This window comes from Dreissena polymorpha, chromosome 8 (genome assembly GCF_020536995.1).
Source record: "Dreissena polymorpha isolate Duluth1 chromosome 8, UMN_Dpol_1.0, whole genome shotgun sequence".
Taxonomy (NCBI): domain Eukaryota; kingdom Metazoa; phylum Mollusca; class Bivalvia; order Myida; family Dreissenidae; genus Dreissena; species Dreissena polymorpha.
Window position 1 is genome coordinate 10,757,356 of NC_068362.1, and position 144,179 is coordinate 10,901,534.

At 36.1% G+C, this 144,179-nt stretch overlaps 4 protein-coding genes and 5 long non-coding RNA genes across 13 annotated transcripts; 5 read left to right on the forward strand and 4 right to left on the reverse strand.

Annotated features, from left to right (window-relative positions):
* Nucleotides 1-646: 646 nt before the first annotated feature.
* LOC127842473 (uncharacterized) lies at nucleotides 647-20,465 on the forward strand. The gene is made up of 3 exons (XR_008031659.1): nucleotides 647-758; nucleotides 19,054-19,116; nucleotides 20,121-20,465. It is a non-coding gene; the product is annotated as an uncharacterized LOC127842473 (long non-coding RNA).
* A 14-nt stretch (nucleotides 20,466-20,479) lies between these two features.
* Nucleotides 20,480-30,367, forward strand: LOC127842336 (uncharacterized). Its single transcript, XM_052371784.1, has 3 exons — nucleotides 20,480-20,929; nucleotides 28,321-29,309; nucleotides 30,345-30,367. The coding sequence occupies exons 1-3, from the start codon at nucleotides 20,595-20,597 to the stop codon at nucleotides 30,365-30,367; spliced, it is 1,347 nt and encodes a 448-aa protein (XP_052227744.1). The 5' UTR covers nucleotides 20,480-20,594.
* A 1,468-nt stretch (nucleotides 30,368-31,835) lies between these two features.
* Nucleotides 31,836-57,637, forward strand: LOC127841869 (uncharacterized). The gene is made up of 13 exons (XR_008031377.1): nucleotides 31,836-31,898; nucleotides 35,951-37,694; nucleotides 40,422-40,946; nucleotides 41,586-41,785; nucleotides 42,589-42,662; nucleotides 45,018-45,275; nucleotides 45,480-45,528; nucleotides 48,129-48,192; nucleotides 50,190-50,256; nucleotides 50,416-50,537; nucleotides 56,890-57,226; nucleotides 57,403-57,490; nucleotides 57,623-57,637. It is a non-coding gene; the product is annotated as an uncharacterized LOC127841869 (long non-coding RNA).
* Nucleotides 57,638-58,907: 1,270 nt separating this feature from the next.
* Nucleotides 58,908-61,669, forward strand: LOC127841875 (uncharacterized). Its single transcript, XR_008031386.1, has 2 exons — nucleotides 58,908-59,882; nucleotides 60,173-61,669. It is a non-coding gene; the product is annotated as an uncharacterized LOC127841875 (long non-coding RNA).
* Nucleotides 61,670-64,311: 2,642 nt separating this feature from the next.
* On the reverse strand, nucleotides 64,312-73,540 carry LOC127841880 (uncharacterized). The gene is made up of 2 exons (XR_008031392.1): nucleotides 73,422-73,540; nucleotides 64,312-64,635 (listed from the first exon to the last, which is right to left on the reverse strand). It is a non-coding gene; the product is annotated as an uncharacterized LOC127841880 (long non-coding RNA).
* A 5,074-nt stretch (nucleotides 73,541-78,614) lies between these two features.
* Nucleotides 78,615-89,537, reverse strand: LOC127841866 (uncharacterized). 5 transcript variants are annotated; one of them, XM_052370991.1, is made up of 9 exons: nucleotides 89,468-89,537; nucleotides 88,479-88,616; nucleotides 87,554-87,703; nucleotides 86,701-86,921; nucleotides 85,562-85,717; nucleotides 84,126-84,296; nucleotides 80,168-80,322; nucleotides 79,452-79,620; nucleotides 78,615-79,225 (listed from the first exon to the last, which is right to left on the reverse strand). In XM_052370991.1, the coding sequence occupies exons 4-9, from the start codon at nucleotides 86,714-86,716 to the stop codon at nucleotides 79,149-79,151; spliced, it is 744 nt and encodes a 247-aa protein (XP_052226951.1). In that variant the 5' UTR covers nucleotides 86,717-86,921; nucleotides 87,554-87,703; nucleotides 88,479-88,616; nucleotides 89,468-89,537; the 3' UTR covers nucleotides 78,615-79,148. The 5 variants fall into 5 exon arrangements, with proteins under 5 accessions (XP_052226951.1, XP_052226952.1, XP_052226950.1 ...); XM_052370992.1 differs by lacking the exons at nucleotides 84,126-84,296; nucleotides 85,562-85,717; nucleotides 86,701-86,921; ... (1 more) ...; nucleotides 88,479-88,616; nucleotides 89,468-89,537 and adding exons at nucleotides 81,409-81,559; nucleotides 81,892-81,995; nucleotides 82,557-82,811; nucleotides 83,115-83,229 and having other exon boundaries at nucleotides 80,201-80,322; XM_052370990.1 differs by lacking the exons at nucleotides 84,126-84,296; nucleotides 85,562-85,717; nucleotides 86,701-86,921; ... (1 more) ...; nucleotides 88,479-88,616; nucleotides 89,468-89,537 and adding exons at nucleotides 81,409-81,559; nucleotides 81,892-81,995; nucleotides 82,557-82,811; nucleotides 83,115-83,229.
* LOC127842352 (uncharacterized) lies at nucleotides 87,486-93,868 on the reverse strand. Its single transcript, XM_052371813.1, has 6 exons — nucleotides 93,847-93,868; nucleotides 93,316-93,458; nucleotides 91,186-91,288; nucleotides 89,527-89,671; nucleotides 88,479-88,616; nucleotides 87,486-87,703 (listed from the first exon to the last, which is right to left on the reverse strand). Exons 2-6 carry the CDS (start codon nucleotides 93,438-93,440, stop codon nucleotides 87,486-87,488), a joined length of 729 nt encoding a protein of 242 aa, XP_052227773.1. The 5' UTR covers nucleotides 93,441-93,458; nucleotides 93,847-93,868.
* A 2,009-nt stretch (nucleotides 93,869-95,877) lies between these two features.
* Nucleotides 95,878-102,071, forward strand: LOC127841879 (uncharacterized). Its single transcript, XR_008031391.1, has 3 exons — nucleotides 95,878-95,961; nucleotides 101,156-101,462; nucleotides 102,002-102,071. It is a non-coding gene; the product is annotated as an uncharacterized LOC127841879 (long non-coding RNA).
* A 27,425-nt stretch (nucleotides 102,072-129,496) lies between these two features.
* Nucleotides 129,497-133,594, reverse strand: LOC127841865 (uncharacterized). Its single transcript, XM_052370989.1, has 2 exons — nucleotides 132,464-133,594; nucleotides 129,497-130,700 (listed from the first exon to the last, which is right to left on the reverse strand). The coding sequence occupies exon 1, from the start codon at nucleotides 133,564-133,566 to the stop codon at nucleotides 132,472-132,474; it is 1,095 nt and encodes a 364-aa protein (XP_052226949.1). The 5' UTR covers nucleotides 133,567-133,594; the 3' UTR covers nucleotides 129,497-130,700; nucleotides 132,464-132,471.
* Nucleotides 133,595-144,179: the final 10,585 nt, after the last annotated feature.

The window sequence follows — 144,179 nt, forward strand, 5'->3', positions numbered from 1 at the left end:
CACTGGGTAAAAAATGCTGAAACAAAGAGTGTCAAAACTGGTGTGAACAATTAAATAAAGGCATTTTCATTTATCAAGATGATTTATTTAATCTGTAACAAGGTAAGTTTTTACAGACAAATAGGTTCAAATCAGTTTCTATATGTTGATTACATAAATTCAATCAATTTTTTGTTTGTTTTCGTCCTTATTTGGGTTCGTTCATTGGATTCAATTTAATCTGAAATAATTTCAAGTTCTGAGTTTTTTTTGTTCTTCAAAAGGGTCGCGAATATGATTGTAACCTTATCACGATGCGGTTCATCACATGCAAACAATAGCAGAATGGCCGCAGTTTTGACGGCCAAAATTTCAGCATGCGCAAACGTGACGTCATTATCGGAATCCCCAAAACCTCCTTTAACACAGTTCTTTTTCCTCCTCCGTCACTCCTGGTAGTTGCAGACTCATATACGCGTGTCCAGAATTGATTATAAGTATGAATTTAAGCTATAAAAGCAGTTAAATTGACTGCGAGATCTTATTATTTTTCAATTTTTCTCTCTCCGTCTGAAACACGTCCGCCCTGTTCGCTGCCTCGATCTCATTATTATTTGTGACCGGATCGACTTTCTCCCGATTTGTTTAGTGGTTTATAACCCGTACTTATTATTTTAACTTGATATTTTTGTGAGTGTGGTCACGTGATCAAATCGGAGGGAATAGCTGGCAGCCATTTGTCTGTTATCTAAAAAAACGATTTCAAGTTCACTCTAGTGGTCAGTATTGGTTCTTGTGTTTGTATTTTATTGTATGTAATTTAAAACGGTTGCAATGCATTGTTTTCTTTGTATTTCGTTTGAACCATAGACGAGTTAACGCGTGACGTCACACGCACCTGCAAAGTTAAGACTCCGCCCACTGGTTGGCAAAAAGAGGTGGAATTCATATAAGCGCATATAGAGAAGGTTGACATTATCATCGTTTTTATTGATAATCATGAACAGCATCAAATATAGTTTTACTATTTATGTCTGAATAAAACATAAGCATGCGTAGAAATTCATTTTTGGAACGATTATATTGTTGTTATTATTTGTTTTTACTAAAAACGAGCTCTGGAGTGGAACGTACACTATCTACGAGCTCGGTATGTGGTTACCACAAAAATCTCTACTAACCGCATTTTCACGTCCATTTTAGATACAAAATTTCATAAATGGAAATTCTTTTAGAATAAATTAAATTTAATGAAAGAACACAAATAAGGATGGAAACAAACAACAAATAGATCGCTTTTTGTTCGCAACATATAGTAACTGATTTTAATCTTAATATATCTGTTCAAACTTACCTTGTTACACAACAAATAAATTCATAAATCAATTGTTTTATTTAATTGTGCACACCAATTTCGACACTTGTTTCAGCATTTCTAACCTGGTGTTTAATTGCACCGTTGTTCGTCACAAGCATATTATCTCGTTATGATCGGAGACTGCCCAGCCAATTACACAGAAAACATGCCGGTGTCATAAACATAGGGACCTATACTTTAATTGGGTCCCTGCATAGACCACATGTGGCAGACTTTATGATACCTCCATGTCATCTCTTGACATATTGAGCAGTCATATTGAGCAAGCCAAATATTAAAGCCAAAATACGTAACATTTGCTTTAATAAATAATTTAACATATTAAAAAAAAGAAGATATTTGTCCGAAACGGATTAACAGGAACATGTGTATTTATATGTTAGCCAGTTTAATCATAATAATACAGTGCTTTATAACTTTAAATTTAAAATATTGTTCAATATTACTGCTACACAATTGATGTATTTACCGCGGGTACCGGCAAATGTAAACTCGTCAATTTAGTGTAAAGATTATACGTTCTTGCATTGCACGTAACACCATCATGAAACCAAGCAATCACAATGGATAAACAATTTTTGCGTAAAATAAATTAAATTAATATATATATCTATCATAAAATGCTAGATTGTTAAATGTATCACTCCTTAGTACTTGTTAAGAGATTTCAATATACATGCAAAGACAGTTCAATTTGCACAAGATGCAGGTTTTATTTTCATTTGTATATTAAAATTTATTAATATTGTAATTCAATGGAAACGAAACGAAAATTCATTCTATGGAAAAGAAAATTACCACAACATTTAACGATTGTTAATGTATTCCGTTTTTTATGGCTTTGTTTTATAATTGATTAAATGCGCCTCTTATAATACACTTTCGGTCGCTGATGAGCAATAACAATATCCACACCGTTTATAGTTATAATCAAATTAATATATGTATTATAAGTTTTGAAATATCATTTTTTAAAGTCTTACTATAAAAAAGAATACGGCTAATTTATTGTTTTGTTGTGTGGTATTGTCAGTATTTAGTCTTCCGACCACGTTTACTCTGATGCTAATAACTAATTTGTATTTTTATAAAGAGGAAATTATATATATGATGATACATTTATTAGTACTAAATATGATATATTTGCACTATTGTTTAAGAGTTGTAATGTTTATTTCGGATTTTTTATCGTTTAATTGACTAAACAAAAGCCCTTTATACATGTTTTACGTGACTCTAACCAGTGTTTTTGCCAACCAGTCAGTGCGCATGCGCGGAAAATCCCGAATGTAAACAATAACAATTAACTCGTCTATAGGTAAGGCGCTCGATGTCAATAACAATTTTTTTTTTAATTTATTGATTGTTTTAGTTATAATGCATACACATCTTCTACTTCTACTCGATATTTCCTACAGTCAATTACTGACTATGACAGGAAGGCGTCTGTCGGGGGACAGAGAATGTTAAAAGTCACGTGTTAAAAATATATATAGGCCAGTTCATTGTTAGATGTTTTGATTCCCGATTTTCGCGCATGCGCAATGCACTGGTAGTAAAAAAGCATTTTTGCTTACATTTAGTCAGCGAACGCAAAGCATATGGATAACAAGACTTGTTTAGTCAATACATCGAAAAGAAACTAAAAAAACAACACCTAAATAATATTTAAAAAATATAATGTTCAGTGCCAAAAGAATGCATTAACACATTTATTTGCATTTTAAAAGAACGCGTCATTAGCATAAAAGTAATTAAGATTGTCTGAAGATTGAACGACAGACAATTCGACGCAACAAAAAGCTCTATGCATTAGCCGTATAATTATTTGCAGAAAAGCTTCAATAAAAATAATGATACAACTAATTATAAAATTATAATTATCAATTGCATGCGTAAACTAGAATAATAAAAAATTAGTGATAGCTAGAATGTGTCAGTGTTTCATTGAAAATAAACGTACTACAAAGCCCTATTAAAAGCGAAGTTCATGACGGTATTTACATGTAATTTTAATTTGGATGGGTGTTGTTCAGAGAATGACTTGAGGAATATTAACATTTAACCGAAAAACACAACCTCACATGATGCAAATTGAACTGTGTATTCATGTATTTTGTAAACTCGTTACTAGTGATCGAGTATGAATGACAACTATCTAACATTTAACACACACGCACAAACACACACACACAACATAATATATATACATATATAATATAATATATACACATTGTTTCATTATTATTTACCCCCATTGATGTCAAACGTAATTTCTTGTTTTTATGATGTATTTTGTGCATTGCCGTAACATTACATCTTCATACTGAATGACGTATTTATAATTAACCGATGCCCGTTAAATATGTTAAATATTTTTTATTTACATTTTATAATTCATAAATACTTTATTTTTTTATAACTAAAACGGGCCTTTTTCTTTACCGTGTTCAATTTCTGATAATCTATAGACTTCAAATTTGTACCATAATTATGTAACATATCTAATTTAAGCAACTGTTAAGTATGTCGGTGGTAAATTTATACAACCAAATGCCTAGTTACTTAATACTACCAGAATGAAGACATGGTGGCATCATCAATTGCGTTTAATGACCAGACTGTCATCTGCCACCTAGTGTGATTTATGACACCATGTTGTTAGTTAGGTCTGGACAATATCTGATCAAAACGAGATAATCGGATTAGGCAGAACAAAGGGGCAACAAAACACCGGTATACAAAGGCTTAAACGATTTTAAGATTGATGCAAATAATCAAATGAAAACTATTGCGTTTAATTTAATTAAATGTTTATTTAATGTGTCAACATGTTAGTTTTCCCGGACCAGGGTAAAGGTCCCTTCCCAGACATTATGGTTAATTTGTAAATGTTTTTTATTTGGATTTGATCTATTTATTCATTGTGTTCAATCTTATTTGTTTCAGTAACGTAGAACAACTTGTTGGCATGTTGAAAAATAAAATCTAAATATAATCGTTTAAATTTAACCGATCACGCTCTATTTCTCCCCATTGATTGTATCTTTCTTTTGACTACCAATATAGCCCGGATGTAAACACGCAGGTGCGCGTGACGTCACGTGTGAACTGGTCTATACAGTTAAGTCCGGTAATCTTGCGCGTCCGGTAATCTTGCACACTTTGCATTTGCGAATCTTGCAGATGACAAATGGTTTTCTTTAGTGATGCAAGATGGAATTTTGCATTTTTAATAATTAACGGATTTGAAAGGTACGTATTTCATGCAAAATAAAATTCTATCATTACATTTAAACACCGGTTGCATCATCCCTATACATCGTAAACACTGGCCCACTTACGAAAAATTCGAAATGAATCACAAATTCCCTGCAGTATTTAGCGTTTTCATACTTTAAATTAAGAATTCATAAACTACGTTAGCGTTACCGATCGCCAAAATCGCCATTGGCGATTACAATTCCTGGCTGGCGATTAAAATTAAGATTTTCATGAAATTGGCGATTGAAAAAAAAGACCCTATGCTTTACAAATGCACACTCTAAATGCCTGTTTTCAGACCGTATAAAACGCCAGAAACATCGCCAAGATTACACAATCATTACCCTTACCGGAAAGACCCCAGGGGATAATGACGACGGCCTAGGTCGATAATCCACATGGCTAATGTCTTAAGTGGACATGCTTTACACTGCGACAAGACTTTTCGAGAATTTGGGTTACTTGGAGATTTACATGATAATCACTGAAGCGTGCCGTGTAATGGCCTATGCTCTAGATGTTACGATTCAACGTCATCGAATCGACCAGTACGGAATTGTCATTTAATCAGATGGGCAGAGTTATGGCATTGACCACTTAAAACTAATTTCCAAAGAAACAACGATTTTGATTGGCTAAAAAAGTAGATATGAGTAACTTCCCTTTACGGTAGCTATGCGACATGAAAGACCGATTTCTAAAGCGAGTTGCAGATTCTGGGATAAATGGATGCTGTGAACGAAAATGGAAAGTCAAAGCAACAGAAATTAACACAATTCTTTAGAAAAGAAAGCAGACAGAATAATGTAAGCTCAGGAAATGACCAAATGTTAGGTTCGCGATCCGACGACGTCTAAAATAGTGCAGACGTGAATGCAGAATCGGAAACATCTACCTGTCAAGTCTCACGGTTTCGCCGTGAGTCTCACGGTTTTTGACATGGAATGACGGTCTCATGCTGACTAAGTTATTCTCACGCATTTCTTCAAAAACAAAAAAAAAATGAAAAAAAGTATTGTTTGGATTTCATAAAATGTTGTATAATTACTACCGAGACAGGAGGGCTGTTTAAGTGGTTTCTAACCTAAATACCACATGTACCGAAAACTGTTTTACGGTGGTAATGTATCATTATCACTACGCCACCGGTGTCTGTGTAAACAAAAAAATCTCCTGCAAAATGTCAGCAAGTGGCTCACCAGCGAAGAAAATTTTTCAAGCAAAAAAAAGGGCTAATTTCAGACAAAAATAGTCTTAATTTTGCTCAGGAAATTTTCAGGTGGGGCATGCCCCCGGACCCCCCTAGGTTTGGCGACTAAGTTTTTTTTCCTTAGCGCCAACCTAGATAAATCCAACGTGTAATTTAGCATTCCATTGCACAATGTCTGATCAGTTATGGTATTTTTGGCCATGAAAATATATTGCATCAGACCGAGATATTCAATTATTTCCCGTAGTCATTTTTTCCCGCCATTCTGTCAAACCAATTTGGTATGATCTCCGCATGCGCAATGGCCTAGTTTTGATATTTTCTGTTAACTATGGAAGCATGATCGAGATAAAATCAAACCCGTTATGCATAAACATTTGATTCACGCATACCCGTATTTTTGTATTAATTGTACACTATTACTAGTGACTATATTATTTGTTGATTTTTAGTGAACAAACACTGCACTAGAAATCCACATTTAATTTCAATGGTTTGACAAACTGATTTCAAAAAATATTTTTCTGGAATGTTTTTTGTCAATAATTGGACACCATAATTATGTCTAAAATTTTGCCTAAACGAGGTCATTACAGAAAGTGCGCAAGATTACCGGACACTGTGATAGTTTGAAAAGGAGGTGAGTCATGTTTGTTTAGAAATCTAATCGGACAGTTCTTCACTGAATTAATCAGATATTTTTGTGTTAATAAGCACATGAATTTATTATTTCCATAATAAATTTAGATACTATTTTGTCAATTTATAAAAGAACATGTTTTTAAACCAATTGACCCTTAACTGTGTAAGATTACGGGACAGCATCGTACAGTATGTACATGGAAGTGATGTTAATTGACATACAAAATAAAATGGTGACGAACAATGTAAAGTTATTACATTGACTACTGATAAAAGTATAAAAACAAGATACTTATATTTATTTTGGGACAGGGGCCAGGCCTGCAGTAAACTGACTGAGGCTGGTGCTTCTCTTAACGTTGTATGGCAGGCCATTCCAATACCTGATTGTCCTTGGGGAAAAAAGAATTTTGATGATAAGTTGTTCTAGAGAAGGGTACCAAGAAGTTTAAATGTCTTGTTGTTGTAAGATGTTGGTGGTCTACATAGATTAGATGATGTTCAATTTTATAACGTAGTGTCAAGAATGAGTTTATTAACCAGGTTTTCCGAAGGAAAAAACTGGTTATTAGATTGGCGAATGCGGGCGGGCTGGCTGGCTGGCGGGCTGGCGGAATAAGCTTGTCCGAGCCATAACTATGTCGTTCATCGTCAGATTTTAAAATCATTTGGCACATTTGTTCACCATCATTGGACGGTGTGTCGCGCGAAATAATTACGTCGATATCTCCAAGGTCAAGGTCACACTTTGAGTTCAAAGGTCAAAAATGGCCATAAATGAGCTTGTCCTGGCCATAACTATGTCATTCATTGTGAGATTTTAAAATCATTTGGCACATTTGTTCACCATCATGGGACGGTGTGTCCCACGAAAGAATCACGTCAATATCTCCAATGTCAAGGTCGCCACGACTAAAAATAGATTTAAGAAAAAAAACTTACAAAGGGGGTTAATTTTTTTTGGTCATTTCAAAAGTTCAGTTTGAGTTTTCTCCCTTTATCAGATTTTTTTTTCACAATGAAAACCTGGTTTTGTGACAATTTTGTCCCTTGTTCTTCTCTGTTCTAGAGTTTGCCAGTTTAGTGTCTTTACATGTATCATATGTGAAACGCTACTGGTGTAATGGTAGTCATTTAACACATAACGGGCTGCTGATCTTTGCACTCTTTCTATTTGATATGTTAGATTTTTCTGCTAAGGATGCCAAATTGAGGAACAATATTCCGTTTGCGGTCTGAAATATGTTTTCAGTGCCTTCCCCAGGAATTTGTTCAGGCGCCCCGGGGGTGGGTTCGGGAGGGGTGTCCCCTCCCGACGTTGATTTTTTTTTAATTTAACGTGTCAATTCACGTTCTGTGGTGCGTTATAACTCAAAGAAAAACAGCGTCAAAAGACGTCATTTGGTGCACTATGACTCTTCAAAAAAATCCCCCAGTCATTTAAAAATATTTTTTTTTTTTTTGTTTAATTGTTTTAAAACTTTTCCGCACAAATAGTAAAATCCCGACTCGAACGATTCCCCAATACATCCGTTTCAACCCGACTCTATTACTGTATACTTACTATTTTTCAAGTTTCTATTTATTACCCGATAATCCCGTTTATTCCGTTTTTATCAATCTCTTTCTGGTAAATATTTACGATAAAAGCTTTCAGTTATTTCTTTAACACAAACCTTGCCATTTTTTAAGTGACTATTTATAGATTTGATGAAATATTGCCTCTGAATATGCGTCAATCCCCTGACCTGTTGTGTGCTTGTTAAAACGCTCAATACACGTCATTTGTATGCAATAGACGCGACGTTGTACATGCTGCATAATTTTCGCGCTCTTTTTAATTGAGAAAAAGATTCGACACAAAATAAATTTGCACTGCTTATTTGAAGCAAAAATATTTAACGTTGCGGTAACATTTACATTCGGGAGTGTGTTTCGGATTAAAAACGCGTTAACATCGACTTACGGTAATGGGTTTCGGATTACAAATTTAATTATTCCCATTTGAGATTTCAACAAATATTAACCGTTGCGTAATAAATTCAACGATAATTTGTTTACACACTTTACGAGTCGAATAAATGTTTTGACGGAATTATGCATAAAATTCAGGTAGCCTAAAATTCACGTTGTCCACGAGGATCACGGCCGGTTGCCATCATCAGTCTTCTAACTATCGATTATCGGACGAAACATTTACAAGTGTGCGTAATTAATTCAACGAAAATTTGTTAAAGCGCATTACGTGTCGAATAAATGTCAAAAAAACGAGGTGAATCAGTTCTATAAATGGACATGTTGAAATATACATGTTCTGGAATTAAATAAATTGTTATCACATAATTGTAACCGCTATAATAATTAATTGTTTACCACTTGCAATTAATTTCTCGTATTAATTATGAGTCATAGGTAGCACTTGTTTACAGTAAAAAGGTGTGATGATGATGCCCGAAACCGTCTTTAATGTTGTGCACTGTACTAATTACCGGTTTTATATTACTCAAATGGTACAACTATTTGCTAATCAAGCTGCGATAAACTCTTATTTCATGCCCGACGTCAATCAAAAATAATGGTCGATAGTTAACCCCGCCCCCATAAGCATTCGCGTAACCGATTGGACGATGAACTTCACAGTTTGACGACTGGAAAGTTACCAGATACATCCTTGTCAGCATTTAAATGACCGTGTAATGTTAGAATAATCGATACGCGCGTCATGCTATTCTCTTATCAGTGGATTATCCATTACCCCATGTGGTGTTTACAGGGTTTTTTTTGGCCCGATTTTATAGCCGAAATTCGGCTATGTTCCCAATCCCAAAAAGTATACTTTTTTCCCAAAATGTGGAAAAATTTTCCCAATTTCCCAAAAAAAAAAAAAAAAAAAAAAAAAAAAATTTCTTTTTTGGAAAGAAGTCTTATGTGTATTTTATCTCAATTTTAATTCAATTACATCTAATAAAGTATTATATGATTTTTTCTCTTAATTTGAATGATTATAAAGAGTTAAATCAAATTTAGTATTTCCCTAATCAGTGGACTTTTCGTGTGGAAAAAAAGGCTAATGAATTTATTTTCCCAATTTCATGCAAATACCGATAAAATTCCCAATTCCAAAGCCATGGGCTATCTTCCCAAAAAGTGGAGAAAAAACCCTGTTTTGAGTGGTGAAAGGTCAAGGTCATCCTTCAAGGTCAGAGGTCAGATATATGTGGCCCAAATCGCTTATTTTATGAATACTTTTGCAATATTGAAGATAGCAACTTGATATTTGGCATGCATGTGTATCTCATGGAGCTGCACATTTTGAGTGGTGAAAGGTCAAGATCAAGGTCATCCTTCACAAGGTCAAGGTCATCTTACAATGTCAAACATCATATAGGGGGACATTGGTGTTTCACAAACACATCTTGTTTAAAGTCTTACTTTACAAAAGAATACGGCTAATTTATTGTTTTGTTGTGTGGTATTGTCAGTATTTAGTCTTCCGACCACGTTTACTCTCATGCTAATAAGTAATTTGTATTTTATAAAGAGGAAATTATATATATGAATATACATTTATTGGTACAAAATATGATATATTTGCACTATTGTTTAAGAGTTGTAGTGTTTATTTCGGATTTTTTATCGTTTAATTGACTAAACAAAAGCCCTTTATACATGTTTTACGTGACTGTAACTAGTGTTTCTGCCAACCAGTCAGTGCGCATGCGCGGAAAATCCCAAATGTAAACAATAACAATTAACTCGTCTATAAATAAAAATCTTCCAACAAAACGTCTTCTTAAAAAAAGGATAGTTCGACTATGTATGTATAGATATTGACAAGGTAAATCACTCGCTACTTTCTAAAGCAACGGAAGTGCGTCATTAATAATTAAATCGCTGTCATCCCGCTCCCTTATTGATATGCGGGCGCAGGCCGGGAACCTCGCTCTTTATACATAATAACAGCCACTTAACACTGTGGGCGCCAGATTTGATTTTTGACGTGCTGATTTTTTTCTGGAAATCACCATGGCAGACGAATTGGTAAGGAATGATTCATGTGTATGCAATTTACAATATCTTTTGTTGATTGCCCCATTAATTGTGAGAAACAATAGTTACAAGGATTTATCACATATCCTATGGATGTTTCTGTTGAAACTGAAAGTAGATAGAGAAAGAGCGAGGTTCCCGGCCTGCTCGCGCATTTCAATAAGCGAGCGGGGTGACAGCGATTTAATAACGCATAATGACGCACTTCCGTTGCTTTAGAAAATGACAAGTGATTTACCTTGTCAATATCTATGTACCAGGGTTGGCATATTGACCGGTCAATTGAGTATTGACCAGGCCGGTAGTCAATACCAGGTTAAAACAGGTCAATACTGGTCGATTTAAAATTATAGCATTTAAACATCACAAAGGAAGACTTTAAGCTACATGTATTCTATATTAAATCAATAATTATTCTGTAATTGATAAACTTTTTTAAGTTATTAATTGTAAAAAAAAATCTTTAAAGTTGTGAAAAAATAACTTACTTATTATTATGGAAACGGCCTCAAATACATAAGGTTTATAAAGGCAATATCTTTATCTCAGTGTATCACATCTGTAACTAAAGTATTATTACTATTGTAGTTACCAAAGTATTTCACTGATCTACATTGTATTGATGTATCTATTTGATAAGCAGATGGACAAACAGACCTCATGTGTTTTCTAGTGTCATAAATCTGGCCCCTAAGCCTAAATTGGTAATAAAATGCATGCTGTGTTATTTCTCTGAGTTTGACAATGAAGCAAATCTGCCCTTAGGCTACAGTACACTCCACGCGTTTTCCTCAAAAAACGCGCTAACGCCGCGTTTTTTTCCTGCTAGCGAGTGTAAACGCGGAGTTTGTTAGCGAGGTAAAACGCGGCGTTCCGCCGAGTTCGCTATACCCGCGGCGTGTATTACTTTTGCCTAGTCGGTAAATGCAGACAATTTCCGTTCTTATCAGCGACCGCTGCGCAACACCGCGTTAGCAGTGTGCTACTGGGCATGCCAAAAAAATGAAAAACATTGTCATTAAAAATTGTTTAAATACTGTGGCTTATAAAAATAGAGATAATTGTATAAACAATTCATACATGTTTTTATTCACAGGTACGTCGATAATATGAATGAATATACGACAGGTAAAGCGTTTTGACCAATTAATATTTAATTCATAACACTTATAACACCAGAATAAATGTTCCGTTTAATTTCCAAATGAGAATAATTGTTTGTAATCCGAAACACGCTTCCGATTTTTTATGTTAACACGACGTTTACAAATGCTTCCAATATACAGTCATCATATATATTTCCCGACAAAAGCGCGCGAAAATATGATGCAATGTACAAGTTCAAGGTTTATGCGTGAAAAGCGTGTAAAGCGTGTGTGTATTGATTTTTTGATACAAACTTTGTAGTGCAGAGAACACTGAATTCTGTTGATTTCGGTTAACAGTTTCTTTGGTATTTTTTAACACAATTATATCTCGAATAATTTATATTTCCTCCAAATTAATTTCAATTCACATATCTTTATCGTTACGGTATTTTAGTATAGTAATTATTGAAACAGTTATTGTATTGTATACTGATTAAAGAGAACATCTGGACGGAACTGGATAAAGTGTTTGGCGTTATGTGTTGTTTAAACAAAATGGATTAACATGTGTAAATGTCACTCTGCCGATTTGGTCCATAATTACTGGTAAACATTGTTTTGAATGTCGACGCAACTAGAATACAACTGTGAATATTTATGGCAACATCAACTCAATAGTTACCACCTTCTTTTAACAATCAATGGAATAACCTACCTACAAAGATAAAATAAATGCATTAGTGAGCAGAGAATTGACTTTGTTCCGACAATTAAAACCATTCCTTTTTTTTATGCATTGTTGAACGTGTTTACTAGAGTAAGTTATGCGTTCAGACAGGAAGCGGCTTTCCTTTTCACACATATTTCCGAGACTTTTAATAGGGTCCTCGGTCATTTGTTTACATGTTCAGTATATAAAAAACACCTGCGTACATGAAAACTTTGAATTAAATTATCAAAATAAAAACAATGTTGCAAACTGTGATTATATTAATTGGTAAGTATGAGTTTAAAGACGACGATTTGTTTGTCATAAATCAACGAGTTTTCTATACAACTACTTCTACAACCACGTGGGGATCGATCTATCTTGGTTGTTATTTAATGGTATATTATATATACATATAAATAAATATATATATATACTTGTAATAAATGTAATTTTATGTGAAAATCAGGAAGTCAAACAAAGTTAAATTGATCGTAATCTCGTTAAAAACGGAGTTTCGCCGCGTTGCCAACGCAGAGGGCCGCCGCCTCGGCTTATCAATTTTGCCGATCGTTCAACGCGGTGTCCAAAATCATGCAAACGCTGCGTATCGCGAAATTTCCTTAATCTCCACGGCGTTACTGCACGCGGCGTATGGAGGGAAATTGGGGAAAATGCGTGGAGTGTACTGTATTTCATATCACTCAAACAAAAGGAGATATAACTTGCTTTTAATTTAATAGTAACATCTAACTTGTCTCTTTTCTGTATTAAGAAGTTTTTTTCTCCTTTCATATTTATAAGTTCAATTGGTCTTCAAATGAATAAGCAATCAAAGTTCTTGATTGTGCCAAAAAATATGTTTTTACAATTGTGGGTGTACTCAAGACTCTTCAATTATTTAGTTATTTTAATAATTATTTCTTTTTTTTTATATCGATGGAAAATAAAATATTGTTTCACTATTTTGTTTAAAAAGAATTCAAAGAAATCTAGGCAAGAATACATGACAGGTACATGTAAGGGTCGTGTCAAAAAGGTGCCATTTAAAGCCCTATTATCAGTTTTTGGTGCCCCAACCTATTTAAATCTCAAAAACATTGAATATACTTTTGATAGTGCACATCAATATTGTCATATTGTCATTCTTGTTGAATCAAGCACAGTATTATCTGAACATTCATTATAAAAAAAAAATTAAAGTTCAATCGACCAGAAAAATCCAATTGGCCAACTGCAACTTTGACTAATTTGCAAAATTTTGAGAGATTGGCCAACAAATTGCATGAACATCATTTATAAAATAGTGGGCATTAATAGCTAAAGACATTATTGGCAACATGTCTGTTTAATTTGTATTATCAATCTTGTTTAATTAAGCTTGGGATATTAATCAAAATTGGGGGTAAAGTTCAATCAACCAGTATTGACCAGTAATGACCACTTCAAGAGTATTGAACGGGGCGGTTTTAACCGGTAAAAACCACTAGTTAAAACCTGGGGCGGTCGATTGGTGCCAATCCAGCTATGTACATAGTCGAACTATCTTTTTTTTTAAGAAGACGTTTTGTCAGAAGATTTTTATTAATTTAGTATGTGTATGCATTCAGTGTTTTTTTTCACTTATAGGGGAATGGTGGCGGCGCCCGTCCAAAGGGGAAAAACGCGTCGTTTTTTAGGAAAAGGGGAAAATTACAAATTCAGTCTTTTTTATGTAATGATATTTATCATATGAATACACATGCACAGTCCAACCCCTCTTAAGCAGCCAGTCAAGGGAAACGGCCGAATTGGCTGCTTAAGCGAGGTGGCCTCTTAAGAGGGGGTTGGGTCATAGGGAGTCTGGAGTTGATGAGTGCATGGCCAACTGTTCAATTTTGGTATAAACAAAATGGTAATTATGTGTACATATACTAAACAATGTAGACTTAAAATAATTGTACTAGTATTTCTTTCTTTCTAAAATCAGCTATAAAACAAAATGTTCATTCAAAAAAATAATATTCATCTTTCTAATCATCATCAATATCATCATCAGAATCAAGTGAATGAAAAAGAATCATTCTCATTATTCATTGGTTACACAATGCGCGTTGTATGGTCCCAATGCACTTAAGATTGGAACAGTTGTGAATCAGTTATGCGTGAATAACTCCCGTGTCACTATCAATCGATAATTTAATTGGTTTATTGCAGTTTTATGGCTTTGTAATACCTACCGCGCGAATTGGTCCCGACAGTGATCTCCTCCAGTTACTTTAGAGACTGATTATAGCAACCCGGTGTAATCCTCCTGGCAATCGTGCTTTTCATGCATAAATTATAAAAAAAAAACATTTTTTCGCCGCGTAAAGGGTTTTATCAGAATTAATATATTGAAATAATTGCAAATATAAAAACAAATATAAATGCTTTGCTTAATTCCCAAATGAGAATACCGTAATAATTGCGGAAACAAAAAGATCAAACGGTCCCATATTGCTTTTAACCCGATAACCCGATAATCTGCCGCTAATTAATTGCAATTTGCAAACTGGCTGTCAAAATGTTTATTACACAACACGCTTCAGTACTAGAGAGCCTAAACCGCAGTCTGTAAGTAAGTATCGATTTTATCGCCGTTGCGTCGGTGTAATTTTGCCAATGTACATGACTGACTTACTCGCGCGAGACCACTCATATGGGGGAAATTTAACATTTGGGATGCAAAATAGCTGGACGCTGGCCGGAGAAACGGGGTTACCGCTTAAGAGGGGTGCATTATAGAGTGTTTATCGACAGTCGTGGCACACACCGGCCGCCTACACGGGGCAACCGGCGATGAGGGGTGACCGGAAGTAGGGGTTGAACTGTATGTATGAATGCAATATTCACAGCTGAATGTCTCTGTCCTTTTTCTTAAATACATATCAATGATTGTTTCAACATTAGTTTCAGACAGTTCAGCCGTCATGCACAGTCTCAGTTTTCCTAGCCAATTTCAGTCTAATTGGAATTTTTTTAATCGATAAAATGGCAAATTTGAGCATTTTTTATCAATAAAATGGAGCAAATTGGAATGTTTTTATCAACAAATGTTGACACAATATAGATACATCAGGCCTTTCCCTGGCCATTTTGGGAAAAAATGAGATTCACAGTGTTCTCCGTAAAAAACGGAGTAGCCAGCGATAGTAACAGAGTAGCCGGCGATAATGCACACGGCATGCCGGGTTCACAAGCCGCGAAGCGGCGAGCGGGGTAGGTTCGGGAAGGGTATCCCCTCCGTTCAGGGGGGTATGGGGAAAAAATGAATTAATGGAGTGAAATGCCGATCTGGCGCATTTTAGGGTGTTTTTTTTATGAAAGTAATAAAGCATTTGTCATAGAAAATGAAATATTTATTTGAAATCTCTAAAATTTAAAAAATGCATTTTAATTGCAACTTTTTTTATTTCAACGATCTGAATCAGAGTTAGAGTCAGAGTCATGCGCTAGGTCAAGGGCTTGGTGTGCACGCTTATATTCAAATTCATAACTATTCTTTATACAAAGGCGTGTACAATTATCCATTGCTAATACACAGTATTAATTTGAAAAAAAAAGCGCGTTATATATCAAACGTGTCCGACACAAGTATCTCATACAATCATCTTTATAAATATGACCGATTTTGTACTGGTATAAACAAAGCAACTCCACGTAGCAGCCGTTAATGAATGCAGAAGAACATTACAAAGTCTACCGATTACATGCAAGGTGCTGAGTTATAAATGATTTCTGCTGAGTTATAAATGATTTCTCACATCAACTAATAAGTTTTGATCGTATATACAGTACAGGCAACGTGTACTTTGACAAAAACGCGTGTCTGCGGTGTCCAATTTTCCCGATGGGTGACATTTCGCGGGGGGCGGACACGCTACTGACCGCGGTGTTCGGCGAACACCCAAAATCGCCGCGATTGCACGCTATCATTAACTGTAACACCCGTGATCACCGCAATGCCGCGCGGCCATTGATACATGTAATACCTGTCTGCGAACATAATAAACTACATGTATGTGCAAATGTATGCGTACTTAAAGTGATATTATGGGCAACTAACAGTATTTGCAATATACAATGTAGGTGTGTATCGTAACCGTTGTTTGTTTTTCGTGTTTTCGCTCGATATACACTTGTATTTGTTAATGCAGCATCAACATAATTAAACAATATCCCGAAAAGAAAAATAATCCATTTGAATATCAACCGTACTTTCGTTTTGACAACTTACGACAGAAATGAATCGATGTACGATGCGAGTCTAAATGTAGTTTTCATGCAGATTCTTTCATACCACACAATGACACAATTTGGTTTTACGGATCATTTCAGGTTAGAGGGATGGGTGAGTCATGTAACATATCGAAAATAATATAATTTTTTTATAAACAACCGGTAACAAGATGAGTTGTAGATAATTTCAGATACCACATTCATTATAACTTATTGTTTTCACCCGTTTCTTTTCAGCTCAATTCAACAGTAACAAAATGCCCATCACTTTAAATTATCTACAACTCGTCTTGCTTCCAGTGGTTAATAAAAAAATATAATATTCGATATTTTTCATGACAGTTCAGTCCTCTAAGCCGAAATGATCCGTAAAACAAATTTGTGTCTTTGTGTCGTATGAATGAATCTGCACTAAAATGAAATTTAGGTTTACATCGTACCCCTAATCATAACGAAAGTACAATTGATATTCAAATGATTTTTTTATTTTTCCGGGATATCGTTTTAGAATGTTGATGATGCATTCATAGATATAAGTTTATGTAAAGTGACAACACCAAAAAATAACCGACGGTTGCGATAGACACCTATAAACATTGCATATATTGTTAGATGCGCATAATATTACGTTAAATACTTAAAATATCCTTCGACCAGCATGTACATAAAAATAGACTATATTTACTTGTATTCATTATCGCTTAAAGCGGGTATATACGATTTTTTATATGTGTTTAATTGTAATACATTGATAAAATATGTTACAATAACACAAAATAGGCAAGAAAAATTACACATTAAAGCCGAATTTCATAAAATGCAGCAAAGACAAATTAGCGCCCCGAGTCGATTGTGACGTACATATTTTCCTACAATAACCGAAGCATTCGTCTTTGCATTAGGATCGGAGTTAGTGTTCGTGTGTCGTATGAATAGATATCGTTGCAGGAATTTAAATAAACCGTTAAACTAAGTTTAGATTCACATCGTACATGTATGGTTTACATGCTAGCGAATTCGGCTGTACAGCCGTTTTAAATTTCAGAATTAAATATCTGGCTTATTTCGCATTTTTCGACACGTTCTTCTTAACTTTTATTTTAATTTATATTTAAATATATATATAATAAGTTTATTACACATTTTATATAAATTCATAAATATTTGACAACAACGTATATACCCGCTTTAAATGAAAGGGATCAATAATTTACGTTTATATTTAATTATTTTTTTTTAGCGAACACGATGAACACCGCGGTAGATATAATGGGTCCGCGGTGATTCGCGGTGTCCACCTTATTGAAAACGGCCCCCGCGAATATTTGATCTGAACACCCATCGCGGGGGTCGTTTGGTAAGCGAACACCGTAAAATGAACACCGCGACGAGTGGCGTTTGTCAAAGTACACGTTGCCTGTACTGTACATGTATAATGGGTCTATTTATGGATTTTTCATTCTACCTTGAATTCGCCTACAAAAATCTGCGAGGGTTCTTTGACTTGTGTCTACTTGGCACTGTGTAAGTCTTTTTTTAGGTGAAGGCATCGTGACGTCTGCTTCTAAACAACTATTTCAAACAAACGCTTTAAATACAGCGCATTAATTGGAAAATGACCGGTCGAAGGTTAAATTAGCCAGCCGTAAACTTACTGTAGTTAGCTAAAAATACCTGTGTTCGTAAATATCCGCCCTAAACGAGCGTGCAATAAAGCGGTGAAAAACTGTTACGTAAAGATACGAACTATCGATCGTTTATCCGTGCTTGTCTCTGCGCGAAAATAATGCGCATTAGAATATTAACTTCGAGCTAGTTTGTTTAAACACAAAAGCGAAAGTATGGCGTCAAAATTTGTATAAACACAGGCGTTTTTGTGGCGTTTCGAATGTATATTTTTGAGAAAAGTAGCCGGCGCCTAGATTGTTAGTAACCGGCGAAATCGCCGGCCGCCGGTGCTTCCGGAGAACACTGGATTCATGTGAAAAGTGACAACTGATTTGGGAAAAACTAATTTAACTCTTTATGATAATTCAAAATCATTATAATATTATATTTATATACTTTGTAAGTTGTTTATGAAAAAAAATATGAGATATATGTATCATAAGACAGTTCTTTCTGAAAAAAAAATAATTTTTTTTTTGTTTTTTTAAAACTTCTGGAGGAGATTTTTTTTACAAAATAGGGGGAAAATATATACCTTTTTTTTTTAGGGGAATGGGGCCGAATATCGGCCCCGAAATTGCCATAAAAAACACTGGCATTATATTAAACAACGGGTAGCTAAACAACAAATAAATTTAAAAAAACAAAAAACATTGTCATTGACTTCCAGCGCCTATGGTACGAAAATTTTTAATGTTCAAATCACGTGATTTCGCGAATGGCAGCAAATTAATAAATTCGCGTTAAGAAAGCAACTTATACACTCAGTTGAAACTGTTATCTGTTTGCATGCTCGAATTTACAGCACCGGCAGGTTAAAAGAGGAGAGACTGAAGTGAAAGAGACAGGGACTCGATTCCATAAATTGGTAAGAATTGTAGACATTGTATCAATGTGTTGAATGATATATTTTTATGCCCCCCTTCAAAGAAGAGGGGATATATTGCTTTGCACATGTCGGTCGGTCCGTCCACCAGGAGGTTTCCGGATGATAATTCAAGAACGCTTGGGCCTAGGATCATGAAACTTGATAGGTAGATTGATCATGACTTACAGATGACCCCTATAGATTTTCAGGTCACTAAGTCAAAGGTCAAGGTCACAGTGACAAAAAACATATTCACACAATGGCTGTCACTACAACGGAGAGCCCATATGGGGGGCATGCATGTTTTACAAACAGCCCTTGTTCTGATAGCGTTTGCTGTTGTGCGACATGGTGGAATAAGTACGGTTTGCGGTAGATGTCGTAAAGCGAAAGTCGTGATAGTTAACTACATACTGTTTGCGGTAAAGGAGTAAAGGCTAAAAGAAAGTAAACACGCGGATGTGGCAGTTCAGGAAAATTATAGTAAATAAATAAAATTCGTAACGAAAGACGTATTTAAATGAGGTAGTGATTAAAATTTAATAACACTTCCGAGAGGGGAATTTTTCCAATATTTGGGGGAAAAATATATACTCTAGAGATGGGGGAATGGGGCCGAATAACGCCGAATATTTCATAAAAAAAAACCACTGCCTAGGGTCATGAAACTTCATAGATACATTGATCATGACTCTTAAATGACCCCTATTGATTTTCAGGTCACTAGGTCAAAGGTCAAGGTGACAGTGCCAAAGAACGTATTCACACTATGGCTGCCACTACAACTGACAGCCCGTATAGGGGGAAATGCATGTTTTACAAACAGCCCTTGTTTTTAAGATTTTTTGATGCTGCGTTTTCTGTAATTATTCTTACACATGTATTGTTGTCATTGTTGTACCTAAATCTTATATGCGTAGTTGAGTCATATAAACAAATGTTAAGGCCACTTGAACAGAACTGTTGTTTTATTGTTTAGTATTTTATTGTTTTATATATTTCAGATCCTGATTTGTACTGAAGGATTAGCTGCTATTTGAATTCTCGTCTGTATGTACATTTTATTTCATAATGGACTGAAAAGCATTCCTACATTATTAAATGTAGTGAACTGTGAACTATCTTATTTATGATGTCTTGTTTATTGGGATACAACACAGCCGTAGCCATCCGGGTTACAGTATTATAGACTATTTTAACAGTATTATACTTTAACTACATGTACTTTAACATGTAAAACTTCATACACTAGAGTATCAAAATTGGCGACAGGTTCATTGTCTAATGTTGTGAAACGTTGGCCTTTGGTTGAAAAGTTTTATTGTGCATCTTGTGTTTGAATTTATCCGTGTTTCAGGTTAATTTTAACTTCTAAGGTTGATAAACTTCTGGAACTAGCTTTATTGTTTTCATATTTCACAAGAAATATACTTGAACGATATGAACAAAAAGGTTTTAACATTATAAACAGTAACAAAATGGCAACAGGTTCATTGTCTTCAGTTCCAAAACGTTTGCGTATGGTTGAAGACTTTTCTTGCACATGTTGTTTAGAGCAGAATCTTACGGAATCTGCAGACATTTATTGTGAACAATGTTTAAGGTTTTATTGTAAAAAATGTGTTATCCTGCATAGTCAGTTGTTTACAAAACATATGACATGTGGAAGGGAGGATATTAAAAAATGGCCAGTTTCTAAGGCGGTGGAAGATTTTCTCAGGAAGTGTGAGGTGCATGCGGATGAATCACTGACACAGTTTTGCCATGACCACGGTCAGCTGTGCTGCTCTGCATGTGTTGGAACAATTCACAGGTATCTCACACATTTATATTCCTTTAGTTATTAATAATTATGCCCCCCTTCGAAGAAGAGGGGGTATATTGCTTTGCTCATGTCGGTCGGTCGGTCCATCCACCAGGTGGTTTCCGGATGATAACTCAAGAACGCATACGCCTAGGATCATGAAACTTCATAGGTAGATTGATCATGACTCGCTGATGACCCCTATTGATTTTGAGGTCACTAGGTCAAAGGTCAAGGTCACGGTGACCCGAAATAGTAAATTGGTTTCCGGATGATAACTTAAGAACGCATACGCCTAGGATCATGAAATTTCATGGGTAGATTGATCATGACTTGCAGATGACCCCTATTGATTTTGAGGTCACTAGGTCAAAGGTCAAGGTCACGGTGACCCGAAATAGTAAAATGGTTTCCGGATGATAACTCAAGAATGCATATGCCTAGGATCATGAAACTTCATGGGTAGATTGATCATGCTTGCAGATGACCCCTATTGATTTTGAGGTCACTAGGTCAAGGTCACGGTGACCCGAAATAGTAAAATGGTTTCCGGATGAGAACTCAAGAATGCATACGCCTAGGATCATGAAACTTCATGGGTAGATTGATCATGACTCGCAGATGACCCCAGATGACGCACTGTTTATTTGACGCTAGAATTTGTTAATGTAGCATTAGCATTAACATTCGGAAGTGTGTTGCGGATTACAAATTTAAGAAAGCTCATTTCAGAATCAAACGAAACATTAACATTGTGCGTAATTTATTCAACGATAATTTGTTAAAGCGCTCTTAGTGCCATCAGGGTTTTTTTTGGCCCGATTTTATAGCCGAAATTCGGCTATGTTCCCAATCCCAAAAAGTATACTTTTTTCCCAAAATGTGGCAAAAAATTCCCAATTTCCCAAAAAAAAAAAAAAAAAAAAAATTTTTTTTTTTTTTTTTTTTTTTTAGAAAGAAGTCTTATGCGTATTTTATCTCAATTTCAATTCAATTTCATCTAACAAAGTATTATAAGATTTTGTTCTTTTAATTTGAATGATTATAAAGAGTTATATCAAATTTAGTATTTCCCTAATCAGTGGACTTTTCATGTGGAAAAAAAGGCTAATGAATTTATTTTCCCAATTTCATGAAAATGCCGATAAAATTCCCAATTCCAAAGCCATGGGCTATCTTCCCAAAAAGTGGAAAAAAAACCCTGGCCATATCGCTTATTAAAACGTGAAAATAATTAATATGAAAGTAGCATAAATCTATGTTTCTATGCTACACAAATGTACATGTAGATGTATATCTTTTCACTCAATCTGCCGCGTATGTATGCGGCGGATTTACTCTGTGAAAGTAGGCTAGGTTAAAACAGACTGCGTCAATGCGCAGATCGATGCCAAGTGCCCCAGCAATACGCCCGTGAACACTCGACACGCCCGCCGCAAACTAAATTGTGGGCCGTGGCGTAGCCGCAGATTATGTTTGTTCCGCGTTGGCTGTAATGTAGATCAAGCATCTAAAACAAATGAAACCACTTCTGTCATATTAACATAGTATAATTTAATAACTGTAAACTGTAAGCGGATGCTTAACACTACACTTCTACAGACAAATATTGTATGAAATAAATATTATTTATTACCAAAATAGTTTTTTTTAGAGTTGGTCAATGTTAATTTTGAGTAGACAGATAATACTAATAGTATTACTATACACAAATTGGTTTCATACATTAAAACAATTGTTTCACAAAGTACATAGCATAAAGGGATATGCTATATGGTTTTCAACACATGTTAATTGTTTAAGGATAATATTTTTTCGGGTCAGGTAAAAAAAGCCTTCAAAGTGCTAACTGTAAAAGTTGTATGGCCATAATTGGTATATAAGTTGCGATTGAAATTTTGCTGATGACAAGTGTTATTGTGTATTATGTTTGAATGCTTTTACAAACATATTACACTACGCGTCCCGCGATTTTTGCCTAAATCACCAACACTCGGTGGTCATTATTTATTTTGGGTTAAAAATTATCGCGATCTCGCGCGTTTCATCACGCTAGGTCGAGCATGATCACCGTGTATGCATAAATATCTCCGCGGTGATTCACCGCGATTCACCCCGTTCGCGGTCAACGCAGTGAAGAACGATTTTCCTACGTTACATGTACATGTCTAATCTTCACAAAGATTATAGCAATATGGGATTATTAGCATTGTTGGCAGATATAAGAGAGTAGCCTTTTAAAAATTTCAACATGTATTTCACACCCATGTCCCCGACAGGTTATTTTTTACTTTTTAAATGCTGCGTATAAAACAAAACAGTGTTCATACCTAGCTGTATGATGCCGCAACTGGAGGAGTGATAATTGCGTTATTGGTTATGCAATTAACAGTTTGAAGCCATGGAGAACTCATAACTGATTGTCATGTAATCGTCGTATTTTCTCCGAGTCTCTCGATTCCCCGATACATACGTTTCAACTGTCTCAATCACATTCATGCAACTTCTTCCGTCTTTATCCATTGCTCGATAATCCCGCATATGCCCTATTTCCATTTTAAATGCGAATTCTGGTTAATATTGATGATAAGAGTCCTAAAGAATGTCATACACGCTGTTTTGTAACCGTTGCGATGTTTCAGTTCCTTTATTACTCAAACAATTATTGTATTGTATACTGACTACACACTTAAGTGTCATGTTCAGTTCATGATCTTCTTCAACGACCAATAAACAACTTAATTTATATTTAGATTAAATGCAACATGTACACATCATTTTCTGGGAATCAAGAAAGTGAGTTTATTTTGTGAAAATAAACCAATATCTGTTTATTGAATTTGTCAAACTTTTATATATATATATATATATATATATATATATATATATATATATATATATATTAGCAATTCTAATGAAAATAAATATCGTTATTTTAAATGTTTTAAGCAATTTAAATTTTAAAAAAGAAAAGTCTTTCTCTTTGAGCATATATGGGTAACAGCTATACAATCATTGTTTTGACAGACAACGCGTGCTTATCTTAAGTTTGTTTCTGGTAATACACCGGATATTGGATGTTTGGGGCTTGATTGGATAATAAAACAAAGATGCAGTCGGCGGTTTTCAGTAGAACTTTTGTACAAACCAACCAGGGCTCAACATTAACCTAAAAACCAACTTGCCCTGCTGGGCAAGAACTTAAAAAATCTACTTGCCCTGAACGTAAAGCCACTTGCCCAAACAGGAAATATCACATTAACTTTAAACCTCATATTTTTTAATAAAGATCAAAATGATACACCACAAAACCTTTTTTATTTTTGAACATTTAACAAAATGATTAGAGCAATTAAAGTGTAATTAAAGTCTAAATTAAATGCTCTTTGTTCTTTTTTGCACTTGCCCAGGCGGACAACTAGATTATAAAATAACTTGCCCGGACCCAACTTTTACTTGCCAGGGGCAATAGGACAACCATTAATGTTGAGCCCTGCCAACTTAATCAACAGTGCACTTGCTTATCTAACATTTAAGGATCATTCAACACGGGTCCAAGCAACTTGCATGGACCATAATACACAGTCCTATGGTTACATTTAGTAGCACACGTGGTCAGAAACTAACAAGTTCGAGTAATAAAGCAAAGAGATTATGATCTGAAAAATTGCATGGGGTCCGAAATGAAACAGAATGCCACCAAATCAAACAATTCACCGCCTAATTTTAAGTGTAACAAACTATGTTTGAAACATTTAAAATAACGATAATTCCGAATGATCACAGCTTCCATTTTCAAAAGTATAGGCTGTTCAACATTGCTCAAGAAATTGTAAAGACAAACGATTAGTAATGTTTCATTTAATGAATTTTACACGCTTCTATTTTATTAAATAGATCTAGCAGCCCAATGGCGATTGGAGAAGCGTACATCACCTGAAGCAATGTGTAAATTTAAATTTAGATGCACATGTAAGTCATTTTCTGAAAATCAGGACGAAGTGAAAGTATTAATTTTACAAATAAACCAACATTTGATTTTATTCAAATGGTCAACATTATTTATATATATGTGTCTTCTGTGTATTTGAGCAATTCTCAAGCAAATAGATATCGTTTATTTCGACGTTTAAAGCAAGTCTCGTTTCCGATATTAAACTATAAAAATTTCCTCGGTATGGTTACTGACCTACACAATCATTGACAGATGACATCCGATTGTAATTGTATGAAGTATGCAGAGAAGCTGACGAAATGTTAAAACAATCGCGTAGAAGTAAAAATATCAGGTTATTATCTGTACCTGTTTCTTTCGAAGTGAATACTCGTTGTGGCTGCGGAGAAACTTCGAGAACAAAAGAATCTGTAGCCGCGAACTTTGTTGGTTTTGCGTGAGCCGTACTGTACAATTGTTATTTCAACAAATAAAGATATTGTTTGTAAATCAGGATTTGACATTCAGCAAGTACGGTGTTTACTTACTTATATATTGGAATACATTTTCGCGATCTAATGTGATCGTCAATAGTGATGACATTAGTTAATAAGTTGAAATTTAAATCTAGTTGTCACCGCGAATCAAGGCGATTTGTGGTGTTTTCGCAATGATTCTACAGCTGATCTTTATCGCCAGATGGTCGCAGTGAAATCACCGTGAATCAACCACAGAGTGGATTCACCGCAATATGCGGCGAATCACTGCGATTTGCCATGTCGGCCCTAAAGCGGTGGTCGGTGATTTAGGCAAAAATCGCGGGGCGCGTAGTGTACGCTTATATCTTGCTTATTTTGTGAAAACTTTCAAAATATTTTTGCCCTTAACTCTAGGACCTAGGGCTACCACATTTCGTATGTAGTGAGATACAGTAGTCCTCTACAAAGTTTGCTCAAATTATGCCCCTGGGGTTAAATTTGACCTAGCCCAGGGGGTCACAAAAGTGTACATTTGCTTAAATAGGGCCTATATTTAAGTATTTGCACACGCCAAGAAAATTTTCAGCCTTTTTCAGCAGTAGAGCGATACAGGGCCATCATGGCCCTCTTGTACTTGTTTGTTAACTTGCAGAAAATGCACTTCTTGAAAAAAAAAGAATTAATTTGCCTTTCTTTTTGGAAATTTTCAGACAGCAATTTGGAATTTCGTAGTTTTTCTTCAATTGGGAAAGTTTACCTTTTATAGGTACTTTATAAAGAAGAAGAAAAATCGCTGGGTTGCATTTGATAAGACGCTTATCACAGGCTAGAATGATAATACTCGGACTATATTTAGAAATAGAGGACCCTTTTGTAAGAAGCAGGGTCATTTTGCTTTGCATCTGTTCTTTAGTCCGTTGGTCCGTAGACCAATTGTGTTCTACAATATATCTTAGGAATGCTTTGACCTACAGCCAGGCAACATGTTTTATGTTTACATAGAGAAAAATTAAGAGGTCAATCCATTTTAAAGTCAATTGGTCAAAGGTCACAGAAGATTATAACATGAAATTATAAAGATTTAGTAGTCAGTTTTAGTTCCTGTTATACCCATAATAATATTATAAGCAGATTTTCAATTATGATAAAAGTTATATAACAGTACTGCCATTATTAAATGCATTTAATCATTGAATTTTAACCCATTTAAGACAACTTCATTAATGTCAAAAAATTATGAAGAAACATGGAGTTGCACGAGTTTACCTGACAATTAAAATGTCACGGTGACTCAACTTAGAAAAATGGTATTCGGATGATAACTCAAGAATGCTTACTTCATAGGTACATTGATCATCACTGGCAGATGACCCCTATTGATTTTCAGGTAACTAGATCAAAGGTCAAGGTCACAGTGACTCGAAACAGTAAAATGGTTTCCTGATGATTACTCAAGAATAATTAGGAACATTTTGAACAAACATATGGAGTTGCACACGTTAACTAGACCATTCAAACATTTAACAATGGCGTCTTTACTTTTCCACAAATAGATCACATGACAACAACAAAAGCAAAATAATCACAAGAGGTTAAATAACAACAAATATTGGGAGATAGTAGACCAGGTTGCATGTCATATGTCGCTCATCACAGGCTAGACTGTACATACTGAGTTTGGGAATAGACATTTAATATACGTCATGCTTGTTTTTTGTGGGATGGTAGAGCATTAATGATCTTTTCTTGCATGTGTTATTACGGATAGTGTGGTCAAGGTGTACAATGATACTAAAACTGAAAACATTATAAACTACTAGAAATGTATTCTTAGTACATGGATACCTCTACAATCCAATTTGTCCCACAACTGCACAAATGTCTTTAAATTATGAACAAACATATGGAGTTGCACACGTTAACCTGACAATTACTATGTTACTGTAGAAGTATCCCTCTATTTGAGTAACGCTTCTCACAATTGAAAAAATATTATCGTTTGGTTAAAGGGATTGTCACATAACTCTTCTTATTTAAAAAAAAAACTTAAAAAAAATATCAAGGTGCATACTTTAACATGGTGGGTCAGGGCCCTCAATCTATCAAATCTGCCGCCGAATTTCGGTGGCAGTCCCACCTGAAAAGTATACTTTTTTCCCCTTTTGGGGGGAAAAATTCCCCCTAAAAAAAAAAAAAAAAAAATTTTTTTTTTTTTTTTTTTTTTTTAATAGAAAGATGTGTCTCATGATTATTATATCTCAATTCTGTTTCAATTTAATCTTTTCAAACATACTAAATTATGAAAAATGCAATGGATATAGTGCAAACATGTACAAATGAAATAATGAGAGAGTAAGTAAAAAAATCCCCCAAAAAGGGAAACGCCGCGAAAATTCCCCCTCCTAAGGGCTGCGGACCCCTTCCCCCAAAGTAGTGTGAGGGCCCTGTGGGTTATACTTTAAGAATAGTTCATCCCTCTATCAGCTGTACTCTTTGAGTTACTCACAACACAATTTTAAATGTGATTTCTTTGCTAAACAGGGGCCATAACTCTGGGTATGTTGAAAAAAGACATCAAACTATGCATGTGGGTAAAATTACACAATGATAAATATTTATGTAAAGTGTTAGTCCTCTTCTAGCATTACTGTTTATTTTACACTCTACACATATTCTAAAATGTCATTTATGTATAAATATGAGACATTACTACAATTATGATGAAAACAACAGAAACAACATATAGAGGTGAGCATTAGCTCACATGCCTGGTTACTGTACTTGTAAAGTTGCAGGGATACATGTTGAGTTATATATGACAGAAAAGTCACACAGATGGATGGAAAAGTGCAAATCTATATACCCCCATATTCAGCCCAAGAAGCGTTAATTTATTGTCCATGTATGTTTTTATTTGACACTTTATACTTGTTTGAAGCATTACATAATATCACTGACTATTCCTTGCTGGTACATGTTTATTTCAGCCAGTGCAGTAAAGTGACCCAGATTTCGGAGCTGACCAACTCGCAGCCCACTGGCCTGGAGGGGATGTCAGTGGAGCTGGAAACTGTCCTGGGGGAAATTAAAACCCTGCAGATCAGTCAGAAGGCCAGCATTCAGTCATTGCAGAAAACATACAAGGAACATAGTGCAGTTATGATAGAGCAAATGCGTGGCAATTTAAATACTTATATAGATGAATGTGATAATAGTTCTGTGGGTACATCAGGCGGAAATGAGCAATATTTAAAAGAAGAGATGTGTAGGAGTGTTCTCTCTATCGTGAATGAATTTGATAATATTACTGCGAAGGAACTTAACGAGATGAAAGATGAAGTTATAAGCATTAAAGGGTCAGTTACAAGTTCTATTCATAAATGCACCACTCTTCACAATGACTTGTCACAATTCCATGAACTTGTTCAGAAAATTGGAGATAATAAGGAGCTCTGTCTTATAGCCAGCATAAAATGTAAGCATATAATACAGCAGGCATTGACTCTGCTAGGAAAGTCAGGCAAGGCGTTTAACATCCAGCGGAAGTCTGTGCACAATGTGAGAATACCAAGTGATTCATATGAATGTAGTATTGAAGGCATTTGTGTTCTGACTGATGGGCAGGTGCTGGTCAGAGACTCGAAGAATAAGAGGATCAAGCTGCTGAACCAGCAGTACCAGGTGGTGAATCACTGGGATGTGACTGCTGGGCCATGGGACATATGTTTGATCACATCCAGTGAGGTTGCAGTGGCTGTGAATGACCATGATAGCAAGATACATGAGGTCCAGTTTATCACTGTCAACCAGGGAAAGCTTGTCTCTGGCAGGAAGTTTCAGTTACAACATGAATGTACATGTATTACCCATCACCAAGGAGACCTTTTTGTCACCTCTGGTAAAGAATTGTACAAATACTCACTGAATGGCAAACAGCTCTGCAGACTCTACCAAGATAGATCAGCTGATTTGCCAGGTAAGAATCATGGTGAATCCATCCTGATAACATGTGTATTATGTACAGGGATTTGTCTAGCCATTGTGGACAAAGGAGTCTAGTCAAATTGTGTTATTTTAAATTCATACAATGACAAATTTGGGAATTTTTATTGACTAAATGAACCGAGTTGGGATTTATTTTTTTAATCAACAAATATTGACCCATTAGGCCTTTATCTTGTTATTTTGAAAAAATAATATAAATTATAGTTACATACTTTGTGAGATGATAATAAAATAAAATTCAGATGTAATAGCAAAAAAACCTGCTGATGTATTATAAAAAAATTGTTCTATAATTCATATGTGCCCTTTGAATGCTACAGTGCATTGTAGCCAAAACAAGATTCAGAAATATTGATTTATAAACATGAGTAATGAAGTATTTTGACTGTCACTACATGGCATGTCTATAAATAGAAACTGTGTTCCTGGGAGAGAGACACTTTCTGACCTGGTCTTAATTTTGTGGTTGTAAAATGATTGTACATGTACAATATGTTTACCTGTTGATAGAACTGTTCAATTGTTTCAGTATGTGTAATTGTTTCCATCTGTGTACTTGTTTTGCTTCAATTCATATCTAACTCACTAGTCGCATTTCAACATGTCAAACGTTAACACAATAGCTCTGCTACTGAAGTTTATTGTCACGCTTAACTATTAAATTATTGAAATGTATGCATATATTTTAGATGTGTAAAGGCCTCTTTATAGCAACATATGCGTAATACAATATCACTGCAGTATGTTTAATAAGATTATTTAACATTAACAGTAATTCAATATCTTGATGTTACTCTGTTTTGCAGTATACAAGTGTGCTGTGAGTCTCACAGGAGACAGGCTGTACATCACCAGCTACAGGCAGGACAAGCTTCTCACCCTGGCCAGGGATGGCACACTCCTGGCTACATACACAGACCCAGCACTACAGTGGCCATATGGTCTACATGTGACCCCTGCAGGCCAGGTGCTGGTCTGTGGATGGAGGTCCCACACTGTACTACAGGTGGACAGGGAGGGGAAGAGTAAGCTGGCTACGCTGGCTACTGAGGAGGATGGAGTGAGGTGGCCACAGTCAGTCTGCTACAGCAGCATCACATCATCCATCATTGTGGGACAGGATAGGGACAACATCCTGGTGTTCAGAGTGGAATAGTGTGAACATGTATGTATTAGTTGTTGTAATTAGCGATTAGTATTTCAATGACAATGTGTTGTTTAGCATACCAACATAGTAGTGTGTGATGTTACAATACAACATTAAGTGTGTAGTTAAAGACACAAATAATTTATGTACACATATTGTTATCTTATTATACAATGTGAGGGTTTTTGTTTGAACATAAGATCTAATGCATATTATGTTATGTTGTCATAACGTTTGTGTCATTAAAATTTAGTTCTTGAAAACTTTGCATGAAAAAACGAAGCATTTCAACTGAAAATTTAATATTTCTACATATATGCACATGTACATAGCAACTGAGGCTATTTTTAGACTTTCATTTTCTATAAACACCGTGATGCCATGTAAGAAATGTATATGGATGAATACTTTTTTAATAAAGTATGACATTGTTTAAGTAATCTTTGGAGGAGTATATATTGATATTTTACGCAATGTTTACAGAAAGGTAACACTTGATGTGAGATTTCTTAATTTGCCATATTTTATGCAGGGGACAAAAATATTCATAAACTGCACTCGTCCTGCAGGACGAGTGCATTAAAATTTTCACTCGTCCTGCAAACACACGCACTCGTCCTTCAAATATGTGTGAAATAAAGATTGCAAAGGGCTGATATGACTTATAAAATTTCCTAAAGTATATCACTGCTAAGCAGTGAAATAAGTTACTTTTTTTATGAGGAACACAAAATAAATATTTTTTCTAATGCTCGCGTGCTTTCCGTTTCGGACGTTTGAACATCGCCCCCGCCCCCTTTTAAGAAGGCTCGTATGGCAGACATTTTTCAAACGAAATTCAGACTGGTTTAAATCTGGTTTAAAACCGTACTTCGCGCTTAAATTATTCTTTAAAAGTCAATACTAACAGTGACTGCAGTCGCATGGTTCCCTGTCAACATGTACGCGCAAAGCTTACACCAAAAAGCCAATATTTACCCGGGACACAAGTCTCGCATAACAACACGCACCTGCTGTATAAAATTTACAATTACAATTTCCGGTTCATTCGCATTCTACTTTCGGAATAGATATGCTTTTAGAAAATGATTTTATTAAATGAAAAATAGTCTTACTGGTCAGAAAATTCATTTTTAACATCAGCTTTTTTTCACTCGTCCTGTAGGACGAGGGCTGTAGGGAAATTCACTCGTCCTTTCAAGATTTCACTCGTCAATACGAGCGGACGAGTGGAATTTTTGTCCCCTGTTATGATGTTTTACATGTCTTATTGATTTTTATTACATTTATATAAATGTGTGTGAGTCCTAAATATACAAACAAGAAATACATCAAGCTCTTCTACTGCTCCAGTTGCTGCTGACAGTCGGGACAACGATGCTGAGGATGTGGGGGACAAGCATGACGCAGAAGGTAAAAGAGACGCTTTGTCAGGCCTTTTCTTGGCCACTTTGGGAAACAATGCAATTTTGGGATTTTGAATTTGTTTCGTGCTAAAAGTCCATTGATTTGGGAAAAACACATTTAATATAAGTATTAATAATACTTCAAATGATAGGAATAAATTCCTATTATAATAGTTATAAACTTTGTTAGATATAATTGAAATATAATTAAGATATAATTTTCATAAGGAACAGCATATAACATGCTTTGGGTATGGGTCCGTTAAACAGACCCATGAATACTCAAGGAAAAGCACTGCTTGTGTATTTCCTGTTTATTAAGATGAGGTGGAAAAAAATAGTATGAATTTACATAAGGTAAAATATCCTTTTAAATTGTTTGTTTTTTGTAAAATCATATAAATTCGTCCGCATGTTATTTTGTGGTTAAAAAAAGACTTTCATGGACGTGGTAGTTAATGTGTGACTTTCTCAGTTTGGAAACAATAAATATGGAATTTGTGTCAGTTATTTTCCAGTGTGTTTGTATTTAATTTGTGGATCGTTCAACCCTTAAAATCAATAAAAAATAATGTCCCACGAATAATAATGTTTTTGCAGTATATAAATGAGTGAAGTGGACGAGAATGATATGATATGATTTCACAGAAGGTAAAATGGCGTCTATTCTTGTGTATATCGTGTTTTTAGGACAACTTATTTAACTTGATGATCAATAACTCAAACCCTTCTCCAGCTCGATGCTTTCCAACTTACCGATACATATACCCCAGAAACATAACACCGCAGTAATTTCTGTCACCCCCATGCAGGCCTTGAGTTTTTATAAAGCTGTGAGATATTTAATTAAGCCTATTTGATTGGAATCTATTCCATCTAATGCCGTATAAAGTCTGTTTGCGAGGAGGTGTAAAGTTTTCATTGTGTATACAGTGTTGTTTTTTTTGTCAAAACAGGCCAAGTCACAAGGGAGCATGATTGACATAAAACCACCATTTTTTCACGGGATATTATAATGCGTTCTTGTTACTTACATGCAATAAATGCATTTTGTTTCATGGAGTAAACGAGTATTGAAAAGTGTAAAGAAAAATAATTAAATGGGAAAATTTGTATGGGAAAATAATTTAAACAAGCAAATTCGTTGAATTGATAGCCCACACCAATATGCTTCTGGACACAAAAGTATTATATTTGACACTCAAAACAACATTGTTTCAAGAAACAAAGGGCCATAACTCCGTTATTAACAGATGGTGTACAATGCCATTTGGCGTGCATCATCCTCTTATCCATATATATACAGGTTTCAATAATATCCGCCAAAGCACTTCAAAAATATGGCTCCGGACACTCAAAAAGCATTTTTCAAGATACAAAGGGCCATAACTCTGTTATTAACTGATGGTGTACAATGCCATTTGGCGTGCATCATTCTCTTATCCATATGCATACTCATACCAAGTTTCAATGAAATCCGACAAAGCACTGACAAGATATGGCTACGGACAGACGGGCGGAAAGACGGACAGACGGAAGGACCGACAGACAATGCCAAAACAATATCCCTCCGCCTATGGCGGGGATAATAAAAAGTACAGAAACTCGTATTGAGCACCTCTAAACTCACAAATTTGCACTGAAAGAAGCCCAAACACGTTTTAATAATATCAGTGCTCCAGCTAGGCCTTAATCGAAGGGCGCCGCGCCCTGCCCTCCCGAACCTCCGCCCTGCCCCCCCGAACCTCCGCCCTGCCCCCCCCCCCCCCCTCAAAAAAAAAAAAAAAAAAAAAAAATTTTTTTTTTTTTTTTTTTTACATATGATAATTCATAAATCTCTTATTACATTGTAATTAGTTTAATCCTCATTGTAGACATTATATTTGAATGGTTTGATAATAATGGGAATAATACAATTATTTATAACATATAAATTAACATGCAATAGAAAGCATTCCAGAAACACCAGCGCGCTCGAACGTGCCCTTTTCACAAAATACTGCGCGTCGAAAGTGCCCTTTTCACAAAATACTGCGCGTCGAAAGTGCCCTTTTGACAAAAAAGCCACCCTGCCCTTTTCAAATTCTAGCTGGAGCACTGAATATTATATTTCTATATTTATTTTTTTTATATATTTTATTTGCTCTTGAAAGCCCTTTATAAATCATCGACAATGGAAGCCATATGTCTTATCAGGCATTATTATAATAATTTTCATTGTTCAAACATTTCTACGTGAAGGATCGATCTGAAATTTGGCATGCACATTGGGATAGATGAAAAATGATAAGGAAGTGCATTTTTTTGCGTTTTAAACAGTTCAGGTTTTCTTATAGGTAACATTATACTAAATAATCGTTTTATGTTTGGCTGTTCCCAATAAAAAAATCATATTTTACTCGAAGCCATGTTTTACACTTTAGACTGGTGTTCTGCCTTTATCTCTTGGATATATTGGAAGGGAAAGAAAAGGTGCTTACTACTTAATCCCTGACATATGATAAAGTTAAAGACTTAAGTACAAATTTGACCTGAAAACAGTTACATTGCACTAGAAAATGGCCGGAAAATTTAAGGTGCAAAAGAAGTAGAGTTTGATTTGAGTAAAGTTAATGTTTGGTCTGAACATGACATATCTTTTTTATTGCTTAAATTGATTCAGCTTAGAATGAACTTTCAGAAAAAGTATGGTTATGGTGGTCTCTATGTTCAAAATGTTGCATTTATTTTCTCTTAAAGTTGTCGCTTTTACATTGAATTATATAGGGAAATCATTTAGTATATTGTGGCCTTTAATTAATTTAGCTTACACTAACAAGGGAGAGAACTGTCAATATGTACCAGCAGTGAGTTGTTGCCATTAAATTGTTTAATATTTTATTAATTTGTAATATGTCTTACAACTTTTATGACATGATGGTTTACTTTGGAACTGTTGTCTAGTGTGAAATTAAACAGAGTTTAACACCAAAGACCTGTAAAGGCATGGTCAAAATGGTGTGTGTGTTTTTGCAACTTTGGGAATACATTAATATGAAGTTGTTGCCTCCCATTTATTATTATCCCCCGCCATAGGTGGATAGATATTGTTTTGGCGTTGTCTGTCCGTCTGTCTTTCCGTCCGTCCATTCGTTCGGAGCCATATCTTGGAAGTGCTTTAGCGGATTTCATTGAAACTTGGTATGAGTATATATATAGATAAGAGAATGATGCACGCCAAACGGCGTTGTACACCATCTGTTTATAACAGAGTTATGGCACTTTGTATCTTGAAAAAATGCTTTTTTGAGTGATAAATATAACACTTTTGTGTCCAGAAGCATATTGGCAGGGGATATAAATTGAACGAATTTGCTTGTTGAAACTTGTATTAACAGTAAAACCTCTGTGAAACAATTGTAAAAGTTAACCGATAATGATTATGAGTACAATAAACAATTTATTATTTTTAACTAGATGATTGTCCATGCTTTTTTGATGTTATGCAGGAAAAAAACTGGCTAAAAACATCAATGAGCCACGCTGTGGAATAATAGGGCTTAATGCATGTGCTTAGATTGTAGTCCCAGATTAGCCTGTGCAGTCCGCACAGGCTACTTAGGGACAACAATTACCTCTTAAAGGTCTGTTTTGTTGAAAATAAGTATCTTCTTTTGTGAACATCCAGTATCGTCAGAAAGTGTCCTCCCTGATTTGCTTATGTAGATTTCACATGCTAATCTGGGAAGAAAGCTTCTTATATTGATGAGCGGCAAATAGGCTTATAAAATTACACTGAAAGTTAAGTAAGAATAATAATTATGAATTTACAGGTAATTAAAGCATTAGCCAACACTTTTAATGTTTTAATACGAAATGATTTAATTGCATTAATTTTCATTAATTGCTATTTAGGACAAGGCACCAATTAAATGCCAAATTAGAAATTCAGATAATTATGTTTTGCTGTTGAAAACCTTCACATCCAATCAAGAGGCATATATATGTAGTGTATTATACATTGTAATATAAAAATGTATTACAAGTTCATATCCCCCACTCTAGTGTTGTTGTTTTCAGGAGAGCACCAGCATTGATATCGAGTTGGCCCAGCAACAGCACAAGGTCCGGCCTGCAGGAGCCCCAATACGGAACCATCCTTTCCCTCCCCTGATCCCTAGCTCCTCCCTCTCGACCTCTGGCCACAAAGGGTCAGCATCGTTACACAAGTCTGTTCTGCAATAAATCCTCAGCACGTCAAGTTTTAACGCGCTGTTATGAACAACCAAAATGTCCGCGTCGAGATTTCCCCAAGCAAGCCCGAGTAGTTTTGTTTAGCTCTAGTGCCCGAGTGGGATGAGTGTTACAGAAGCGAGACGTTATAGCAGTACATATGGTAACGCAAACAGTTAACGCTAACAGTTAGTTCTGGCTGTGGACATCATGAAGAATCTCACAAAGAATTAAATGTTGAATAATTTGTTTCATTCTTTATAAGACACAGGGTTCGCACAGGGCTTGAAAAGTGCTTGAAAACGAGTCCTAGGCTTGAAAAGCCCTTGAACAAAGGTTGGCCTTAAAACAGTGCTTGAAAAGTGCTTAGTTCATGTAAAAAAGCCTTGAAAATGTTTATTTCTGCTCAAAATTACTTTTATCATGGCTTTAATTATAAACTTAAATCGTTCTTATGGGCAATATTACGAAAATGTATCATAGATTCCTTCGCGCAAAAAGTTGAGTACGAAATATAAGTTTCGTACAATATTGAGTACGAAATGTTATGTGTACACGTCACAGATTATGTGTGCTACGTCAGAGGTTCTCCATTGTGATCAATTTACGCGAGTGAAAACGCAGCAATGGGGAAGTGTCGTTTCAAACCAGGGTGGTTAACTGAATATTTCTGGGTACAGATAACAAATGACATTCGAAAAGCACATTGTTGGGTCTGTATAAAGACCATTGATGTCGGGGGTATGGAGGAAAGCGCTTTGAAAAGCCACAAGAAAGTGAAAACCCTCAAAGAAAACATGAAATTGAGAAGCAAACAGGGTTCCTGCGATGTGTTTTTTGTTAAACAGGAAGGTACTATTGTTAAAACTGTTAAATCTAAAACAGACTTAAAAAACAACAGCCCATCTGTGTTGAACCAGGAAGGCACAGCCACATGCAGAGAGTGTGCAGTTAGAAGATTCAAATTCCAGGACCTTCGCAACTTTGAGCTGTAGTATCAAACTCGCAGACATCCATAGACAAATTCGTTTAAAAAAATGATATGTTGAACACGAAAGTATTGTGGGTATTTATACCGTTTGCACACAACCATCCTTTAATTCCAATAAAAACATTACAAAGTTTTTTCAGGTTGTGAAGTCCTTGAAAAGTGCTTGAATTTAGGTTTGAGATTTCTGTTTGAACCATGAGACAGCTATATATTCAGCAAGGAACGAGAGCAAATCAAGGAACAATCGAAACGATTCATTCAGAAGTGTATCTGCTGTAGATAGTTAGGACAGTAGTAGCGTTACGGACTGTCCTCAGCGCACAATATATTCATGTGGTGCGCCTCAGACGCGAATTCCGCCATTATTAAAAACAAGTTGCTAAAAGTAAACACGTCCGGTTTTGTTACGAGCACTTTGCACTTCGAGCCCAAAGGGCATTGCATTGAATTGAGACTAAAGAAGGCTTGAAAACATGACACCAGTTTTGTTGTAAGGTCCAGTACGCCCTTCGACTCTCAACCCGAAGTTTATCAGAACTCAAACTTGGCCCTTAACAATATCCGCGAGGCCAGCATATCAGCTCAGCTTCTGAGCTTCAGGTGAGACCTTACAGTGTTATTAATTGTGTCAAAGATTGGGCCTAAATTCAGCCCCATTCCTCAAAAACTCTATTTTTTTTTATAAATATTTACTGGTGAAAATTTACAATGCAATATTTGCCAAAAAAAATGTTTGATAGGTTGCAACAATGAGTTACTTCCCTTATTAAGCTGTATAAGTTGAAACTTAGTACAATTAAAATACAAAGCAAAAATTCTAAATTCTTAAGTATTTGAGTTCACGTATAACTGATTATGATGTTTATTTAAATTAGAAACCGGATGTTTGCAAAGACAAAATCACTATACTGCTTTCATACCTTTATGCACACACTTTCAACGTCAGTGACTAAACTTTACATCTTACGTCTGTCTTACTAAAACAATGGCATAAAATGTAGACATCAAATAGTATTGATTCAATATCACGTACATATAATAGATTTAACCAGAATAGGCTATAATTACTAGTATAATGGCCCCTGGTAGCAAGACAGAGTATCATATACTTAATTCACCATAGACTTTCATCTGTTTTTGCATTTCTGTCTAATCCATATGCAAAACGTGTGTGATCAAGTACTCATATACTTACAGTATTGTGTCTTATGATTTGTTGTATTGTCTATTGCAAGTTGTTTAGTCTTGCGTAAAAAGTTGTGCACATTTAAATGTGTACAGTCTCATATTTTAAGTCGTTTAGTGTCATGTTAAAAGTTGTATTGTTTTACAGTTACAGTTGCAGAGAATCACATTTAAAATTATATAGTCATACATTTTAAGTTGTTAATTCTCACATTTATAGTTGTAAAGTTTCACTGTGAAAGTTGTTTTAGTCAAAACTATTAGTGAGGACAGTCTCGCACTTAAAATTACTGAAGTCATGCCTGCTTTTTAACCAGGTTTTCCGAAGGAAAAAACTGGTTATTAGATTGGCGAATGCGGGCGGGCTGGCTGGCTGGCGGGCTGGCTGGCTGGCGGGCTGGCTGGCTGGCTGGCGGGCTGGCGGGCTGGCGGAATAAGCTTGTCCGGGCCATAACTATGTCGTTCATTGTCAGATTTTAAAATCATTTGGCACATTTGTTCACCATCATTGGACGGTGTGTCGCGCGAAATAATTACGTCGATATCTCCAAGGTCAAGGTCACACTTTGAGTTCAAAGGTCAAAAATGGCCATAAATGAGCTTGTCCGAGCCATAACTATGTCGTTCATCGTCAGATTTTAAAATCATTTGGCACATTTGTTCACCATCATTGGACGGTGTGTCACGCGAAATAATTACGTCGATATCTCCAAGGTCAAGGTCACACTTTGAGTTCAAAGGTCAAAAATGGCCATAAATGAGCTTGTCCTGGCCATAACTATGTCATTCATTGTGAGATTTTAAAATCATTTGGCACATTTGTTCACCATCATGGGACGGTGTGTCCCACGAAAGTATCACGTCAATATCTCCAATGTCAAGGTCGCCACGACTAAAAATACATTTAAAAAAAAAAAAAAAACTTACAAAGGGGGTTAATTTTTTTTGGTCATTTCAAAAGTTCATTTTGAGTTTTCTCCCTTTATCAGATTTTTTTTTCACAATGAAAACCTGGTTTTGTGACAATTTTGTCCCTTGTTTTATTTATTTTTATGCCCCCGATAGGGTGGCAAAATAGCAGTTAAACTGTCTGTCAGTCCGTCCATCTGAAAACTTTAACATAGGCCATAACTTTTGCGATATTAAAAATTGCAATTTGATATTTGGCATGAAAGTGTATCTTATGGAGTTGCAAAATTTAAGTGGTGAAAGGTCAAAGTCATCCTTCAAGATTAAAGGTAAAAACAAACAAATCCAATGGAAGTAACATGCTTAAAAGGGAGATAATTTATATTTATCATTTGGCAGGTACAGATCATTTTAACAAGGGAAGTAGTATTTGTAAAGGGTTATAATCAAAAACAAAAATATATAATCAAAGCAGCGCAGTAGGGGCATTGTGTTTCTGACAAACACATCTCTTGTTAAAAAAAGTATTACACATTGCTATGTACTGTACTTTACTATGTATTTTTCGCGGTTTAAAACCCAAAAATTTCAATATTAAAACACTGTATTATGTGAATTGGGAATAAATTGTGTTTTATCAAAAGTGCATAATATGCAGTTTTATATGTTGCATTTATCTAGTTTTACAAATTATAATTAAAACATATACTTGCATATATAATAGCATCATTTAAATTTATTTTACTTCAAAACTGGATTTTTTATTAATTTAAAAAAAAATCCTCATGAAATGAAACTGTGTCCATGCCGCACATGGACACGGTTTCAAAATACACTTTAAATGATACAAATTCAATCACTGTTAATGAAAAAGTCATGGAAAATTTCTTATTAAGCTTAAATTATAGATAATGTATTACAAAAATATATGTAGACCATGAAATGAATAGTTTTGTTTGAAGAAATCACCAAAATGATGTCCATTCCCAGTTTGATGTCTTATTCCAAATTCACATAATACAGTGTTTTAAGTTTTTTGGGCATAAAATATTGATACAACGCTAGTCTGAGTTCTTATTGGTGAAACATTTATTGCGATATTCTAAATATCAATTATAGACGCAACGTTTGGCATTAAAAAGCAGGTGTGTAAAGTATTTTGTTTCAGTCAAATTTATTTGTCACTTAGTCTAAACCAATCGGGTTTAAGTTTACTTTCTATTTTCTTTTCAGCAAACACTATAAGCCGCCAAGATAAAAACATCGTTGAAGTGAAAGTCGATGACAATTCTGACCCCTATGCTTAAGTAATTCAGCACAAAAACATCTTGCCTCAGAGTAGCAAGCCCCCAAACATCTTCTCCCATGTTGGCTTCATCAACACTTCTTACAGTGGAGCCTTGGCAAGTTCGACTTCCATCCCAGCATTGATGTTGCTTAGCAACAATTCAATGCTGTGATACGACAAATTGTTCCAGACGAGTCGCTTACACAGATAGAGCAGGTGTTGCGTGACTTGTCCCTTATTGCGACTGACCTCGATAACTTCAACTACTGTTGCTCTCGAATAATGTGAACCATATGCCAGTATGCGATTGATGCCATTTAACAACAGTTGTTGTTGAGAATTCCCGGGTTTGAGGTGGCAACTTTGGCGCCGGGACTCGCTCCATCTCTGTCTACGGCCCGGTCGAAGCAGCAGCAGCAATAAGAACAACAAGTAGTATCTGAGCGGTGCTCTGGGATACAGGGCTTCATGTATGTGCTTAAAGTGTCATCCCAGAATATCCTGTGCAGACTGCACATACATTAAGTCCTATTAAAGTGTCATCCCATATTAGCCTGTGCAGACTGCGCATACATTAAGACCTATTAAAGTGTCATCCCAGATTAGCCTGTGCAGACTGCACATACATTAAATCCTAGTCAAGTGTCATCCCAGATTAGCCTGTGCAGATTGCACATACATTAAGTCCTATTAAATTGTCATCCCAGATTAGCCTGTGCAGACTGCACATACATTAAGACCTATTTATCCGAGAATGAGGCTCATATAGTTCACTTAACGTCAGTCCTCTTTCTGCCTGATTGAGGAAAAGTTCCTAGCATAAAATGTGAATTCTCTGATTTTAAATTTATCAAACTTGGTAAATAAAAAGCAAATAAAAGTTAATCTGATATCAGTTTTAATCAAAGGTCAGGGCATAGTTGTGTCTATTTTACTGCTGAAATTTAGCCCTTGAACAACAGTTTCTCCTTGCAATAAAAAAATCCACTTTAATTATTAAATTCTATTAAATTTAAGTAAAACAATTATTTAATGCCTTCAGCACATTATAAAATTATTATCTTCATTTATTTTCAATATTTATTTAAATTGCCAAATTTTGTTTTAAGAGCTAGTTCCTAGCAATCATAGATCGGTACCCTGCTGAAAAACAGGATCTCTGGTCAGCTGGGCCCAGATGCCCAGCAACACTTCCTGGCCCAGGACCTTGGCGCAAATGCTCAACATGTCCTATCTGCATGGTGAAGCTAGTCTTATTCTTGGGCTCCAAACTCTCCTGCTGTGGGGCCAAGATTACCTCATCCATAAGGTACATTGGTACTGTCATTTACTATGTATAATGTTCAGTTTGTATTCCCCCTGGTAGGGTGGCATATAGCAGTTGAACTGTCCGTCAGTCAGTCTGTCCGTCCGTCTGAAAACTTTAACATTGGCCATAACTTTTGCAATATTGAAGCTAGCAACTTGATGTTTGACATGCATGTGTATCTCATGAAGTTGCACATTTTGAGTGGTGAAAGGTCAAGGTCATCCTCTAAGGTCAAAAGTAAAAAAATACAATCCAAGGAAAGAAATAAGCTTTAAAAGGGAGATAATTTCTAAACCTGCCAAATGAAATATTGAAATTTTATTTCAAAGCAGCACAATAGGGGGCATTGTGTTTCTGACGAACACATCTCTTGTTTACTTCAAATTTCAATTAAAATAGTTTGTGCTTTTCATATATTAATAAAACTCTATCATGGCTGCTAACTTAATAAAATCATTATGTTATCGTTAATATTCATAATTGCCTTGAAATGGCAAAGGGGGGTGCATACTGATTTGTCCTTGTCTGTTGAAGTGCACTTAATAAATATTGGTTTCAGATGGATGAAAAATGTTTGCTTCTAGTGTACAGTATATAGTAGTCTATGTTTGTATGTTTGTATGAAGTGTTTAGTGTATATCTCATTTGTATCAAGAGTTTTCAAACATAATGTATTTCTTTTTTTACTCAAACAAACTTGATTTACATCCAATGTAATTGATGACATTTCAGAATGCATTGAATTATTTGGTTTACAGGGACACATTTCTAGGATGCGCTAAGGTCCTTTTATCTGTTCACAGAGGGCTTATACTCACAAGTTCAGGCCCAGAGAACGGTGTTCCCCAACTACAACACAACTAGTACGTCTCAATAGGTAATTCCTCTTCCCATCGCAAAAGGGGTCACTGTGGCATTGCCTAATACTTTAGATGGAATCAAGTTTTAACAAATAAGGTTAAACCCTATGCAAACTGAGGTTTCTGCTCTTCAATTAATTTACCAGTTTATCTTAACTAAGTTTAAGGGTTCAGTCACAAACTATTGTATTGTATATAGACATGTGAAGAAAATGCATAAGGTTCAAGCTTGACCCTCAAATTTGTATTTAAAATTGAACATCTTTAGCTACCATTTATATTGTTTTCAATTATGGAACATTTAGATTGATTTAGAGCATAATCAATTCCATATGTTTTTTAAGTAGCTGAAAATCAAAAAACCCTTATATGTAAAGATTTTGCTCTAAAGCAATTTAAATGTTCTATAATTGAAAACACGGCAAATTCATCATTTGTTTTTAATTTCATTCACGAGATACAAAATTATGTCTTTTTTATGCCAACCTCAGCATTGTTGGGTTACTTTTGTCTCTGGCAAAGTGAGTTTAATGTTTACACCAAGCCATTAATCAAAAATTAAAACAGATATAACAAGGCGTTAAAAGGATTAGATATAAAGATTATGTTCACTTTGTGTTGTAATTATCAGAGTAATAGAAGCTTTAAAAACAGATATGAGCCTTGCGCTGGGAAACGGGTTGAATGCGTAAAGTGTTTGACTCCAATCAGGGACACCACTTACAAATTGGATTTGGCTAAGAACATATTTCTTTAAAAAAAAAATCTATAAAAGTGGAAAGTTTTGTCCCTGATTGGCCTGGTTATTCCTGAAGATTCATGTATAATAGAACAACCAGCAGCAGCTGCATGTTGGCTGTTGGGCAGTTGGCATCCACTATTACATCTGCTCACTATTTCAAGGCAATTTAAGTTGATTCTTCATGAAAGTTGTCAATAATGTTTGTGGGCAGAATTTTGTGTACAAGTTTAGTAACAAGCCAGATTCTCTGTACTTGTTTAATGAAGAAAAAATGACCAGTAAACATGTGTGCCAATGTACTCACGATCAATGTAAACCAGTCTTCTAACTGGGTGCATTTTGTTGGCATTCTTGTTCTTAATTTATTTTTGTGTATGAACTGCCTAAAAAAATGCGACTTGTCTGAGCATAAATGCCATCTGAATTTATGCAATCGGCATAATTTTCCTGACAGTTTATACAGTTTTAAGTGTGCTGTCACATTGCAAAACCGTGTTATATTGTCTTAAAAAGTTTATGGCCTGTATGGATGCTATATTTTTAAATCTTTTTTTCTATAAATAAGGAATGTAGTTGACACTTGTTCATAGTTTTATTCCATTGTTCCTCAAAAAGTTGTAACTCTGTTGCTCTGGTATCTTCAACACCATTGAGTAATTAAATGGTAATTAAATTGAATGCGTTTTAATTCCCTTTTATTAACCAGGTTTTCCGAAGGAAAAAACTGGTTATTAGATTGGTGAATGCGGGCTGGCGGGCGGGCGGGCGGAACAAGCTTGTCCGGGCCATAACTATGTCGTTCATTGTCAGATTTTAAAATCATTTGGCACATTTGTTCACCATCATTGGACGGTGTGTCGTGCGAAATAATTACGTCGATGTCTCCAAGGTCAAGGTCACACTTTGAGTTCAAAGGTCAAAAATGGCCATAAATGAGCTTATCCTGGCCATAACTATGTCATTCATTGTGAGATTTTAAAATTATTTGGCACATTTGTTCACCATCATGGGACGGTGTGTCGCACGAAAGAATCACATCAATATCTCCAATGTCAAGGTCGCCACGACTAAAAATAGATTTTTTTTAAAACAAACTTACAAAGGGGGTTAATTTTGTTTGTTCATTTCAAAAGTTCAGTTTGAGTTTTCTCCCTTTATCACATTTTTTTTTCACAATGAAAACCTGGTTTTGTGACAATTTTGTCCCTTGTTATTGTTTAATTTGAGTTACAATGTTTTAAGGTTAAATTTCATTTACACTTGGATGTATTATGAATATTGCTGGGCCAAGTGTGAGGTTGAGCGATCCAAAACCCGTTTAAACCCCCAATGCTTTGCATTTACCGTTCCAAGGCGGTGACCCCAGCTTTATTCTTATTTGTGTTTATGTTGTTTTGTATTGTGCTGTTTTGTACTGTTTGGGCAATAGGTCACTTGCCTTAAATAAAGGACCTACTAATTGTTTATAATAATAATTCAATACTACTCCAGCAGCTGTTTCACTCCTTTATACTGTGTCTAATGTAATGTCAAATGGTAACTTGTTGTCAAGGTTGGACCTTGCAGTAAATATAAGAATGACCTTCTGATGATGCAACTAGATATTCACTTCGTTGATATTTGATTTCAGAGGACACCCTTCCTGAAAACCTCGCTGGGTGCAACTGCGCAATACGTGACCCTTTAGTGAAATGAGATACCAGGCGGAATGTCAAACCGGTACTACTCCGGTCTCCAGCAATCGCCTCAGCCTTGGACGCAGGTTCATGATGCACCCATGGCCTTACTTATTTCTGAACATCTCAATCTCAAAGCAATTGATGTGAATTAATGATAATAAGACTCCACAAACCACGTTTTGGAGAGGGTATATTGGAGTCAATTTTCTGTAAGTTGTTAAGTCAAAGCGGCATTTTTTGCATATATTATAAAAAGATTTGTATCAAATCTAAATTTCTCAAAGGATTAAATTGGAACTTAAATTGTGTTAAACCGTTGAACAGTAAGTGATAAGTGGTGATTTTGTTGCATGCAAAGCCCCATCGTTTCATTGGCCAAGTCACTCTTTTACCCAGTATTATTTTACTTTCAGTATCTCACTATAATGGGAAATCAGAAGATATGAAACTTATATTCTACCGGTAATCAGGGTTTTAACTAACATTTTGCCCACAGTTGCGCTGTAACCTATATGCAATTCTCGGTTTTAACTTACATTGTGTCTAGTGCTGCAACAATACGCCAAAAAACGTATTGCAATTTATTGTCAGTTCAAAAACCCGTATTGCAATATATTGCTTACTTGTACCAAAATTATAACTTGCCAATTACCCAATAATCCCGTAAATTCCAGTTTTAAAGCAAATTCTGGTAAATATTTACTATAAATGTGCTCAAGAATAACAAGAAACACAAACATTCGCAATTTTTCATTTGTTACTATTTAAAGATGTGATGAAATAACGTCCAACCGGGGCGTTTTTTCCACTGAACACACGTAAGTCACCTGACGTGATGTTCCCGTTTTTATACAACACAAAATACACCTATACTTTCCATGCGACGTTCTACATATCTTTATAATTTTTGTGCGCTTTTTATTGAGACAAAGGATAAAGCACTTTTTATTTGACGCTAGAATTTTTTATTGTCGCGTTAGCATTAAAATTTGGAAGCGTGTTTCCGAAGTTCGGATTACAAATTTAATAGTGCTCAATTCAAAATCGAACGAAACATTTACAGCTGTGCGCAATTAATTCAACAATAATCTGTTCAAAAGCATCAAACGAATGCTCCAATGTAACAACGCTACTCCGTATAATACACTTTTTAGAATGCTATTTTTACGTTTAAAATAATTTACACTGATTTGTTTTGTTAACCTTGTTATCATTATTTCGGATGGCTTTTCTGGATGAAATGTGAATGAATTTTTGTAAAATTTTCGTACCGGTATGATGAAAATCATATTGCAATACAATATGCGGATTGCGTATTGCGATATATAGCAATATACCGGTATACTGTTGCAGCACTAATTCTGTCCACAGTTTCGCAAAGTTGTTTGAATAGTAGTGTCTAAAAACAAATAAAGCATAGTCACTTGCATCCTGTGTAATCAATCATGTTCATGAAGGAGCCATTGTGAAATATTATGTTGCATTTTGACAAATTGCCAAGCATATTTCTTTAAGATTATCTTGTTAAGTGTTTGGCAGTACCAAGCCATGTCGACGCAGCAGCAAAAACAACAGTAGCAGTCTAGTAAGCTGTCTTACATGTTTGAGCTACCTAGTTGAAGCAGTTTTCAGCAACGTTGTCACAATATGGATTGTTTTAATAAAACCTAATGGAGTTATAGAGCATAATTACTGATTCTTGTGTAAGATCGTACTTTATAACGCACTTTCATCAACAACACTGATGCATATGCATGACAGCTAATACAAGTATAAATGCACAAACTAAAGTATGAATTTCTTTATAATTTAATTTATTCGCAAACATTAGTTTCAAAACATATTTAAGCATATCAATATTTGTATGCCCCCCTTCGAAGAAGAGGGGGTATATTGCTTTGCACATGTCTGGCGGTCGGTCCGTCCACCAGGTGGTTTCCGGATGATAACTCAAGAACACTTGGGCCTAGGATCATGAAACTTCATAGGTAGATTAATCATCACTCGCAGATGACCCCTATTGATTTTGAGGTCACTAGGTCAAAGGTCACAGTCACGGTGACCCGGAATAGTAAAATGATTTCCGCATGATAACTCAAGAACTCATATGCCTAGGATCATGAAACTTCATAGGTAGATTGATCATGACTCGCAGACCCCTATTGATTTTGAGGTCACTAGGTCAAAGGTCAAGGTCACATTGACCCGAAATAGTAAAATGGTTTCCGGATAATAACTCAAGAACGAATACGCCTAGGATCATGAAACTTCATAGGTAGATTGATCATGACTCGCAGATGACCCCTTTTGATTTTGAGGTCACTAGGTCAAGGTCACGTTGACCCGAAATAGTAAAATGGTTTCCGGATAATAACTCAAGAATGCATATGCCTTGGATCATGAAACTCCATAGGTAGATTGATCATGACATGCAGATGACCCCTATTGATTTTGAGGTCACTCGGTCAAAGGTCAAGGTAACGGTGACCCAAAATAGTAAAATGTTTTTGGATGATAACTCAAGAACGCATACGCCTAGGATCATGAAACTTCATAGGTAGATTGATCATGACTCGCAGATGACCCCTTTCGATTTTGAGGTCACTAGGTCAAAGGTCAAGGTCACGGTGACCCGAAATAGTTATATGGTTTCCGGATGATAACACGAGAACGCTTACGCCTAGGATCATGAAACGTCATAGGTACATTGATCATGACTCGCAGATAACCCATATTGATTTTCAGGTCACTAGGTCAAAGGTCAATGTCACGGTGACCCGAAACAGTAAAATTGTTTCCGGATGATAACTCAAGAACGCTTTTGCCTAGGATCATGACACTTCATAGGTACCTTGATCATGACTGGCAGATGACCCCTATTGATTTTCAGGTCACTAGGTCAAAGGTCAAGGTCACAGTGACAAAAAACGTATTCACACTATGGCTGCCACTACAACGGACAGCCCATATGGGGGGCATGCATGTTTTACAAACAGCCCTTGTTTACTTTGCTTTAATTTATTGTTTGATTTTTATCACGTTGCCTCTCTTTTCCTAACCAGGTCAAGGGTCACCCCACAACGTTCAGTGCCTAGCGATGAAATCATCCACCGTTACATGTAGTTGGTCAGTAAAATGAGCGTTTTGTCTGCATATAAAGTAAAAAGATTTTATCAAACAACATCTACATTTCTCACGGGATTAAATTGATACTTCAGTTGTTTGATCCCCATGAAGTCTTGCTTTGATTGGTAGATGGTCATCTTGTTACAAAGCCCTAAATTATCATTGGCCAAGTCACTTTTGCACAAGATCAAATTAATATCACTGTATCTCACCACACATGGGAAATCAGAGGCTGTGTAACATATTCTATTCAGGGTTAATAACTAACAAATAATGTTGCAAAAACTTGTAATCCAATCCCATGCATATTTGATGCAATAAATATGTTTAAACTAACTAACATTGTGCCCACAGTTGTGTAAAGTTTTGTGAATACTTTTGTTTAAAAGAAAGAATAAAGCATTTGCATAACTTGTAAGGAAAAATACAGTGACAAAAAACAGTGACTGTTTATAGTCTTCTTCTTTAATTTCCTCGCTTTCTTTCATTTCCTTATATTTTATTCTCTACAGCATATCTCAAACACTATATAACTAATTGATACTTAAAATATAAATGGATGGCACAGGTGCTATGTTTTACAAATATTATTCTACTCTCTAAAACAAATGTCATACACGCAAACACATGTCGGTAGGGATTTGGTACTATTGTGATAAGCTCTTGTTTTTCTAAAATCATAAATCGATTTAAAATATTAAATTAATCTACAACAGCGCACTCATTCTGACACGTTTTTTCCACCATACTTTTTGTCAGTTTGTAAGGATGCAATTAAAAAGAGTGTGTATCCGACTTTGCATCAGACCCCTATTAGAAGTAGAGCCCTGCCTATAAAGAGACTAATCCAGTACCGACCTGTGCACATGTCTGTTGCAATAAACAAGCTGTCATACTTTCACTTGTCGTATTCTCAGATGAGTCACTGTATCAATGTATTCAAGGTTAATTTTTACTTTAAAAAATAACAGTGCGTAAATGTAAACCCTGTAAATTCAAGTTATTTCAAAATAAAACACAAGTAAATTACTTTTAAACTGTTCTCACGTTAGTTTTTGTTATTGTACTGAAACATAAAAAAGTGTTGCATTTGGTAAATCTTCATATATGTATAACACTTTTTCTAGAACAAGTATATTTAAACCATTTCTTGTTAACCCACCACGTGTATTTTATGCCCCACTTTAAAGGAGAGGGGGTATATTGTTTTGCAGGATGTTTGCCGGTCTGTCGTTAGTGTGCTGGTAGACCAGTTGATTTCCTATAACTAACTTGTCAACGAATTGATATATTGGCTTCATACTTCACATGTGCATTGGTCTTGGACAGTATGGACAGTAGATGACCTCTATTGTAATTGGGGTCACTTGTTCAAAGGTCATGGTCACTGTCACAATAATTGTGAAAATGATCTGATCCATAACTCGTCAGCAAATTGACCAATAGGCTTGATACTTCACATATGCATTTGCCTTGGACAGTAGATGACTCCTATCGAAAATGGGGTCGCTAGGTCAAAGATCAATGTCACAATACATGTGAAAATCCTTTCCGATCAATCAATCGTCAACAAATTGACCTATTGGCTCGATACTTGACATGTACATTGACCATGGACGTTAGATGTGCCCTATTGAAATTGGGGTCACTAGGTTAAAGGTCAAAGTCACTGTCACAATAAGTGTGAGAATCTTTTCCAATTAATAACAAATTTACCAATGGACTTGAGACCTCACATGTACATTGGTCTTAGACAGTAGATGATGTCTATTGAAATTTGGATCACTAGTTCAAAGGTCAAGGTCACTGTGACATTAAGTGTTAAATTGGTATCAATTTGATATGTCATCAAAGGATTGAGTGATGGGTGTCAAGGCTCTGTTTTGGGAGGCATCTGTCTCAGACCGCGGAGATCTTGTTTTTATTTAAACATTCTTAAAATAAAGTTTGGTGATAAACCAAAATGAACTAATGTTCTCTCTCTCTATTGATTTTAGCTTCAATGCATTGAATGCATTCACAGTTTCCACACGCTTTACAACTCTAGAACATCGTGGGCACAAGGTGGGCTTTAGTTAAATCTTTTGACATTACCTTGTTAATATGATAGGTCGAGGCACTGACAAGCGTTTTGTCGGGTTGAAATCAGTTGGGTTTGTCATTGAAAATGCTAGTATTGCCTTGAAATTGTTTTGTTTGATGCATGATTTACTTTTATTCCAGAAAACCTGGGTAGCAGAGTAATTAGTATGTCCCAGGAGCATTTGCTGTCATCTTCTCCAGATTATGAGATCCCCATGCTCCACAACCCTCAGTCTATGAACATCATGCAGAGCGAACCTTGGGTTAGTTTTCTTTTTTCATGGCCTCACTTTCAGAGATTGGTGGGTGCATGTAGATTTAACCTTGTGTGTCAATACATCTTTCAATCCAGCTGTGGATTTTTTTGGTCGTGTGAGATTTAAAACAGTATTGCTCCTTATGTGATAAAACCAGGCATATTTACAATCATGTGAACTTGCCTTCTTGTTTATTAAACCCCCACAAACGAAGTTTAGGGGGTATATAGGATGAGCTAGTCTGTCGGTCGGTCGGTCTGTCGGTCGGTCTGTATTAAGTGTCCGCTGTCTTATTCAAATTGTTTTCATCCAATCTTCACCAAACTTGGTCAGATGATGTCTAGGTCAAGTTCGAATATGGGTCATGCCAGGTCAAAACTAGGTCACAGGGTCACTTAGAGCGTTTTAAAAATTGAGCATGGTGTCTAGTATGTTTTTAAAATTGAGCATGGTGTCCGCTCTCTTATTCAAGTAGTTTTCTTTTTTTTATTCCATTTTTAGCTCAACTATTATATATGAAATATATATAGTGGAGCTATCCTACTCAACCCTGAGTCGTTAGCATGCAAATGTTAACGTTTTCGTACTACCCCAATTATTTTGATTGTCCCTTGACTTATTGCTTTCATATTGTGCATACTTGTTTACCAACATGACCCCTACCTATTAACAAGAGCAGACAACTGTATCAAGCATTTTGACAGAATTATGGCCCCTTTTATAATTAGATAATTGAACAATTTGCTTAAATTGGCATAGCTTCTTTATTTATGATCATATTTTATTAATACTTTGACAAAACAACACTTACCTGAATACCACAACGGAGTCCACCCAAACAAAACTCCACGCCCCAACCCAGAATCCCTGCCCCCTCCCACCTTCCCCCCCCCCCCCCCCCCCTCCCCCCACCTTCCCCCCCACCCCCCCCCCCCAAAAAAAAATAATTTGTTTTTCCTTTTTTTTACTTTTGAAAGATCATCTTATAAATGACCACATTATAGCCCCCTCACACCCCCCTACCCCCCCCCCCCCCCCCCCCCCCCAATTTTTTTTTTTTTTTCTTTTATTTTTTTGAAAGATCGTCTAATAAATGACCCCACCCCACATTATTCCCCCCTACCCCACCGAATTTTTTATTATTTTTTTTTATTTTTGAAAGATCGTCTAATAAATTATTGAATCTGAACAATTTCCCCAAGAAGGCTTACGTTATACTGTCAAGCACTTGAATAGTCGAGCGCGCTGTTCTCTGACAGCTCTTGTTTATTTCCTTCGTAAACATAATACACTTAGCATATAGCATAATACATAATATGTCAAATATACACACAATAAGTATGTTTGTTTCACAATGTATTACTATATAATGGTACATAGCATTTTTAACCAGGTTTTCCGAAGGAAAAAACTGGTTATTAGATTGGCGAATGCGGGCGGGCTGGCTGGCGGGCTGGCTGGCTGGCGGGCTGGCGGAATAAGCTTGTCCGGGCCATAACTATGTCGTTCATTGTCAGATTTTAAAATCATTTGGCACATTTGTTCACCATCATTGGACGGTGTGTCGCGCGAAATAATTACGTCGATATCTCCAAGGTCAAGGTCACACTTTGAGTTCAAAGGTCAAAAATGGCCATAAATGAGCTTCTCCGAGCCATAACTATGTCGTTCATCGTCAGATTTTAAAATCATTTGGCACATTTGTTCACCATCATTGGACGGTGTGTCGCGCGAAATAATTACGTCGATATCTCCAAGGTCAAGGTCACACTTTGAGTTCAAAGGTATAAAATGGCCATAAATGAGCTTGTCCTGGCCATAACTATGTCATTCATTGTGAGATTTTAAAATCATTTGGCACATTTGTTCACCATCATGGGACGGTGTGTCCCACGAAAGAATCACGTCAATATCTCCAATGTCAAGGTCGCCACAACTAAAAATAGATTTAAAAAAAAAAAAAACTTACAAAGGGGGTTAATTTTTTTTGTTCATTTCAAAAGTTCAGTTTGAGTTTTCTCCCTTTATCAGATTTTTTTTCACAATGAAAACCTGGTTTTGTGACAATTTTGTCCCTTGTTGAAGACTATGATTGTTGTAGATAAAGCATGTGTATTTTGCCTATTACATATTACTAGAAATACATACATTGAGTAAAATGTTTCACAATGTTTTTTATATTACTTGTGATACATAGCATCTATGAAGACAATAGTTGGTGTGAAATGAATATGTTTGAAATAGTTTCAAACAATATTTAAAAGTTTGCAAAAATGGTGTACACAGGTCAATAAAGGTTATAATACAAATATACAAAAAAGAAAGAAAAAAAGGGGTGTTTGTTGCTTTAAGTAAGGTAGGTGTTCTTATGTAAGTGAGTATGTGTAAAGATGTTTTTAGGGTAGGTGTATAAATTGGACATAACAAGTGCCCAGCGAGTATTAAATATATGTAGTTTGTTTTGTGTTGTTGGGATTAATTCCTGGAGTTAAATTCTAGTATTAAAAAATAGTATAAAAGTTTCTACTAGTGGTGTTGTTTTCTCCTGTTTGCATTTAAAGATAAAATATTTAGCCAACAATATTATGAAGTTAATGACATGTGAATTGTTTGCATCAGCTAGGGTCAATTACAAAATGATAAAGTTGCATAATTTAGCTCCAAGTTTTCTAACCTTTCTAACTTGTCGTAAATAAAGTTTTTTATATCCATCCAAAACTTTTGAATAGGATGACAATCCCAGAATAAGTGAAAATTCGTTTCTGTGTGCACATTATAATCAAAGCACTGAAAGTACTGGTGGATTATTGACATGAAATCTCACAACGTGGCCCTGATTCAAAAGGAAACTAAGTTCATTTAGAAAAACATTCAAGTTTCTGAACCCTGTCTTCGCCACTGCGATGTTTAGTGTGTTACTAGTCTCGGACCAGCTGGTGAAGAACACGTATTTTACTTACGCGCGTTTGCGTGCTGCTGCATACACAGAAGAGGCTTTTGTGGCACGCTCATGTAAATCTTTATTTTGATTTGACCATGTGAGCTAGTTTTTGACCCCACAAGACCCAGATTCGAACTAGTTCAAAGTATCATATGAGGCAAATTGACCAAGTATCATGAAGATTGGATCAAACTTGTGGCATTTACAGTGGGTTATAATATTTTTTAAGATTTGACTCTTAGGCCTAGTTTTTTTTTACCTCATATAACACAGATTTCATAGACAAACATTTTGACCAAGTTTCATAAAGATTGGATTAAAATTGTGCCTCTGTGGTTGTTAGGATTTTCTAAGATTTGACCCGGTGACCGAGTTTTTGACCTCTACCCACATTCCATTTTTGTCTAGATTGCATAGACAAACATGCTGACCAAGCTTGGACCGAAACTGGCATCTAGTGGTAATGAGCTAAAATGAATTTTATCAAACTCTTGACCTTACGCAGCATGTTAGATAGACTGAACGTTAAAAAATAATTGGGTTTGTCATTTTGTTACTACATATCCTGAAAAAGAAAAGCTTAGCAAGACATTGTGTACATGTTAACCCCGCACTATTTGACAACCTATTCACCGTTAAATAACGGAAATAGCCGATATGATCGGCTATTTCCGTGCATTTTCATATCGGCTATTTCCGTGCATTTTCAATGCGCATGTACTAACATTTTCACAACACCCAATCAAATTGCGTTAACAGAGAGTTAAGTTCTGCGGCGTAGACAGAAGTGCTCCGAAGTTTGCAGTAATATGCAAATTAGGCTGAAGATTGGCTACTGTGTATTATTGCCGCTTTGCGTCAATAATCCAAAAATCACATAATGCTGATGGAACAAGATTGCATTTATGGAGGAAAGAATTATTTGGTAAAATGTGCATGAGGTATTTATATTGGAAGTTTCTAAGTTTGGTGTCAATAGTTAATTTGATTGGTTGGTTGAAGATGGTTCTTTGGTTAATGTTTTGATTATTCAGAGTTTCTTTCCATTTATCAAATTGTTTGAATACTTCTGGTTTTTGTTTTAGTATAAGTGCTTTATATACCATTTTGCAAGCTTTTGTATTTTCTGTTATTTCGTAAATTTTCGTATTTCGTCAAAATCTGAAAAATGACCATTATTTGTAACGCGTGATGTTGCATCTTTATAAAATAGCATTACCCACTGTAAGGTATGCTCACTCAATCTGAAATGGCGAGGCATTTAAACATAAATCCATGTTCCAGACTGTCGAAGGCTTTGTTATATCGGAAAAAATAGGAGACCGTTTTCGTTACTTTCATCCATTAGTTCAATAATTTCATGCAAAAGTCTTACATTTTCGCCATTATATCTTCCTTTGATAAATCCTGTTTGATTTACACTGGTTATATTATTTAAATGAGGTTTTATACGATTGGCAATGGATTTTGTAGCTATTTTGTAATCAACGTTAAGAAGCGAGATGGGCCTCCAGTTATCGATCAAAAGGGTGTCCTCTCCGGTCTTAGGTAGTAAAGTAATTATGCTCTGTTTTTGCAATTCTATTAGATTATTGGTGTCTAAAGAATAGTTAAGAGAATTAAAGACATATTGCTTAATATAATTCCAAAATATTTTGTAAAATTCTGCAGATATGCCATCTGATCCTGGACTTTTATTGTTTTTATACGCCCGTCTATGACAGGAGGTATTATGGTATACCCCGCGTCTGTCCGTCCGTCCGTCTGTCCGTCCGTCCGTCCGTCCGGATGTTAATGTCGTACGCTACGTCAAATATCCTTTGACAGATTTTCTTCAAATTTTAACACAATCTTAATATTGATAAACCCTGATCCCCTTTCGTTTTTGACGGAATTCTGAATTGTCGTTCCAGAGTTATGGGACTTTGTTCGTCAAAATTTCGTGATTTCATTGAATGTCCTACTGTAGCTCAAATATCCTTCGATGGATTTTTTTCAAATTTCAACACAATCTTAATATTGATAAACCCTGATCCCCTTTCGTTTTTGACGGAATTCTGAATTGTCGTTCCAGAGTTATGGGACTTTGTTCGTCAAAATTTCGTGATTTCATTGAATGTCCTACTGTAGCTCAAATATCCTTCGATGGATTTTTTTCAAATTTCAACACAATCTTAATATTGATAAACCCTGATCCCCTTTCGTTTTTGACGGAATTCTGAATTGTCGTTCCAGAGTTATGGGACTTTGTTCGTCAAAATTTCGTGATTTCATTGAATGTCCTACCGTAGCTCAAATATCCTTCGATGGATTTTTTTCAAATTTCAACACAATCTTAATATTGATAAACCCTGATCCCCTTTCGTTTTTGACGGAATTCTGAATTGTTGTTCCAGAGTTATGGGACTTTGTTGAATGTCAAGGAGACGGCGCTCCATGCTCATGTACTTATAAAATAAACCATGTATTCAAATACAAATAAACTGAAGTAAAAAAATGATTCAAAGGGTTATTTATTACCTTACTACTTCATTGGCGAACGACGGGCGTATCATGCGCTCATGGCGCAGCTCCTCAGTTCATGTCTAGCAGTGCTTTAGCGCATTCATACTCTGATAGGTATCTTTGTTCATTTTGCGTTTGTTCTGGGGTTATTTTATTGCAGATATTGGTATGGAAACGTTCATGATGTTTATATCTATATTGTTGTCTTTTTTATAAAGATTTTCATAAAATTTGGCAGTGTTTTAATATTTCGTTTTGATCACGTATTACGGCATTATTATTAGTTTTTAGTTGTTCAAGTAGTTTTCATCAGAGCTTCACCAAACTTTGTCAGAAGTTGAAGCTATATGATGTTTAGTTCAAGTTCGAACATGGGCCTTGCCGGGTCAAAAACTAGGTCACGTGGTCACTTAGTGCGTTTTAAACATTGAGCATGGTGTGCGCTTTTTTTGTGAAGACAACATGCAAAATAACCTGTGTCAATGCGGCATGTGGGGGTATTTGTCACGTCCGTGACAAAGCTCTAGTTTTGGTTCATTTATTTTATAGTAGTGAAGTTTTCAGTCAAAAGTAAAATGTGGTTGCATCAGTTGCCTTTTGCCTACCTCACACATACATCTCAGTAAAACTCTTCTCCAGCACGTTTTATTTGCTATTGGCTTGTTGGCCCTTTGTTATTGTTATAAATGATAAGGTGATATTTTTCCAATGGAAGAAATGTATGTTTCTCGAATATCAACCCATATTTCCTGATTGATGATGAGATTTATAGTTAGTTGGTAATAAAGTGGTTATGATTAACTTTTAATGTAACTCAATGTATAAAAGTGCTATTCTTGTTCTTGTTTATCATCCGTAACACACATACATTGAACAAATGACATTAACTGTTATGAATCTTTCTTTTTTCAGACGTCCCTTGACGAAATCAAACCAGCAAATCAGAAGGACAGCCTGTTGCTACCGTTGTTATCATATTAACCCCATACCGAAGAAGCTCAGAGATATAAATGCTGTTTAATATGTGCTAGTCTCAACATACCCCGTGTCTGGTGTGAACATGTACAATTGAAGGTCTCTACAAACCCCATGTCTGGTGTGAACATGTACAATTGGAGGTCTCTACATACCCCATGTCTGGTGCGAACATGTACAATTGAGAGCTCTACATACCCCATGTCTGGTGTGAACATGTACAATTGAAGGTCTCTTCATACCCCATGTCTGGTGTGAACATGTACAATTGAAGGTCTCTACATACCCCATGTCTGGTGTGAACATGTACAATTGAAGGTCTCTGCATACCCCATGTCTGGTGTGAACATGTACAATTGAAGGTCTCTGCATACCCCATGTCTGGTGTGAACATGTACAATTGAAGGTCTCTGCATACCCCATGTCTGGTGTGAACATGTACAATTGAAGGTCTCTACATACCCCATGTCTGGTGTGAACATGTACAATTGAAGGTCTCTTCATACCCCATGTCTGGTGTGAACATGTACAATTGAAGGTCTCTACATACTCCATGTCTGGTGTGAACATGTGCAATTGAAGATCTCTACATACCCCATGTCTGGTGTGAACATGTACAATTGAAGGTCTCTACATACCCCATGTCTGGTGTGAACATGTACAATTGAAGATCTCTACATACCCCATGTCTGGTGTGAACATGTACAATTGAATGTCTCATCTTAGAAATTTGGACACGTGGAAAATTAGTGACTTGATTCAGACAGAAATCGCATAATGACAAATCACAACAAAAAGTGGAAATCCAGAAATTCTTGTGGCCAGCAATGTTTTTATGTGACCGACCAAGTAGTGTTCAAAGAAAAACAATAGTTCATGTTTTATTGGAACTATGATGTTGTCAGTCATTTTATGTTGAAGGCTTTAAATAACTATATTTAAATATAATACGATTAAGATTACTTGATAAAAGAAATAATGTAAAATAGTATTTTAAGCGCAAAATTTACAAGTCTATCCAATAACTGTGTCTGTATTATGACATTTTATTTTGGAAATGTTAAGGAAAATATAATGTTAGTAAATATATTTCTATGAATGTTGATTTTAACATTTGTCAAAGCTGTTTAAATGATGCTGGTAATTTTGTTTTATGAAATGTATTATTTTCATGTAATGAGACATGCTTCAGTTTTTTTGTGGCTTAACCTGTAATATAGAGGTGGTAGTTACAAGAATTGTTTAGCCAGATGGAGAATGTTTATGCTATGGCTTTGATACTCTTAAGTGTGCCAATTGGTGTCAGGTTTATATCAAGAATATTGTTTATTGTCTTACAATTTCTTGAAAATATTGATTAATTTTAGACAAAATCATTTAATCTTCCTTAAATTGTCTATTCTGTATTTACGACCAGTTATTTATTAATTTGCTTGAACATGATTTAAGAATGACTTTTTTGTTGCTTAAAATGCTTTATATGTTTTAAAACTGAGCATTTAAAAACGAAAATGAAGGATGTGGGAATAATGTCTAAAGTTATGATAATTATTTTTTGTTTTTGTAAAGTTAATTATGCTTTATATGTTTGTGTATAGGCATTTAGACGACCAGATTAACCTGACCAAGAATCCTTGATCAATGTGTTTATCGGTCAGTTCATTTGTCATTTGTATAAAGAGCGATTGCGAAATGATTGTATTGTTAATGAAAATCATGCGTTTATTGTTGCCATTTTGATTTTCGCTGTAAACATGTATTTGTACAAACAATTTTCATCATGTACATCTTTTAGATGCCAGATAATAAAAACAAACATTGCTTGTGGAGATGCTCATTTAAAACTTTCTTAATGATACAGAACAACACATTCTGAAGAGGCTAATAAATTATGCTTTAGGCAAAAGGAACATCTTGTTACTAGTATATGTACTGCTTTTCATTAAATAAAGTTGTATCCGTTGTTAGATAATGCTTTTGTTCATCTCTCAACATAACAAGTACATTCATACAGTTATTAAAAATATGACACTCTTTATTACTAGTAATTCTCAGCCATCAGTTTGTATTGGGATTTTGTGGAATACTTACTAAACTAATATACGTCTGTTTAATGAATGAATAGCTATGGTACAATATGATACTCAGTGTTACAAAACATGTGTAATATAAATATAATGTCATTTATTTGAAGTCATAAAATTTAGTTGTCCATACAATGCTTACAGTTTTGCAATTGCGATGATAAAGGAAATGTTCTGCTCAAAATGTCTTTTTAAGACATGTGAAAATTGTAGCAATCATATTGTACTTGTATTTATATTAAACATTATAAGAATTTACTTACGGCTGATGATAGCGGCTGTTTACTATTTGTGTTACAGTTAGTTTCACTCGACCATTAGACCATATTTCCTTAAACATGTGATTGTTTATATTGAACTTTAATTGAATGCATGAAACATGATTGTTCTGTTGCTTAACAGCTGAAAAAAGCTTGATGTTTGTAAAATTGTATGAAATGTTTCAAATAAATCATATTGATTTCATAAAAAAATAAAATTCCATTTTGCGTTACTTTGAATGCATAACAAACAATTGTTACCATACAATCATATTAGTATTGAACTTAATTAATACTTTAAGATGCAATTTTTACAATAATGTGTTAATATTGTCATCCATTCCAAATAAGCATTGTGCATTCGTAAATATAGGGTGTATATACACTGCTTAGATGCCTTTTTATGCCCCCCTTCGAAGAAGAGGGGGTATATTGCTTTGCTCATGTCGGTAGGTCGGTCGGCCCGTCCGTCCACCAGATGGTTGTCAGACGATAACTCAAGAACGCTTGGGCCTAGGATCATGAAACTTCAAAGGTACATTGATCATGACTCACAGATGACCCCTATTGATTTTTAGGTCACTAGGTCAAAGGTCAAGGTCACGGTGACCAGAAATAGTAAAATGGTTTCCGGATGATAACTCAAGAACGCATACGCCTAGGATCATGAAACTTAATGGGTAGATTGATCATGACTCGCAGATGACCCCTATTGAATTTGAGGTCACTAGGTCAAAGGTCAAGATCACGGTGATTTGAAATAGTAAAATGGTTTCCGGATGATAACTCAAGAACGCATACGCCTAGGATCATGAAACTTCATGTGTAGATTGATCATGACTCGCAGATGATCCTTATTGATTTTCAGGTCACAAGGTCAAAGGTCAAGGTCACGGTGACCCGAAATAATAAAATGGTTTCCGGATGATAACTCAAGAACGCATACGCCTAGGATCTTAAAACTTTATGGGTAGATTGATCATGACTCGCAGATGACCCCTATTGATTTTCAGGTCACTAGGTCAAAGGTCAAGGTCACGGTGACCCGAATATAGTAAAATGGTTTCCGGATTATAACTCAAGAACGCATACGCCTAGGATCATGAAACTTCATGGGTAGATTGATCATGACTCGCAGATGACCCCTATTGATTTTCAGGTCACTAGGTTAAAGGTCACGGTGACCTGAAATAGTAAAATGGTTTCCGGATGATAACTCAAGAAGGCAAACGCCTAGGATCATGAAACTTCATGGGTAGATTGATCATGACTGGCAGATCAGCTGTATCGGGAGGAGGAGGCTGAATATGTCCCAAAATTAGTCAGTGAAAACCAAGATTTGGTCAGGGAAAAGTCAGTGAAAAGTCAGGGAATTTTATTTCATCAGGTTGGTGGCAACCCTGATAAACTACATAGCAACTTCATATTTGGCTTACTGGGGGGCATTGTGTTTCTCGAAGAAATCTTGTTTAAATTGCTTGTGCACGTCATATTGATTAAAGACTCTTGCATATTTGTGTGTGCCTATGTCTTACTTATCTCTTCATAGTCCTTAAATTACTGCAAATAGTATTTTAATAATGTTACGATATTTATCTAAACTATAACCAGGTTATCTGTTAATTTAAGTTTCATACATTGTATTGTCTAGCTAATTAAATTGAAGTGTCTATATTCTCGCCAACATGCATTGTCTGTGTATGGTTTAGACAAAGCACATTACACAACTCATGTTGTTTTTCTCCATCATTAATAACCGATGTTTATTCCGTAGAGGTCGCATTATACTAAATATTTCAGTTGTGCAATGCTTTGCTCTCTTAATAAATCAGCACTATTTATTGATTTTTTATATGGGCACTTCCCATGACTTTATTCGTGAATATTTCTTTGAATGTGCGGTAGGGAAAATATTGTTTGCTTGAAGGTTAGAAACTTAATGTTGACATCTTGAAAGATGGCAGTAAACATTTAACTGCAGAGTAGCTGGGAAAAAGATTGCTGTTAAATAATAAGACAGAACTCCACGCAAGATATGTCATGCATGCGATATGCATGAACTATCTTTTTAAAATAATTTGGATCTGAATTATCTTTGAGAAATGGTATGGTTATGAGGGTCTCTATGTGCAAAATGTTGCATTTATTTAGTGTACAAGTTATTGCTTAAGCATTGATTTTGTTATGGAAATAATATAGTTTATGTGACTTAAAGAGATATACATGTTTATTTTAGTGATGTGTTTTTGCTGATCCAAATCTGTTCCTGCACACTATTTAAAGTAGATAACTACAAGTTATCTCATTTAAATGGGAATAGTATTGTACTGTGGAAAAGTGTTGTGAGTTCAAATAAAAATACTATGAACCGTTGTATTAGTACTATATTGGCTCCCCTATTGAAACTAGGGGACACACATTAGTTTTGGCCTATCTGTCCATTAGTTCGCCGTCATACTTTGGTCGACATTGGTTTACAGTCAATATCTTATGAAATATTCCGTTAAGAGATTTCAAATTTCACATTGTGATTGACGTTCGCGGAGGTTTAATATCGTTTGATTTTGGATTTCTCGGGTAGTGTCAATGTCACAGGGGTCTCTAATGTGAAAATGGTAACAATGGCTGGATTAAGACTTGAGCACACCATCGTCTTTGCATTCAGTATAAACTTGAAGTAACGTTAAGGAAATCGCTTTAAGAAAAGACACCACTAAGACGTTTGCACACTTTTCATCATGGTGACAGAGACGTTATTGCGACGTCATCATACATAATAATTTTACTAAATCACGCTGCTAAATCCTAAAATTTGATAACTTCTGTGATGCAATTTGATGCTGACGAAGTCATGTTGCCAGAATAGCTGCATGCTATTGGTCAAAGCAAAATCTGCAAATGCAGACTACTCTCTGTTGATAACACAGTATTGTTTTCAATATATCAAATAACACACATTTTAAGGAAAGACATTTATGAAAACCTATCGGTAAATGCCATTTGTCTTGTATTGTGAGACAGAACTACCTAATAGTAGAGTGCCCATGATACACGTTGAAGGAAAATCGTTTAATTATCTAACCACACATGTGTGACGTATGCAAGTCAAAATAGTCTACGGACATTTGCCAGTTTGCTATAAACAACACAAGGTGAATTCACTTTTCTATCGGCAAGTATTGTGCTTAGATGTTCTATTTATAAGACGCAATAAGATTTGTATACGGGTCATGCAAAAATTGATCTTATGCAATATGATCCCAACGTAGCTTCAGCCAGGCCTGCGCAATCGCACAGTCTTGTAAGAATATGAATACTGAATAAACTACTCTGGAGTTATTACCAAACCTTGCGTGCCTTTTTTAAAGCGAAAAAGCCTAGCCATTGATGGGAAAGTGCGCAGGCTTGGCTTGAGCTACTCTGGCGGCATATGCCATAAGACCGATTTTCGCATGACGCGGATGATATAGTTTTATTTGAATATGGGGAAAAACTGCGTCTCAAAGCCAAACAACTTATTTGGCATAGTAAATATAAATAGTAAGTATAAATAAGAAACATGCAGTTCTCTGTTTTGGAACAGCTTGATGCGCAGAGGAGATTTGACAGGACCTTCGCGGAAACGTCGATTGCAGTGCCAATGTGAACATATCCTTGGAAAACCGAATAACGTGTGCCTGAAGACGAGAACATGTCAAAACGTGAACGAGCATTTGTAATAGGATTTGTTTCTACATGTATGGATATGTTTTGACTGCGGCATCATCGCTTTCTACTGTCTTCTAGGCACTAGTCAGTTAATACATGTATCCTCAAATATAAATTTACGTGTTTTTTTCACGTAATGTGCCTGTTCCAACGCCGACCAGTTGCATATACATTCTGTATTTTTCAATATGAAACCAAGAAATAATAGTTTTATAAATATCTTAAAAATTTACTTATTTCGCAACCTACCATTGGCTGCAGAGTACGGAGCACCTTCAACCTTAACCTCGCACAGAGTGAGTACATCGTTAGGAGTGCTACGCGTAATCCGTACCCACTGACCGTACACCGGTGTAGCTAGCTCAAACGTGTATGAAACGCCGACCTCTCCAGGGTGAAACCCATTCACGAGATTGAAAGCCGGCCTCCGATAACCTGACGTAAAGCTTGACGTCTCTAAGGTCACGGGTTCGATCCCCACTATGGAAGCGTTCTTTAGATTACCCCTGTAAACACCAAGTACTGCTTCTAGTCCCAGGAAACGGACTCGAGAGCGTTTATTACTTTGATATCAACTCGTCCAATACACAGCTAATATTCAAACTATGGATATGACCGATACACTGCCCTTTGATGCTTTAACATGAGTATATTGTCCATATATGGACAATGTTTGATTCAATGCATTTTATTTAGTATTATTTTGATATTTTATTGACACGCGCAACGATGGACAAGTCCTGAGTATAGGAATTATCACTCTATATGCAGATGCATACTCGTGACAGAAATTATGGTAACCATCCGCTTTTCTTTTATTTTAGACAAGTGACGAATGTCCTACACGACGCATATAAGAACCGAGTTCTGAGAAAACTTGGCTTAATGCATGTTCGTTAAGTGTCGTTCCAGATTAGCCTGTGCAGTTCGCACAGGCTAATCTGGGACGACACTTTACGCCTTAATTGGATTTTTGCTAAGAAAAGACTTCATTTAAACGAAAAATGACATGAAAGCGGAAAGTGTCGTCACTGATAAGCTGTGCGGACTGCACAGGCTAATCTGGGACGACATTTAACACACATGTATTATGCCCGGTTTTCTCAGAACGCGGCTCATATGGTTAGGATCCCTGTTAATTGTCTAATACTAGACATGTCTGAATTCCATATGCCGAAGAGAGTTGTGTAAATATGCATTACCACACTCTGCATTGTTTGACCAAACATATTGACTTACGACACATAGAAAGATTCTGATACGAAACATTATGTTTTGACAATCTTTTTATATAAACGATTGAACGGTTTTACATTTTACAATATATTTTCATAACGATTTTCCACACAAGAAATGACAACGCACGACAAACCCATTAATTATGAGTTTCACCAAATTAAAGGTTCACACTTATGTCCTACATTCCTCTTGTAAATCTTGACGCTTCGGATGAGGAATATCTGCTCGAGATTCACCCATCATGAGACGTTGTGAGACGCTGTGTGGGTGCACGACTGGTCTTCAATCAATCGCGATTTCGTATTTTCGTCAACAGCACGGTCCGCCGTATATGGACGGTTGGTGTCTGTTTGGTAGGCAGGTTTACCAAAGGCAACGTTAACGGCGTCTGTCTAAGAAACAAGGTTGGGTGAATGTAAATGTAGACATTACTACATTGACTTTGAAATATCGCTTTAATCGATAAATCCTCCGTGAAAAGGTAAACGGTGAAAAAACACGCCAATGAAATATATATATATACAGTCAACCCGTAACTTCATCTATTGTGCATCGATTTCCATGAACCCAGTCTTATTCAACGCAAAAATGAATTTCTTTTTTGGAAAGGTACATATCTAGTGTACATGTAAATGAACGTAGGTCACGCGAATTGTGTATCGTGTTATTTCTTAAAATTTGACCCAGAGTTTGTCAAAATATTACAATACATGTACATTTCCAGAAAGGGTAGTTATTTCTGCATTGAATAAGTCGTGATTCCTAAAATTTTGATTTTCTCAGGCAACCGTGTAGGTCAAGTTCACGGGCGGGTTCACACATTAGATAATTGTTATGTTTAATCTGAAATTGCAAACAAACCGTATTATCCATAATCATGAACAACTCTTGTTGGGATATTTTGACGCTTATCAATGGCCTTAGGACTTTTTAAACACGAAATGTGATCATTGAGCATGTTGATATAACGAGTTAAGATGGCAGGTTTCTATTGCAGAGTGATGTATGCCCGTGCACTCTATAACATTTAATAAGTCTATGGAAAAAAACTGTACTATAGGATTCTGGATAAAATTAAAAAAACGGGATTTATTTAAAGAAAAACGCCCAATGGTATCACGTGCCTGTACTCTAAACGTATTAAGACGACACCTACTCATGCCAGCGTGGTGGTACTCTTAACCCCTCGATGAATTAAGAATCTCTACCTAAGTGCGTGAATACTGGAATCGGCGGACTTCGCAAAGGAACCACCAGACGATCAACGGGCAAGAAGGTGATTCTCAGCAAGGCCTTGTGGCACGCTACGGGCACGACAAGACACAAAAGAAATCGTGGACGTCCACTACATCCGTCTCTATCTCACGCCGTCTCGACCATGTTCGTCGACGAACTGCGAAAATCTTCCTCACTGAAATCTAAGTCATCACACAAGTCATTCTGCCATCATCAACCTCGCCCCATCGATCAAAACAACAAGTGCTGTGGCGACGGGCGAACGACGAACCGGCAGATGCGGGCACACTGGAAGCCGTAGGCGTAATCCTGCACGCAGGCGGTTTAGGTCATTGGTTCCCCCTTAAGTTACAAGGAGCAGCAGTGGAGTCCGGCAGATACATAGACGACTGAGCAGCCCTCTTTAGGAATCCACTGCTCACTTACAGGTATGAGGAAGGGGCTAGAAAAGGTGCCCTAATAATTGCTCGCTCAAACCTTCCCAAGACTGCTTATCCCGGCTGGAAGGGGGCCCTACACCAGCAGTCGGAACGAAAAGAAAACAAATAGAACGAGAACAGTTCTTCTCACATTAGACGTATTTTACGTGCGCAAACCTGTGCGCAGGTACGATACAGACATACCACACTAGAATAGCTCTGATATGGAACGAACTCGTCAGATACGGAATTGACATCGTAGACTTCCCAGTTAGCTCCCTTTTATGGAAGGAAGGAAGCATCGTACTATGCTCAGCTCTTAAGCCTTCACCCAGAAGAAGTGAAAACAAAGTTCTACGCAGACCTACATACCGTCATTACCGAGTCCTTGGACACAATGGAGTGGGCCAATGCAACATGAATGGTCTTCTTTTGCCCCAAACATGCGCGAAGCAAGAACCGCTGATCACAAACACGATCTTCCGCCAACCAACCCGTAACTGAACGTCATGGATGCACCCTCGTTCAATACACAGGCATCTTATTGACTATGTTTCCGTGAGAAAGAGGGATTTATACTAAAGCCACAGACACATACATATGAGCCGTGATCTGTGAAAAGAGGTTTTAATGCATGTGCGTAAAGTGTCGTCCCAGATTGACCTGTGCAGTCCGCACAGGCTAATCAGGGAAGACACTTTCAGCTTTTATTACAATAATAGTTTGAAGAAAGTATATTTTTAGAAAAGTCCAATTTAGGCGGAAAGTATCGTCCCTATTTGCCTGTAAGGACTGCACAGGCTAATCTGGGACGACACTTAACGCACATGCATCAAACCCCCTTTTTTCCAGATCACGGCCGATATGATACATACGAAATGAAAACATACTTAAGAAATGCTTACACAGGATTAATGGTCGAAACCGGCAATAACACGGTTTTTAAAAAAAACACAAAAGTTCTCATTTTGCAACAAATAATTTGTGTCAGTCTTTCCGATTATGTGCTTTAAAAATCGTATGTAAGTTTAAAGTGTTTGCATGTAATTTGTTACTGTTTAACCATTTTGTTCTGTTTTGCTGACTGCCTCGTGAAGTTCGCGTTTTGCATCGCGTATTTTGTAATTTTGATAAATCTGTTTTTTCTGTTTTCATGACCCACATACCATTTAAATAGCGAATGCTTATAAAATAAACAACTAAGGCTTTATTTACTGAAAACAGCGTACTATGTAACTGGCAATTTAAACGTTAATTTATAATATGCTTGAATACAAGTTCAGAAGAAAGAGTCCCTGAGCACCGCGACACTGAACGCTTTATACCCTTGCATATACTGTTTGTACAGTCAAAACTTGCTGAGGACTTACGCGTATATACGATCGTATTACTATTTTTAAATCGATAAAACGATATTGTATTAACGACTTTAATACATTTCAAACGAAGTCGAGAATAACAACGTAACGTGTTTTTTTTTCAATGGCAAATAATGTTTTGCTTTCTTGTACTCAAAACAGGTACTCAGTTGTGTAATCCCAATCGATTTGTGCAAATTCGTTCATGGGAAACATGGACAAATTGTGATCAATTATATATCAAACACGAGTCAATTTGTCGGTTTTGGCGTTAATTTGCTCGTGAATTTTCCATGAAGTAAGAACATAAGAAGTATTTGATGTTTTATATAATCAGTCCTGTTCATAAATTAATTTGATATTGCGATAATAATATGAGTCGTGTACTGAGAAAACTGGGCTTAATGTATGTGCCTACAGTCCGCACATGCTTATCAGGGACGACAATTTCCGCTTAAGCTAGATTTTAGGTAAAAAGGGACTTCCTTTAAGCAAAAAAATCTATTAAAGCTGAAAATGTCGTTCTTGATCAGCCTGTGCGGCTACAAAGTTAATCTGGGACGACCGTTAACGCATATGCATTATGCCCAGTTTTCTCAGAACACGGCTTATATATTCACATTGCAATCGTGTAGGCTCTCGTTACGCGAGCTTCATTATTTAAACTATTAATTAAGAGGCACATCAACTGTTTTTTTTATAAGAAGAGACTACCTGCAAACCAAAAATACCGTAAAAGCGGAAAGTGTCGTCCCTGATTAGCCTGTACGGACTTCACAGGCAAATCTGGGACGACACTTTACGCACATGCATCAAACCCTCTTTTCACAGAGTACGGCCCGTATTTAATCTTTGTCAGAATGCCTTTTAAAATGTGGTCTCATGGGATCTTTCGAATGAATCGCAGCACTTATTAGTATTGGTGTGTGCAAAATTAAAATAATCTTGTACATTTTATGTACAATTAAGTTATAAATTAACAGAACTTATAATTCAGAGCTTCTGTTATCGAGATACAATTCTTATTCGGAACATCACTTAAGATAAACTGCAATAATGTAGCGGTAGAAAATAGCGTTTCATTAGTAAACGAATAATTGAGCATAACCTGAAAGGAAACGTATTTCGTGAAACGTATTTTGTGCCCATAATATTGAACAGGAGGAGTGCAAACTGGTACTTTTTTTAAATTCGGCGGTCGAAAATGAAAATGCGAGGAAATGAATGTGTCAACCAGATACTTCAATAACAACAAAAGTTTTGTTTTAGTAACGTTTGATGATGTCATGAGGGAAAGCTGTCGCTTTTAATAATTTAAGAAGAATCGGAAATCAAAGTTATGCTATTGAAGCATGTGGAATGGAGAAATGCGGATACAATATCAAAGGAAGAACATTTTGTCATATGAAAATAGTGTTTACAATGAGGAGTTTAAAGCCATTGCGCAACTAATACCACTGGGACTTTTAACCCATGTATGCCCAGTGGACTCCCCCATTATTCTAAATTGGATCAATTTCATTCCAAAATTCGGGATTTCTAGTATTTGTATTTATATATTCAGAATATTTCTTACAGAAATTCCTGTAACCAAACGGCGCAGACCCAGATGAGACGCCTCAAGCGGAGTCTCAGCTGGGTCTGCGCTGTTTGCCAAGGCCTTTTTTCTAGACGCTAGGCATAAATGGGTTAATGCATGACATATTTTAAATACACATAAAATAATTCTTTGAAAGAAAACACTTGGGTTTCACGTCATAAACAAACTGTTGTTTGTTTTAAGAAGCTTATAGGAATTTCAATATACCGAATTAATATACGCGCCAACGTTAAAATAATGTTGTTTTTTTTATCTTTTTTTGGAAATGAGTAATGAAACTTAAAAATAAATAAGCAATTATATTAAGAGTCTTATTTCATATTTCTCATTCTGACGTTTAACAACATACCTGTATAATTAACGGCTATGTTGTATTTATGTTTGTTTTATGGAAACAACAAAAAGTTGTAAAGAAAATTATTTGGTTTTCAGTAGTTTTAAGTTTAGGCTCTTTAAAAATCGGTATACGAATTAAATATGTGTTTATTTTCGTATTAAGGTTGTCAAATTTAAGACGAAAAACGAAAATACGGTATATGGACGGACTCTGTATCCACTGACCATTGCCCATGAGTTTGCAACGACTGCATTTAATTTAACTCAGTGTTCTTTCATAAATATAATGCACATTACACGGACTTTGTTTGAAACTAAATATTTTTTCTTTTATCAATGTTGTATTTGCTCTATTAATCTAAGTGCATTGTCGTCTATTTGCTTAGCGACAGCTTAGGTAGTTTGTTAAATGTACTAATTACTTCAAGTTCTAATTGACCTACAATTTCGCTGCGTACTCGTTCTATCATTTGGAATTCCGCTGAAAATTTGTGAAAACAAAACAGGAGAAAACAAGTAGTCCATAATAGAAGTTGGTACTTTGAAATTCTAAATTATGTCTGAAAACACTTAAAAAAAATAACAATCTTCTTTCTTCTTCTTCTCATCCATATCACATAAAACCACACCGGGTCTCTGCGCAAAGGTAGGATTCCAAAACTTCAGAACTAATCTGTAATCTTCCGTTTTAAAATTCATTACTTATTCATGTGCAGGTAATGTAGACAGAAGATTTTATCGCGATGACATGGACGATAAAACTCTCTTTTTAGAGACCTCTTGTGAACTATGAAAATTATCTGTAATTTCCATAAGCGGGGTGTATCAACTTTTAGTCTCCTCTAATATTCCCCTGATGATCTAACAACTACGTGATGGGTATATATTATTTATTCCCTTACTTATAGACTTAAATCATCCGTCCCAGTGTTAGCCTTTGAATCTTGCAAGTCATAGTTAAAAACAAAACTTGGCATGGGTCAACGCCAAGGTTTCAAATAACACTCGTGGATGGCAGACCAAGAGCAGATTATAAAGGGGTCATGCTCTGTAAAAAAGGGGTTTAATGCATGTGCGTAAAGTGTCGTCCCAGATTGGGACGACACTTACGCAAATGCATTTAACCCCTTTTTCACAGATCACAGTCAATATAGTTATTTTAACAGTTCTGATATGTTAACTTTAGTAACATAACGCCCATCATCAGCAATCTTATGCCCTTACCTAGCCGACCAATCATATGCAGTATTTTCAGCTCAAAAGTCAAAGTAGCATAAAATGATCAGTCTTTTATCAATTTCATTCGCGTGCGCTTCATAGTTTTATTTCGACCCATGGTGCAAAAAGGTACCTTGTGTACTTTAAATTTAACGGTATGTGGTACCATTTTGCACCAATGAAACGATTTGATATATACCAACAATACAATTTTACATTGAAACCATTCAACCGATATTTCATAGTCCTGAGTAACTGGACTAAATGAGTCTGAGAAAACTGGACATAATGCATGTGCGCAAAGTATCGTCCTAGATTAGCCTTTGCAGTCCGCACAGGCTAATCAGGGACGACACTTTCCGACTTAATTGGATTTTTGCTAAGAAGAGACTTCATTTCAACAAAAATGGACTGCACAGGCTGATCTGGGACGACACTTTACGCACAAGCATTATGCCCAGTTTTCTCAGAAATAAACCTGTTAACAGGCTGATTCAGATTATAAATAAAAGTGGGGTGCAATCACGTGACAGACAATTTGGCGACGTCCATTCCGAGTTTCGTATTTTTCGCCATTGTATGACCTTGAATACCTTTTTTAATGCCGCTCACATTCCAGCCATATAAGCGAGACAGTGATATGAACAATAGTAGATTGCAACACTATCTGATTTGAAAAAAGCAATGTATCTAACTCGGCCGAACTACAATTTGATTATTGCCAATGCGCGTGCGTGAGCATTAGGATAAGATTTTTTAAATACTTTTTATTACGTTAGTTTTTTTACTTGTAAAAAGCTTTTGTATTTGCTGAATTATTCCCGTATATATCAACCACGCAGTATAATATTAAACCCTCTCCCATTTAGAAGCAAAGTGAAAATGACTATGTGCAAACAGCATAAAACCAGAACAGCCTTGGAGTAACTCGCAATTTGTTCAGGTTTTATGTGTTTGCTACTCACCAGTATATAAGTGTTGGAAAGGAAGCCTTACAAACTTGAAGAAAGGCCTTTAATTTAAAAGTACTTTCTAAGGGACAACACATGCTTGAAAATACGTATCTATGTGGTAAAGGGTCAAAACACTCATATACGCATTTCAGGCCATGGTATGTTAAGCCTCGCCGATTCGATAAATTATGCAATGATAGAATAGTAACATATTCTCTGTATGAAGTGGGCATTATAGCATAAAACAAGCAATAGACGAGTTTTACATTCCCAAGGTGGGGGATGATCACAACAAGGAAATCAGGTTCAGTGAGATTTGCCATCGAGATTTTTTCCACCAAACCGTGCTTTATTATTTATGAAATCGTTAAATTGTTTGATCATAGAACCACTTAATGAACATATAGTGTATACGTGTAACAAAAATTGTAAGAGTGCACGTGACAATTACGTACTCCACATGGCACCAGACACACTTTCCGCCAAAACTTGATTTTCGATACGAAGGGACTTCCTTGAAACTAAAATACCAAAAAATCGTAAAGTATCGTCCCTGATTAGCCTGTCCATACTGCACAGGCTAATCTCGGATGACACTTTACGCACATGCATTAAGCCCAGTTTTCTCAGAACAAGACCCAAACAAGGGACAAAATTGTCACAAAACCAGGTTTTCATTGTGAAAAAAAAAATCTGATAAAGGGAGAAAACTCAAACTGAACTTTTGAAATGACCAAAAAAAATTAACCCCCTTTGTAAGTTTTTTTTTTTTTTAAATCTATTTTTAGTCGTGGCGACCTTGACATTGGAGATATTGACGTGATTCTTTCGTGGGACACACCGTCCCATGATGGTGAACAAATGTGCCAAATGATTTTAAAATCTCACAATAAATGACATAGTTATGGCCAGGACAAGCTCATTTATGGCCATTTTTGACCTTTGAACTCAAAGTGTGACCTTGACGTTGGAGATATCGACGTAATTATTTCGCGCGACACACCGTCCAATGATGGTGAACAAATGTGCCAAATGATTTTAAAATCTGACAATGAACGACATAGTTATGGCCCGGACAAGCTTATTCCGCCAGCCCGCCAGCCCGCCAGCCCGCCAGCCAGCCAGCCCGCCCGCATTCGCCAATCTAATAACCAGTTTTTTCCTTCGGAAAACCTGGTTAATAATAAAATAGACATTTAAGTTTAAGGTAAATAAAACTTCACATAATATAACATAAGATTGATATTGATAAGATCAACATTACATATTTATAAAAAATAGTTTCTAGTGAGCATAAAAGGCACATGACTGTATAGAATGACAATTAACACTTTCTTGTTGGGTTGTTTGGTATAAATTGTTGAACTTATGTGTTTATCTATGCTTTCTTATTTTATTGTTCTTTCTAGTGATCTTTAAATATATTTGGACCGTGCTCTGTGAAAAAGGGGTTTAATGCATGTGCGTAAAGTGTGGTCCCAGATTAGCCTGTGTCGTCCGCATAGGCTAGTCAGGGACGACACTTTCCGCTTTTATGATATTTTTCGTTAAAAGAACGTCTCTCCGTGCTCAAAGTGAGCTTCTGTAATCATCCTATGTCAAGCGTCCAGCATCATTTGGTGTGCGGTATGTGTGTATCGTAATATTTCAGATCGTTACAAATCTAGGGGCCACGTTTTCCATCTAATCTTTATGGAATTTAGTCAGAAAATATTGGACTGTTTGAACATTATATAAAGATAGAATTTTAGTCACGTGTTTGAAACTAGGTCACTATGTCAAATCATAGAAAAATCGTGTAACCATTCTTGAGTCCACAATAGTGGTCTAAAACAGTGTATTCCTAAGGGCATAAGGAATATACTGGACTATACATTCCCAGGGTATGACACGCAGAGCGTACGTACGTGTTAATATAGTATTGTATTGACTGTTACTATCAATTAAATACGTATTTATAATATGATATTTGACTATACTATTATACACAGTTTGTATTAATATTTTATTATAATTAGCATTGCACCTATCACTGCAATAATTATAAGAATGCGGTACCATATTACTAGAATCAGCCCGGGTATGTTTCCTCGCAAGATGTATGATACGTTGGTGGGATTTACTGCCTCTTTCCCAAAGACCAAGATCTTGTAAGTTATCAGAATGTCCAGTAGATATTTGGACAGCACAGAGAAGACCGGGCCTTTGCATAGCTCCTCGATGAAAATGTTTAACACTAGTCCATGGGAGTACAATGCGACTCGAAGCCGGCGCCTCTGCAATGAAAAGAGGTTGCAGTGTAGCAGAATGTGGGCAGCCGTGAAGGGCTCCCGACAACGGTTCCAGAACGATGACATACTCTCCTGCGCCACCGAGTAAGAGTGTGTTTTCAATCCTACGACGCGTCGTGGCTCTGTCAAGCGTCATGGCTCTGTTAAGCGTTATGTCTCTGTCAATCGTCGTGGCTCTGTCAAGCGTCGTGGCTCTGTCAAACGTCGTGGCTCTGTCAAGCGTCGTGGCTGTCAAGCGTCGTAACTCTGTCAAGCGTCGTGGCTCTGTCAAGCGTCTTGGCTATGTCAAACGTCTTGGCTCTGTCAAGCGCCGTGGCTCTGTCAAGCGTCGTGGCTCTGTCAAGCGTCATAGTTCTGTCAAGCGTCGTGGCTCTGCAAAGCGTCGTGGCTCTGTCAAGCGTTATGGCTATGTCAAACATTGTTTTTATGTCAAGCCTTGGCTCTGTCAAGCGTCCTGACTTTGTTATAGCGTCGTGACTCTGTCAAGCGTCGTGGCTCTGTCAAGCGTCGTAGCTCTGTCAAGCGTCGTGGCTCTGTCAAGCGTCGTAGCTCTATCAATGTTACAGTTCGTTCATGGAAGCATTTTATCATTTACTTTGAGTCGCGTTTTGAGAAAACTGAGCATAATGCATGTGCGTAAAGTGTCGTCCCAGATTAGCCTGTGCAGTCCGCACAGGCTAATCAGGGACGACACTTTCCTCTTTTACGACATTCTTTGTTTAAATGAAGTTTCTTCTTAGGAAAAATCCTATTTAGGCGGAAAGTATCGTCCATGATTAGCCTGTGCAGACTGCACAGGCTAATCTAGGACGACACTTGCCGCACATGTATTAAGCCCATTTTTCTCAGAACGCGACTCATTTTATGACGAAAGCATTCATGTTCCCATATTGAACCGTGATTGTTTGGAATAATGATTCAAATCGAGCATATTTGTTTTGTAAATATTTCCTTAATTACCATCTCTACGGTATCAGGTTTGGTATGAATCGCATACGTAAAACCTATGTATGTGACACCATATTGAAGTCTTGTCTAAGTACATGCTTAAACAGCATAGCAAGCCTAAAGTTAAATGACTTGTGTGTGGACTCTAAAGGACCGTTTTTTACAGATTTTGGCATGTATTGTAGTGTATCATTAAATGCTTTATATAAATAAATGTAAACATTTGATCTAAAAAGCTTCAGTTTAAAATCAAGAAAGAAACAAAAAAGTAACTCTCAACTGGGCTCGAACCACTGACCCCTGACGTTAAAGTCTAATGCTTAGACCACTCGGCCATCCGTTTTGATACGATGAATGATGTATTTTATACTTTATATAAGCAATCCTCGTAGTGTCACACAATAAATATAACGACAACAACAGAACTCCCCAGATTATTCAGTCGTTTCGCGTTGCAACAATTTAAAATTTTCAGGTTTTTAAATGGTCAAAAGATGCATAAAATGTATATTTCAGAGCATGGTAAATGTTCAGTATTACTGTTTCATCACAAAGATCATAACTAAAACGAAAATTTACGAATCTGAAACATTTCTTTTTAATTTGTCACTTAACCAAAACATGAAAAGGTCCCTTTAAAATGCATTCCTTAATTACGTTAGTATTAAATAAAATATTGTAGAAATCGCTCCTACTGGACATTGTTTTTCAAATCAAAACAACATACGGACGCATCGCTTTTGAGAAACAATATACATGTATCATAACCCATTTATGCCTAGTGGACTCTCCCATCCTTCTAAATTGAATCAATTTATTTCCAAAATTAGGAATGTCTAGTATATTCATTTTTATATTTAGAATACTTCTTACAGAAATTCCATTAAGCAAACAGCGCAGACCCAGATGAGACGCCGCATGGTGCGGCGTCTCATATGGGTCTACGCTGTTTGCAAAGGCCTTTTTTCTAGACGTTAGGCACAAATGGGTTAAAGTCATGCGACAGCTTAGGGATGCCTTGTACTTTGATTGTTGTTAAACTTATGATAAAGTATTCCCTCGTAAACTAATGATGATCGTGTCGAAACACAAAAAGACATTGACTTTTGCAGTCGTTTCTGTCAAATATTGTTTTATGTTATATATCTGCTTTGCTTCTACTATAGCATGTTGTCTAAATTTCGAACTTTTAAAGACCTTGACATGATAAAGTTGGTAAGGACATTCAATGTAATGTGAATAGGACTTATCTAACTTTATAGATCATGTGTGGTTTTAGAAGTGGGTTTAATAAACCCAAATCACTCTGTTAAAACCCAAATGAAGACCGATGCGGAATATCATGTACTTACTTTTGGTCTTATCATGTGTTTTTCAGATACACCGGACTCAGCATGTATTCTTCTACGAGATAAACGAAACTTTTATGAACGTATCTGTTTCAATAATCTACTAGGTTCAAATGGCCCGAACAAACTTTTGTCACGTGGTTGAATAAGGTGAGTGGTTATGACATACGACCCATTGTCGCATGACGCGGCTCATAGACCATCGCTATTATGACAATATTGCATCATTCAAACCTATAGCGCTTCCCAAAGGAACCTGGGTGTACATGTAATTTTCATCAATTTTTTTTTTTGCTTACCGGTATATTTCGTGATGTTCCATGCACAATTCTTTGGTATCCTAAATCTGTAAAATCATTTTAGCCTCGCTCTGGAAAAATCGGGCTTAATGCATATGCGTTAAGTGTCGTCTCAGATTAGCCTGTGCAGTCCACACCGACTAATCAGGGGCGACACTGTCCGCTTTCAGACCTAGTTAAGTCATATAGTTCAGATTTAGCTTTGATTTCAACCGATTCCTATTTCGGATTCAACGTTGAATGATAGCCATGTTGTTGTTGTTTTTTCAAACCTTTATGTTACATTTAATCGTTACTGTTTTACACCTGTATTTAGTATTCATTCAGATGAGACCATCTCAAGGTGAAAAAAGAATGCTTAACTGCTTCTTGTTAATTGCTTTTGCTCAATAAACATTTGAAAAAAAATGCGTTGTTGCAGATATCAATCTTGAGAGTAGCGACTGCTTGATTACTTCTTGACATTCGCTTTTTGATCTACATTGTATATGCAATTCGTATTTGTGCTCAAAAAGTGAATGTTGCTGACAACCGCTTTGAAATATTTACATTTATACCGTTTGAAATACAGACATGTCGAGAACATCTTTTTATGAAATTAATATAAATTTAAATAACCAGTTATGAATTCAAATGACATGTTCATGATGCAATATTCTGAACGACATTTAACCATGTGCATCGGGAGTTAGAAAAGGATATGGGTATAAATAATATATACATAGATTTATACCATATATTTATACATGTACTCACATTTGTGTTAATAAGACCTTGTAAAACATTGATCTGCCAATACCAAAGAAATCGAAATTAAAAACATCGACCGGTAATTTAAGTTCTTTCAATCGGGAAACTAACAAAGCTAACAATGGGAAAACAATCCTTAATGCATGCTTTTAAAGTATACTCCCAGATAACCATGTGCAGTTACCGCTTTTATGGAATGTTTCGTTTAAAGGAATTCTCCTATAAACGAAAATCTATTCTATGAGGAAAGTGTCGTCCCTGATAAATCTGTTTGGGCTGCACAGGCTAATACGGGACGACATTTTAAGCACATGCATTATGCCCCGTATTCACAAAACGCGGCTTATATATTAAGTTATAAAGGCAATCAACTAAGCGACAACGGTGCTTACATGTGTTCACATAAAATAAATATTTGTTTGTATAGAACTGAATTTCTTCAACAGATTAACATGACGAAAGAGACTCATTGGTATACAACATCCGTTCAAACTTAAAAGTCGATTGGTCGATAACACTTTCGTAGTCTTATAACATATGGAGCGAACACCATAAACTGATCTTGAAAACAACATTCGCAAAGTTCGCTTTATTGATAGTAATATATGTTATGCTAGTATGCAATGCGTACACAGAAAAAGAAACGCCGTTAACATTGAAATATATTGTACGATATATGCCGCGAAATTCCAACGTATTTTTAATTCTGAGAGGTATAGATACTTTCGCATCTCCTGAACGTACTGTTTGAGATCTCATACATGCGAGAGTGAGTGACAAGGTCCATCAAAACTACAGGTCCAAAAACTACCGTCATTGCAGCAAGCCTTCCCGGACCGTTCACCTGTAAAACAACGATATGAGCCTTGCTCTGGGAAAGCAGAGACGACACGTTCCGCCTTGACTTGATTTTCGCTAAGAATAGACCTTTTTTAGCGAAAAATTCCGTAAAAGCGAAAAGTGTCGTCCCTGATAAGTCTGTGCGGACTGCACAGGCTAATCTGAAATAACTCTTTACGCACATGCATTAAGCCCATTTTTCGCAGAACGGGGTTTATTTACATTGATCACCGTTTTCAACAGTAAGCAAGTCATATCGTGGCGGCCAGTTAACATAACTTTTAATTGGCTAGCTGATTTCCAATTACTTAGTACTAGTCATTGATCATTCGATATATATGTTTTTGTGTGCAAAAGTTTAAATCTTTAAAAATATACTTTAAACACTCAGCCCCTAGCATATTCAGCTCAATTTTTTTACAATAACAATAGTGCAGTAAGGTTCAATATTTCAGCTAATCAATAACATTATAAAACAACCCTTTTAAATCTAACAGCGATCTGACGGATGTGTATAGCGGCTATAGCCAATTCACTCAAGATGTCGGTCAGAGAAGAATTTGTTACCTTTCCTTGTCAAGAAACTATTATCATAAGGTCCATATTTAAGTAGATATTTTCATATTCTTCTGATAATGATCATACAAGTTTTTCTTTTGAAATAAAATTACTTTTTAAAGGTCTGTTTTTATTTAATAATCTGTATTACTCTTCACTCTGTACAAGATTTGTTGTAGTCATTTGGGTTTAAGCCATTTTCACACAGTACGTAACATTGCAGCCACAATATTTCAAACACAAAGCAAGATTTTTAAGCATGTATTCATTATTAAATCACAAAACACATAAGGAATAGTCATGATAAAGTTCTTTTTGATAAAATATAGTAATATAATGTTAATATCAACAAAAACATTGGTTAAATATTAAAAACTTAATTTTTTGTTAAAAAAGCTGATTAATTGATTAATCGCTGATTATGGCCTCCGATTAATCGACTCCGTTTTGGTGAACCGATTCCAATCACTTAGTACAAAAGTTAGTACACATGCTTTTATCAGATCTGTTAACTGCCCTACTTGAATCAGAGGTATGGGGAGAATGGTCGTATATATATGAACACATTACTTGCGAATGTAAATGTTCGTCACAACATTAAAAAACAAACTGCAATACAGTTTTGAGATGTTCACTGCTTGCTACTACACTTGTACAGTACAGGTGGCATATGACATAATGTTAAGAAAGGTATAAAAACTGACCACAACTTGGTAGATCTCCTTCTTGTGCCCAGTTTTTATTATGTCGTCAATGCAGCCGTTTGTGATGTTGTACAGTTTCACGTTCTTGCCAAAACGTGACAAAACGTGACGTCACGAGGAGTTCTACAATGGAAGAATGACGTCATAGACAGAGATAAAGTGGGCGGAACGGTTTCTAACACGTTCTTACCCAAATCGTTCAGTTAGCAAAATCTTTAAATCATGAATTTGATTTCTTAGTGACGCGGTATAGTAATGACACACCATGACCGGCATATTTAATAACTATGTTGTGAATACTGCCACCTCCACACATGAATTGAAAAATGTAAATAAGAATTGTACGTACGCTTCCGTTTGGTCAAGATAAACACTCGTGTATCGACTACTCGACCCAGAAACACGATGCTGACGTCCATTTTTTCAAGGTCAAACAAGTAAAACTTATCGTAAATTTCCATGACCACTGATCTGTTGTCTGCTTCGTAAAACCTCGTGTTTGCATTGCAGGCCACCTTCTGTTGAGTATAACGTTTGCAAGTATGACGCACGATATTTTGTTATTTTTTAAAAGTTTACTTAATTGGACTGTTTTGTAATCAAATTGATCATGAACGTATCTTAAGTATCGAATAATTTTCAGGGGGAATGCAACATTTTAAAAAAAATATGGACGTTTTAAGTGTAGAAAGTATATTTACATAAAAGAAACTCAATAAAAAATATTTGAAAACAAAACTGTAATTAATGGATTATTTATATATGCCGCGTGCTGAGAAAGACTGGGCTTAACGCATTGCGTAGAGTGTGCAGTCCGCAGAGGCTAATCAGTGACGACAGTTTCCACACTGAAATTTCGTTTGAAAGAGACGTTATTCTAACGAAAAAATTCAACAAACGTGGAAAGTGTCGTTCCTGATTAGTTTGTGTGGACTGCACAGGCTAATCTGGGACGGCAATTTACGCACGTGCATGAACCCTACTTTTCACAGAACGGGACTCATATAGACGTCATCATTATATGTTGTCGAAATTCATTTAAGCAAATGGGAGCAATACACATACAATTAGCAAAGAGCCAAATAAAACCCGTCTAACAAGTTCTCGGATGGCGCGGTATTCCAGTCTGCCGACATCATACACGCCGACTATGTTCGGCGAGTCCTCTCCCGCACTGCCGGTCACGAACAACGCATCCTGGTGGTCCAGTGAAACACGTCCTGTGGAGACAGACTTTATTGAGGCTACCGGTAATTAAAGAATAATTGTTAGTGTTCCGAATGATATTGCGGTGTATTTTTACTTGATAGCGAAACCATTAATATTTTCTAAAAACAATAATGTGTAACATTAAACATTTAACTAATATAATTGTTATGGTGGTCCGCCGGAAAACACTTTCTGTGTAGACAGACTTTATTGGGGCTAATTAAAGAATAATTGTTAGTTTTCTTAATGCTATTGCGGTGTATTTTTACTTTATAGCGAGGCCATTGAAATGTTTTTTTCTCTGCGCACACAGTCCCCGTTGTTGTTTTATTGAATAATATGTGTAACCTTTAACTAATATAATTTTTAAGTTATATAATAAGCAAATACGTTTCTCTGAAATATTTCTTTACAACAAAAATAAATATAAATAAGCTGTATGTTATTAAAGTCGCGAATCAAGAGGACTAAAAACATGCGCTAAAAATAACAACTTGAACTTAATAAAATATAATAAATGACGTTACAATTGAAACGAAACCGGAAACGAAACAGCCCTAAAAATAAGTAAAATATAATTATATATGAGCCGCACTCTGCGAAATTAGAGTTTAATGCATGTGCGAAAAGTGTCGTCCCAGATTAGCTTGTGAATCTGCACAGGCTAATTACGGACGACACTTTTCGCTTTAATAGAAATTTCCGTTTAAAGGAAGTCTCTTCTAAAGTAAAATCCAGTCTAAGCGACAAGTGTCGTTCCTGGTTCGCCTGTGCTGACTGCATGACCTAATCTGGGTTGACGCGTAACGCAAATGTCGTTCCTGGTTCGCCTGTGCGCACTGCATGACCTAATCTGGGCTGACACGTAACGCTGACTGCATGACCTAATCTGGGTTGACACGTAACGCTGACTGCATGACCTAATCTGGGTTGACACGTAACGCAAATGAATTAATCCCCGTTTTACCATCGCCTGTGCTGACTGCATGACCTAATCTGTTGTGACACGTAACGCAAATGAATTAATCCCCGTTTTACCAGAATATTTTATATATTTTTTATATTATATATATATTTTTTTAATTATCGCTAGTTACTCGATTTGGCCTGCCGATCTGTGGTCCTCTTTTTGTCCCGGGATCGATCCCACACCCTGAAGTTGTTGTCTTTTGCAATCGTTACCACCGTTACCATGTCAACGGTGCGTGCGCCATTCAGATCATTTGTGTGTTCAAGACGATCTTTCTCCTGTCGCGAAGAGCGGTGCACGATGCCGTGAAAATATGCCACATCTTGTTATCGTAATCGTTGATACAGGCCGAACCATGCATAGTTGAATAAAGAACATTTTTGTTCCGAAACAAAGTCCTATTATTAATTTATATATTTAATTATGTATGTATGTATGTATTTTGTATTTATTTATTTAATAAATGTTATTTGATTATTTTTCAACGAAGAACTGAAATATTTTACGTAACTTGTGTTTGGTAAGCCTTCTGAATTGTTACTGCATGTAAAGATTTTACATGGAATAAGATTTGTGTAAAACCCCGAACATGTTTCAAAGGAATAATTACCTGCAGTGTGGAAAGAGCTGACAAAGACGATGGATTCGTCGCGCATATAGTAGATATATCTGCGGCACTGCAGTTTATACTGTGGATGTTGAGATGCCCGTCGGCTAAAAGAATGAAAGTTACACAAATGAGCCTCGCTCTCGGACAACAGGACATACGGTCTGTGCGTGAAGTGTCGTTCAATATTAGCCTGTGCAGTTTGCACGTGCTAATCTGAGGCGCAACTGAATTTTCGCTAGAAGGAGACTTCCTTTAAACGAAAAATACCGTAAAAGCGGAATGCGTCGTCCCTAATTAGTCTGTTCAGACTGCACAGTCTTATCTGGGACCACACTTTACGTACAAGCAAGAAGACCCGTTTTCCCATAGCGAGTCTAAAACACATTCTTTATCTTAGTTAATACTTGTATACATATATAGTCTGTTCGGACTGCACATGCTTATCTGGGACCACACTTTACGCACAAGCAAGAGGACTGCACAGTCTTATATGGGACCACACTTTACGTACTAGCAAGAAACCCCGTTTTCCCATAGCGAGTCGCAAATACATTCTTTATCTCTGTTAATAATTTTATACACATGTAGTATGTGCTCTTATAAATCAGTATTAATAAATCAAACGATATACGTACTTCAAACCATAAATGTATCTATTTACATACGTTGTATAGAACGAAGACGGTTACCATTGAAGTCCGCGAACACGATTTCTACAGTATAACTGACGTTAATGTACACGACGTGAGTTTCGTCGGGGGAGATGTCAAAAGCCATGATTGTAACTTCTTGAAACTTGCCAGTCCAATTTTCAAACTTCTCAAATCCTCGCTACGAGGGCATCAAGGTCACGGAATCAAGGTCAAGGGCACACAGGAAGTTTTGATCGTGGCTTGTCATAACAACGTATCTGTCTCGACCTTTTCAGAAGAAAGATAAGAAAAGATGTTTTCATTTTCAACGATCATGATTCAAGAAATGATTTCATTTTCAATGTTCGTGTTTTGACATAATGATGGTATTCATGTACACTGAAGTAAATACTCTCGCAGAGGATGATCCGGGACGACACTTTCTGATAAACTGCATTTTGTGGTGAATGTATTGGAATGAAACGTTCTATAAAATTAACAGAAATGTGTTACTGTATGAGTTTTGAAAGAATTAGCACGCCTATGAAAGGTCAGCACTTAATTAAGCATATTGACCAGGTTACCACACACCTTAAGGGTCGCTTATATATCCAAAATGTGCTTCCTTGCTCGATGACATAAGCGTCTGCAGCAGGCTTCCATTTGTGCCGTCATATATGTTCACTTGTTTTTTTTTAACGTGACGATTCTATCCTTACCCGGTATGTTTACCAGCAGTGAAGAACGCTTTGGCGGCAGCAACACCTTTGCCCATACATTGTTCACCTGCAAACAGGAATGCGATAATGAAGGTTATATAATCTTTTTTATTGAAACCCTGTAACATCGGAAACTTTTGGCAGTTGAATCTATTCCATTTCATAGCAAGAACAACTTATTAATGTCTTTTGAGATGATTCTAAGAGCGCACCCCGAGTGGGGATCGAACAAGGGATAGCCCGGTCGCAAACGAACAAACTATCGACTGCATCATTGCGACCGTATAAGAGTTGAATGCAATTGCAGCGTGAAAACTACCAATGCTTTGCAATGACCGTTCCAATGCGGTGATCCCAGTTTTAATAGTGGTGTGTTTGTATGTTTTTAGTTGGGTTTTTTAGTTATAAAAAGAAAGTAGATTATAACAATAATTTCACGCCTGATAAGTTTTATGGAGTTTAATTGCTACTTTTAAATGTTGAAGATACACTTTAAATATGCATTTTACATTTTAAGTATACATTTTCTTAGAGAGGTGAAATGACGTTTTGTTTGTGAATTTACAGCGTATCAGAACTGATTGTTGATAAAAATTATCCGACATTCGTTTTTATTTCATTTCATATCATTTATTCGCCCCGAAAATTCGTCAGTAACAGCCAACACTGTTGAATAACAATAGGGTGTTTGAATAGAAACTCGTTACAGGTTCTATCCTAATATATAGTGAAAGTCATTTTCGGCTTGACTTAATTATTGTGTTGATGTTCTGTTTGTTTGTAAACTCAATTTTAAAAGACTAGCAAAATACAAATAAACATGTATACATACAAAATTAAAAATATATATTTCAATATAGAGTTTTTTATTAGTAATGCTAACCTGTGTGCAGACCTTCTACTTTTATTCCGTTGCCCAATTTCATGGCGATCCACTCGTCACCATGACACAACGCGACCTTTCTGCACTGAGCTTTACCCGTCACATTGCGTAGCAACCGTGGAGGGTCGACCTTGATGTTCCAGATTTTGATCTCCTCCTCCTCCTCGCAGACTAAAGAATGTAAAGAGTTAATAATCTCTCTACATCTATATGAGACCATCTTGTTAATCGTTTTACGTTTGATTACAATTGATCACCAATTTATTTTGGTTTCGTTTCTGTATATGACTGTGAATTATTTCATTTTTCATCACACCATTAAACTGTAAATACGGATTTCTCTCGGGCTATATTTGTTTCACCATTATGAAAATATGTGGCATCGATTACGCTTATATAAGGTGATTAAGAAAGTTCAAAACTGTAATAAAATATCCACTCTTACAATGTTTATATGTCAACGAGAGCTTAACTAAGAACGTTAATTTAGTTTCGTAAAAAACAACAAACAGCAACTACCGGTACTTTATAAAGTAACAACAAAGCGTATAATGCACCTGTGATGACGTATTTGCCACATGACGTCATCGTCATCATGTCAATGCCAGACGCGTGCACGTGGATGCTGTGTAGCAGCTGACCCCCTGGACGCTCCAGGATGTTGACATCAGGCTCGAACCACACTTTAGAGTTGTACTCACGTAAGCGCTGCTTGAACTCGGCTGTTGTCTGAAACAAAACCAACAATCGATTGAGCCGCGTCATGCGAATATGGGTCGTATTCCAATTGCGCAGTCTGGTCAGGAGATACTCTGTCCACTATAAAGTCACGCGAGATGTCGTGATGTCATAAGCAGACAGGGTAGCTCCTGACCCGACTGAATGCATGCGCAGGCTGGTCTGGGGCTTCGCTGACCAAATACGGCATAAGACCAGTGGTCGCATGAAGCGGCTCAATTCATAAAGAACTTTTAAGAAATATTGTTCAGTTATTGGCCTTGTAAAAGGTCTGTATACATATTAGTTATTATGAAATCTAACCGAATGTTTTGATTACTTTGGAAAAAAATAAATATTTTCACTTGAATTAGCTGGTTTTCTTTAGTAATAATGATATTTTACCATCAGGTCTTGTTTATTCAATGATTTTCCATGCCTACCGTATATGTACAATACATGATTGTGTATTCTTGTATTGTCTAAATGTATGTTAATGAAGATGAGTCTTGTTCTGGGACAACGTGAGTAAAGTGTCAGCACAGGCTTATCAGGGACGACACTTTCCGCTTTTATGGAATTTGTTGTTAAAAGGAAGTCTCTTCTAAACGCAAATCAAGTTTCGGCGGACTGCACAGGCTAATCTGGGACGACACTGTACGCAGATGCATTAAGAATAGTTTTCTTGAAACGAGTCTTATATGAGTCCGGCTTCAAACCTCGTTGTCCTCCAGGCGCCCGAGTAGCTGTGGCACGAACTGAACCGGATCCGTTTGAAGTCCCGTCCGGGAGAGCAGAAGCGCCTCCAGGATGTTCTTGAGCAGGGAATCCCCCTGGACCGCCGCTTTGGCCGCCGTGAAGTCGTCTAAGAGCGCCTTGGGAGAGCCGCGAGAAACATGCGTGAATTACATACTTTTAAGACGTGTTTGGCTCATGTTTCAGTGTTAATACAAGACACAGTGTTTTTGTTTATTTTGACAGTTAAAACATATACTATTATTTTCGGATATTTTTTAACGAAAAGCTAAAAATGTTACCGAGCAAAGTTTACTTACTTATTTGTTAAGAGCTATATATAATGTTCACATAAGAAACTCAAACAATCTAAATTTAAGTGAGACTGCACGATTTTTATGTGTTAAATTGAAATATATTGATAACAATATGTTAAAATAACACAAAATAGGCAAGAAAAATTATACATTGAAGACGAATGTCATAAAATGCAGCAAACACAAATTAGCGCCCCGAGCCGATTGTGACGAAGAATTTTCGTACATATTTTCCTACAATAACCGAAGCATTCGTCTTTTTATTAGGATCTGGAGTTAGTGTACGTGTGACGTATGAATAGATATCGTTGCAGGAAATTAAAATGATCCGTAAAACAACCTTGTGTCTTTGGGTCGCATGAACGAATCTGCACTAAAACTAAATTTAGATTCACATCGTACATGCATGATATACATGCTGGCGAATTCGACTGTACGTACATTTTCCATTTCAGAATTAAATATCTGGCTTATTTCGCATTTTTCGATACATGTTCTTCTTAACTTTTATTCAATTTATATTGAAATATATGTATAACAAGTTTTTTTTACACATTTTCTATCAATTCATAACTATTTGACAAAATCGTGCAGTCTCACTTTAACGTGTATTTAAACAGGTAAAAAAAGTCATTTTATCAGCCTACAATTACATCAGGTAACTAAGTCCGCATACAATAATGGTACATACAGTGGTAACAGTGACAGTAAACGACAACTAAAACCAATGATAGAGGATAAGGTCGTAACAATTTAAGTGAGTAATTATAACATACGATGTGGCATTTCTTAACCATAAAACTTACTCAACAGGAAGTGCATGTAATTTAGAAACGCAGAAGTGCACGTTTGCGAGACACTCCTTCTTGAGAAGGTCAACGTGACCCGCGTGCAGGCGGTGATAGGGCAGATTGTTTAGAGCCCGGATGTTGTAGTCATCCTCTCCGAAGCGAAGGGGCTGTGGCGTCACATAGATGTCCTCTTCTATTACCTCCCCTTTAGCGTTCGTGTACGGCTTTTTTTCTTCCTGGAATAAAACACTTAAAAGCTTATTTTAGCATCGTTCTCGGAAAACTTGCCTTAATGCATGTGCTTAAAGTGTCTTCCAGAGTAGCCCTTAAAGTCGGCACAGGCTAATCCGGGACGGCAATATCCGCCTTAACTGGATTTTTGCTAAGAAGAGACTTCCTTTGAACAAAAAAATACCTAAAAACAGAAAGTGTCGTTCCTGATTAGCCTGTGTAGACTGCACATGCTTATCTGGGACGACACTGTACGCACATGCATTAAGTCCGGTTTCCTACAGCGAGACTTGTATAAATACTCACGAGCTAGCACATGAATTTGCTAACATGTATATTCGGTGAAAATTTTGATATTACAGGGAGTGAATTAATAAAATCAATATAAAAATTCTCTATTTAGAAATGACTTGCGGCTGTTTGAAAATAATGAAACGTTTAAAAACTCATGATAACGATAATGTTCTTCATTATACTTCTATATTGGAGGACCAAAAATGATCAAAGACTCACATAGAAAATTGAGCCTGATTAAAAAATCAACGTATATTTTTATTTTTGCATACTAGTTATTGTGATATTCTTCCTGATATAACGACTAACTGTCCAAACATATCATAATTATGCTCAATACTACCATTTTCCCAGGCTCCCGCGAAGAAATCAGCTAGGTTGCCATGGAGACGCTTGTTCTTCGCTTCGTCTGCGCAGTAGAGCCCCTGCGCACTTTCCGTAAATGGATGGTGGTACCAGTTCAACACGCACGCACCGTCTGCACCGCGCTCAACTGCGGTGAAAAAAAACAACAACACATCTGTTAATTATAGACTATCACAGAGCATTGAAACAAATACGCGCAGTGTGTATGAAGTACATGTACTTTTTAAATGCCTTGACTTATTACATGCAGAATGTAGCTAATTTACCACTGATATTAATTTCATAAAAATCACTTAAAGAACATTGACGTAAGTGTTACTCAGCTGAAAAAAAAATCTGCAAGCATCAAGGTGAAGCGAACCTATGATCACAAGTTCTTAAGGCAGACGTTCAACCGTTGCGATAAACGCTTTATCTTAATTTTAATAATATGCGACGTTGATAATGCATGGGACATCATTGCCTTCTCAACAGATCGACGTTCGTAAAACATTAAATTCAAACGAGAAAATACCAGTATGGTTCAATACCGATATATTGGTCGATGTCCGTCCGTATTAGCACGAGAATTAGAGGGGGCAAACTGCGCATGCGCGGTGTCCAGTAGGTGAATTACTACCGTCTGAATGAATCTAATACATAAGATATTTACACGTTAAATATGTATTATACAAATCGAAGACAATATTGCGATTGCAGTGGCTTATAATCACCAAGTCGAAGGGCGACGTCTTATGTACCCCGTGGAAATGTAGGTACTGTCTCCAACCGACTAATGAGAATGAAGGGTCTTTATCGGCCCGATTTAATGTCAAAACTCTTTGCTCGTTGTATTTAAATTTTCTGCGCGAATTTTCCTCATTTTCCAGTTATTAAACCTTTCCAGAGCTGCGTGCACTCACCTTTAAGAACAGCGGTGTCGGGCACTTCCGGAATGTGGTCAGCAGGAGTTCCATCTAGGTCTGAGTCAACGTCCGGTTCCGTTTCTGCGCCCACGATGCCACTATGCTGTGTGCATCCCTCTGATCTAGTTCCGGGACCTGTATGTACATATCCTCGTCAGGAAATAATTTCTATAAAAAACGGCAAACATGTATCACAAGTTTATAATGAAATATTTTGCGTTTGCTAAATTATTTTAAGGACTTCTTAGCGGTGTGTTTTTAAGTTGTAGATCTACACAGATTTTGATGTCGTTTGGTATTTTAAAAAAAGTAAAATATTCCTCAAATACAAATCAAATACAACGTGTGGCCACCAGTGTTTTAGATAGTCAATGGACACGTAGATACACAACTCTTCTTTATTTTTTGTAAACTAGAAAAACTGGTTTTAAAGAGATAGAAAAAATATACGGTAACCAATTTATATCTTAACACTTTATGGAGCAGCCATGAGAGAAAATTTTGATTTTTTATGGTCACGAGTGATTAAAAAAATCAATAGTCTACCATATGTAATACAATTTCTTTACTTATGCCTTTCGCCCTATGTGGAGATAAACTGATGACTTTCGCGGGAATAATACAATTTGGACGTCAACATAATTTTTACTGTTTTAAACAGTGAATTCTCAGTTTTAAATCAATGTTATTTTCCTATAAGCCTCATGACAGCATAAATAAATTACTAGTACTAAATCAATAATAATAATAATAATAATAATAATAATAATAATAATAATAATAATAATAATAATAATAATAAAATAACTGTTAATAGACAGGCTACTGACAACTGAATATTAATGTAGGTTCGTGTGTTGCTCTTTTATCACTCATAACAACGTTTAAAATGTACAGCCGGGAGTACTTCTATGAATAAACATCCCCCTTACATGTATTTTATCTTTATAATAGTACACCTGTTGCCTTTATAAAAGTGTCGCTACCTTGAGGGCCGGAAACGTCTCGTATTTCTCCTCCGGAAGTGATGACACGATAATCTTACAGTGAGGCGGCGGAAGCCACATCAAAGAGCGGCCATTGTGAGAGGTGTCCAGCTGGTCAAGCGAGTCCAAGATGACCAAGAGTGGGCACTCTGCCGTGCCGTGCTTTAAGAGCAGATTCAACTGGACTTTTAGGAGGTCAACGGTCTAAAAAAGGGAAACTATTGTCCAGAATCCACATGACGATTTATCTTTGCACGAGGCAAAACAAGAAAGGAGTGTTTTAAAGAAAATAGTATGGTACCCGATATACATTTGTGTCGTGTTCTGAGAAAACTGGGCATAATGCATGTGCGTATAGTGTCGTCCGAGATTAGCCTGTGCAATCCGCACAGGCTAATCAGGGACGACACTTTCCGCCTTAACTGGATTGACGTGTAGAAGAGACTTCCTTTATACGAAAAAAAAACATAAAAGCGGAAAGTGTCGCCCCTAATTAGCCTGTGCGGACTGCACAGGCTAATCTGGGACGACACTTTACGCGCATGCATTATGCCCAGTTTTCTCAGAACACGACTCCTATGAGTCCCGCCCTGGGAAAACTGGGCTTAATGCATGTGCTAAAGTGTCGTCTCTTGGTAGCATGTGCAGTCCGCATAGGCTAATCAGGGAAGACAATTTCCGCCTTAACTGAATTTGCGTGTGAAATAGACTTCCTTTATACGAAAAATTCCATAACACCGTACTGAATTCCATAACACCGTACTGAATTCCATAACACCGTCCTGAATTCCACAATATCGTACTATATAGGTTAATATAGAAAGCACACGCATTTAGCCACTTTTTCCAGAACTAGGCTCATATGCATCTTGAAAGGAAATAACCTGGGACTGGCATTATACAATATTTAAAACTGTACGACCAGATTTATCATGTAAGCATGACTATGACAAAGAAGACAAATTTTTAAGAAAAACATTACTAGCAAAAAATAATAAGAACAAGAGCACCGCATAACGGATGCCAACGCTCGGCTGGGGGTGCATTTTGAATAAATGAAAGCTTTTCAGATTTTTTTAAGGTCACAGTGACCTTGACCTTTGACATAGTGACCCAAATATGTGTGTGGCATGTAGAACCCATCAATGTGCAACTACATATAAAGTTTCAAAGTTGTAGGTGAAAGCACTTTGATGTTAGAGCCAATGTTCAAAACTTTGACATAATGTTAAGGATTTAGCTAGACCCGGACGACACGACAAGACACGACGACGGACACGACACGACGAGCTGGCTATGAAAATACCTCGAGTTTTCTCCGAAAACAGCCGAGCTAAAAATAAGAAAAGGGTGAGATGCTATGATGAAATTATTGATGATGATGATGATGATGATGATGATGATGATGATGATGATGATGATGATGATGATGATGATGATGATGATGATGATGATGATGATGATGATGATGATGATGATGATGATGATGATGATGATGATGATGATGATGATGATGATGATGATAATGATGATGATGATGATGATGATGATGATGTTGATAATGACGATGATGATGATGATGATGATGATGATGATGATGATGATGATGATGATGATGATGATGATGATGATGATGATGGTGATGATGCTAATAATGATGCTGATGATAATGATGATGATGATGACGATGATGATGATGATGATAATGACACACGTACCAGGCCGGTTCGTGGGCTTTGATTCCCCAGCATACTCAGTTGTTGCACCAGACTCTGTAGCAGAGGCAGTACGGAAGAACTCTCCACTGTTGTACCGAGAAACCTGCAGCCCAGAGTAATATGCGTCATGTGATGTGTGTTAACGTTTCAGGTACATAATAATAATGAAGCCTTGCTCTGTGAAACAATGCTTAATGCATGTGCGTAAAGTGTAGGACCAGATTAATCTGTGTGTGAGAAACTGGGCTTAATGCATGTGCGTAAAGTGTAGGCTCAGATTAACCTTTGTGTGAGAAACAATGCTTAATGCATGTGCGTAAAGTGTAGGACCAGATTAATCTGTGTGTGAGAAACAATGCTTAATGCATGTGCGTAAAGTGTAGGACCAGATTAATCTGTGTGTGAGAAACAATGCTTAATGCATGTGCGTAAAGTGTAGGACCAGATTAATCTGTGTGTGAGAAACAATGCTTAATGCATGTGCGTAAAGTGTAGGACCAGATTAACCTGTGTGTGAGAAACTAGGCTTAATGCATGTGCGTAAAGTGTAGGCCCAGATAAACCAGTGTGTTAGAAACTAGGCTTAATGCATGTGCGTAAAGTGTAGGCCCAGATTAACCAGTGTGTTAGAAACTAGGCTTAATGCATGTGCGTAAAGTGTAGGACCAGATTAACCTGTGTGTTAGAAACTAGGCTTAATGCATGTGCGTAAAGTGTAGGCCCAGATTAACCAGTGTGTTAGAAACTAGGCTTAATGCATGTGCGTAAAGTGTAAGCTCAGATTAACCTGTGTGTTAGAAACTAGGCTTAATGCATGTGCGTAAAGTGTAGGCCCAGATAAACCAGTGTGTTAGAAACTAGGCTTAATGCATGTGCGTAAAGTGTAGGACCAGATTAACCTGTGTGTGAGAAACTGGGCTTAATGCATGTGCGTAAAGTGTAGGCCCAGATAAACCAGTGTGTTAGAAACTAGGCTTAATGCATGTGCGTAAAGTGTAGGCCCAGATAAACCAGTGTGTTAGAAACTAGGCTTAATGCATGTGCGTAAAGTGTAGGACCAGATTAACCTGTGTGTGAGAAACTAGGCTTAATGCATGTGCGTAAAGTGTAGGCCCAGATTAACCTGTGTGTGAGAAACTGGGCTTATTGCATGTGCGTAAAGTGTAGGACCAGATTAACCTGTGTGTGAGAAACTAGGCTCAATGCATGTGCGTAAAGTGTAGGCCCAGATAAACCAGTGTGTTAGAAACTAGGCTTAATGCATGTGCGTAAAGTGTAGGCCCAGATAAACCTGTGTGTGAGAAACTATGCTAAATGCATGTGCGTAAAGTGTAGGCCCAGATAAACCAGTGTGTTAGAAACTAGGCTTAATGCATGTGCGTAAAGTGTAGGCCCAGATAAACCTGTGTGGACTGCTCAGGCTACTCAGGGACGACACTTTCCGCGGTCTCTGAAATTTTTCGTTTAAATAAAAATTCTTAACAAAAATCCGCTCCAAGCGGAAAGTGTCTTCGCTGAGGACTGCACAGGCTTATCTGGGACGGCACTCAACGCACATGATTTAAGCCTCGTTTTTCCAGAACAAGCCGAAATATATGAATAATGCGTTTGCGTGTAAATGGTAGCAAAATGACGTTATTTCTTATGATAAAGAGGACATCAAAATACATTGCTAACGGACAACACAAAATTGATAACTCGCGTTTATTTAGTTTCTGCGACCACACTTTATTCGTGGACTTATCATAGCAAAAAATATTATTCAAGCCTCAGGCAAGAACGGGCCTCCTAAACTTCGAAATACACAAACACGTTAACTAATGAACACTTGATCGATTTTTATTTATAAAGGTCTTACAAAACTACGAAAAAAAGTCTATTCGATAAATTTGTCTCTTTCGCAACTTATTAATGACATTGGTAAATTTACTAGTTCCAATACTGCTATATCGGTAGTTCATATAGGAAACCTTATTTTAAACAGTTTAAAACAAATACTGCATTTTCCATCATCCATCGTCTCATTCGCGCGCGAGTGCGTGCGTGCGAAAGTTTTTTTTTCAATGAATCTTTACACCCTCCAGTCCGAGGGCACTCAAGATATGCTCAAATCGACATGGCATCAGTTACCTTAACACGAGCTTAGGCGTCTTGGCCAGCCAGATCTTGCTCAATTTTTCCGACAACGCCAGGATGGAATTGCCCGAACCTCTATTTCCGTGCACCACGAGCGGGGCCGTTGTCGATTCGTCCATCAAGAAGGATTTGATCCGCTGTAAGAGAAGAATGCACAGTGGCAACAAATGGGGCTCGTGCTGAGAAAACAGGGCTTTATGCATGTGTTGTCCCATATTAGCCTGTGCAGTCCCAACGAACTAATTACACTTTGATTCTCGTTTTAAAGAGAACCATTGTTAATGAAAAAATCAACAGCGGGAAATGCCGTCCGTGATTAGCCTGTACGGACTCCACAGGCTAAATTGAGAATAACATTTCCGCACATGCATTAAGCCCTGTTTTCCCACAGCGAGGCTCAAATCTTAAGTCATTGATAACTTGCACACGTTTTGTCTTAGCTTCATGTTTAACAATAATAATCGAACATCCACATACTATTAACACAAATAGTATATTAAAGTCCTAATACAGAAAAGACCTTACACAAGTAGCCACCAATTGATTACACTCTACAACTGTTTATTAAGATAAACATTCAGTTCGCCGTGGCGTTATGGATAAGGTGTTCGCCTAGAGATCGGGAGGTCACTGGATCGACCCCCACTCGGGGAGCGTTCTCTAGATCTTTCCCAAAGACATCAAGTACTAATTATATACTCAGGAAACGGACTCGAGAGCGTTTCTGTAAGCCTGAGACTTTCGATGCAATCGAGCTAAAATAAATATGTTAAATCTAAGATAAACATTTGTGCCAATTTATTTCCGACTACCGCTCTGTCTTGGACTGTTGGAGGATCCTTGATAGAAAACCCGAACATACTCAAAGTGTAGTATACAGATTTTAATACGATAGGGCATTACACAATTAGGTGTAGCAAACTAGTAACACAGAAATCGCTCATGATTCTCCAAATTGATAGCGTTGGAATGTTGAGCGCGCGTACATCCAGAATCTCGGTACGTCTATGGAACACCGCGCACAACCGAATATGCTGCAAAATTCCTCGGTGGGTCGGACGTGCAGAAGCTTTCGATTCCGAATAGCTTGCGTCACCAGGGAGATCATGTTGTCCGCGATGTCCTTGCAGATGCGCGCCAGGTACTTCAGGTGCTCTTAGCATGTGTCGGGCTAGATACATGCGGCGCAAACCGGATGTGCTTAATACCTTACACAATTATTGAATTACATTTGAACATTCATCTAAAACACAATCAATCGTGGCATTTAAATTGGTAAAGAAGTAATTGTCTTGACGTTAATTTCATTGAATTGAAGGTGTACATGCGATATTTGTTTACTCGTCCGCATATACAATCCAATTGTGGAAAACACTGTTACTGTTACTTTTATTAAAGGTACGCATAAGCGTTTGATTGTCTGCAAATGGAAAAGAGCGTCCGTAGCTGCTCCCGTACGCTTGTGAAAGCCAAACGCGGGGAATAAGGGGCTATTGTCGTCTAAAATCGTAATTGTAATTGAGTTTAACCCTTTCCTGCTCAGAGGCAGAGTATAAAAGGGTTCAGCGAATGTATGGCCGATCAGTCTTTGGGCTCAGAAGCAGAGTGTAAAAGGGTTCAGCGAATGTATGGCCGACCAGTCTTTGGGCTCAGAAGCAGAGTGTAAAAGGGTTCAGCGAATGTATGGCCGACCAGTCTTTGGGCTCAGAAGCAGAGTATAAAAGGGTTCAGCGAATGTATGGCCGACCAGTCTTTGGGCTCAGAAGCAGAGTGTAAAAGGGTTCAGCGAATGTATGGCCGACCAGTCTTTGGGCTCAGTAGCAGAGTGTAAAAGGGTTCAGCGAATGTATGGCCGACCAGTCTTTGGGCTCAGAAGCAGAGTGTAAAAGGGTTCAGCGAATGTATGGCCGACCAGTCTTTGGGCTCCCGACATACTTTCCCGGCCGACCCAGTGCAAGATCTGGAAGATGTGGAAGATCTGGTCGGAATGCATGCGCCGCTCCATCCGGTGCTCCTTGAGTTCCCGCAACCTCCGCCTTCTCCTGCGCACCCCGATAGAACGAACCACGTGACTGCAAACACTAGGTTAGCACGTGACTATGCGTGACGGAGTGAACCACATGACAACACACACCTCGTGAGCAAGTGACTATACGTGAACAAATTATAATACTGCCAACTTTTAAAGCATGTTTTTGGCCTTTCATTTTCCTGTTCCAAGCATGGTATAATTTTAAAGATCTGTATTTCGTCTTCAAAAAAATGCAATAAAAAGGCATGTCCTACGAATGCAGACACGATAAAAACATCGTTTTTACAAAACATTGCTCCACAAAAGCCCCATACAACAGAAAACACACTCTACAAATAATATTTTATGTTAGAATGCAATTGATGTCATCAAAATTCTCCAGACACATATATGATATAGGAAAAAGCCACATATTACAGGTCTAAGATTTTTAAATGTCTTTTATGCAAGAAGAGACGAAAACTCTTGAGAAATTACGCACTACGAAGAGACACTCGATTTTTTAGTTGAATGTAACCTAAGATGGCGGCGTTTGACAACACATTAAGTATACGAACATAAAACATACATTTCAGTAAAGAATATAAAACTTAAAATGTCATGACAAGGTAAATATGTGTTTCTTTCATGCGATTATCTTAAATAAATATAAATGTATGATGGTCTTATTCATACAATTTCAATTTCTGAAACAAAATTAATCGGAAATTGTACATTTTGTCAAGACAGATCATTAAAGATGAATGAGTTGCTCCCCTTCTTTAAATATCGTTCGGTCATTTAGAAATTTACATAATATTGATGATTTTGTTTACATTTATCAATGCGCTGAAAGCAAAGAAGTTGTAAGTCATTGCATAATCTGAGACGCGACTCATTTTTCAAAATCAGGGTATAACTTTTTTAATACAATATTGAAATAAACACAACCCATTCAAATTTGGAAAAAGTGTGTATAGGTTACAGTAGTGCCTATTTTTAAAGAGTTCCTTTTCTCTTCGGTATCAAAAGCATTTTAGTTATCGCAACCATGCTTTTTGTGATTATTTCCTGCATCCTGTGTGTGTCTGCAACATTTTGGCGCATTTCATTGGGGATAGCTAAAGAAACTTCAGCGTACAGTTTATATAGTATTGACAGACCTGTACGCTGAAGCTAACCCCGTATCGAAAGTCAACCAGAGTCGTAACATATTTATGTCACGCTATAAATCAAAGAAAGCTCATTTTCTTGGATACATTTCTACATATATTGGTGAATGAATATAAATTACTGCATCAAGGAATATTTTAAGGTTCAAATGTTTCAAATGCATCTTACAATAAATGAAAATAACTCTCATCAGTCTGAAATTCACAATTTTGACGCCATTGTCGCTTTGTCACGTGACGAGTTTTCATTTCGATACTTTCGGATAAACCTTGACATGTTATGCTGAAATTGTAAACGTTTCTTTCGTTTTCTGAAATCTATTATTTGTGATTAACAACTTACGTCTGGTGGATTATAAGACTGATTTCATTGTGAATCAGGTAGTTTTATATAATATTTACTTTGACTTTGTATTGACACTACAATTTGTTTACAAAATAAGCCAGAATAATTAAAATACCGGGAAATGTCATTCTGAATTTGAAAACACCTGAGCACATGGTTTGTTACTAAAAATAGAAATAACGTCATATGACCGTGAAATCTCGGGAGATTCGCATTTCAAGAAAGTCTGTCAGATTGCTGTTTTTCTCGATATGTAAGAGCAGAATAGATACATTTTAAATGTTTAAGATAGTATTTTGTGAAAGAATATATATCAGTTAAATGTGAAAAATGTCAATCTTTCCAATCAAGTGCTTGATTTGGGCCAACAACTGCATTTAAAAGCTGTTTTGGACCGGTCTTTGTTAATTGTCAACTTTTCGGGAATTTCTGGTTGACTTTCCTAATGGGGTTGGTCCATAACTATAAAGTCGCGCCAGTCAAAAATCATAAAAAGCGACATTTAAAGTTATGGAAGCCAGAACTACATTTGGGATTACGTTGTAAGATAACTGTTTGGGGTGCATTTATTGAATGCGGGGATTTTGTCGAAATTTCACTTTCGAAACTCTGTTTTCCGAGGGTGCTTGCCTTTGGGCAAATATTACTTTCTTAGAAGTTGCGAGACCATATATTTTTGACTGCATTTATTGAAAGAGTACAGATTTATCTTTAAAATGATACCGGTCTTGCAAAATTTGATGTATAGGAGATACAAGAAAAATGCTTTGAAAGTTGCCAGTTTTATAATGGGACCCAATGGGAAATGGATTCAGTGTAATATAACCTATACATAGTTCCCGAGATAATAACAGGTGCGCGCTAACAGGAAATGTCCGCCATTTTGTTTGGCAAATACACACAATCGATAGCGCTTTCTACATCTACATCTGATTAATTTTCGTGAATTGTCGTCTTTCTAGAAAAATACTGACTAAGTAGAACTTATTTAATGCTAAAATGGCAGATAAGCAATCATAAAACTTGTACAAGGATCACATAGAAGGAAAGGAAAGGAAAAGATACGACGAAAAAACATCCTTGATAGGCGGAAGAGACCCGTACGCTTTGAGTAAGGGTGATCTCGTCAGTGACAATAAATGTCTGCCATCAGTCACATACATTGACATTGTGAATTATTCAATTATCACTAAAAGTGCATATACATTTGAGCAGCTGAAAGCGTACAAATCTATGGAAGCAATCAACCAGTTGAGCTGTGGTTGGGTTCGTGACGTACAGAGCATGACTGTAAATGACAATGTTTTGGTCAGAGCTCCAGATAATAATTTGGTCAAATTCTTATTTACTCCCTATATTAAAAATTAATTCTTATTTTACCCCCTATTTATAAAATTAATTCTTATCAATATGTTACCAAATTATTTTTAGCTCATCTATTTTTTGAAAAAAAAATTATGAGCTATTGTCATCACCTTGGTGCGGTGTCGGCGTCTGCATCGGCGTCGGGTTAAGTTTTGCGTTTAGGTCCACTTTTCTCAGAAAGTATCAATGCTATTGCATTCAAACTTGGTACACTTACTAACTATCATGAGGGGACTGGGCAGGCAAAGTTAGATAAATCTGGCGTGCATTTTGACTGAATTATGTGCCCTTTTTATACTTAGAAAATTGAAAATTTTGGTTAAGTTTTGCGTTTAGGTCCACTTTTTTCAGAAAGTATCAATGCTATTGCATTCAAACTTGGTACACTTACTTACTATCATGAGGGGACTGGGCAGGCAAAGTTAGATAACTCTGGCATGCATTTTGACAGAATTATGTGCCCTTTTTATACTTAGAAAATTGAAAATTTTGGTTAAGTTTTGTGTTTAGGTCCATTTTATTCCTTAAGTATCAAAGCTATTGCTTTCATACTTGCAACACTTACTAACTATCATAAGGGGACTGTGCAGGCAAAGTAATGTAACTCTGACTGGCATTTTGACAGAATTATGTGCCCTTTTTATACTTAGAAAATTGAAAATTTGGTTATGTTTTGTGTTTTGGTCCACTTTACCCCTAAAGTATCATAGATATTGCTTTCATACTTGGAACACTCGCAAACTATCATAAGGTTACAGTAAAAGGACAAGTTGCATAACTCTAGTTGTCATTTTTATGGAATTATGGCCCTTTTTTGACTTAGTAACTTTGAATATATGGTTAAATTTTGTGTTTCGATCCACTTTACTTCTTAAGTATCAAGGCTATTGCTTTCAAACTTCAAATACTTTCATGCTATCATGAGGTTACTGTACCTGGCAAGTTGAATTTTACCTTGACCTTTGAATGACCTTGACTCTCAAATTATTAAATTTTGCTAAAATTGCCATAACTTCTTTATTTATGATTAGATTTGATTGATACTTTGACAAAACTACTCTTACCTGACATACCACAATAGACTCCACCCAAACCATCGCCCGTGCCCCCCCCCCCCCCCCGAATCCCGCCCCCCTATTTTTTTTTTTTTTTTTTTTAAGATCATCTCACAAATGACCACCACACCCTCACACTATACCCCCCCACCTCACCCACAAACTTTTTTTTGAAACGGTTAAAAAACACAAATATTTATTTTTATTATTTTATGTTTGAAATACCGTCCAACCATCGCACCCAAGAATCCCCACCCCCCCACCCCCCGATTTTTTTTTTCCTTTCTTTCGCATTTTTGGAAGATAATGTAATAAATCTCCACACCCCCACACAATGCACCCCTCTTCACTCCACCCCTCCCTCCTTTGTGATTGAAAATGAGAGTCCCTTCACCTTCAAAAAAAAAATAGATGAGCGGTCTGCACCCGCAAGGCGGTGCTCTTGATTATTCATTGTTTTTGACACATCAACAATTCAACATTCTGGTTTATAGTCTTGGAAAATCCTGGCTTTCCTTCTCCATTTCTTGCTTTCGCATAATCGGACAGCTTTTTCCGGTCTAAACCTCAATGTTTTTTTGTGCTTTAGATTCACAGTCATTTACGCCAGAGCTTACAAGTTGATCAATTATTGACGAAACCATGCTTTGAGTATTTGATTCTTATTGAAAGAATGCATGCAGCATGGACTTTAGACACTGAAATGGCTTTTTTTTTGCCTTCCACGCTTCGATACATCGCTTCGGTCGGCCATTTTGATTTTTTTATGTAAAATGGTCACTGACACTTCCGCTTAGGTCATAATGACCTTTTGGTCGCCGTTAAAGTCATATCAAAAACTATATTGAACATTTAATTTTCATGACATATTGAATAGGTATACAGTATATTACTTGAGTATAAAAATTACGATAAGTGTAATTAAAAAGGTACAATAAACAGTAATGACTCGCCTGCAATACTAGGAGAACAGAATCGAGACCGTTTGGCCTTTCGACCGTTCTTAGGTGTGGCTCCTCCGCACAGCAAACGCTTGAGTGGCGTTGACTTAAAGTTGTAGTTTCAATTGAGCGTCTAGACGAGTCAGAACCGGGATGAAATGTTTACCGTATATAATTTGCTACTGAAAGTTTTACGCACGTTTGAAAATTTCGAATTCTCGTTATATTTTTTCAATGCTTAACTTTACGCAAAGATTTTAAATCTAAATCGTTATTTAAGAAATTCTATTCGTTTTTACGCATATACGCATGTTATCTGGAGCACTGGTTTTGGTGACTGCAAAGGTAAGTAAACTCTATACAATTGTCGTGTTAATATATCTAGATCTAGCATCAAATAAAAATATGAATTTGTCAAAATTTAAGTAAATAGTTTTAACCTGGAAAATCGCATATTTAGTCATTACATAAAAGGAATTAAATGGGAAAAGATAATAGCTTGAGGGGTCCAGGAAATAAACCAGTGCCTTGATGGCCCGGTAGTATAGTGTCCGCTTCATATGCAGGATAAAGGTTGTGGGATCGGTCCCTGGCCAAGGCATACCTATTATATTATACTAGTGGCTCACAAGCAAATACCATGTATGTCGCAATACATTTATAGCTGTAACTGTACAGCTAATCAAACCTAATCTTTATTCTTATTTGTTATTTGTTTGTTACATTAATAAAAGCTTCTTTATCTTTTAATTTAATTTCTTACAGAATACATTATATTGTGAAGGTATACTGAAACCAATGAAATATATATGGGGATCAGTTTCTGTTTACCTCCTGGTGTTCTTTATGGGGATCAGTTTCTGTTTACCTCCTGGTGTTCTTTTTCTGTATATTATTATAGGTTATGAGTTATTATTATATACATTCATTTCAATCTCACTTAGGTTCGACACTCCCAGCAGATGAATGCAACACCACTTCATCCCTGGGTCATAGCCAATAAAGATGGTATGGTAGAGGCAGCACATTGCGACTGCAAGGCTGGTCTCAGGGAGACATGTAGCCATGTCGGAGCCTTGCTTTTTCACATAGAGGCTATACATCGCCTCATGTCCCGCAGAACTGTGACACAGGAAAAGGCTTACTGGTCCACGCCTAAAGCAGTCGACAAGGTGCCCTATGCTGAAATTCGGGATATCGATTTTACGTCTGTGTCAACCAAAAAAAGGCGTCTTGACAGTGTTATTAATGGTATGTATATATACTAATTATGAGTGGCGTTATACACCTTTAGCAAGGCTTATTTAACTAAGAGACTGTAAGGAACACTTTCACTTTAGCGGCCCATATAATAATGGGCTGATAAGAGACGTAACTTTCTTTCTTTAAAAGTTATGTGTTTCAGGGGGCTGCAGTGACACACCCCTGCTTTGGCCTTGTACCAAAACTATTGCATAACTTTGTATATGTATATACTATATAATTATGAGCCGCCTCACTGGTAAAGGCACCGTAGGCAATCGCAATCAGTTCAGACCCAGGTCAGCCTGCACTAGAATGTGCAGTCTGATCAGAATCGTGACTGTTCGCTATTCAAGTTATTAATTCTCAGGATGTTAAACAAAAAGTTTAGATCTTTTTTGAAAGCATGTGTTATCTGGATCTAGACTGGTCACAATTATATTGAGGTCCTTTTTCTTATGTGGGCTGTGACATGGCACATATGTGTTTCATTGTACAATTGAATATCTTTGTACATTTTTTTATTGATGGGCACTGTTGTATTTCAGGTGAGGACGTTCAACAAGAGCGACAACCTTTGAAATTGCCATATGTACCTGAACCGACCGCACTAGAAAGGCGGGAGTTGTTGCGAGATTTGCATGCCGCAAACACACATTCGTCGGTTCTAACTGTCTCGTCTGGATTCCAGGATGAATTCTTCAAGATGGAAATCTACCTCAGCCCCTTGTGGATCTACGGGATGACAGGTATTTAGATATGTCCCCGGAAGCTCTGAGAGCGCACTGTATTGAGCTCAGTAGAACTTTAACCGTGACTGAAGAGCAGGCAATAAATGCCGAAAGGCTAACTCGATACCAGAGCAAATATTAAAAGTGGTTTCGCTTTCGGTTAGGAAGAATAACTGCTTCCATCATGAAATCTGTGTGTACAACAAGCAGCGAGAATCCTGCCTTATCAACTGTCTTGGCTTAATGCAGTACCAAGCGCTTCAGATCGAAAGCCACTGACTATGGGATTAAACAGGAAAAAATTGCTCTGAAGGAATATGAAAAAACGAATGAGGACAGAACACGAGAACTTTACCATAACAAGATGTGGACTGTGTATCAACTCAGAGTACCCTTACATTGGTGCAAGCCCGGATGGTTTTGTGAAATGTGATTGTTGTGGTGAAGGTCTGGTTGAAATAAAGTGCCCTTTTACTGCAAAGGACCATGGCCTTGCTAATATTCTATATCTATGTGACGGCAAGCTTTAGGACAGTCACAAGTACGCGTACCAAGTGCAGACACAGCTCCTTGATTATTGTGATTTTGTTGTATGGTCTCCATCGGATATATTTGTTCAAAGGATTGAACCCGATATTAAACTGGGTGATGAAATTGTAGAAAAATCACAGGCCTTTTTCACTCATGCTGTTTTACCTGAACTGACAGGAAGTCTGATTTCCAGAGAAAGGCTGCCTAAGCAAACTCCGCGGACAGGAACATTGTTCAGTGATGTGTGCCCAAATGGTCCGCAAAGTGCTAATCAACATCCCAAAGCTGCTCAGCCCCTTTCCCCGGTGAAAATAAGTACCCAATCCATGTGTAATTCCTCTGTAAAAAGTGTTGAGGACATCAGTCAGTCTGACGGGGCTTCTCAAGAATTACGTTGTGTTTGTGGTGATATTGCAGATAAAAACACTGAATGTACTGTGAAATGTGCAAATGAAAACTGTCCACATGGTTTCCTGCATTTTAAATGCATTTTCAATCAAAAGAAAACCCAAACCCCCATATTACTGTCCATCATGCAGACATAAGATGTGGAAGTAATATCCACTTGTGATACTTAACTGTGATTGATACAGATACAAGTTTTTGTTGAGGATGACCATGGCATTGATATTTCTGAAAACATCTTGGAAGCAGACCAGACGTAATGAAACACAGCATCTGGTCTGTTTCCTAGCTGTTTGACATTCAGACAATATTTCTTTATGAAAATAAATGGGGCATAAAATATGCATTGTAGTATTATAAATTGTTTCTTTGATACTTAAATAATATATCTTTCCTTTTTTTAATTTTCATGAAAGAATGTAAATTATAAAAATAACTGTGTTTCAGGTAGTCATTAAATCAGGTTTTAAATTTAAGAATTTCTATTAAATCAGTAATGTATTATACTTCTTCTTTTACTTTTGAACATTTTTAAGCTAAAAAGATTGTACATCATTAGAATAATTTACAAACCACTACTATAAAGTTTTACTTTCATTTATATATGTATGCAAGGGACTTTATACTAATTAACAGCTTCAGTTTTAATCAGTTTTAGTTGCTTCCCACTTCATGATAACTGTGATATAACAAATATTTGGTATGTGTTATTTATGCATGTAATAACTGGTATGATATCTTGAAAGCGCAGTCTGATCAGGATCCAAACTGTTTGGTATTCAGTCAGTAAAACAAAGATGTTAATCCAATAGTCTGGATTTTTATAAGACTGTGTTTTTATAAGCAGGCTGATATGGATCAAAACTGGTCGCATTTGCCACAAGGTCTCTTTTCCCGTGACACTGTATCATCATGCTATGCACATGTATGCCTGTCTCTTCATTAATTAAATGTGCTTTTCCTGTGACACTGTATCATCATGCTATGCACATGTATGCCTGTCTCATCATTAATTAAATGTGCTTTTCTTGCAAAGCTAAGGCCACATCAAATTGTTTACTTGTTGTTTTTTTTAAACAAATATGTATTTTTTTCTAAAGCAAGCAAAAAAAAAAAGAAATTTAGTTTTAATAATTTTTATATTTATGCCATCAACAAGATTTATCCTCCGCTACAGATGCCAGAAATTCTATCGAAATTAAGCAACATATATGAACAGAAGCAAGCAAACAAATACTATATACATGCATAAGAACATTCTGTTTTCCTTTTCTGTATCTTGTTATCAATTCGATGTGGCTGTCGTCTAATATATTATTCCTTTCATATAGCATGTGCTACTGTTTGCCTTAGTGCTATCAGCTTATGGTTTGCATGTTTGATGTTAAATAAATCTTGAATATTTTATGTTTTTGGTGTTACTTGTAAAGTATGTGTCCATTCATATAAAATTAGTTGCTTACGGCGATTGTGACCGATTTGGATTCGAAACCAGATCTGCCTCCACTTAAAAGCGTAGTCTCGCTACTAGTCTGAGCAGAATCCAAACTGTTCGCCATTCAGTCAATAAAAAAAATCACAGATCCAATCTGTTTGTTATTCAGTCAATAAAGCAATGCACAGGCTGATCTGGATCAAAACTGGTCACAATCACCTTAAGGTCCATTTTCCTGTGATGTGACTCATAAAGTTCTGAAATGTCTCAAGCACTGCACAAGAAAGAAAAATTGTGTTTATATATTTTATTAAGTGACAGAAATAAATAAATATACATTACATAATCATTCTTTGAATATGTTACCACTAGTATGTAAAACTGATTCAGGTCGCCGCATAACCAAGCCTGGCATTTCAAGATGGTGTTATTTTAAAAATTATTTTTGCATTCATTCAAAATTATACAATATATACACGTTTAAATCGAAATGCAATATAAAGACGAAGCATAATCTTCTGTCACTTTAGACTTTTTCTTATGATATCTAGACAATAATATATATCAGGTAGCACATACATTTCATATGATCCTTTAGATGTCACTTTCATGTTGTTTTGACAGTTACCTTCATAAAAAAACTTATTAATTGAACCCAACTACAGATTCATTCATGTTGGTTAACGCACAACAAACAGTAGCTATTTTATCAATTGCGGGAACACTTCCGTTTTGGTTCATGAAGTAGTCTATGGGAAGTTTATCTTGCAAGATGGTATATTTGCTGCGGACAAGACCTATGACTTTTTCAACATGGATTCTCACATGTGCAATTTTCCGAGTTGTTTCAACATCTATGGCTGACAACTGGGCCTTACCACGCATAAATGCTGGTATATTTATTTCCGCACAATGAACACCGACACTGTCTGCAATGTCAAAATCACGATCTGCTAAAACTAAATCACCTGGAAGAAGCTTGCCTAAAATACCACAACCTTCAGACTTTTCACAGGCCCTGCCGCCCCACTCTGAAGAAAGAAATGAAATAGATCCTTGGGGTGTTATTCCAATCAAGAATTTAACAGTATTGTTATGTTTGTAATTGCTCCAAGTCTGAGCTCTTGCCATAAGTCCTTTAGGTCTTTGAATAAATATTTCAAAACAGTCAATTATGACAGCAGTTTTTTTGGAGAAGTGTGTTCTGAATTCCATTGGCATTATCTTCTGTAACTCCTCTCTCTCTGGCCAGTAAATCAAGTGTTTCAGTCTGATGTACAGAATGTGTATCATGACTAGAAAAATCCTAGACACTGTTGATGTGGAGACACCAAACCTGTAAGCTAAGTCTTGCACCGGCATATTGAGTTTAAGGCGCATCAATGTCATTAAAATATCACCAAGCCTATATTTTTTGTACAGATGAATGGAGTTACTATGTTGAGCACTATCACAAGGACGCGGAAGTTCGGCAGACCTGTATAGTATTTAACCTTTTCATTGTCATGTTCAAAACTTTCCTTTGACAGCTGATGTGCTTGCAATTCAGCTTTCAGCTGCATGTTCTCAGAGATCAGTCTTTGTATTGCACTATCTACCTGACTTTGTGTTACTCATGGAGTAGATGGGCTCTCCAGAAGTTCACTTTCGACAGAGTGATTAGGGGGCTTGGAAGTACTCTCAGAGGCAAGTGGCACGGCTGTGAATATTTCATGAATCTCAGGCGATTCAGACTGTAACTCAATAAGTGCTCTGGCCACATGGTGCTTCTCTTGAACCTCATCCCTATCCAACTTCCTCTGGTATCTGAAATTAAACAGCATACTACAAATAACATGTACTTAGTATAGAGACAGACCAACTTACCAACACTGAGACTCACTGACTCTTGTACAATTCCAGTTTGAACCCATCAAATCCAGATGGCAGATTGGGTAGTCATTTTTCATGCATTTTCAGATCAAACCACATTTATCATACATGTATAGTGTACCTTTTTTTTTTAGTTTCTATCTTCTTCTCTTTCTTCAAAGATTAACTTGGTGTCAGGTCTTCTCCAAGAAGAAGTGTTGGGGCCCAATCAGGATTGGATCTTTCATACATACTAGACGGTTTGCCTGAAAAACAGAGTGTCATTAAAATTGAACTATCAAATAAGCATACGAGATGTTAATATTCTTAGTGCATTGTCATAGAAAAATGTACACTTGTTCAGAATCTGATCTATGCAAAGAAATATGCATTGACTGCACTTTAACGCTGCATGAGGTCTGAGCCAGCCTAACAATAACAATAACAGCCTAACATATCTATAAATAGAAAGCGCAGGCTTTAACTTGTAAAATAGAACATCAATATATCCATTTCAATTACCGTTTATAATATGATCGGAGCAGATTGTCGAGTATTTTGTCGGCGCATCTTTCCGGTTGATATTTGCCAGCCACAGTCGTCGCCGATCTTCGCTCAAAGTTTTCGTGAAATCGCCTTCATTTTCTCTGACAGTTGGAATTGAATAGAAATCTCGTCTTACTGAATTATCTGCTCCATTGCAGCAACCTTAAACCCAACATGACACACCCATATTTTACTAAAAATAGATGAATTCGTCATCTGTAGTAGGTCAAGCGTAAGTGCGTTTGTTTGCCAAAAAAATTTGGCGGCGGTGTAAAAATGCTTAGGCCTAGGATCATGAAACTTCATAGGTACATTGATCATGACTGGCTGATGACCCCTATTGATTTTCAGGTCACTAGGTCAAAGGTCAAGGTCACAGTTACTCGAAACAGTAAAATGGATTCCTGATGATAACTCAAGAATTATTAGGTCTAGGATCATGGAACTTCATAGGTACATTGATCATGACTGGCAGATGACCCCTATTGATTTTCATGTCACTAGGTCAAAGGTTGAGGTCACAGTGACTAAAAACATATTCACACACTGGCTGCCACTACAAATGACAGCCCATATGGGGGGCATGCATGTTTTACAAAACAACCCTTGTTATGATCTTTTTGAGGAAATAGTAATACTGACAATTTACCATGCTCTTAAATATCCATTATATGCATCTTTTGACGATTTGAAAACCTGAAAATTATAAAGCGTCATGTGACGCAAAACGATTGAATAATTTGGAAAGTTTTGTTGTTGTAGTTATATTTTGGGAAACTACAAGGATTGCTTATATAGGTAAAAAATACATCTGGTCTAAGCATGAGCATGGATGGTCTAGTTGTTTAGGTGGGAGACTTTTTACTCCAGGACTCCAGGGGTCAGTGGTTCAAGCCCTGTTGAGGGTTACTTTTTTTTCCTTTTTTTAAAATTGTATTGTTTTTTTACTGGAGATGTTTAGGTCAAATGTTTAAATTTATTAATATAAAGCATTTAATGACATGTTTCTAGACATGCCAAAATCTGTTGGACGGCCCCTTTAAGCAAGGTTTGTGTGTGCTCTGTTTATCCTTTTTAAGTTATAGAGATAAATTAGACACACAAAAAACAACAAAATGTCTTTTTAGACGTTCTGAAAGCATAGAAAACATGATGAAATGGTATATAATGAGATTCAGTTTATATCGAATAAAATTTGCAATCACAGTTATATGACATGAACATTTTTGGAATATTGATGATACCTATCCCACTAAAAATATAATTTTATGAAAAAAAATCCCCTTAGAAAACTTTTATCTTTTTGACGCCATAAACAAAGTTGAAATATACAAGAAAATAATTGATTAAAATAAATAAAAATAAATTTGCAAGCAATACTTTTTACCCATGAATTAGGTAGTTATTAAGACAGCGCTATTGACCCGTACTTGGTTGTTGATGCATTACTTGTTACCCTAACAGTTTACACGGTGTCAACAAGTCTCTGACTTTAACATCAGTATAGACTAATGCTGCTGGGACACCACTGGCATTCACCGGGGCTCCGCCTGGGCATTACCGGCGATGACCGGGGTTAAACCGTAGCTCTGCTGGGGTCTGATGCCAGTATAGCCCCTTTGAGTGCCTGTGGAATTACGGTATATCGGGGCTCTGCCGGGACACTGCCGGCTTTCACCGGGGCTCCACATGGGCATAAACAGCGACAACCCGGCCTTTGCCGGGGCTTTACCCGGATAAACCGTAGCTAGTCCGGGGTTGACCGGGACTCTGCGGTGTTGTTGACCGGCTTCAACCAGGGCGGCGCTGGGAAATAGTGTGACCGCATAAACAAATTTCTACGCATCATCCCGGTTCTCACCGGTCAACCGGCATGAACAAACCGGGATGGACCGGGGCTCTACCGGAAATAGTGAGACTTGTGCTTTAAGTAGAAATTATATTTCACTTTTTTGAATCAATTAAATGTTCAACCACTCAATTTCACTGATTTTTAATCAGCAATTTTTTTTTCTCTTGCCAACTGTCTTTCTTAACTTTAAGCATTTTATTTTTGTTCATTATCTGAACAAATATTATTTTAATAAAACTCAGCGAATCATATGTGCTGTCTGACATTTGATAGCTTATGACAAGGGTGATTATTTTGCAAAGCACGCTTTGTACACTTACTTTTCATAATTATGCTCTGGACATAAAGTATGAAAAGAAACAAAGTGAATTATCTCAAAAGCAATAGGGCCACTGATAAATGCAATATTTATATGGCTCTGTAATAGCCAAGGACACACAAAACACAGTTATTTTCTCAAGATTCATTATTTTTCATTCTTAAAACATCGCAAGTTTACACTTTTCTTTACTTCTACATCCTTTATCCTTTATGTATATTGTAAATCAGACATAGCAACCTACATTGTATGTGATTGAGATAAATATTATTTGATTTCAGTTTTATAATAAGATATAATTAACCTTTAATAAAACATTGAAATATATCGGTGGCCATGATAAAAGCACTTCCCGCACACTCCTGAACAAAATCAGGTAGCAATTTTGGTTAGTTGATTTAAATTATATGTTTTTTTACACATAATTTTAGAATCTAAAAAGGTGTTTGGTAGCTCAACAGGTATTAAGACATGAATAATATGTATTCACAGAGTTGTGTTATCTTTTTGGGAAATAATGAATGAGCTAACTATGTTTCTGTTTTGAATACACAGTTGATGTACAGAGGGCACTTTGGCAAGCAAGGGGCTTAAGCATTTTACGCAAGAGAAATAGAACTTGAGAGTCCAACTTGGACATTCACGGACATCCCTCCTGTCTAGTTGGAAGTGACAGAAATGATACTCAAGCTAAACACTTGAAACTATTCTGGCCCCCTCCTGTTCAGGTGGAAGTGACAGTTATTGGGATAGTTATCTAGTGAGCAGCAGAAACGGAACTCAAGCTAAACCCTGGACATGTACTGACCTCCCTCCTGTTGAGTTGGAAGTGAAATTGGTTGTTTAGTGAGCAGCAGAAATAAAGTTCAAGCCAAACACTGCACCTGAACTGACCTCACATGCCAAGTTGTGTCAGGTAAGATTACATTTATATCAATAATAGCCGCAGCCTTAGTGGCATGCAGCCCAATCATAGATTGTGTGTTCAACTGAGGTTCAAATGCTATGTTGGTCAGTCATTGTCTGGTGTCAAATGTGTGTTGCCTGTCATTTTAAGTTTAATTGTTTGGCGTCTTCATTGAAGCCACAGGAAAGACGTTAAAAACATTGGAATAGTGTCACAAGTCCTAACCCAATTAAGAAGAAATCCATATTTGATACTGTGTCACACAGTGTAAACTGTTGTCAATTCATTGCAGTCAATATTAAGTTGTTCTAAGCAATTATCAAGTCATTATGACATTATCTATTTATTACTTGTATCAATTTAGTAAAATTATTTTTAATTGTGTTTTCATAAATTTCATTAATTAATTGTAACATTAAAGCATGTATATGACATGTTCATGTCTTTAGTTCATGTCTAAAAGTATATGCAATATGTATTTTAGTTTTATGAAGACATTGCAATAATAAAGACCCTATAAAGGTGACAAATCCATTTATAATGCGTTTAATCTGGTTTAATTTATAAAGGTTTTCAGTTACTCTTGCATAAAAAGCTAATAACACTGCTTAGGTGCAAAGTTGTCAAGAATTATGGAAGATATACCAGTTTCATAATTGGATGAAATGTTTACAACTGTTCAACTAACGTGATGTGTAGCCTCAAAGCGGTGACTTATGCTAAAATAGCTGAAAGAAAATTCAATTTTAATTATATTTTAAACAACTTTTTTCAGAAAGTAACTTATTAGATCACTACAAACGTTTTAACCATTTAGAAGAGACCTGCTTTGTGAGTGATATCGGAAAACGTTGAAAATTAACGATATATTTTTGGTGACCTGAGTCACTTTCACTTTCCCGAGTAAACAGCGTTGTAAATAAACTGATTGTTTGTAAACACAATTGACTTGGAGGACACGGTATTTTGAGCTCAAAACAAGTTATATTGCTCTTCTTATGGTAATGTCCAATAGCACACACACACACATATATATATATATATATATATATATTGTTTTTGATAACCTTTATAAATAAGATATGAAAAGAAATATTTAAAAATCGGTAAATAATTACGGATCGCCACCTTTATCAGGCCTTTAAGAACTTTTAAAATTCAATGAAGTGAATTTACTTATAATTCCTGGACAAACAGAGAAGTTTGGTACAATTTTAAAATTTTAGTTGTCTCCCTTGGACTTTCGTTACTGGTATATCTCACTTCCATTTTCAATGGTAAAGGTTGGTACAATTTTAAATTTTGAGTTGTCCCACTTGGACTGTCATTACTCGTATATCACACTTCCATTTCCAGTTGTAAAATATTGTAGCCAATCCCTGAGTAATGTGAATATGCCATGATGTTTGATCTATATCCCACTCAGACAAGATTATGTAATATACCCTTTCATTTTCACCCTGGTGTGTGTGATGTAAATCGAGATTAAAGGTAGACAAAAATATTACTCCCAAGAGGGATTGGCAGGAATGTTAAATATTGAGAAACATGCTGATAACCATGCATTGTTTAACCCCTTGAAAGAGATCTATGTTAGTTAAAGTGGCTGTGTTATGAAATAGAATGATCATAATCATATATTATGTGCGTGTATTTTGAAGTTTATGTGGTCCTTCTGGGCCAGGGCGTCATTATGTGAAGGCCCAGAGGGTGTCCCAGCACTCGTCATTATGTGAAGACCAAGAGGGTGTCCCAGCACTCGTCATTATGTGAAGACCCAGAGTGTGTCCCTGCACTCCTACCTACAGAGGCTGTATTATGTGAAGACCCAGAGTGTGTCCCAGCACTCGTGATTATGTGAAGACCCAGAGTGTGTCCCAGCACTCCTACCTACAGAGGCTGTATTATGTGAAGACCCAGAGTGTGTCCCAGCACTCGTCATTATGTGAAGACCCAGAGTGTGTCCCAGCACTCGTGATTATGTGAGACCCAGAGTGTGTCCCAGCACTCCTACCTACAGAGGCTGTATTATGTGAAGACCCAGAGTGTGTCCCAGCACTCGTCATTATATGAAGACCCAGAGTGTGTCCTAGCACTCGTCATTATGTGAAGACCCAGAGTGTGTCCCAGCACTCGTCATTATGTGAAGACCCAGAGTGTGTCCCAGCACTCGTCATTATGTGAAGACCCAGAGTGTGTCCCAGCACTCGTCATTATGTGAAGACCCAGAGTGTGTCCCAGCACTGGTCATTATGTGAAGGCCCAGAGTGTGTCCCAGCACTCGTCATTATGCGGAGACCCAGAGTGTGTCCCAGCACTCGTCATTATGTGAAGGCCCAGAGTGTGTCCCAGCACTCGTCATTATGTGAAGGCCCAGAGTGTGTCCCAGCACTCGTCATTATGTGGAGACCCAGAGTGTGTCCCAGCACTCGTCATTATTCGAAGACCCAGTGTGTGTCCCAGCACTCGTGATTATGTGAAGGCCCAGAGGGTGTCCCAGCACTCCTACCTACAGAGGCTGTATTATGTGAAGACCCAGAGTGTGTCCCAGCACTCGTCATTATGTGAAGACCCAGAGTGTGTCCCAGCACTCGTCATTATGTGAAGACCCAGAGTGTGTCCCAGCACTCGTCATTATGTGAAGACCCAGAGTGTGTCCCAGCACTCGTCATTATGTGAAGACCCAGAGTGTGTCCCAGCACTCGTCATTATGTGAAGACCCAGAGTGTGTCCCAGCACTCGTCATTATGTGAAGACCCAGAGTGTGTCCCAACACTGGTCATTATGTGAAGACCCACAGTGTGTCCCAGCACTGGTCATTATGTGAAGACCCAGAGTGTGTCCCAGCACTCCGACCTAATTTGATTACTAGACTCACGACAGTTGAAACGAATTTTGATTTAAAGCTATTAACCCTTTCCTTGACAGGTACGCGTTTCTACGACCCTATCGATTCCCTGTCAAATACGCTTATCTACGCCTGTATCGATTCCCTGTTATCTACGCATTTCTACTACCCTATCTATTACCTGATATATATGCGTTTTTACGCGTCACGATTTAATTTGCTATTTAAATGCTTAAAATGACGTTTTAAGTGTAACAGAAATGCATATACACCTGCGTTCATCATTTTTCTAAACTGTCGAGTAAACATCCGGTAATGTTGCTATTTAAAGTTATGATGCAATTGGCGACCAATCAAGACGAGGGTTTACCATTTGACATGCGTAAATCACGTTCCGGGATGTGCGCGCTTCAGGCATTTCGTAATGTCCTAAAATAACTGCTATTCTCGAACCATATTTAATTTGGACATTTTCCGAAAACGTATTAATAACTCGTTGAAAAATGTCGCAAAAATAAACACGTCCCATAGGGATATAATATCATTTGGGTGTAAATCGATTTCATTCTTATTGTTGTTTGATTCCATTATATCGTAAATGTTTGTTTCCGAGATCATATACGACTATTACATCGATATGTTAAATGGCATGTACACTAAAATGTTTTTACAAACGACACGTGCTTATCTAAAGTTTGTGTTTCGTAATACACAGGATATTGGATTATCGGTGCTTGATTGGGCAATAAAACAAAGACGCAGTCGGCAGTCTTCAATATGCCTTTGAACTGACCAATAATAATTAATAGCGCACATGCTAATCTAACATTTAGGGATAAGAAACACGGGTTCTAGACACTTTGAATAAACATGTTTACCGGACGCAGCAGTAGTCTTCAGATGACATTGGCGCGCGTGCCATGTTACCTTGGCGTTTTGTAATTTGGTACACAAATACACGGGTTTGTTGGCGACTTCTGGGTTATAAAGTTATATGTCGGCGATCAGATAAACTGGAGTATTTGATAATAAACTTGGAATTTTGCAAATAAATACACAAATTGAAGACTTATTGAAGACGCCGACATTGCCGGATTTCGATCGGTAATAAAATGCAAAATGCAAATTAATTATATGAATATTCATGGCACATTATGCCACATCCAATTAAATTGTTACCGGTATCTATAAATGTTTATAAATCATTAGGTGAATTAATGTAATAGAAATACCAAGTATCGTACGAATTTTATAAGAAATAATACAATTTATTTTGAAAATGCATAAAGTTGTTTGAGAAACTCTGTGTTTTTCTATAGTTATTTATAAGAATTTACATGAATTTTGAGGCTTGCAGAATGATTTTATAAAATAAAAAAATCTTCAAGAAAGAAGAATTGTAGTTTGGAAAGTAAGAAAAAAAAATATTCCAAAATATAATTATTTGTATTTGATTCAACACACCAACTTCGCAAAGTTTCTATATGAGCTGGAAAGAGATTTGCATTTAAATGCAGTAAAACACACAACGGTCAACTTTGCATGACTATAACTGACCAATAAATTAAGGTATAAACATACAGTTTACACCACAGGAAAGGAAATTTTATTAGCTTAAACTTTCATATTGTGTATTTTTCAATAATATTTCAATTTTTATGAGAATATCAGGTTTAAAAGCAATGAGGGTCATAAAACAGCGTTTTTCCAATAATGCCTGTAAAGATGGGGTACTGATATTGATAAGATGGCTATCAGCCACTGGTCAGCAGGGAGCTAGGTCTTGTGGTAACTGGAGAGGCTTATATTGGCTAAATGGCTGTCAAGAAAAGGGTTAACAGACATTTTAAAAGGCAATTAGAATAATATTTATTATATTATTATTTCCTGCACCATTCAGTATGTTATATTGAGATATTTAATATCAGATAAGAGATTAGCCCTCCCCCTAATTAAATCAATTTTGCATCTTAAACATTAAACCCTATCAGCGCTCTATCTAGGCCTAAAAAATGGGGGCAGCACTATGTCGACCACTGTCCCCCCACCCTAGTCCCCCCTCCCTTGGACCAACAGTATGCCCTTGATTTTATATCATCACATTATTATAAAGGAAGTTGTATTTGAAGTTTCAATAAATTAATCAACATTTTCACTCTGAAACTAGTTTTATTTATTATAAAATGAAAATACAAAATAAGTTAATAATTTTTGAATGTGGATACAGAAATTCCTTTCCATTCAGAACTGGTGCAAGAATCTGTTCTGGGTTTATAATCAGGGCTAGCGCTGGCCCAAAATTTCTTTGAGCCAATCTGTTTTGGTTTTTCAGCGCGCGAAAACTGGTTTTAAAATAATATATACTATCAATTTGTTTATATTTTTTTTAATGACAACAAGGGCATTTTCAAATATCATAATATGACATGCAGTTTTCAATATAAAAATAATGATTCTGGTACTTGTCAAAGTACACATTTATTTTATTAGTTATTTTAAACATGTTACATTTAATAGTGGTGTCGATTGTCCCAAATTTGAAATCCTGAAAATTAGGCCATGGGTCTTGGAACTGCAGCCGTAGGAACCCAACAGGAATAAAGGGCAGAGCCCTCCACCCACCCAGATCCCTTACTAATTGTTCTTTTTTTGTAGTCTTTCCAATTGCAATTTCGGGTGAATACAATTCAAAATATTATAAACCACATTGTCCGTATCACCACATGTGTATTCGTCATTCTATTTCTTCTATAAGGAGCTTCAAAAATAAATTATAATCGACGAAAAATAATGTATCCGAAAACGACAGTCCGAAAAACTGTACGCGTTTGACAATTGAAATGAAATGTGCACATCGTTTGATTGCAGAAAATGAAAACCAGTAACCTAGCAAATACGCAATTGATATACAATTTGGTTGACGTATTGCTTTACAATAGCATAGTTTGTGAGTAAAAAACAACTTAATTATCAACTTTTAATTTCAAACGATAATCGGCAGAAAGGCGTAACATCATCGACATGGATCTATTTATTTTATTATCTATCATTCTTTCGTTCAGATCGATAGTTGATAGAAAGTGATCAGCTTAGAAATAATTTATTTATTGTTACGCTTCTTTTCACTTGTTTATCTTTAAATACGATGTTTGCCATCAGCCGCTATTTTGTTGGCAGACGACAATATCAACTGTGTATGTCAAGAATACAGTGTCTGCGCATGAATGACCCAATATTATGTGTTAGCGAACTCAATGTTGATTGGCCAGCTACCACGTGCTCTTCAATAACAATAAGGTCAAGCGATATCTCATGTTCTGTTGCAGACTTGTTTTTGTTTATTGTTAAAATTGCGAATACTTTCATTGAAACAAAGAGAAAAATATAGAAAACCAGTCTGGATTTAAATGGCGGATGTTTTCAATGCAATTTTACGAGATTTTAGCATTTTCGCAAATCAAATTTTTCTTGAGCCAAATTCTCAATAATAAATGGCTCAAATGGCGAACGACAGTGCGAGCCCTGATAATTATTAGCTGATATAAAAGCGTTTGTGTTTCACTTTGAATCAATAATTGAATATTAAATAAATTCTAAGTACAATCATATGTCTAGAATACTTTGGATTTTTTGGCTTGTAAACTAAATATTTATAAACAATTCTGATAGAACAAAACTCTGATTGAACATTTTTAAAGTTTCTTTGGAGTAATTAGTTGGTCGCGTAGCGACCAGCTAATGTTGTTACTCAAAATTTCAAGTCGGTTCGGCTTATCTACGGAGAGCCTTCTACCCACCACACATGCCGTTTCTGCGCGAGAAAGAGTTGTATAATTTTTGCAAGAGGTTTGAGTTCTCCAACTATATTCATTCACAAATGGAAACATTATATGAATATCATGTTAAATGTAATAGTTTCGAACGGAGCTTATATACAAAAGAATCAATGAACAATGATTTTATTATACGTGTCGCGGAAGAGATTGTTTATGAATGATTAAAATAGTCCACTTTCTGCTGCGTCTTAATGACGTAGTACAGGTCATTCATAATCTGAGGTTATTAATAGAATTGGGAAAACAACGCAATAGTATAAGGTTACGCTTGTTTATATTTTCAATTTATAAAACGTTGAACATGAGTTTAATAATAACTTCAGGGGTACGATAGACAACATAAAACCAAATATAACAAACAATTAATATAACACGAATGATCTGTTTCGTAACCGTGTTCATGCTTCTACAGCGGGATTTCTGGGAAACGTTCTTTTGTTCTCAACATATAGCTGCGATCTACGGGTGCTAAAAACGCAATAGTAGAAGGTTAAGCTTGTTTGTATTCACAGTTCTCAATTTATAAAATGTTGGACATGAGTTCACCAATTACTACAGGCACACTATTGACAGCGTCAAAAATGCTTTATAATCGCTAAAACCGAAAACAACTAAATATAACAAGAAATATCTTTTAAAAATATAACAAGAAATATCTTTTTAAGAAATATCTTTTAAAAATGTAGTTGGCGTAAACGCTGACTTTTAAATAAAGTTTGCAATTTACTTAAATGTCTAAATAAATAAATAAAATGAAAACAAAAGTTTAACTATTGTGTTTTTTTTTCACTTGTAAGTTGCATATTCACCGCATGAAATGTGTGTTAGTATTGTCAAACAACACATTAGTGTAAGTAGATAAAAAATATACTACGGGAGTGCACATCATTTGTGTCCTCACATGCCTTATTATGAGTATATTTCTTCACTATCGAAATAAATTGTATGTTAATATTTGATTTAAACGCAGTTTTCTTTCCACACATTTAAATCACACTTTCATAGCGGTGTCATGTGAAAATGGGTCTTATGCGTTTCGGCCAGCGTTTCTTAAACCCAACATGTGCATTTGCACAGTCTGGTCAGAGGCGATGCTGTTCGCTATAAAATCACTCAATATGTTATGGTCTCATTATATATCTCCTGACCAGACTGAGAGATGCGCAGGCTGAGTGGGCTTTATATATGATGGGCGCATATGGAATAAGACCCATTTTCACACGAACGAGGGTCATTAAAAATCTCATTGCGAATTGTAAATAGCAAACTTGTAAATAAGGGCAGCCTATTCAGGCTTTCAGGAACGATTTCCAGACGTGCTTACCAAGTACGGCAAACATTATGGTTGGATAATTAAACGACTTTCCTCTTATCGTGACACTAAACTATTTCGGTAATGATTGTTTTCTCATCTTGAAAGCAAAATTGAAATTCTGCGAGATGGATATTAACGCGTAATTGTAACTGGGTCACAATTTGTGTCGTTTGAACATACAGAGAGTAGTCCTGAATTCCTTACACTGAACAGTGCTACATCCTTTGCGCTGAGCACAGACACAGTGATATGGCCAAAGTTCAGAGGTTGTATCTCAAATCAGCCTATGAAAACATTCGAAAATATTAATGCGTGTCTGCTGGCTTTATGTAAAAGTCATTAAGATAAAAAGCTGAGTAAAACAGCTACAACGAAAAAACGCATTAGTGCTCTATACCTATGTTTAGGTCAGAGTTGTTGACACCGTGTGAACTGCTCGGGTAACAAATAATGCATAAACATCAATGTACGGGTCAACAGGGCTGTCTTGATGACTACCTAATTCGTGATTAAAAAGTATTGCTCGCAGATATATTTTTTATTTATTTTCATCAATGATCTTATAATGTATATTTTGAATTTGTATATGGTGTAAAAAATCAAAAGTTTTGTACAGGGAATTGTCATCATGAAATTATAATCTTAGTGAGATAGGTATTTGATATTCCAACAATATTCATTTAATATGATGGTGATTACAAATTGTCTTTATATTCAGTTCTGATTACCATTTTCATCATACTTTCTATGCTTTCAGAACGTCCAAAAAGGGCCATGTTGTTGTTATTTTGTCTAAGTTATCTCTATGAAATAAATAGGATGATAAAAAGTGCACACAAAGCTCAACCTGTGCGTTATGACACTCTCTTTATAAATTTGAATGGCATGTGTTCATTTCAAACTTGCAATTAATTTTGAAAAATGAATTGCGTCTTAATCAGGGATCATATTTTTTTCGGTTTTGTCGGTCCTAGACCGTTTTGGGTCATGAAAGACCGATCGAAAATCCCAAACAGTCGGTCCGATTCTGTTTGCTATTAAAATTCCCATGTCATGAAATCGATTACACAGTGTACATGCTAACACACCCTAATGACATTCTTATCTCGATTAGGTGTCCGCTGCAGGCTCTAAACCGGTCAGGACCGGTTTATTTCACGTCAGACCAAGAATAAAAAACTTGTGAACAGCGGATTAAAGACGCATCCGAAAACACGCGTCTGAAAGCACGCGCTTGTAACTAAACAAAACATGCCGATACATTTTCCACCAGCGTAATAATCCGGTAATATAATTATGAATGAAAATCGCGGATCTGATCGACAGAACAGCCGAAAGTTATTTTTATGGGCGGAACTTCACATAAAATAGTACACAAGAACAATAATATACATTGAATAAATCTTTAGTAAAACCGTGTTAGAATCGAAATAATTCGTGTACTTTATACTTTGTTGTTGAATAACTCACGTCCGGAAAATTAGATGCGTGGTTTCAAATGCTTTGCTCTCGTGATTAAATCCATACGCATCTGAACTATCGGTCGTGGGTTATTTGACAGCAAATTATTTCTTAATTATTTCTTGTTACGAAACAACAATGAAATACCAAATGATAAAACCAGTTGAGAAAACTCGTTACGTTTAATAAAAATGCCTAAGGGAATTTTACTTGTACATGTATTATACCACCTTCATAAATGGCAAAATCAATGGTATATATTTTAACGTAATTTGTCATGATTTCGATTGTACATTTTCGGATACTTTTCCCCATTTATATCCGGACCGATTGATGTTGCGGGAAAATATGATCCCTGGTCTTAATTATGCAATAGCGAACAACTTCAGTGCTTTCAGCGCTTTGATTTTTTTTTGCAATAACCTGTTTTGAAATTCATGACTACTTCATTAACTTGGACAATCTTTCAGTTAACTGAATTTTGTATGTTGATTAATTATCTACATTGTAAACAGAATTGTAAATATTTGTTACAAGTACATGTATGACATGAAGGAAGTCAGGTATTTTGTTACCCCTCTAAACGTGCAGATTATAATGAATAATCTGACATTTGATTCAGCACATCCTGCTCTGTTTCAGTACTTAATTTCTTTGTGAATACAGATTAATTTAATTTTATATGAATAATGTTAATTTATGCGGTTTTGAAGTCAATTGCTTAGATATGGTATGCAGTATGAAATTGAAGTAAGTGGAATGTCAGTGTGAAGTTTTTTTTAAATAATTGCAATGTATCACATGTCTGGGTTCCTAAAATGTATTCTTCTTTTGTATTATTTATTCATAATTTCAGCAATCTTCTACAGATATATGACAAAAAACTTTGTCCCACAGCTTATCTTTTACAGGTCTATTAAGAAATAATTTAAATAATTCTGAAATAAAGTGGGTGACATTTTAAAATTAAAATTTGAGATCAGTCTTTTCAATGCGGCATAAAACAACTAATATCCATTTTATGTGTTTTGCAATTAAAACACATTTTTATGTTCACTTGTTTTATAACAATCAGTTTCATACTATTGTATCAGTAACTTGAAAATTGGTAAACACGGTTGAAAGAGGGATGTTGACTAGTTTTGGTTTAGATTTAAAACATATATGAAAACAAAAATTATTCTCTTTGTTCAAATACTTATGAATCAAGCAATACAATAATTATGAAGTCACAATAAATATCCAAAAAAACATATCTTCAATGTCAATTAAGTACATGAAAGTACAGTCTGTTTTACAAAACTCATTCCGTAATGCAACAGATAGAAAATAACACAAACATGTACATGTAAAGCAGGTCAACAGATAAGGATCGATATATTGTTTTTACGATTTGTATTTGACTTAAAACACATACAAATAAATAATCAATCATAACTAAACAATCAGGAAAATCTGAAAACAAAATGCAATTGATTCATGGTATTCATAGAAAGTTTATATAGACACAGGTTCGGGCCGGTGTCTATTAAAAAATTAGCTTCCATTGTAAAATGCTGAAAAATGTCGGCTGCTGAGGGCAGACAGGCTAGGAATCTTCCATTATGGGCATTGGCGCCCAATATTTTTAATTTGTTATGAGACTCGAACCGTCCGGTAAAGGACGTTGTAAAAAGTATGCTTTCAGTTTTAATTGTGCAGGTGGTGATACACTCTTAAATATTCGGTTCAAAACACTGCAAGGATGATAAAATGGGGAAAAGGATGAAATGTTATAAAAAGCCTGTAGTGAAAACTAATTGACATGAAATCTGATATGTTTCCCTGTAAAGGTCATGTTGTATCTGGGATCAACTTGTATTGACAGCATATCTTGGTATGATAGTTTTAAACTCTGTTCCCCTACCTGAGGCTAATGCGTCTGTTATATTATACATCACTATGATTGAATTTTAAGTTGTAAATTAAGGAATATTTCATCCTCATCAAGTATTAGAGGATAGAACCATAAATAGTTCCGAAAATTCATGGCTATATATATATATATATATATATATATACCAATATATATTATATATAATGTATAAAAATAAAATTTAAGGTGAGTATTATAACAGTGACATGATTAGGCTTAGCAATGGAGGCAAGGCTTTTCTAGCGCTTAAAATACAATTCTCACTTTATATTTAACTTAAAATATCATTTTAGTCTTAAAATATCATTTTACACGCAGATATATCAAACGATGCCAACAGGATCTTGGAATCCCAGTTAAGCACTGGTGTTTTTATGCCCCAGAAGGAGGGCATATAGTGATCGAACCGTCCGTCTGTCTGTCTGTCCGTCTGTCCTTCCGTCACACTTTGTGTTTAGGTTTCTCATAAATTATTAAATTCTCATAACTTCTATGTTGCTTCAGATGTAACCTTCATATTTGGCATGCATATGCACAAAAATTTTGACCCCCGTGACCTTGACCTTAGGGTCCGCGTTTAGGTTTCGAGATCTGCGTTTAGGTTGCGGAAAATGCTCATAACTTCTATGTCCCTTGAGATATAACCTTCATATTTGGTATGCATGTGTATAATGGACAAGGCTTTTCCATACGCACAGAAATGTTCACCCCTGTGACCTTGACCTTGAACTTAGGGTCCACGTTTAGGTTTCGAAATCTGCGTTTAGGTTTTGAAAAATGCTCATAACTTCTATGTCCGTTGAGATATAACCTTCATATTTGGTATGCATGTGTATATGGACAAGGCCTTTCCATATGCACACAAATTTTGACCCCTGTGACCTTGATCTTAAACTTAGGGTCCGCGTTTAGGTTTCGAAATCTGCATTTACGTTTCAAAAAATGCTCATAACTTCTATGTCCATTGAGATATAACCTTCATATTTGGTATGCATGTGTATATGGACAAGGCCTTTCCATACGCACACAAATATTCACCCCTGTGACCTTGACCTTGAACTTAAGGTCCGCGTTTAGGTTTCAAAATCTGCGTTTAGGTTTGGAAAAATGCTCATAACTTCTATGTCCCTTGAGATACATGTATAACCTTCATATTTGGTTTGCATGTGTATATGGACAAGGCCTTTCCATTAACGCATACAAATTTTCACCCCTGTGACCTTGACCTTGAACTTAGGGTCCGCATTAAGGTTTCAAAATCTGCGTTTAGGTTTTGAAAAATGCTCATATATTTTATGTCCCTTGAGATATAACCTTCATATTTGGTATGCATGTATATATGGACAAGGCTTTTCCATATGCACAAACATTTTCACCCCTTCGACGTTGACCTTTAACTTAGGGACCGCTTTTAGGTTTCAAAATCTGCGTTTAGGTTTCGAAAAATGCTCATATCTTCTATCAAAGCGTTAATAGGGGGCATATGTCATCCTATGGTGACAGCTCTTGTTTACAGATTAAATTGTATATGCAAAGCATAATACCATTGTTTTGCGCAAATACCTTACTTAAAGTCAGTAATAATAAGTCTACACAATAATTATAACTTCAGACTTGAGTATGATCAGTTATAGACAAGACAAGACAAATATTTATTCAGACTTGCTCAGTGTACATCGTCTAAACACTAGATATTTCACATACAATTATGTCACAGAGATAAACATAGTAATAATATAAACATAAGGAGCATCGTATACGTTTAGGAAAAGTTACAGAGATAAACATAGTAGTAACAATAACATAATAACCAGTTAGCCAGACACATACAAATGTAGGGTATGATACATAGGTTTATTCTTATTTGATATTTATAAAACGATACAATTGTATTTTGAATGTTTATAAAAGATTTTTGTATGGAAAGTGTAACTTAGAAGCCAATTAAAATATTAAAGGGATTTGTTCACTGTTTGGGGCATTTTTTGAAGTGTGTCAATGGATGCCTTAAATTGCTTGGTTTTAACCATGGAACTGTAGAGATTGTTTATAATGAAATTTTGGAGAGAAAAGCATTTCTTCCCAGCTGTGCTCAAACCTTTGTCCATTGGAAATTATATAGCCTAAACCACTCAACCATACTCGGTACTGACTGTTACATACTGGTTTTTGTAAACATGTTACTGCATACCTAGGACAATAATCAGGAGATTCCACGAAACCTTGCATGCTTTTTTATAGCGGAAAGCGTTGCCTCTGACCAGACTAAGCAAGTGCGCAGGCTGGGCTTTAGCTACACAGGCCGCATATGCCATAAGACCAATTTTCATATGACGCGAATGTAACAGTGTTATTTGCATGTGTGTAAAAAAACAAAATCAACAAATATCAAAAGTTTGGATGCAATACTTGAACCCTTAAACCTTTAAGTATGGGCATAAAACAACTGATCCAGCATTATAATTTATATGAGGAAGATTTAAATAACTTGAAATCATAAATATAAATGTTGCTGTAAGGCAGATCATTAGCTGTTGTAAGTTTAGGTCAGTACTTATCATATATGTTTGAATTAAGATGCTGCAAAAAAATCACTATTGTGCTTCATGTAACTCCTGTGTCCTTAGCAGAGCTACAGATAAGCTTTTTGGGGTAATTGGGTAATACCCTTCAAAATAAGAATGAATTGGGTAATGGAAAACGTGATTGGGTATCCAAAAGTATGATGCCCGCTCATATAGAAAAATAATTGGGTATTTGTACCAAAACAAACAAGTGAATTGGGTATTTGCAATAAAACGTGAATTTAGCTTCTCAAAACCGTACCTACATAAAGTCACTGTTATGTATTCAATCGCAGTATAGGTTGTTCCATCTTTCTGCTATCAGATTCAACAATCTGAAGACAAGGGAATTTCTCACCCCACTCATCGAATGTGTTTCTACTTGTTTTTGTTCCAATAATATGGGCAAGTACTTTTGTTTTAGAAACCCAACACACCCCATCATAGGGGTTTGGAACGGTATTGTGGTAGTATGATATAGTGTATTTTGACCGAAAATGCCCCAAACAAAATTCATTATAGTTATCAACTATGCCCTTTGCAATTGTTTTATATTTAGATTGATTTACCACGACAAAGGAATCTAAATGTTTTTGTATTTTTTTGCGAAACTTTTCGTCTGTCTCGAGACGCCATTTTGTTTGACTCGCATTTGTTATCATCTAAACGATCGGTAAATACGTTACCCATTGTGCCACACCGGTCTGTGATAATAACGTAGTGACGTCACCATCTATGTATGGAATGATACGTTACCAGATAAAAACAAGCGCTTGTCGATTAAGACTCAGCACAATGGGAGCTATTGTGATTGCCTGTTAATTGTCTGTCGTCCATTGTGCGTTGTGTGTCGTGCAGCGTTAACATTTGCCTTGTTTACACTCTAGAAGCCAAATGTATTGTCCGATCTTTATGAAATTTTATAAAAAGATTTGTGCCAAGTATATCTTGGACCAGTTTGAAAATGGTTTGGGTTGGTTGACAAACATGGCCGCAAGGGGGCGCTGTATTTTTTCCTTGTATGGCTTTAGTAAAACCTTGTTAACACTCAAGAGGCCACATTTATTCTCCAATCATCATGAAACTCGGTTTGAATATTTATGTCAATGATATCTTGGACAAGTTTGGAAATGGTTTCGGTTGGTTGAAAAACATGACCGCAAGGGGGCGCTTTAATTTTTCCTTATATGGCTATTGTAAAACCTTGTTAACACTCTAGAGGCCACATTTATTGTCCGATCATCATGAAACTCGGTTAGAATATTTGAGTCAATGATATCGTGGACGAGTTTGTAAATGGTTTTGGATGGTTGAAAAACATGGCCGCAAGGGGGCGCCATATTTTTTCCTCTTATGGCTTTTGTAAAACCTTGTTAACACTCTAGAGGCCACATTTATTGTCCGATCGTCATGAAACTTTGTTAGAAGATTTGTCCCAATGATATCTTGGACGAGTTTGAAAAAGGTTCCTGTTGCTCGAAAAACATAGCCGCAAGGGGCAGGGCATTTTTCCTTATATGGCTATTTATGGATACAGTAAAACCTTGTTTACACTCTTGAGGCCACATTTACTGTCCGATCTTCATGCAACTTGGTCAAAAGATATGTCCCAATGATACCTTGGACGAGATTGATAACGATTCTGATTGATTGAAAAACATTTGTGAGGCATTTTTCATCATATGCCTATAGTAAAATCTTTAAACTTTTAAAGTCACATATATTGTCCAAACTTCATGAAACTTGGTCAGAAAATTTGTTTTAATGATGAATATAAAAATGTTTCTTGTCTGTTCAAAAACATTGCTGCCAGGGGAGAGCAATTTATACTTATATAGCTATAGTAAAGCCTTGTTAACGCTTTAAATGTTTCATGTATAGTTCACTCTTCATGACACTTGTCAGAACATGTGGTCTTATGTTGTCTTGGGCCGCACTGAACAGGTCAGTTTCTTTGTATTTTAGGTGAGCGACTTTTAGGATTTTCAGGTTTTTTTTTTGTAATTATTTTAATTTTGATACACAATGGTATGTAAAGCATAGCAAAACATTGCGAGACATGAAGTAAGAGAGCCTGTTGTTCGCAACTGTCATACAGGTGCTGGCGTCTCCAGTTTCTGTTTAAACCATTTATTTTGGTGCATCCTTCTTAGATTACATGATTCAAAAGCATGCTGCAGCCATGTCTAGATTCCTTTGCTGATATGTAAATGTGTGTAATATAAGCACCAAACTTGTTATTTTGTAAGCTGTCTGGGTGACACACAATGCAACATGGATAATATATTGAAATAATTGCATGCCAAAAGCCAATAAAAAAGTGCTTAACTTGCTTTTATAAAAAGGTATATATGGTAAACATGTAAACAGATATGATGAACCTTATTTTATGAGGGATAATATATTCAATGTTTGATTTTAGTCAAACGCAGGTGTTCATTGTCCATGAAGGGGCCTTGCGTGTCATTAAAAGCATGATAACATACAAACATGCCAAGTTCACAATTTTATAGCTCATTTCCTTTTTTATAGAGCTTATAAGAATGACATTGTTTATTTTTTAAATTGGTATTTCATTTAATGTATCCATGTTTGCAGTATAATCATTTAACTCTAATCTCTTAACGAGAAACACTGTCTGCAAGAAGAGAAAATACAATGTTGTACTGCTGTTGATACCTGACAAATACAATATTCAAAATGTTAATTATAATACTCTTATATTTTTTCTAAATTGTGTTATATATATTTGGTGGGTAAGGGTTAGGGTGCAAAGTACTTGGGGCAAATAATGACTTGGCTTGAAAGGGCTTTAATGGAGCTGATGGAGTCTTTTAATTTGGGTTATCAGTGCAAAGTTCTGTTTATCCTGCACAATACATCTAGGTTGTGGAATGTCAATCCTCCAAACCATTACAAACAACAGCTAATAGGTTTATGCATGAACTAATAACAGGAACCTGTTTTACTATGCTTTTTTCTGCATTTCTTAGATAAATGCAGTTATAATACCCTATTCCAGTAATGTAATGAATAATTAAATAAAACTTATCAGTGATTTTTATGTCCCCCACTATAGTAGTGGGGGACATATTGTTTTTGCCCTGTCTGTTGGTTGGTTGGTCTGTTGGTTGGTTGGTCGGTCTATTGGTTGGTTGGTCTGTTGGTTGGTTTCCGCCAACTTTAACATTTTGCAATAACTTTTGCTATATTGAAGATAGCAACTTCATATTTGGCATGCATGTGTATCTCATGGAGCTGCACATTTTGAGTGGTGAAAGGTCAAGGTCATCCATCAAGGTCAGAGGTCAAATATATGTGGCCCAAATCGCTTATTTTATAAATACTTTTGCAATATTGAAGATAGCAACTTGATATTTGGCATGCACGTGTATCTCATGGCGCTGCACATTTTGAGTGGTAAAAGGTCAAGGTCAAAGTCATCCTTCAAGGTCAGAGGTCAAATATATGTGGCCCAAATCGCTTATTTTATGAATACTTTTGCAATATTGAAGATAGCAACTTGATTTTTGGCATGCATGTGTATCTCATGGAGATGCACATTTTGAGTGGTGAAAGGTCAAGGTCATCCTTCAAGGTCAAATATATGGGTCAATATTGCTCATGTAATGTCACTTCTGCAATATTGAAGTTAGCAATTTTATATTTGAAATGCGTGTGTATCTCAAGGAGCTGCACATTTTGAGTGGTGAAGGGTCAGGTCAAGGTCATCCTTCAAGGTCAAAGTCATATAGGGGGACATTGTGTTTCACAAACACATCTTGTTTTCGTTCCAATTCGGGTCTGGCTCTGTAAGTTGAACTTTAGTTAACATTATATTCAAATCACTTGTAGGCCCAATTTAAGAGTGTTTGTTAGCAAAAAATCAACACTTATTTCCCAAAATTAGTGGAAAAAAAAGAATTTTTCCCAATCCAAAGGGGCCAGGCCCCAATCCCAAAGTGGTGAAAACAAAACACTGCTTATTTTTGCCACAAAAAGTGGGGACATTGTAATAATGAAAAGAAAATATTTGTTTTACCAAATTTATGAGCATGTTATTATGTTATTTAAAAGGAATGTTTATTTTGTGATTTGTTGTAAAGTTGTTATTTAATGCTCATTTAACCTTTTTTGTGAATTTTCTTCAGTTGCCGTTATTGACACCAAAAATTAGCGGTTAAAGTTGTGATTGTTAGGCAAAAGTTTAATTGCCCATTTGGAAATATTTATTTCATTATCATAAATAATCATAATAGCCGCCATTTTTTCATTTGATAAAAACTGCCCGCTATAATCCTACAGACTGAAGGTAATCACTTTTTCACAAAAATTAATATGTTTGAACAAGATGTGCACAAATGTGTTTGTCTTTGTGTTTGTGTACTTCTACATTGACAGCTTATGTTCGGCTGTTGTAAACATAAAGGTTTCCCCCAAAAAATGTTTGTTTATAAATCCTTTTCAATATTGGGTGTATCTCGCTTAGGCTTTCAAAGTTGAATTATTTTAAGGTGTAGATGATTGATGAAAAAGGAATTTGTTGCGATGATAAGTTTTGGCAGAATTATTTCCGTTTGTTCTGTGTTCTGACTAAGGAATTGATAGTCCCAAACTGTATGGGTTCAACTCTCCTAATTACTGGGTGGGTCTTGTGCAAACTTCCACAGTCTAATAGTGTTTTTCTCAGGCCGTTTTGCCCCTTTCTAAGCCATTTAGCGCCACGCTGCCCTTTCCAAAGGTCACCACCCTGCCTTTTCATGACATGAGCACCTGCTGTTTTCCGCACCCTTATTGATATTATCTTAATTGCCCTTTGTCCAAACTACTTCGCTGACTAGTATCAGAGTATGGTCCTAAGGCCGCGAAGATTCCCTCGGTTGTAAATTAGTCATGCGTGAATAACCCCGTTTCAATATTTATCGATAATTTCAGTGGCTTATACCAAGCACACTAATTGGTCGGTAATCTGTACTCATTCACAATAAAATCATGGACAGTTACTTAGGAGAATTCTATTGAAAACCTAGATTTTTCTCGTGGAAAATGACCCCTCATACAAGCTTTAGTGATGGATGAAGGGGCATTATTGGAAATAAAGCCTGAGGCTGAGCATGTATAATTTAGCATATCGTTCCGACGATATTTCTAATCGATCGCGATTTAAAGCATAAAAACAAATCGAGTATACCTCACTCCAACCGGAAGCGCTCTTCAATGGGAAGTCATAATTTACAGTAAAAAGAATGTTTTGTTGCATTACTTCATAAAGGGTGGGAAATCCATTGATTCCTTTTTAAACAAAATATATAATGTTCAAATGGGATGGGAATATACATGCTCAGCCTCAGGCTTTATTTCCAATAATGCCCCTTCATCCATCACTAAAGCTTGGATGAGGGGTCATTATTTTCCATAAAGCCTTCTGGCTTTCACATGTATAATTTAGCATCTTTAAAAAGCAACAAAACCATTCTTTCCATAGAATGATATATAATACAACACAAAAAATAAAAAGTGTAACAAATATCAATTCCAAATAAGTATTGTCTTCCACTCTTATATAAATGCACCATATCTGTTATAAAATGTATAACAAATTCAAAAGCATTATGTATCAAACATATTTGATATTTGAACAACACAAAAGACCATGTCCATAAGAAATATTGTGTCTAATCAACATGAGAACTCAAAACAGCTTGGGAGAATGAGACATTTTCATTTGTTAAAGCCTTTCGAAGATAAAATTTTCGAAAGTTTTTATCCGACTTCCAGTCTGCAGTGTCCAATATATTTTTTAAACTACATCCTCTACTAAATGCAGCCGAGGTGGATGCACTTCTATACGAATGTGCCTTAAAGATTTCAGAATTGACACCCGACATAGTCAACACATCTTTCAACCATCTAGCAATGGTGCTAGAGGAAACTGGCTGAAAAGTTTTATATGATATAAAAAACTGTGACGATTTCCTAATCGTTTTAGTAACTCTAAGATAATGTAAAACAGTATGCATAACACATAATTCTTCTTTGTCATAATGATCTATTTTAAGCACAAATGCATCACCCATTTTAGTCGTTTTCAATAGTTTAGGAAATGTAAACACAACTGCCTGTTGTTCCTTATACAAGTTATTAACATTCATAGAAACTAAAGTCTGTGCTCTTGGAGCTGTAGCCAGTGCAATCAGTGCTACCAATTTCAATGTCAACATTTTCAATGTCAGATTATTCAAAGGATAAAGAGACATTAAATATTTTAAAACAACTGATACATCCCATGTGAATCTATAACGCGGTACAGGTGGCTTACTATGAAAACAACCTTTAAGGTATCGTTTCACTAAGAAACAATTCTGACACCAAGAATTTCCGAAAAAAGGTAATGTCTGTAGAAGCATTGATTTGTGTGTGTTAAGAACTGAGTAAGATTTATTATTATACTTTAAATAATAAAGATAATCAACTACTTTAATTTCAGTCGTAATAAGGGGATTAACTTTCCTTCGTAAACACCAAAAATACCATCGTTTCCACGCCAGGTCATATTGCTTCCTAGTTCCAGGTCTCCATGACTGGATGATAGTGTTTGCAGTTTCTGGTAAAAGTCCTTGACTCTCAAGTGATTTCCGGATAAGACTGCTGCGCTCATGATGATCTTCTTTGCTAACGGATGCTCCTGTCCGTTGTGTGGCAGGGTGAGCAAGTCCCTGTGTTTTGGTAGCCTGACAGGAAAATCAGATAGAATAGTCATCATCATAGAAAACCATGTTTGAGACCTCCATATAGGAAAAACTACTATAGCTTTCTCTACTTTATCAGTTTTAATTTTATTGATTACTTTCCCCATAAGATTAAATGGGGGGAAAATATATGGAACTTCAGTTTTCCAACAAATACTAAATGCATTAGTATATGTTGATCCAGGTTCTGGAAACCAAGAGACAAATCTATCTATCTGCTTGTTAATTCTGGATGCAAAAAGATCTATTTTAGGTACAAAAAACTGAGAAGTAATTCTACAAAAAATATCTGCTTTTAACATCCATTCTGTTGCATCAGAAAAATTTCTTGAATAAAAATCAGCTGTATTTAAAACACCTGGGACATGAATAGCAGACAAATATATTTTCCTTTCAATACACCATTGCCAAATATCTTTGGCTAACAAATCCATAGAAATTGATGTCATGCCACCCATGTCATTAATATATTTTATTGCTGATATGTTATCAGATTGTATTTCTATGTGAACATTACAATGATGAACATACAATGATTGTAAAGCATAGAAAATTGCAAGTAATTCTAAATAATTAATTGATAGAGCAGATTCTTCAGGATTCCATCTGCCGTTAGAATATCTTTCAGTGTCTAACTCTTCACAACCCCATCCTTGCTTAGATGCGTCAGTCCGACATCTTGACTGAATCGAAAAAGGACGAATCCGTTTTCCATTTTTTAATCTTATATTCTCTATCCACCACAAAAGTTCCATTTTACTTTCATCAGATAAAATCATCTTTTGATTAAAATCTGTACTAGAATTCAAACCGAGAATTTTGTTTCTTTCCAAAGTCCTATAATGTAGGGGTGCCTCAAAAACTGCATAAAATGCATTAATAATCAATCCTATAAATGACGCCAATTCTCGTACAATAATTGTATTTTTACTATAAATATTTCGAGCGTACAAAATAATCTTTTGTAACTTTTCTTCTGTGAGGAAAACCATGAATTGAACACTGTCAATAATAAATCCAAAAAAGACCATCCTTTGTGTAGGGATCAGAACCGATTTTGAATGGTTAATGGTATAACCTAATTTCTGCAAAGTGTCGTGTCAATCATTGTTAGTGTGTTAGCCTTACAAACAGCTTGATTCAGGTTCATATTCAACGAATCATCAATGTAGTATGAACAGCGTATGCCTAACTGTCGAAAATAGGAATACACTGGTTTTAAAATTTTTGTAAAAATATATGGGGCAGATGCCAATCCGAACGGAAGACAACTGAACGAGTACAACACTTCGTTCCAATAAAATTTAAGATATTTCTGGCTTTCTTTATGAATTGGTATAGAATAATATGCTTGTTCCATGTCTACTGATGTCATGAAATCATTTTCTTGTAATGAATCCAAAACAACATTAAATGTTTCTTGTTTGAAATGATGGTATGTCATTCAAGGCTTTAAGATTAATTACTGGTCTAAATTTACCACCAGGTTTTGGTACAATGAATATATTTGATATGAACTCATTTGGTTCTGATATGGATACCTTTATGGCACCTATTTCCAATAATTTTTTAATTTCAGTATCTATTATAATTCGCTGTTCATTATTAAATTTAATACTATTTGGAAGTTTTTTCTGAACAGGCTGTTTGTAAAATTCAATGGAATAACCATTGACAACATCTAGTATCCATGGGTCAGTGGTTAGTTTTTCCCAACTTTCAAAACAATTTTTAAGTTTACCGACCGAGGAATCTACTTGTCGTTTGGGTAAGCTGAAGTAGCTCCTACCCGGCCTGCTCTGGCCCTGAAAGGTCTTGAGAAATTTCCTCTCTGTACAGGATATGGCTGGAATCTATAATTCCCAGAATATCCTCTGCGAAATGGTCTGTTGGTTCCACGTCCCCGCCATGGTTTGTAGGACCCATACTGGGAATCCTTAGCAATATATGCCATCGAGTCACATGATTTAATTTCCTTGGACACATCATCGCCAAACAGATTCTTTGTAATAGGCATTGATATATTACACAGTCCAAAGTATTTCTTTTTCAAATGAGGACGAATGCTGTAGCGCCTCTTTACTGAAATATTGTACTGTACTTGACCAAGCAATGTAAGTGTGTCCGACAAAAGGGTTTTTGTTCCCTGATTTAATGCAGCCGATTTCAGATTTTCAGCTAATTTGATTACCGGTACCATGGCTGTGGCAACAATATTCTGAATTTCAGCCAAACCTCTGTCTTGTGTGTGCACTCTTTTATCTAATATTTTCCAGATTTCAGGATTAACAAGTGGTGGTCCAGCCATATCAACATTTTCAGGAATCTTATATTTCTTTGCAATTTCCTCTATATCGCACTGAGAAGTGCATGCCACATTAATCAATTTTGCTAAAGATTTAGCAATGGGTTTATCTGTTTCTAAAGCCTTCAATTTAGGAGGCTGCCAATTTTCATCCTCAGAAGTAACTGAGCCAAACAGTTCTTCTTCAATATTCTTAGACCTAGAAGGTCCTGGAGTTTCAGTGTCTGAAACATCCTCTGAATTTATTTGCACATGTAAATTTGGCCGATCCACCTCTTGATAAGAATATTCATCAAATGTATCATAATAGTGGGGGTCAACATCTGGAATACCCAGTTTCTGTCTTAATTTTACAATATCTTCCTTTGAGAGCTGATTTATGTCAATAGAAGATAATGGCAACTTTTTTGACTTGTTTGTAGGTGTCTGATTACGACTAACTGGTTTTGAGGCCTTTTTGACAACGGACTTAACTTTCTTTTTTCCCTTAACGGGACTTTTTCCACGTTTCTCTTTAGTAGTCACGGTGGAAACCTCAACCATAGAAGCAACATATGGTGTATCAACGATATCACCAGATTCGAAACCGGAAAACTCCTAGTCTCCGTTCACATCCGATAAGTCGAGAACATCGTTCTCAACAGAGCTCATTTTTACCAATTATGAACAAATATAAGAATACTTGCCTATAAATAAATATTTATAAACAAGGACAGCGTCCTTGTGAGCCCTTTTCTGTATACTAAACACAAAATATTCTAAGTTAAAACACGTGTGTGAAAAAAGCACTAAAAAATCGTGCCTACCTTGTCGATCGCCGAAACAATTATGACTTCCCATTGAAGAGCGCTTCCGGTTGGAGTGAGGTATACTCGATTTGTTTTTATGCTTTAAATCGCGATCGATTAGAAATATCGTCGGAACGATATGCTAAATTATACATGTGAAAGCCAGAAGGCTTTATGGAAAATAATGTGCATTTCATGCATTATACAGTATATCAAAACATTTATTTCAGATTTAGATAATTAATTATTGAAAGATTTTTTTTTAACTTTAAATACATAAGTTAACCTTATCCAGTGTAGAAAATATAACATATTGCATAATAAAATTATCTGTTGCCTTGAATTTGTTTAAAAAAACAGCAAAATATGTTAAATTGATTATTTAAGACTTTCCTTATTTTCCCCAAAATCCGGCATTTCGCGTGATTTTTTTCCCCCAAATCAGGCATTTGCGCGCTTTTTTTCCCCTCAAAAAAGGCCATGCCCATTCCCCAAAATCAGATAAAAAACCCTGGCCTTGAAAAACTGTGGTGCCTGGTATACCATGATATACCAAGAATCTTCTCAAGTATGATATATTTTTGTTAAATGCCCATTAAACATTGCATGGGTATTCCTGGTATTTAAAAAAGCCCGTACCTGATCACAAAACAAACGGACCTGAAACTTGCTCAGAACATATTTTCTTATATCATCTGAGCTGAGTTTGAAAATGGTCCTGGTTCATTGAAAAACATGGCAGCCAGGGGCAGGTTAGTTTCCCTTATATGGCTATAATAAAACCTTGTTAACACTTTGGAAGCCAACTTTATTTTCAAATCTTCATGAAAAACTTGGGCAGATTATTTGTTTAAATGATATCTCAGGCAAGTTTTTTGTCTGTTTAAAAGCATGGTCGCCATGGGCCGGGGCAGTTTTCCTTTTATGGCTATAGTGAAACATGTATTTATTGTCTAATCTTCTTGAAACTTGGTCAGAACATTTGCCCAATGAAATTTTGGCTTCAGAGTTTAAAACCAATTACATGGCATCATTAAGGTCAATTAAAAAAAAATCTTGTTAGCAATCTACAAGTAACTTTTTATGCTCCCCATATATATATATCAGGAGCATATAGTTGCCAGTTTGTCCTTCCGCACTTCCGTACTTCCGTTCGGTCACACTTTTGTTACAGTTTCTCATAGCACCTTCAATACTTTACCGATCTCTTTCATATTTGGCATGTAGATACCTTGCATGGACCGCTACCTTTTAATGACATTTGAGGTCATTGGGGTCAAGGTCAAGGTCACCAAGGCTAATAATAGACTTTTGTTACAGTTTCTCATAGCACCTTCAATACTTTACTGATCTCTTTCATATTTGGCATGTAGATACCTTGCATGGACCTCTCTCTTTTGATGACGTTTGAGGTCATTGGGGTCAAGGTCAAGGTCACCAAGGCTAATAATAGACTTTTGTTACAGTTTCTCATATCACTTCAATACTATACCGATCTCTTTCATATTTGGCATGTAGATACCTTGCATGGACCTCTACCTTTTGATGACGTTTGAGGTCACTGGGGTCAAGGTCAAGGTCACCAAGGCTAATAATAGATTTTTCCATCACACTTTTGTAACAGTTTCTCATAGCACCTTCAATACTTTACTGATCTCTTTCATATTTGGCATGTAGATACCTTGCATGGACCTCTACATTTTGATGAGGTTTGAGGTCACTGGGGTCAAGGTCACCAAGGCTAATAATAGACTTTTGTTACAGTTTCTCATAGCACCTTCAATACTTTACCAATCTCTTTCATATTTGGCATGTAGATACCTTGCATGGACCTCTACCTTTTGATGACGTTTGAGATCACTGGGGTCAAGGTCAAGGTCACCAAGGCTAATAATAGATTTTTCCATCACACTTTTGTTACAGTTTCTCATAGCACCTTCAATACTTTACCGATCTCTTTCATATTTGGCATGTAGGTACCTTGCATGGACCTCTACCTAATTTGATGAGGTTTGAGGTCACTGGGGTCAAGGTCACTGAGGCTAATATTAGATTTTCTCAAGGTCTCACTTTTTTCCACACAATTAACCCAAATATATCGACAAAGCATAATTGGGGAGTTTTACTGATATCCTTGTTTGAAAAATATTCCTGAAACTTGGTCACAACATTTGTTCTAATGATATCTCAGCTCGAAAATAAAAATGTGCCAAGAAATTAATGTTTTATTAAGCACTTTGATTATTCTTAACAACACCTCATAATATATGGTTCCTGGATCTCAGGTGAGCACTTTTTGGCCCATGGCCCTCTTGTTTTCTAGTACATGTATTAGTATTCATTATGAAATGTCTCATTTCTTATATTAACCATGACATATTATAAGCATCTTGAATTCAATTGTCCTTGTATTTCCCCTATTGTCAGTTTATGTCCAGAGACTGGCCAGTTTTTAATATCCATATTGCCAGACATGACTTCACTGCAGATTCTGTATATGGTGATATTTTACGCAATGAACAATATATCTTTAGTCGGCCATGGACCCCATTTTTTTCATGCGCTTTAATTGTCTCTATAATCTGATTTTCATAGCTTTATAGAGTTTGGTGCAGATTTGTGCGTGACTTCAGTGAGCATAATTATTCTCGCTTGTGTAGTTTGACAAGCAATAACTCCACTTGCCCGCTTAAAGATTATCAGGTTCATTGCGCCTGTCACCCTTGACAACTGACATGCCAGCTGTCAATCAAATTGTTCTGGGTTATCATATCAGCCAATCACAGATCAAAACCGACTGTAGATACTGCTTAAACAACAAAAGCAAAATTATAGAAAAGGTTTCCACATTTCAAAATGAATTCACCACAAATTATCAAAAAGGTTTTCCAAAAAACAACATTGAGAGTATTTTCCTATGCAGGATAGTTTAATTTTTTTTATGAAACTGATAATCTATTTATTTGGCATGGGCCATGGTTTTAGACTTGATTCAGATAGAAAGTTGGTAAAAAGCATTATTCCTACTTCATACGTTGTGGGGGTAAATTTATACTGTATAGTTTTAGTTATATTCATTGAAATTCCACAGGATAAGGCTAGAGTATCATAATATTAACCCTGTATTGTGCAGTCTTTTAATAAGGCATAATTGTCTAACCATATTTCTGTTTCTGTATTTCACATATATGAACATCCAAACACTTATCATAAATGTACATCCACCTTTTTACATTCTCTACATATTTTCTAAATATGTGTGCACATGTTGCATGTTAACTGCTTATTCATGACCTCTGGGGTAGTGTGGTTTTGTACACTATTTTGATGAAGTTAAAAATAGCCATGCTGAGGGATCATAATGTTTTCTATTAATAAAGAAACGTCTTGAAGGCTGACATAGTAATAATTGTTCAACGGTCATTTGAGAATAAGGGTCAATTGCAGTCAACGGTCAGTCTGGATCCCCCCCCCCATGAAAATCATTCTATAATACACTTGAGAATAACGGTCAATTGTCCATAGCGGCCAACGGCCAGTATAAAATTATTTCACTTCGAAAGTCATGTTTAAACTGAAAACAACGGTCACACGACAGTCGTTTCGAGTCGCAAAAATGAAGAACACAAATGAAACAGGTGCAATAACAATAAAAATGTTCATTCATATCGCAAAAGCATTAGCGCGTGACAAAGTCAATAGATCTTTATCTCTGATAAGATGTAAAAGACAACACTAAGCTGGCGAGTGATGGTATAAGAAGATAGTAAAAGCATTAGTGATTGTTCAGGAAAATATACATTTAATTGCAACTTTTATAACAAACTAAATATTTTTAAGTAAGTTTGTGAACACTCTAGCAGTCACATTATTATCAGGTTTGCCTTATTTTCATGAAACTTGCTCAGGCCATCATTCTGTTCTAATGCTGAATTCAATAATGGTTCTGGTCCATTGAAAAACATGGCTGCCAGAGGGGCGGTCAGTTTTCCTTATACAGCTTTTGCTAACACTAAGAACACTCTAGAAGTCATATTGTTTGCCCAATCATCATGAAATATACTCGGAGGTTCTTCTTAGGATATCATGGCACATATTTTAAATGGATGCGCTCCATTTTAAAGCATGCCCTCAAGAGGGCTTTGCAGGTTTCCTTATCTGGCTATGGTTAAACGTTGTAAAAACTAACGAAGTTTCCTGAAGTAGATTTATATTTGATATATGTATTAATTTCAAAATCACATTCATGAACATGAATCTACCTTAAGAAGGAGTTTACATGCTGGGTTTCAGTACACTGCTGCTCATTTGCTGTTTAACTTCGGTATTTTAATACACTATTTCTAATTGGTTGGAGTTAAAAACCATCCTGGAAAGGAAAATTGAAAGATACCAGTTTTTAAATTGTACACATTTATATCAGATTAAAAATAGTTTTGATATAAAAAATTTGCAAGAAAATTTTTAATTAGAAAATCGAAGGTCAAAGGTAGAATGCATATTAAAAAGTTGTGCAATTTTCACACGAAAAAACTCAGATATTGATAAACTGGAACTCTTTTATAACAGAGCCAATATGGTCCAAGCTGCGAACCCTAGTTATAAACGGAACTGCAAAATGAGTATGGCAGTTACTGGGATGGATATTTAGGACGTTTATAAACATAAAGGTCAAAGGTTTTTGATAATTATGTACTGTTGGCGATCGTATTAAAACTGTAGTTTGGTTGTTAATGTGAAGAGATATGCAATCCAGGTTTGAACTTTTTTAATAACGTTAAAATGTATAACTGACATTAATAAACAACAACAATAATAATGATGACGTCAACTTAATTTCACTATTCAAGGCGACGTGGCAGGATGTTCCGCCAAAATCACAACATGTGGAGATGCTTTGACCTATGATTTAGTGGCCGGCAGGACACATTATTAGTCAAGGAGCGTTTTTATAACTATATACGTAAGTAAACTTGTTGGGTCACACGGACATCGAATGTTAAAATAACCTCATAACAGAAATTGCAGACTTGACTGTCAGTTTAGATGTCAAACATTTTGTATTGGTCATGTGGAGTTATGAAATTCGTATCCACAAAAGTTACAAAAAAGTCTATACAGACTGCGACCAGATTATATATAGAATAAAATATACAATTTTTTTTTGAATCTGTTCAGAAAATATTCGGCATCCATATAAAATTAGTTGGACCAGATTTTTATTTATATATTTTTTTATATATAACAAAATTTGCACAGAACTAATTCTGTACCAAAAAATGTAGCTCAAAGTAAAGTAAAATACAAATGTAAACATACTGTCAATATTAAACATTTTTATTAGCTCATCTGTTTTTTGAAAAAAAAGAGCTATAAGTCATCACCAGAGTGTTTGCGTTGACGTCCGGTTAAGTTTTGTGTTTAGGTCCACTTTTATCAAAAAGTATTAAAGCTATTGCATTCAAACTTGGTACACTTACTTACTATCATGAGGGGACTGGGTAGGCAAAGTAAGATAACTCTGGCTGGCATTTTGACAGAATTATGAGCCCTTTTTATGCTTAGAAAATTGAAAATTTGGTTTAGTTTTGTGTTTAGGTTCACTTTATTCCTAAAGTATCAAAGCTATTGCTTACATACTTGCACCACTTACTAACTATCATAAGGTGACTTTGCAGGCAAAGTATTGTAACTCTGACTGGCATTTTGACAGAATTATGGCCCCTTTATACTTAGAAAATTGAAATTATCGTTAAGTTTTGTGTTTTGGTCCACTTTACTACTAAAGTATCATAGCTTTTGCTTTCAGACTTGGAACACAACTATCATAAGGGGACTGTACAGGACAAGTTGCGTAACTCTGGTTGTTATTTTGACGGAGTTATGTCCCTTTTTTGACTTAGTAACTTTGAATATTTGGTAAAATTATGTGTTTAGATCGACTTTACTTTTGAAGTATCAAGGCTATTGCTTTCAAACTTCAAATACTTTCATACTACCATAGGGTACTGTACCTGGCAAGTAGAACTTGACCTTGACCTTTGAATGACCTTGACTCTCAAGGTCAAATTATTAAAATTTGCTTAATCCCCATTACTTCTTTATTTTGATCAGATATGATTCATACTTTGACAAAACAACACTTACCTGACAAACCACAATAGACTCCACCCAAACCATCCCCCACCCCAGAATATCCCCCCTCCAATTTTGTTTTCCCTTTTTTTTCTTATTTTTGAAAGATCATCTAATGAATTACCACACCATCTAACTATACCCCCCTTTCAACCTTCCCCCCGATCTCACCCCGACCTTCCTACCACCCAAAAATTTTTTTTTTATTCCCCCGAAGGAGGGAATATAGTGATCGGACCGTCAGTCCGTCTGTCTTTCCGTCACACTTTGCATTTAGGTTTCACGTTGTCGCTTAAGATAGCAACTTGATATTTGGCATGCATGTGTATCTCATGGAGCTGCATGTGGCACTTCTGTCCTTATGTTATCTATTGGTTCTCAAAGTTCGTTTTAAGTCGCGTTGTGTAATTTTTTGTTTTGACTTAAATGTCCCAGGTTCGTAAATTACTCATCATGCAGTTTGCAAAATAAGGCAACAAGTCTTTTTCTAGCATATAACAACTTTTATTCTTGATTAAATGTTCGTATATATATTGTATTGTAAACGTATCTTATTCTTATTAGTATGTAATTCTTCTTTAAGAAATTGAGACAAGAAATAATCAGTAAAGAAATAAACGAGATACTCCAACACAAAATATAATCTGTCCAGAAAAACAAATGTCCAAATGTCCGTCTCTCTTGCACTATCCCGTGAAGCCAGAAATTGGGATGTTCATTGTGCGCTACCACAAAAGGCTCGGCTCGAGGCTCTAACACGGTCCGTTTTATACAAAAATAGTTACCTTGGCGTTGACCCACTTGTTTTAAGGAGTAAACAGCCTTATCCATCACTTTGACATAAGCTCATAACCATAAAAAATATAACTATAAACGAGTTATAACAATGTCCATCACTTTCTGGTTGTTAAATTATTTCTTACTATTTAGGCTTATTTAACCTGTTTATATAAGCTGTTTATATAAGCAGTTCGTGTATAATTAACCCTATGTTGACTGCCAGATATGGTCGAATGTACGTCATTGTTGTCTACTATGTATTTCGCCAGTGACCATGCATCTCTAGTTACTAGGACAATGATGACTAAACAGAAAAAGTGTCACATTTTGAGTGGTGAAAGGTCAAGGTCATCCTGAAAGGTCAAAGGTCAAAGATATATTATTTTTGGAAGATACTGTAAAAAATGACCACAACCCCACACTATTCACCTATACACCCCTCTCCACCCCTACCCCTCTTACTTTTTGATTTAAGTATTGAGATAGGCCCTTCTACTTTAAAAAGAAAAATAGATAAGCAGTCTGCACCCGCTAGGTGGTGCTCTTGTTTAATGATATTATGACATGTTATATATATATATATATATATATATAAATATATATATATATATATATATATATATATATATATATATATATATATATATATATATATATATATATATATATATATATATATATATATATATATATATATATATATATATAGTTTCAGCAGGGCTTGCACTTATAAGTGGCATACGGCCGTATATTACACCCGATAATTGTTTCCATACGCTGATAACAAAACCCCATAATGTCGACTGTACTTCCAAAAAATTGGTCATATGCTGAAAATAGCAAACCGTTACGTAAGCTGTCGATTTAAATAATGCTTCAATCAACACTGCTTTCTGCAGACTCGATGTGTTTTGCACCGATTATTTTTCCCCGCAGGCGATAAGCAAGTTTATTGTTTGTTGTTTAAATAACGGTTACACAATTTACCCCCGCACGGATCGCAAATTGACCGTGACAAAGCAGTTGCTATAACGATACACTCGTGCCTCTTAGCGCATGCCGTTAGTTGTCTAATGATTACGTGATAATTGATTGACCATCTGATAATTGCAGGTTTTTGGCATACATCACGATTAAAGAAAGTCGGCAAAAATAATTAAAGAAAAACTAAATTGATCAAAGGTCTTTTAATTACGTAGATCCACTACCCACTACTGTATTAAGTCCAGTGAGTTTTGTCAGTTTGTTAATCCATCGATAATTACGAGTAACACCCATCGTATATAGACTGGAATCACAGTTCAGTTTTTATATTAACAAGTCACAATACTACACATTAACATTGAGAAATTATCCGAGTAGAATTAAATTGCAACGTCATGACCTTCGACATAATTTCAAATGGCAGACATATTTCAACATTCAACCCGCGTTCAATTCAAAGCTGGCAATTCAAATTACAAGCAATTGTCATTAAATAATGGAGAAAGCATTAACTGGATTTAACAAACATTTGATAAGGTTTTTTAAACCAGATAACAACAATGACAATTTGGATTATTAAAGTTAAACAGGTAAGGCATTATTAAGTGTACATATTTCAGATATGTATAGTATTCGGATAAACAGTAGTAGATATACTAGATCTGATAGATCTTCAGAAAATCTTTCAGAAAAAAGGAGAAGTCACTTTTTCCTATTGTTAAGGCCTTGGGTAATCTTTTCAAAACGTATATTAGAAATTGATGAAAATGAATCTAATCAGAAAACAAAAAAAACCAAAGCAATTGAACCACCGCATTGTGCAATTCATTGTGACTTTGTTGTTTACTATTTTAATTGTTTATGAATAAAGCAAAATAAAATTCATCCCTTGTATGATATATCTAGTGACTTTCACAGATGTACAGTTACCCAAAATGGATTTGAAGAGTTTGTGATCATTAACACATTTGACATTCCTTTAACATCACCATTTAAGTTGTTTGGACTTCCAATATTTCTGATTGGGACTTCCATAAGTAAAGGTCAGGAAGTCAGGACTTCCAAAATTTATTTCTTAGTGCAAGCCCTGTTACAGAAGCAAAGGAACGTTTTAAGACAATTTAACATTGTTATTGTTTAGTACCATAAGGACATACATGCCTGAATTGTTCTGGTCCAAATTGGGACATTCCATAAAAATCATCGGGACATTTTACTTAAAAGCATGACACTTAAAATGATAAATCATGCAACCTTTACTGTAGTCAGTAATCAGTACACTTGGAGACTTTTCTAACGCAACACTTTTCAAACTTGAATTTCTCAGTAAGGGGTTGAGATTTGTATTTAAAATTTTAAATGTGATCATTTGACTACATTCTGAGCAAGCTCATGATAAAATCATTCATCCGTGACGATTTGACGCTTAAACACATGGGGTATGTACAGCTTCGTCTTTTTTGCCATGGAAATGGTGAAACGCAATATTATTCTAAATTTATTTCAATTTCCTCATTTGAGATGGTTTCTTACACCAGGAAAACATAAGATTAATAATAAAAAAATGTATGGCTCATATGAATATTCAGAAGCGTAACCACGCATTTTGGCAAATTGAATGCAACCTACCCCATGTGCTTAAGCGTCTGATCGTCACGGATGAATGTATTTATCATTAGCTTGCACCAAATGTAGTCAAATGATCACATCTACAATTTGAAATGAAAATCTTTACTTGTAAGGGATATACTCAGTATATGAATATATAATAGAGATATTCAAGTTTGAAAAGTGCTGCGTTAGAAAAGTCTGCAAAAGTCATTTGCAGGTAACCTGCAATTAGCCAAAATGCGCTGTTGCGCTCCTAAATATTCATGTGACCCATACATTTTTATACGCCCGTTTTTTCAAAACGGGACATATTATAGTTTCATCTTTTGTGGGCGGTTGGCGGGCGGCGTCCACAGCAGTGTCCGCTCTCTTATTCAAATAGTTTTCATTTGATCTTCATCAAACTTGGTCAGAAGTTGTTTCTAGACAATATCTAGGTCAAGTTCGAATATGGGTCATGCTGGGTAAAAAACTTGGTCACGGGGTCACTTACTGCATTTCAAGGATTTAGCATGGTGTCTGCTCTCTAATTGAAGTAGTTTCCATCTGATCTTCACCAAATTTGGTCAGAAGTTGTGTCTAGATGATATGTAGGTCTGACAAGTACAAATATGGGTCAAGGTAAAGTTATCAAGTTGCACAAAACCTTCAAACGGGTGTATCGTGTGACAGTTTGGCACTCTTGTTTAAAACTATTTTATGTTATCCTGTTGTAAGAATCCACTTAAAGTGATAAAATTGAAATCAATTTATAGTAATATTGCATTTCACACATTTCCACGTGCAAATGGATGAAATCATTCACACCCCACGTGCTAAAGCGTTTGATCTTCAAGGATGAATGATTTCACAGTGAGC

Bases quoted from the DNA above. Each gene is read 5' to 3' on its own strand.
- LOC127842336 (XM_052371784.1), top strand. From the start codon at position 20,595: ATGGCAACAGGTTCATTGTCTTCAGTTCCAAAACGTTTGCGTATGGTT. The intron at 20,930-28,320 runs GTATCTCACACA...TGTTTATTTCAG, and splicing joins TGTGTTGGAACAATTCACAG to CCAGTGCAGTAAAGTGACCC. The intron at 29,310-30,344 runs GTAAGAATCATG...ACTGTACTACAG, and splicing joins TAGATCAGCTGATTTGCCAG to GTGGACAGGGAGGGGAAGAG.
- LOC127841866 (XM_052370990.1), bottom strand. From the start codon at position 82,668: ATGGCTTTTGACATCTCCCCCGACGAAACTCACGTCGTGTACATTAAC. The intron at 81,996-82,556 runs GTATGTAAATAG...TCATTCTTTTAG, and splicing joins CCGTCTTCGTTCTATACAAC to CCGACGGGCATCTCAACATC. The intron at 80,323-81,408 runs GTAACTAGCGAT...CTGTCTCCACAG, and splicing joins AGATCGGCAGGCCAAATCGA to GACGTGTTTCACTGGACCAC.
- LOC127842352 (XM_052371813.1), bottom strand. From the start codon at position 93,440: ATGGACGAATCGACAACGGCCCCGCTCGTGGTGCACGGAAATAGAGGT. The intron at 91,289-93,315 runs GTAACTGATGCC...TCTGGGCTGCAG, and splicing joins ACGCCTAAGCTCGTGTTAAG to GTTTCTCGGTACAACAGTGG. The intron at 87,704-88,478 runs GTGAGTGCACGC...TTTTCACCGCAG, and splicing joins CGACACCGCTGTTCTTAAAG to TTGAGCGCGGTGCAGACGGT.
- LOC127841865 (XM_052370989.1), bottom strand. From the start codon at position 133,566: ATGGTTGAGGTTTCCACCGTGACTACTAAAGAGAAACGTGGAAAAAGT.